The sequence below is a fragment of the Micromys minutus genome, assembly GCF_963924665.1.
Source record: "Micromys minutus genome assembly, chromosome: 1".
In the NCBI taxonomy this organism is placed as follows: domain Eukaryota; kingdom Metazoa; phylum Chordata; class Mammalia; order Rodentia; family Muridae; genus Micromys; species Micromys minutus.
This window is the reverse complement of record NC_137969.1, coordinates 182,867,446-183,011,624: the sequence shown is the minus strand read 5'-3', so window position 1 is coordinate 183,011,624 and position 144,179 is coordinate 182,867,446. Positions and strand designations below refer to the sequence as shown.

Genomic DNA, 144,179 nt, shown 5'->3' with positions numbered 1-144,179 from the left:
GGAAAATGTTATAGCAAGTTGTGGATAATGCAAATAGAGAGATTTGAGGTAGCAAAGGGCCCTGATTATTAGGGCAGAAGCACAGTGAACCCCAGGAGGAAAGAGTCAAACATTGAAAGTATGCAATAACACAGCCTGGTTCAATCAAATGATGATTAGTCCTCTATAGGCAGCTACAAAAATATCAAAAGAGCATAAGACCTAGGAAAGACCATGGGTTGGTGATTGATAGAATTTTGGTAAATAAGAATGAAGTCAATGGGAACTGTACTTAACTAGTTCACAATTTATACCCTAGCCCTTAATAGTAATGACCACTGAAAATAAAAAGACAATGACTGGAGATTGTTATTGTGTGAATATTTTAACTAAGCCTTTCTTTGGATAATATCAAAAGCCACGTTATTTATACTAAATAATGAGTTTTGAACTACATAAACACATCTGATATCCACCATGAAAACAAAACAAAGATAGTTTCATAGCTCTCAAACAACATTGGGGTTCCTCCCCTACTTGTCCTTTCCTCTTCTTTTTTACTGCTGGCGAAAGCATTTTACTGTTGCCATTATCTTGAGGTTTGCCTAATATCATATATGGAGTCACTATATGTCCTCTTTAAGACTGGTTTAACTTGTATGCAACTATCAAATTAAAATTCTCCCTTGTGATAATTTTTCTTGGGTTAATACTTCATTCATTTTTAGTTCTGGGTAAGTCTTTATTGTGTTACTCTGCTATAGAATACTGACTCATACATGAAAGGATATCTTGCTTGTTTTTGTTTGCTTGATTATTTAAAAAATTGCAAAGATACACAAATACCTGCACCAGATCAATGACCAGATCAGCCTGAACAAAGACACTCAAGCACCTGCCACAAATACCACTAAGATAGGTCAAGTGAGATGAAAAGATGGAAGAGAGTAAGCAGTGGAGTAACAGACTAGAAAGCAAAGTCAAGTGATTTGTACAGTATGCATAACTGTGGAACCAGAAATTCGACAGCAGTGAGGAAAACACAGATATAGGGTGTCCATAATGAAGTCCTGGCCCAAGGTTTACAAGGCTGATACCAAGGTTCTGATGTAGCTGATGTCTGTGTTGATGCTTCTGGCCTGAGTTAACATAAAAGACCAAGTGGATGCCTGTGGTCTGGGTAGCAATTGGATATCATGTCTGAGTACCATGCTGACCTGAGCAACCTGTACTGACACTTGAGGCCATGGGAACTTCTGGTTCATGCTGCTGCTGGGAGCCATGTCTTGGTTTATGGTTCTATTGCAGCAGGGGACTATGCTGATGTCACATGCCCATGTTACCACTGCAAAGAAAACAGATGTCCCTGGTATGGACTGCTGACAAAGACACTGCTGAGCTGTCCCTGCCCATCACCAGCCATTATTCAGGAGAACTGACTCTGCCACTCAACTGGACAGCACAGTAGAGCTGATGCTGATGGCAGAGGTGGTTGTGTGGGACATGGTCCTGAGAGCTTGACAGAGCTGGTTCTACCCTTCACTAGCTGCAGCAAGTCAGGGAGTGAGCCCTGTATATAACCCTGGCAGCACATTAGCATTGGCCTGGTGTTAAAGATACAGGTAAGCTGACCCTGAATGTGGAAAAGCTGACCGTGCAGCTTCTCAGCTAAGGCACAGGGTATACTAACCAGAACAATACTAGAGAGCTTGACCTGGTGGTGTGTGTGTTGGAGAATTGGTGGGTTAACTAACTAATCAACCCTGTAGACCCAGATCTATGGCTTTCAGTTGACCAACAACACCTACCATTATATTTGATTTGCAGGAGTGAATGAAAAGGCCTATCTTGCAGATTTTGTAGCTTTGTATCTAGATGACATGAGGTAACAACAGGCTAGTAGAGAGGAGCCCATGTGAGGATCCAGTATTGAGAGTGTAGCAGAAACCAGTGCCTCAAAATAGACTAATGAATCATTGCAACAAATATATGCAAGTAAAGGTATATGGACAAAAGGGTATACTGTGGAACACACTGACAAACTACAGTTTCCATAACAAGATGGGTTTGTTATGTTTGTTTGTGCTTTTTATTCTATCTTATTTTATTATCTTCGGGGTTTTGCTAGGGTGAAGGATGGATAAGAAGAAACAGAAGATGAGTAGGATTGCGATATGCTTCAATTAGTGATATACAACAATGTGAAATTCATGAGGAATCAATAAAAAGATAAAAGAAGAAAAAAGCTACTATGGTATTTTCAAGCTAAATTGTCAAACATCTAATTTCAAGATCTTTGTACCCTTTGACAGTAAGTTCAGTTTTTAAGAAGTGGTCAAACTTCAAAGGGAACTACTGATCATTTTAATTCTTAGCCATGGGAAATGAAAGTTGTTTCTCATTTCTGTCAGCTTTGGTTGTTAGCCATTAAGACTTTAATGATTCTAAGAGAGATGTAGTGAAATTTCACTGTCAAATTAATGATCTGTTCCCTGTTGACTTATGAGAGCACAAATATTTCTACTGATTTAATTTTATAAATCTTCTTTGGCCAATATTGTGAAGTCTATGTTCATATTCTCTGCCTATTTTTAAATTCACTTGTTTATTTTATAATATATTTTTAATTTTTGATATAGTGCCAGTAATTGTTATTCATCCCCTTTCCATCCCCCAAACCCTCTCCTATCTCCACACTCCACACTACTTTATTTCTGTGGAAATAACATTTTAGAATTCCACCTGTGAATGAGTTCAGCATATTTCACCTAAAATATAGTGCCCTAAATGTCTTTTACCTCCAAAGGTTAATTATCTATTGTGTATAGAGGCCATATTTCCAATCACCAAAACCACATTACTTCATTAAACATTTAGCTAATGTAAGTGTAGTGTGATCTATTGAGTCTGTGGGTGTGTCTTTGACATTTTCTCAGAGCAAAGTAAATAAGCAACAGAATGAAGAGCTGGCCTGAAGAAAATATTTGAAACCAGATTTCACAAAGAATTATTAAAACTAAGACTACATGTACTCAAAGAAATATATAACAAAAATAGTATCTTAAGAAGAAATACATACTTGATTTCAACTTGTATTAAAAAGACAGTAATAAAAAGGCTGTTATGCTGACACAAAAAACCCATGTAGATCAATGAAACAGAATAGATATTCTAGATAAGTAGAGACTCAGATATTTAAGTTAACGTGATTACAGCCACCTGGTACTTGATGATGATGTCTAGAATGTACACTGAAAAAAAAAACATAGCACTTCAATCAATGGTTTTGGATAAAACTGGATATGAACATATGCATATTAATATGGGGCTAATAGCTCTAAAAACCTTACCAAGTAATAAAAATCCAATAGAAGTGTCTTATACACACACACACACACACACACACACACACACACACACACAAACACATACAAACAAAGAATTTAAATATTAAATGTACATATTTTATAATGGGCAACAATGTCCCTACTAGAAATCACAAAACTAAAAAGTAAAGATAGCATTAAAAGGATTTAATTGTCTCCTTTAATGTTGTTGACTAGTAATACTCCATAGACCTAATATATTAAGTTTTTTTTTCAATTTTAATGCTTTCTTCCAGAACTCGACGGTATTATCCTGTTGTTAAAAATACCACAAGTTTGAACCATAGAACAATGATAAATCAAATTAGTAATAACTTAGAAGTATCATCTCTCCTACCTACTTTTTGTAGTCATAAAAAGAGTTATACATCTTACCAGAGGGGGAAAATCCTTATTAATTCATTCATATTCAAACTCAATGAGCTTCAGTGATTAGTATGTCAAGAAACTTTAGGGGTGAAATAGTGTTACACATGTCATTAGAATAATCAACATCTATCTGATTGAACTTAAGTACACTTCAGAAGAATCCATATCTGGCTCCAAGTGAGGCAAAAACTTGGCTAGATATATCATAAGAAAAACCTACACTATTATTTTACTATATAGACATCAGGCTAATCCAACCTTTGGTGACATACACATACACACACACACACACACACACACACACACACACACACATACACACATAAACACACACATATATCAAATCACATCATAAAAATGTTCTTTTCATGGTAGATATTAACACAGAAACCCAAAACTGGTCAAAATACTGAAATTGAGAAACTGAATACACTGTAATGCTAAATTGAACATCCATTTAATTACCCCTTCTTCCATGAATCAGTGATCACTTCAGATTAGAAGGCAGAGATAACAGATTACCTCAAGGAAAGAGCAGAATAGTTTCTTATATGAACTTATGAGTGTTTGTAACAGCATGGGTAAATCTACTACAAGCTTGAACCTGACAAAATTACAGCATAGTGAACTGAAATAGATATGAAGTTTCACTATTAGCTAAGGCACTATTGGCAGCTGTCCTTTTGGGAGAGGGGCTAACCAAAACTGATGCTGTATGAAAAAGCCATAGAATCTATTTTATAAGGTAAAGTTATAAATAACACACACACACACACACACACACATATATGTAGCCGGACCTGTATGTCAACTTGACACAAGACAGAGTTATCACAAGGAAAGGAGCCTCTCTTGAGGAAATTCCTCCATGAAATCCAGCTTTAACACATTTTCTCACTTAGTGATGAGGGCTGGGAGGGCCCATTGTGGCTGGTGCCATTCCTGGGCTGGTACTCATAGGTTCTATAAGAAAGAAAACTGAACGAGCTAGGGGAAGCAATTCAGTAAGCAGCACCCTTTGTCTCTGCATCTGCCCCTGCCTTCAAGTTTCTGCCCTGTATTGAATTCCTATCCTGACCTCTTTGTTGATGAACAGCAATGTCAAAGTGTTAGCTGAATAAATCATTTTCCTCCCCAACTTATTCTCGGTCACGATGTGCTGGAACACAAACCCTGACTAAGATACATATGTACACACATACATACACAAATTTGCAAACATATTTTTAAGAATCTTGACTAGAATTACCAAACTTGGGTGTATAATACTAACCCAAGAGTTCATAAGTTTTCAGCAAAATCTAAACCCCACTTGTATCTCTATTGAGATTCCAGGTTGTTCCAAAACAAAAAAAATATATACCTACTGATCTTTGTTGTTTCTCAGTACTAGATATGAAGATATTGTTCTAGTTTCCTTTTGTCACTATGATAGAAAGCTTTGACAAAAGAGCAACTTAGGTTATCATCCATTGTTGACATAATGTTGGTATAACAGAAAACTGAAATACATATGATGGAAGAAAACTGCGTGGGGTCTTATTCACAGGCCTTATACTACCTTCCTGGGCAAGTACTTCCCATAGTGGAGCTGGCTTTCTCTTTTCAACCAATAATGGACAACAACTGAGAAATGTGCTCAGATGTCAATATGATATGACAAGTGCCTGGTCTTTATACTGGTACTATCCACTTTTAAAAGAGGTCTTCCTGCTTCAACTAATCAAGCACTGTACAGAAAAACCCAGAGATACATTTCCTAGGTAATCCTAAGTACTATCACTTTGGTAATTAAGATTAACCACCAAATTTGTGTTAACCAAGTTGATAAAGTCTCTCTGACTTGATACTAAAATTTAAGATGTTATTAAAAGACCCATAGATATGTATCTCTAGTTAGGATTAGTTTGAATGATTTCAGTGCACTATATAATGCTCTAGGCCAAACTGTTTTTGTAGACATTGATTCACTCATGTGTTCATATCTCTGCTATTCTGTACCTCTCGAAACCCACAAATTGGCTTGTTCTTAATTGAATTAAGACAGCACATATGGGTGCCCATAGCTGGGGCTTCCCCCAAACCCCTGGACCCAAAACCTACCTGCAGAGAGCTGGTCTCACAGAAGAACTCTCACTCCTAAGTCCACAGGTAGGACCACACTTTCACTCCACTGACTGTCCAAGGACAGATGCTCCAGGAGCACACTAGGCATGGAAGCAGCAGGGTGGCACAAGACTGGGTCCTTCTGGACTTCTTCTGTGCCCAGACTTTAAGCTGTCCTACAGCCTTCCAGATGCAAAACCTGCCCAGAGAGTGCTGGTCTCCCAGGAGCACTCTCACACTGAAGAGCACAGGCTAACAGGCCCACAGGAGAGACAAACCCCAGAGAGAAATAGCAAGACAAACATCACAGAAAACAAGATGTCAAGAGGCAAGTGCAAAAATCTAAGCAACAAAAGTCAAGACAACTTGGTATCATCAGAACCCAGTTTTCCCACCACAGCCATATAGGATAAGCTATCACACCTGCAAAGAAAGATCCAAATTTAAAATTATATCTCATGAAGATGATAGGAGATATTAGGATGGACATGAATAACTCCCTTAAAGAAATAGAGGAGGACACAACCAAACAGGTGAAGGAATTGAACAAAACAATCCAGGATCAAAACATGAAAATAGAAACAATAAAAAACTCACAAAGGGACACAACCCTGGAGATAGAAAACCTTGAAAAGAGATCAGGAATCACATATGAAAGCATCACCAACAAAATACAAGAGATAGGAGAAAAAAAATTCTCGGGAAGAAGATTCCATTGAAAACATTGGCACAACAGTCAAAGAAAATACAAAATGCAGAAAGCTTCTTTTTTTTCTTAGTTTTGTTTTTTTTTTTCTTACCAATTTATTTTTTAAAAAAGAGGGATACATATACAGATTTTTGAAAGCATTTTGACATAACATTATATGAATATTTATTTCAGTACTTAATTCTTTTATAGGTTTGATAGCATGCATCGAAATCCCACTAGTTACCATAAGCATGAAATACATGTAGGACAGAACGTAACATGGAAACAGATTTCTTGTTGAGTTTAGATTAAGCATAATGATTTGAGAATACCAAAAATTGCCACAAGGCTATTATCTTAACTCTCGGATTATTAATGATTTGAGAACCAGGTGTACCACCCTTTGAGAGGGTGATATACATTTATTTTGTCCTAAGAAGGACTGAGGCTTTCTTATTTTTTTTTTTTTTTGACCTTTGTTTTTCTTGAGCTTCATATATCCTGTGAGTTGTTTCAGGGATGTTCAGAGCTTTCTGGGTTTAGTATCCAATATTCAGTGACTGCATATTATGTCTGTTCTTTTGTGACTGGGTTATCTCACTCAGGATGATATTCTCTAGATGCATCCATTTTCATTGGAATTTCATAAAGTCATTGTTTCTGTTAGCTGGATAGTACTCCATTGTGTAAATATACCACAGGTTTTGTATCCAATCATCTACTGAAGGACATCTGAGCATGCAGAAAGCTTCTAATCCAAAACATTCAAGTAATAGAAAGCACAATGATAGGACAAAACCTAAGAATAATAGGTATAAAAGAGAGGGAAGATTTCCAAATTAAAGGTACAATAAATATCTTCAACGAAAATTATAGAAGAAAACTTTCATAACCTAAAGAAAGAGTCCAATGAACTTACATGATTCCCAAATAAATCCAAACAAATTGGACCAGAAAAGAAATTCTTCCTATCACATAACAGTTAAAACACAAAATGCAAAAAAACGAAGAAAGAATATTAATGCAGTAAGAGAAAAAGATCAAGTAACATATTAAGACTGACCTAGCAGAATTACACCAGACTTCTAGACAGAGATTGTGAAAGCTACAAGATCCTGAACAGATGACATACAGACCCTAAAAGAACTCAAATATCAACCTAGGCTGCTATATCCAGCAAAAATCTCAATACTATAGCTGGAGAAACAAAAATATTCCATGACAAAAACAAATTTACACAATTTTTTTTCCACAAATGCAGCTCTACAAAGAAAAATATATGGAATACTGCAACACAAGGAGAGAAAGCTCACCCTAGAAAAAGCAAGAAAGTAATCTGCTTGCAACATATTCAAAAGAAGTTAGCCACTCAAACAAAATTCTGTCCCTAACAACAAAAATAAAAGGAAACAACATTTACTATTTCTTAATGTCTGTTAATATCAATGGACTCAACTTCCCAAATAAAAAGACTTAGACTGACAGACTGGATATGTAAACAGTACACAACATTTTGCTCCAGTAAACTCCTCTCAGTAACAAAGACACACAACCACAGAGTAAAAGACTTGGACAAAATTTTCCAAGCAAATGATCCAAAGAAACAAGCTGGAGTTGCCATTCTAATCTTGAATAAAATTGATGTTCAACCAATAGTTACACACACACACACACACACACACACACACACACACACACACACACACACAAACACAAAACAAATAACATAAAAAAGGACACTTCATAGCCATGAAAGGAGAGATCTACCAAGATGAACTCTCAATTCTGAACAACTATCCTCCACATAAGGGCACAAATATCCATAAAAGAAATTTTACTAAAGCCGAAAGCATATATTGGACCACAAACAATAATAATGGGAGACGTTACCACCCCACTCTCATCAATGGACAGATCATGGAAGCAGAAACTCAACAGAGATACAGTAAACCTAAAAGAAGTTATGAACCAAATGGAGTTAACAAATATTCAGAGAACATTTCATTCTAAAACAAAAGAATATACTGTATTCTCAACACCTCATGGTACCTTATAAAAAATCTACCATAAAAATCATCACAAAACAGGACTTAACAAATTAAAGAAGACTGAGAAAAACCCATGCATCTTATATGATCACCATGGACTAAGGCTGGTCTCTAAAACAACAGAAATCCCACACACACATGGAAGCTTAACAGTACTCTACACAATGACAAATTGGTCAAGAAACATATAAGGAAAGATATCAAAGACCTTTTATAATTTAATCAAGATAAAGAAGCCCAACATACCCAAACTTATGGCACACAATGAAAGCAGGGCTAAGAGAAAAATTAGTTTTCCAAAACGAAAATGGACAGAACATATGACAAAAAGATTGACAGCACATCTGAAATATTTAGAACAAAGGGTAGCAAATACACCCAAGAGGAGTAGATGGCAGAAAATAATCCAACTCATAACTAAAATCAACCTAGTAGAAACAAAAAAAAAATATAAAGAATCAACAAAACAAGCATCTGGTTCCTTTTGAAAACCAACAAAATGAATGAGCACTTAGCCAGTCAAAAATGATACTACAAACGCTTATACTCAACAAAACTGAAGATTCTGGAGGAAATGGGCAATAATCTAGACAGATACCAGATTCCAAAATTAAAACAGGATCAGATAAACCATCTAAATAGTCCCATAACCACCATAGAAATAGAAGTTATTGAAAGTCTCCCAACACAAAACAGCCCAGGACCTAATTGGTTTAGTGCAGAATTCTATCAGACCTTCAAAAAATACCTAATACCAATACTCTTGAAACAATTTCACAAAATAGAAACAGCAGGAGCACTACTTAATTTTTTGTTCAAATTCACAATTACGCTTATACCTAATCCACACAAAGACCCGATAAAGAAAGAAAATTTCAGGCCAATTTTCCTCATCAATATCAATGTAAAAATAGTCAATAAAATTCTTGAAAATAGAATCCAATAGCACATAAATGATCATTCAACATGATCCAGTAGGCTTCATCTTAGGGATAAGCGATGGTTCAATATATGGAAATGCATCAACATAATCCCCTACATAAACCCTGTTTAAAGAAAAAAAAAAACATGATAATATCATTAGATGCTGAGAAAACAATTGACATAACTCAACATAACTTCATGTTAAAAGTCTTGGAAAAATAAGGAATTCAAGGCTCATTCATAAACATAGTAAAAGCAAAATATAGCAAAGTAGTAACCAATATCAAACTGAATGAAGAGAAATTTATGTAATCCCACTAAAATCAGGGGCAAGACAAGGATGCCCATTCTGCCACTAACTATTCATTACTATACTGGAAGCCCTAATTAAGATAATTAGACAACAAAAGGATGTCAAATGGATAAAAATTGAGAAAGAAGAAATCAAAATATCACTATTTGCAGATTATATGATAGTATACTTAAATGACCCCAAAAATAACACCAGAGAACTTCTACAGGTGATAAAGAACTTCAGCAGAGTGACTGGATATAAAATTAACTCAAGCAAATCAGTAGCCTTTCTCTACTCAAAAGATAAACAGGCTCAGAAAGATATTACAGAAAAGACACCCTTCACAATGGTCACACACAATATAAAATACCTTGTTTTGACCCTAACCAAACCAGTGAAAAATCCATATGACAAAACTTTAAGTCTCTGAAGAAAAAATTGAAGAAGATCTCAGATGGGAAGTGCTCCCATGCTCATTAATAGGCAGGGTTAATATAGTAAAAATAGCCATCTTGCAGAAAGCAATCTACAGATTTGGTGCAATCACCACCTAAATTCCAACTCAATTCTTCATAGAGTTAGAAACAGCTATTTGAAAAAACATTTGGAAGAACCAAAAAAAAAAAAAAAAAAAAAAAAAAAGAAAGAAAGAAAAGAAAAGAAACCGCAGGTTAGAGAAAACTATATTCAACAATTAAAGAACTTCTGGGGAATCACCATCCCTGACCTCAGGCTGTATAACAGTTGATTGTGAAGGAAAAAAAGCTACATGGTGTTGGTACAGAGACAGGCATGTAGATCAATGAAAATAAAGTGAAGATGCAGAAATGAACCCACAGACCTATGGTCACTTGATCTTTGACAAAGGAGCCAAACCATCCAATGGGGAAAAAAGGCAGCATTTTCAACAAATTGTGCTGGTTCAACTGACAGTCAGCATTTAGAAGAATTCAAATTGTCCATTTTAATCTCCTTGCAAAATGCTCAAGTTTATGTGGATCAAAGAACTCCACATAGAACTACATACACTGAAACTAATTGAAGAGAAAGTGGGGAAGAGGTTAGAACACCTAGGCACAGAGGAAATTTTTTTGAACAGTATACCATTGGTTTATGTTCCAAGATCAATAATCAACAAATAAGACCTTATAAAATTGCAAACCTTCTGGAAGCAAGGGATGCTGTCATTAGGATAAAATGGTAACAAACAGAATGAGAAAATATCATTACCATTATTACATCTGATAGAGAGTTAATATTCAATATATACAAGAATTCAAGAAGTTTTTAAAATATATTTAAAATTTGGTACAGATCTAAATAAATAATTCTCAACTGAGAAATATGAAATGGCCGAGGAGCACGTAAAGAAATGTTCAACATCCTTAGTCACTGGGGAAAAGCAAATTAAAAAAAAAAAAAACCCCTGAGAATCTACTTCACACCAGTCATATTGGCTATGATAAAAAACTCAGATGACAGCAGATGCTTCAGAAGATGTAGTGAAAGAGAAACACTCCTTCATTTTTGGTGGGATTTCAAGATGTTACAATCACTCTTAAAATCAGTCTGGCAGTTTCTCAGAAAATTGGACATAGTGTTACATGATGACTCAACTATACTACTCCTTAGCATATACCCAAAAGAAGCTCCAACATATAACAAAGACACCTGCTCCACTATGTTGAGAACATTCTCGTTTATAATAACTAGAAACTGGACAGAACCCAGTTGTCCTTCAATAGAGGAATGGATAAAAAATGTAAAACATTTACAGAATAGAGTACACAGTTATAAAAAACAATGAGTACATGAAATTCTTAGGAAAATGGATGTAACTAGAAAATATCATCCTGAGTAAGGTAACCCAGTCACAAAAAAACACACATATTTCATTGATAAGTGGATACTAACCCTAAAGCTCAGATTTCCCAAGAAACAATTCACATACCATATGAAGCTCAAAAAAAAAAAAAAAAAAAAAAAAAGGAAGACCAAAATGTGAATGCTTTATTGCAATTCAGAGACAAAGAGTGGAGCTTAGGCCAATGAAAAGATCACCCAGAGACTGCCTCACCTGGCAATCCATCCCATTTGCAGCCACCAAACTCAGTCAGTATTGGTGATGCCTAGAAGTGCATGCTGGCAGGAACCTGGTATGGATGTCTTCTGAGAGGCTCTACCAGAGCCACAGGGTTACAGATGAGGACGCTTGCAGCTAACCACTGGACTGAGCATGGGGAGTGGGAGCATACTTATGGAGACATGGCTAGAGAGTAGGTGAATGGGAGAGGGGTGAAAGGGAATAACATTTGAAATGTAAATACATAAAATATCCAATAAAAAAGACCAAACATTTCTACATTTGTGTTTTCTTTAAGAAAATTTAAATTCTTTATAGAGGAAGTTCAAATTGCCCACCTATTATATACTAAACATTGTCATTATAAATGTATGAGAATAAAAATAAAATTGAAATAATGGGCTCATGGACACTAACTGAACTACCAGTTACTAGCCATACTGAGCCCAGGCAGGCAAATCCAGAGGAGGAGATAAGAGGCAGTATAACTTTAGGATGCTGTTATAAGACTCTCCTGGGATATAGTGGTCTAGGATAAATAGTACTAAATGCAGAAAGAGAAAATGCATTTGTATAGGGATTTTGCTCATGATTTTTTTTTTTTATGTGAAGATGTGTCCTAAAACAGAAAGTGTGTCTAGGAAACCTTATTTTTTATGTCTGGACCTGGCTTTATCTTCCCATCACTGGCATCCTCCATGAGCATGACATGAGTGTCTCACCACTTGTCAGTTCATCTGGACCAGCACCAAGGTGAGCATCTAAAACATGGAGCTCACTTAGTGATCATGAGCTCCTCTATGTTCACAAAGAACAAGTGCATTTGTAACATTCAAGTGGAAGTGTTACTTTACATATATGAAATAGAACTAACCATCAAATTAAAAAAATTTTATAATTCCTTGATTCTATTAAAAATCTGATGCTAATGGAATATAAATGTTTCCCTGAAGTATATTGCTATTATCATGTAATTTTCTAGAAGAAATTGCTATCACAATTCGAAGATTGATAAAAAAATTTTCAGTAATAGTTGAAATCTAAATAATTGTAAAATTTTCAATTCTTTATAAGGTTTAGTTTAATTTTTAGTTATTTCTATACAAATGTTAAATCATAAATAATTGTTTTCTTAGCATATTTCATTAATTAATCCACTATATTTCAATCATTTTTATGAAATGTAATTATAAATTATAAATTAGTTCTAGATCATGTAAAAAGTAACAGTTGATAAAAATGATTAATTTGCTTAGAAGCTGATTTGAGGGAAAAATAGTTTTTATCTTTTTAATACAAGCATATATTCCTTCCCTATTAGTGTAAAAATCTATACTAGAAATTCAAACATGGCATCTGTTTCAATTGCCTCTCTTTAGCTGAGAGTAAAAGACCTACAAAGGGACCTAAAGGAAGAATGGTTTATTTTTCTGCTAAGTATAAATATCTCAGATCTTTGGTGTTATTGCTTTTGGATCCATGTTACAAAGGACATCATAGTAGAGAAATCTGTAGAAGAGGTTCCTCATATCACAACAGATGGAAGCAGAGAGCTAGTAAGAGACCATGTGTACACATCTAAAAATACACCCCTAGTATGTAAACATGTAAACATACACCCCTAGTAACACATCCTTCTTCACAGACTAATCTACACAATTTTCATCAGCTCCAAAAATTAGTGCCTTATGTTGTGGGTCAAGAATTTAGCATATGGTTCTATGTGGGACATTTTATATTCAAATTGTAAAGGCATCTGTACTGAATATACTTGAAGAATGAATAAACAGAGGAAGGGGAGGTTTCATGCCATTTCACTATGGGACTCCACCAGTATTTCGGTAGAAGAGTCATACGGCTAATGTGGATAGTCATTTTCATTGATAAATTATATCCACTTTTTTCAAAAGTAGTGGAAAATATCAAGAGCCAGTTCAGAATTCAGCTCTCTTACTGTGGTTGCTTCTTGCACTGAGTCCTAACTGTCCACAGTTCCCCTGCACAATGCTGCTGTGGCTTTGTCCTCTCACTACTGATGCAGGCCTGAAAGTCAAGTAGCTGTTGTTGCTCTGTGATCAATCTCCATTAACAGGCTGGGTATTTCTATTCTTTCTTTTTATTTATGCTTTTAGCATATCTATAAATTTGATCTAAACAGAATTAAAATGGTCAAAACCCCACTTTGTATTGTCTTACTTATTGTATTGATTGTAAGTACTGAGAGATTTTCCACAGCATCCGTTTACCTGTTGGCATTCCAGGACCAACAAGAAATTATTTCATCTGTTCCTTTCCTTGAGATGACAATTCTCATCATAGAGTGACAACTGTATCAATAACCATTGTCCTTGAAGAATAAATTACATCTCATGGTCTGTCATATGTCTAGTAGAGTTTGTCCTGGTTTATCATATGGCCTCCCAAACCAATGAGTCCTGTCCTCTAAAATTATTTATCATTATTTAAATTAAATTATTTAACATTCCTAAGATTTCCCCCTTTTCACCTATACATAAGAAGACAGGTCTAGATAGATTTTTAAATTACACTGGGACACACTCAGTGTGGAATACAACTAGACCTCAAATTATTAATATCTCAAGAGCTAAAAAGATAGCCTTGTGGAAATTTTTGGTATTTAAACATTATTATGTTTAATCTATATACACCAATAAAACGTTGACTATTTCCATGTTACATTTTGTTTTACATGTGCTTTATACTTATGGTAACTAGTAAGATTTCAATGTGTATTATCTAACCCTTTAAAAATCAAGTCCTGACAAAAATATATTCATATAGTTTTATGCCAAAATGCTTTTAAAAATCTGTATACATACTTCTCTTTTTTAAATAAAGTTGTAAGAAAAAAATACACTAAGATAAAGAATAGTCACACTCTTGTAAGATTCTTTTTCCTGTGCAATGTCTGTGGATTTTATTCTATTTTTCATAATTAGTTCATTCCAGTAAATTTTCTCACAGCAGAACTAAAACTTCTGTTCACTTCCATATATCAAAAAAGACACAATAATATTGAATTATTTTGTGATATGGAAAAGATCATGAAATGAACCAAAATGACATGAGGCTTGGAGTAATATCTAAAACCAGAGTGAGTATATAATCCATGTGCCATATGGACTAGTAGAATGCAACTCCAACATCTGAGACTTCTGTAAATGACAGGCAATAACCAATATTGAACCCCTAATACTTTATGTTAATTTAAGTAGAAAGAATGTGAAATCATTTTCCTAAAACAAATTTACTTACTTATTAGACCTTTAATTATACGACTTTCAACTGGTATACTCTAGATCCTAAAAAATAGTTTACATAATTAGTAAAGAATTTACTAATGTGAAATGTATATTTGGCTGCATATTAAATTTTGTAAAAATGCTGAGAAGAGTGGAAAAGGATATGTGTGTGAGGTGTTTGCTATGAGGATTGAAACTGATACAGTTGAGCACATTTGTAAATTCAAGGAGTTCCTATAATGCTGTCAGAGGGAGGGAGAGGCAATTCTCAGAAACTTCTGAACTAGATAGCATGGTGAACACAGTAGTAAAGAACCAAAAGAAAGGGGCAGGGGGAAGGACAGACACACAAACAGACAGGAGAGAGGGGTATTTTGAAGAAATTAGAAGGTTTTGAACAAAAGTTGAGTATGTCCTCTGTCCTCTGATTCAAGAACAGAAACATTTAGAAACACAAATAAATACACTAATCATACAAGATTTTTAAAAATTCTAAGTATTGGGCTATAATGTTATTATATTCAGAAGTATTTTAAGAAATGTTTTACTATAAAAGAGAAACATTCTTAGTTGTCAAGCTCTGCAAAGAACATATAAGCCTGGAACTATCTGATATTACCAAACTGATATGCATTTCAGAATAAATGTGTTAAAAAATTATCATTTCCAATAGATTTTCTAGAAGCAGAGGATAGTAACGGAAAAATAAATAAATTGAAATATTGAGAGCCAGTCTCTGCATGATTCTCATTTTAATGTGTTTTCATGATTGAGGATTTGCTAGTAGATCTTTTTGTAGTTGGGAGAATGTTTTTTTCTGCCATTCCAGGTTGGTCAAGTGCAAGATCAAGAAGAACATAAAATGATATTTCCATGTTCAGGTACATATTACACATATTTCACCAGAACTGACTTTATATGTCAAGATAAAGTAAAATCTAGGGTTCACAGTAGATAATTCAAGGTACTGATTTTTAATTAAAAGATAAAAAGACCTTTCATCCCAGTACTTAGGAGGTAGAGGTTCAAGGTCAGCCTGATCTACATAGTAAGTTCCAAGACATCCAGGGCTACAATAATGCTGCTATCTCAAAAAAAAAAAAAGAAAGAAAGAAAGAAAGAAAGAAAGAAAGAAAGAAAAAGAAAAATCAGCAAAGCAAAAGGAAAAAACAAAACATAAAGTTGTATAGATTTAAAACACAAAGATAAACATAAAACTAAAAGACAAGAGAGAAACACTACATGGCATGTGTGTATGAGTGTTTGTGCATATATAGTATTTTTTATTTGCTACTTATTAATTGTAGAAAAAGTTAATGTTATCAAAGTGAAATGAATGAAAAGGAAGCTGTAAACATTCCATGGAAAAGGGGCAGCCTATTCAACAAATGGTGCTGGTCCAACTCAGCATGCAGATGAATGAAAATAGACCCTTTCTTATCTTCTTGTAAAAAGCTCAAGTCTAAGTGGATCAAAGATCTTCACATTAAATCAGGTACACAAAAACTATTAGATGAGAAAGTAGGGAAAACCTTAGAACTCATAGGCACAGGAAAAAATTTCCTGAACAGATCACTTATGGCCTGAGCGCTAAGGTCGAAGATTGACAAATGAGAAGATAAGGCTAAAGACACTGTCAAGAAAACAAAATGGCAGCCAACAGAGTGGGAAAAGGTCTTTATCAACCCCATATCAGATAGAGTCCTAATATACAAGGTATACAAAGAACTCAAAAGGCTAGACAGCAGAGAATTAAACAACCCTATTAAAAAATGGGGGGGGTTACAGTTTTAAACAAATAGTTCTCAATTGAGGATTATCAAATGGCTGAGAAACATCTAAAGAAGTGCTCATCATCCTTAGCCATTAGTAAAATGCAAATCAAAACAACCCTGAAATTCCACCTCACACCAGTCAGATTGGCTAAGATCTAAAACTCAGATGACAACAGATGCTGGCAAGGATGTGGAGAAAGAGAAACATTTCTCCCCTGTTGGTGGGTTGTAAACTGATACAACCACTCTGGAAATCATTCTGGTAATTCCTCAGAAAAATGGACATAGTACTACCTGAAGACCCAGTTATTCTACTTCTCGGCATTTACCCCAGAGACGCTCCAACATACAACAAAGATACATGCACCACAATGTTCATTGCAGCTCTATTTATAATAGCCAGAAGCTGGAAAGAACCCAGATGTCCTTCAGTAGATGAATGGATACAAAAATTATGGTACATTTACACAATGGAGTACAACTCAGCTATCAGAAACAATGGCTTAATGAAATTTTTAAGAAAATGGATGCATGTATTGAATATCATCCTGAGTGAGATAACCCAGTCACAAAAGAACAAAAGAACAGACATAATATGCAGTCCCTGATAATGGGATACTAACCCCAGAAAGCTCTGAACACCCCAGAAACAACTCACAGACTGTGTAAAGTACAAGAAAAAAAAGAATATATTTTATTTAAAATAGAACTGTATCACATCCTCCTTTCCTCCCTACAGCCCCTCTCATTTTCTCTCCTATCTCCTCAAATTAATAGCCTTTTTCCTATATTATTGTTACATATATACATATGTGTATGTATATGTACCCACAAATACTTAATTACAACCTTAAAATATATTTGTATACTTTTATGCAAAAATGCTGAAAATTTGTACATTTATCGTTGTTTTTTACAATTAAGTTATTCAATTAAAAAAAACAAGTGTGAAATCTTGTACCTCAGAGGATTGGAAAACAACTGTGATCAGTGTACATTATATAAAATCCATAAATAATTAATAGAATTATTACTTGGGGTAAACTTAAGATGAGCTAAAAATTTAAAATCCAATGCTTCATTATTATCTCACAGACCCTTTGTTTAATTTTTATAATTAATGAAACATGTATCAATTATTTGCTTAAATATTATTTGAATTAATATTTAACTCAAAATTTAGTAAATAAAACTATTTATTCTCTGAAATAGTATGGTGCAGTTTCTCCCCCCAAACTGATAAGTGAACTAGCATGAAAACAATAGATAAATTTCAAGATGCAAGATAATATTTGTAAGCTTTGCACAACATTATAGATAAATTCTATGAATAACCTAGTGTGAAATAGCAAACTGGTTAGAACTCCACGGGAAACACAGAGAACCTTAAAATGCAATTAGTTTTCATTACTTAGATATATTTCTCGTCTCTGTCATTCTTTTTTTCTCATTTGTGATTAGATATTCTATATTTACATTTGAGAGGTTATATCCCTCCCCTTCATTTACCTTCACAAAAGTGCACTCCCTCCATATCACCCTCTCCACCCCATTGCCTTGGTATTCCCCTACATTGGGAAAACATGCCCTCCCTGAACCCAAAGCCTCTTTTCACATAGATGCCAGACACTGGTTTCTTCAGCTACATATGCAACTGGATTAATTTGTCTCTCAATGTGTGCTCAAAGTTTGGTGTTTTAATCTATGGGAATTTTGGAGAGTTCGGTTGGTTGTTAACATTTGTTTTTCCCATGAGGTTGTAGGCTCTTTCAGCTTCTTCAATATTTTCTTTAGCACCTTCATTGGGATCCCCATGTTATGTCCTATAGTTAGCTGCAAGCATGCTCAGCTGTATCTACAGGACTTTGACATAATCCCTGAGGAGGCTTCTCTATCTGGTTCCTGCTACTAAGTACTTTGTGGCATCAGCTATAGTGTTCAACATCCCTAGTCATCAGGGAAATGCAAATCAAAACATCCCTGAGATTCCAACTCACAGGAGTTAGTATGGCTAAGATCAAAAACTTAGGTTGTTGGTGGGGTTGTAAGCTGTTAAAACTACTCTGGAAATCAGACTGGCAGTTCCTCAGAAAATTTGACTTAGTACTACTTGAAAACCCAGCTTTTCCACCTCTGGGCATATACCCCAAGGATGCTCCAACATATAATATGGACCCATGCTCTACCGTGTTCATAGCAGCCATTTTTATAATAGTCAGAAGCTGGAAAGAACTTAAATGTCCTTCAGTAGATGATTGGGTACGGAAATTGTGGTACATTTACACAATGGAGTACTACTCAGCTATTAGAAACAATGACTTCATGAAATTCCTAGGCAAATGGATGCAACTAGAGACTATCATTCTGAGTGAGGTAACCCAGCCCCAAGAGAACACACATATTATTCACTCACTGATAGGTGGATACTAGCCCCAGAAAGTTCTGAATACCCAGGAAACAATTCACAGACATTATGAAGCTCAAAAAAAAAAAAAAAAAAATTTAAAAAAGAAGGAAGGCAAAAATGGGGTTAGCTCAGTCTTTAGAAGGGAGAACAAAGTAATCACGGGAGGAAATGCTAGATCAAATAGGGGAACAGGGATTGAAAAAAGGATCATTGAAAGGTCACCTCACACAGGGATCTACCACATATGCAGTCACCAAATCCAAGCACTATTGGCACCCCAATAAAGACTCTAAAGAAAAGACTTAAGGAGCTGAAAGGGGTTGCAAACTCATGGGAAGAACAACATTATCAACCTCCAAAGCTCCCATGAACTAAAACACCAACATTTGAGCACATTGAGAGACCTATTGATCCAGTTGCATATGTAGCTGAAGATATCATTGTCTGGCATCAATGTGAGAAGAGGCCTTTGGTCCAGGGAAGGAATGTTTTCCTAATGTAGGGGGATTCCAAGGCAATGGGGTAAAGAAGGTGAATAGGAGGGAGTGCACCTTTGCGAAGATAAATGAAGGAGGAAGTGGGACTGGATCAGGGACTGGGGGGTAGATATAACATCTCAAATGTAAATACAGAGTATCTAATTTAAAGTAAAAGAAAAGGTATGAAGAAGGACTGAAGGTAGGCAGAGATTAGTTATGAAAGAGGACACAAAGCTAGTCTTTTTATTTTTATTTTTTTGGTCTAATTCTATCATGGATGGTTTTCATTTTTGATGATGGGTAAGGGAAAATAATACCTTTTAGCATAAATGTAAAATTAAATATGAAGTTCTACACCTCCAGACAGGCTATTTTAACCATATAGATGTTTAATTAGATGTCTTATTAGGACATGGTTAATTTTGGTGGTATTTTTTGTATAAGTATGACATATCTTAAATTTTTTAAAAACTAAATTAAGAATAAACACATATATCTTAGAACATTAAAAATAGATATAAAGTGATCTGAGCATATAGGACTTTCTGTGCTTAGTTATGAAATATTAAGAAATATATTTTGAAAAATTTTTATGTCTTTATGACTACAGAAAACATAATAGAACCACCCAAGTTGTTGTTTATATAATTCAATTAAATTCCTTACTGTCAAACAGCAATTCCACTTTGAATAAGTCATTGGTGCATTAAAAAATACAGAGACTGTGTTTTTATTAATATTTGGATATGTTTTATATAATGATGAATTTTTTCTCTGATGTGTTTTACATTTAGTAACATGATTTTTATTGACATTAGCTTAAGTATACATTTCATGTGACTCTGTGATATAGGGATATAATCACTCCTTTCTCCTTTATGTTTGTTCTTTCAATAGAATTTTGGCACTTGAATACAATAATCATTCCAAATATGTTTTAAAAATGAGAAATAAATCAAAAGCCTATTGTGTTCATATATATGTGCTCATGTGTATATATTTTCTTCTAGTAGAAAGTACTATCAATTCTAAATGAAAATTCATTTTATACATAAATATATTTACATATCATTTTCTGCCTTCACATTTATGCATACAATAATATTCCTAACTAGTGATGTTATCTTGTGAATTAGTGGAGATTAACTCTGGTCACTGACATGTGTCTTGTGGAGTTAAAACAAACAAACATACAAACAAACAAAACCCTGTAATATTTTCAACAACCAAATATAAATTTTCCAGATTTCAAGTAGATGACCTAAGATAAGTAAAACATGTAGTAAAGTCAGTTCAACTATATTAATATTTTAGAAAATAGTCTATATCAATTGTCAAATAAGAATAGAGCAATCTTGTGAAAGATCAAACAAGATGATGAGGTTTAAAAATTAACTGCTGCCAAATAGCATTTCAAAATTGTTGCTGACCATTACATGTTAATTAAAATTACTTCTGTTGTGAAGCTGTTTTTTTTTAAAGGGGGATCATGGATTACTGAGACTGGCTACAGAGAGTAGGACTGAATACACATAAGTCTAAGATCCAAATAGCCACATCCTGTGTTATGTCTCAAAAATTCTGTATTTTTTAGATATTTATTTTTTTCTTGATATTTACTTAAATTAAAATAAAATTTCATCACTTCTCCTTCTTCCTTTCCTTCTTCCAACTCTCTATATTCTCCCTCCATTTAACATTGACAGTCTGTTTAATCTTATTATTATTATATATACATACATATGTATACAACCATACCATACATAGGAACAATGTGTACTGATTTCATGGTGTAATTGTTAGTTCTCTGGACTCTGACAATTATTTTATATCACTGTGTTCAGTAGAAAAAAATTGCAGTTTTTTAAGATATTTCTAATACAATACAGAATAAGAGACCATACGATACAGGACAAGAAACAAGAAGCTTTCTGAATTTTAATATGTTAAATAAACTTTGTCATAAGAGTGTCATTGTGAAGAATTTTATTTGTCCCACTTAATTTAAAAAATACTGTCCTTCTTCACCCACATTGATTCAAATCATAGAATTTCATTCCCTTTATCACTGAACAGTGTTTCTTAGGTACATATACTATCTTTCTTTTAAAGGATTCACTCATCCATTGATAGAGACAAATGCAATTCCTATTAAGAAAAATGTGGACCTGTGTATGTCTTAGCCATTATTATCTTTGAATATTTGTACCAGTTTTTCATACTTATAACAGAACAGCTAATATCATTAACAAGAAAATTTTGGTTTTGACCCATGTTTTAGAAATCTAATAGCCCTGTGACTGATACTGTTTAGGTGGCCCATCTTGATAAGGAACAAAGTGTCAGAGAACTGCACACCTCAGACTAGAAGTAAAATAGCATGATGTCATAGTGCTTCCTTTAGGGGTTTACCTCAGTGGATCTTCGTCTCAAAGGTCCCACTACTTCTTAATATCACCAGTATAAGACCATACTCTGAAGACATAGTGTTTAAGAGACATGGATCATGAAACTGAAGCAGGTAAATACACACACACAGTAGTAGAATTTCTGGATTCCAAGGTAGCTATTATTGTTTTGAAGAGGAATAGTGAAAGAATGTAATGAGGCAGCACAAAGTCATAGTAGGGAGTAAGTTCCAATGGTTTTGTGACAAGCTGGGAGATTTACAGTCAACATAGTAAATGCCATATATTTCAAAGTAGCTGAGAGAGAAGGGAAGCATGGTAAATATTTGATGTCGCCGATATGCTAATTTCAGAAGCTTGATTAGTCCAGGCATGGTAATTACCTGATTACTGAACAATCTGCCCACAAAATGCATATGTGTATGGAAACATCAAATCTTCCCTATGTAGAATTGTTATGTTAATTAAAAATAATTCTTAAAAACAAAAAAGTATCATGATTTAAGTTTCTAAATTTATGAATATCAACAGACATGTAATGAAAGACAGACCTTTACACTTCTTCATCTCTTGTCTGCCTTGCCATCAGTGGCTACAATTTGAACTATAAGAAAGTAGTGTATAAATCTATATTTGTTTACTAGGTTAATTAATGACCTGTTATGAGATTGGATGAGATAATGAGAACAATTCTTCTAATATATTTTTTGAAGAAAAGGTAATCTTTTTTGTTTCAAATAACTGAAAAAAAATTTTAGAAGTTAACAGAATCAGACATGTTAAGGCCCAGCTCTGGAATTTATAGCAAAGATAATTGAGCGATGTAAGTTTCAGTGACCTGGTGTGAGGCCCCAGTGAATACTTCAGTGATAACTGATAAAGTTGTGCTGAGGGCTAAATGGCATAAAATGTTGAAAATGTTAGAACAGGATGTTAAATCGTCCCTGAGAAGCAGGGACAAAGGAAGATTTGTAAATAATGGTGAAGTCATTGTGGTAGCAACATCAATACTCATGCCAGGGCTTATGATAGTTCCAACAGTCAAGTGAAATTGAGCACTCTTGGCCAATATCGAAATAACTGTGTTTAGTTCTATTTTTTGCAATGATATAATGAGCTTCTATTAATAACAGTGGGAGACTAATTTTGATTGTTTTACAAACTAATGTTTGTAGGTGAGGTTAAGTCATTAGAGTTTTCAACTCACTGTTACTCTTTACCAACTTTTCTGGGGGAGATGATGTAATTGGAAAGGTATTTTAGTGAGGAAATGTAATAACTTTGATCTGTCCTTTATCCTTGATTCAAAATAAAGCTTTCCTTCACTGTTGGTGGTAGAAGGAGTGTGAGAGTTTTACAGCTTGCTAAGTAGTCTGACCTCTGCAGCACCCAAAAACCGGAATGTTTAAATGTTATGCTGAAATCCCATTTCACAATATGGCAAAACATTCTTTCTCAGCATATCATAGCCTTTTAGGCAGTTGTAACCTTGACACCTGATTTCACTTTAACAGCACCTGTGAAGAATATAATTATCAGTCCTTTTTCATAAGGGACTTCCATTCTGCACAGATGGCGTTCTTCATACCAGACTACCAACAATCAATGTTGGCTAACAGCCAAGCTGTCTGAAACCATTCTGACGACTTCAAAACAGGCATTTGAGTAGTAGGGGAAGAAAAATCTTTCCCTTTCCTCTGAACCATATATGAACATCTGTTAAAACCTGCTCTTAAACTTTTCTTTCTAGGTTTTCTTTTCTGACATGTTATGAATAAAAGTTCAGAATCCATAACACTAGCTTTGATTTGATGTGTGATTCCCAATACACATTACCCACTAGAAAATTGTTCTAGGATTCCATATCAAACTAAACTTAAATTTACAGGTATTTTCCAGAAAACATGTAATATTTAAGCTATGCATATATTTAAAAATAACAATCATTTAGTGCACATAGTCAAGAACACAACGAATGCCTTTACTCATGCAAATAATGTGCCTCATATCTTCAAGGGATATAATTTTATTGACAGTCACCATTGGACTACATGTACAGTGATGGATTATAGGTCATATTACATCAATATTTTAAGCCCAGTGTTTCTAACTCATAAGAATTCTAAATATATTATCAATTCCAAAAGCTAGTGAAATACCAATGAATGCAGAAAAATTTGTACTTAAATGATGCTGATATTCAATATAGATAATTAAAAAAACAGTAAATATCTACACACTGGTAAAATCAAAATTATTTCAAAGAACAGAAACATTGTCGTGGCTTAAAATAAGTTTCCAAATGGAGATCCAGGGGCACAGGCCTGGAAAGAAGACAATATGAGTAGCCAGGGCGCAGAGAGGTCTAGGCCTAATGCACCAGGTAGTGGGAGTCCTCTGTTTGATCGAGGGGAGCAGGAACTCTGCCATAGGGACTCATGTCCACCCAGAAGGCCCTTGTGTGAGGACCAAACACTCAGGCCATTTATAACCTAAAACTGCAGGTATCAAGTAGCACAGGCCAGGTACACGGGAGAGACAGGAACCAATCAATGACAACAAGACCATGTATAATCACAGACAACAAGATGGCAAGAGGAAGGTAAAAGAACTTACCCACTGGAAACCAAGACAACGTGGCAACATCAGAACTCAGCTCTCCCATCACAGCAAGCAGCAGAATGCAAAACACTCCAGAAAAAGAAGAATCACACCTGAAATCATAACTCAAGCTTATGATGGAGATCTTGGAGAAGAGTGTGAATAACTCACTTAAACAAGAATAGGAGGAAAACCATAAACAAATAGAAGCTTTTAAAGAGGAAACACGAAAACCACTCAAAGAAATCAAAGAACTAGAGGAGAACAGAAACAAAGAGATGAAGGAATTGAAGAAGGAATTAAAAATGGAAATGGAAATGATAATGAAAACACTAAAAAAGACAATCCTGGAGGTAGAAAACAGAAAAAGAAAATCAGGAGTCACAGATGCAAGCATCGCCAACAGACTACAAGAGATGGAAGAGAGAATCTCTGGGGCCAAAGACAAAATTGAAAACATAGACAAACTAGTCAAAGAGGATACAAAAGCTAAGAAGCTCCTAACCCAAAATGTCCAGGAGATATAGGACACAATGAGAAAACCAAACCTAAGGACAATAAGAATAGAAGAGCTCGAAGAATATCAACTAAGAGGCACAATAAATATCTTCAACAAAAATTATAGAAAAAAACTTCCCTACCCTTCAGAATGAGATGACCATGAGCATAAAAAAAGCCTACAGAATTCCAAATACAGTGAACGAGAAAAGAAAATTTTTCCTGACACATAATAGTCAAAACACCAAGTGCCCAAAGCAAAGAAAAAATACTCAAACAGTAAGAGGAAAAGGAAATGCAACATATAAAGGCAGACCAATCAGAATCACACCTGACTTCTCAACAGAGACTATAAAAGCTAGAAGATCCTGGACAGACATCATGCAGACACTAAGAGAACACAAGTGTCAGCCCAGGCTGATATACCCAGCAAAATTCTCAATCGTCATAGATGGAGAGACCAAGATATTCCAGGACAAACTAAATATCCACAGTATCTGAACACAAATCCAGGACTACAATCACTTATAGGTGGAAAACCAAATACAAGGACGGAAACTACATCCTAGTAAAAACAAGAAAATAACTAAACAAGAGAACCAAAAGAAGAAAGACTCATAGGAACAATTCTATCTCTAAAAGCAAAAATATCAGTAAACAGCAACCACTATTCCTTAATATCTGTTAACATAAATGGACTCAATTCACCAATAAGAAGATGTAGGTGATAAGACTTGATGCATAAACAGAATCCAGCACTTTGCTGCATACAGGAAACAAAGACAGACACTATCACAGAGTAAAATGTTGGGAAAATATCTTCCAAGTAAACAGTACCAAGAAACAAGCTGGAGTAGCCATTCTAATATTAAAAAAAATAGATTTTCAACCAAAAGTTATCAAAAAAGAAAAGGAAGGACCCTTTTTACTCATTACAGGGAAAATTTATCAGGAGCAACTCCCAATCCTTAAAATATAAGCTCCAAATACAAGAGCACCCATATTAATAACAGAAACCCTACTAAAGCTCAAAAAAAAAATACATTGCACCCCATAATAATAGTAGGACACCTCAACATCCCACTCTCATCAATGGAAAGATCCTGGAAACAAAAACTGAACAAGGACAGAGTTATGCAGAGGTTATAAGCCAATTGGAATTAATAGAAATCTACAGAACATTTCATACTAAAACAAAAGAATACACCTTCTTCTCAACAGCTCACATTACCTTCTCCAAAATTGACCATATAATCAGTCAAAAAACAAGTTCCAATAGATATAAGAAGTTTGAAATACTCCCATGCATCCTATCAGATCACCATGGACTAAGGCTGGTCTGTAATAACAACAAAGAAAACAAAAAGCCCATACACTTGGAAACTAAACAATGCTCTATTAAATGATAGCATGGTCAAAGTAGAAATAAAAAGAAATTTAGGATTTTCTAGAATTTAATGAAAATGAAAACACAACATACTCAAAATTTATGGGATGCAATGAAAGCAGTACTGAGAGGAAAACTCATAGCTCTGAGTGCTTCCAAAAAGAAACTGGAGAGAACATACACTAGCAACTTCACAGCACAGTGGAAAGCTCTAAAGCAAAAGGAAGTGGATACACCCAAAAGGAGTAGATGGCAAGAAATACTCAAACTCAGAGCATAAATTGACCTTATAGAAACAAAAAAAACCATTCAAAGAATCAACAAAACAAAGAGCTGGTTCTTTGAGGAAATAAACAAGATTGATACACCCTTAGCCAGACTAACTGGAGGGCAAAGAGAGAGTATCCAAATTAACAAAATCAGAAAGGAAAATGGAGACATAACAACTGAAAAAGAGGAAATTAAAGAAATCAAGTCCTACTACAAATACTTATACTCAACAAAGCTGAATAATCTGGAGGAAATGGATGAATTCCTAGAGAGATAACAGATACTAGGGTTAAACCAGGACCAGGTAAATCATCTATATAATCCCATAATACCTAAAGAAATAGAAGCAGTCATCAAAATCCTCCCAACCAAAAAAAAGCCCAGGACCAGATGATTTTAGTGCACAATTCTATCAGATATTTATTGAAGACCTAATACCAATACTCTCCAAACAATTCCACAAGATGGAGTCAGATGGAACACTACCTAACTCATTTTTCGAGGCCACAATTACGCTCATTGCTAAACCAGACAAAGACTTTACAAGTAAAGAGAACTTCAGACCAATCTCACTTATGAACATTGATGCAAAAATACTCAACAAAATCCTTGCAAACCGAATCCAAGAACACACTAAAACTATCATTCACCATGATCAAGTAGGCTAAATCCCTTGGATGCAGGGTTGTTTTAACATACAGAAATCAATCAATGTAATTCATCATATAAACAAACTCAAAGAAAAAAAAAAAACAGATGATCTTCTTACTAGATGCTGAGAAAGCATTTGACAAAATTCAACACCCCTTCTTGTCAAAAGTTTGGAAAGAACAAGAATCCAAGGCCCATAGCTAAACATAATAAAAGCAATATACAGCAAACAAATAGTCATCATCAAACTTAACAATGAGAAATTTGAAGCAATCCCACTCTATTTAGGGGGGTAGACAAGGCTACCAACTCTCCCCCTCCCTATTCAACATAATACTGGAGGTACTAGCCAGAGCAATTAGACAGCAAAAGGAAAACAAAGGGTTACAAACTAGAAAGGAAGAAGTAAAACATCACTTTTTGCCATAATAGTGTACATAAGTAACCCCAAAAATTCCAGCAGAGAACTTCTACAGCTGATAAACAAGTTCAGCAAAGGGGCTGGATATAAAATTACCTCAAACAAATCAGTAGTCCCTTCTTCTACTCAAAGGACAAACATGCCAAGAAAGAAATTTAGGAAAAGATACCATTCACAATAGTCACTAACAATATGAAATATCTTGGTGTGACTCTAAGTAAGCAAGTGAAGGACCTGTATGACAAGAACTTTCAGTCTCTAAAGAAGGAAATCAAGGAAGATCTCAGAAGATAGAAAGATCTCCTATGTTCATGGGTTGGAAGGATAAAAATTGTAAAAAATGGCCATCTTACCAAAAGCAATCTACAGATTCAATGTAATCCCCAACAATATTCCAACCCAATTTGTCATAGAGTTGAAAAGAGCAGTGTGCAATTTCATCTGGAATAACAAAAAAAAAAAAAAAAAAAAAAAACCTAGAATGGTGAAATCCATCCTCAACAACAATAAAACATCTGCTAGAATAACTATCCCTGACCTCAAGCTACATTACAAGGCTATTGTTTTAAAAACTGTATGGTACTGGTACAGAGATAGGCACATGGATCAATAGAATTGAATAGAAGATCCAGATATTAATCCTCACATATACGGTCACTTGATTTTTCACAAAGGAGCTGTAAACATTCTATGGAAAAAAGGACAGCTTCTTCATCAAATAGTGTTGGTCCAACTGGCACTCAGCATGCAGAAGAATGAAAATAGACCCTTTCTTATCTACTTGTACAAAGTTCAAGTGCAAGTGGATCAAAGATCTCCACATTAAACCAGGTACTCTGAAACTATTAGAAGAGAAAGTAGCAAAACCTTAGAACACATAGGCACAGAAGAAAATTTCCTGAACCAAAATCCAGTGGCTTGTGCTCTAAGGTCAATGATCGACAAATGGGATTTAATGAGATTGTAAAATTTCTGTAAGGCTAAGAACACTGTCAAGAAAACAAAATGGCAGCCAACAGAGTGGGAAAAGATCTTTACCAACCCCACATCTGTTAGAGACCTAATATCTACGGTATACAAGGTACTCAAGAAGTTAGACACCAAAGAATCAAAAAATCCTATTTAAAAATGGGGTACAGAGCTGAAAAAATTCTCAATTGAGAAACATCAAATGATTGAGAAGCATCAAATGAAGTGTTGGGCATTCTTAGTCATCAGGGAAATGCGAATCAAAACAACCTTGGTATTCCAACTCACTCCTGTCAGAATGGCTAAGATCAAAAATTCAGATGACAGCAGATGCTGGCAAGGATTTGGAGAAAGAGAAACACTTCTCCACTGTTAATGGGGTTGTAAACTGGTACAATACTCTGGAAATCAGTCTGGCGGTTCCTCAGTAAATTGGACATAGTACTACCTGAAGACCCAGTTATTCCACTCTGGACATATACCCCAGAGAAGCTCTAACATACAACAAAGACATATGCACCACAATGTTCATAGCAGCCCTATTTATAATAGACAGAAGCTGGAAAGAACCCAGATGTCCTTCAGTAGAGGAATGGATACAAAAGTTGTGGTATATTTACACAATGGAGTACTATCAGAAACGGCTATCAGAAACAATGACTTAACGAAATTCCTAAGAAAATGGATGTGTCTAGAGAATATCATTCTGAGTAATGTAACCCAGTCACAAAAGAACAGGCATAATATACAGTCACTGATAATTGGATAATAACCCCAGAAAACTCTGAACACCCCAGAAACAACTCACAGACTATATGAAGGTCAAGAAAAACAAAGAACAGAAAAAAGAAGTAAAATAAATGAAAGCCTCAGTCCTTCTTAGGGAAAAAAAATAAATGTATAGCACCCTCTCAGAGATTTGTACACCTGGACTTCAAATCATTAACAATCCAAGAGTTAAGATAATAGTCTTGTGGCAATTTTTGGTATTCACAGATTATTAGGCTTAATCTGCACATAACAAGAATTCTGTTTTCATGTTTTTTTTCTGTCCCATCTGTACATCATGCTTATGGTAACTAGTATGACTTCTAGGCATGCTATCAAACCTCTAAAAAAATTAAGTACTGACAAAATTATTCATATAATGTTATGCCAAAATGCCTTTAAAATCTGTAAAGGTATCCCTCTTTTTTAAAAATAAAGCAGTAAGAAAAATTAAATTAAAAAGAAAAAACAATGAGATATAGAAAGAGAAATTGAGATGAAATACAAATGAGAGCTGTTAGAGATACACTGGGGAAGCAGTGGGAGGTCTGACAAGATTAGTGTGATAAAAAAAGAATAATAAATACTATCACAAACAAAAATAAATAAATAAATAAATAAATTTTTTTGCCAGTGTCTCAGCTACAGTCTGACAGCATACCCAGTGTTTAATTTAATAGGAATCTTTTCTGGCTGTCTTCAGCTATAACTGAGCTGCCAATGCTTCCTCCTGAGCCTATTCACCACTCATTTTGGTGTTTTATTGGGATCACTGGTTTGGTTGCCTACAGTGACCACCCATCAAGTTCCACAGTGTTTACGTTTTCATATCTTTAGGGAGGAAAATTTTGTTCATCTTAAACAAAACACAAATTTTATGAATGTGGGTACCCTTGTATTTGGAGCATAAATGTTCAGGATTGAGAGCTTGTCTTGATAATTTTTTCCTGTGATATGTAAAAAGTGTCATGTCTTATCTTCGTTGAAAATTTTTGGTTGAAAATTTATTTTATTCGATATTAGAATGCTATACCAGCTTGTTTTTGGGACCATTTGCTTGGAAAGTCTATTCCCAGCCTTTTTACTCCAAGTTAGTGTCTCTCTTTGTCACTCAGATAAGTTTACTGTATGAAGCAAATTGTTGTATCCTGTTTCCACATCCAGTTTGATAGTAGATGTCTTTTTATTGGGGAATTGAGTTCATTGATGTTGAGTCTATTGAGTCTATTGATGTTAAGAAATATTAAGGAAGCATGATTGTTGTTTCCTGTTATTTTGTTATTAGAGGTAGGAGTATGTTAATGTGCTTTTCTTCTTTTGGTTTTGTTGCAAGAAGATTATTTTCTTGCTTTTTCTAGGGTGTAGTTTCCCTCCTTGTGTTGCAACTTTCCATCTATTATTCATTGTAGTGCTGGTTCTGTGAACAGATATTGTGTAATTTGGTTTCATCCTGGAAAACTTAACATTCCAGCTTAGTAATAGGAAAACTAGGGAATATTAAGTGTCTACAAATCAAAAATGAAGAACCCACAGTATTGTTATTTGTAGATGATGTGATATACAAAAGATACCCCCCAAAATTCTACCAGGGAACTTCTAGAGCTGAAAAATATCTTCAGCAAAGTGGCTTGATACAAGATTAACTTTAAAAAAATAATAGTTTTCCAAAATTCAAGCTGCAAGGAGTCTTAGGCAAAAATTAGGAAATTAACACTCTTCTCAATAGCCAGAAATAACATAAACTCTTGGTGTAATTCTAATCAAGAAAAGACCTGTATCATGAATACTTCACATCTTTGAAAAAATGAATGAGATATCAGAGGCTGAAAAAAGTCTTCCATGCTCATGGATCTTCAGAATTCACATAAAAATGTCCATATTACCAAAACCATCTACAGATTCAATATAATTCCCATCAATATTTTTAAAGACTTTGATAGTACAAATTTCATATGGAATATGAAATTTCATATGGAATAATTAAAACCTAGGATAGCTAAAACAGTACAATTCCTTATTTCAAGTTATACTACATAGCAATGGTAATAAAATCAGCATGGCATTGGCACAAAAACAGACAGGTTGACCAATGGAATAGAATCATCCCCAGGAATAAACACAGACAACTATGCATTTTTTATACAAAGAAGCCATAACTATACCATGGTGGGAGGGGGGAAAAGATCTTCAACAAATGGTGTTGTTATAACTTGATATATGCATGTAGAAGAATGTATATAGATCCATATTATAGTCTTGCACAAAACTTAAGTCCAAGTGGACAAAAAATAAACATAAAACCAAATATAACGAACCCTAAAAAAGAAAAGAGGGAATAGCCTTTAATACATTGTCACAGGTAACAATGTTCTGAACAGAACACCAATAGTATAGGCACTAAGATCAATAACTAACAAATGAGACCTCAGGAATTTGAAAATCTTCTGAGAGGCAAATAACACTATCATTAAGACAAATGGTAACCTATAGAACTTGAAAAGATTTTCACAAAATCTAAATCTGACAAGGGACTAATCTCCAAAATATACAAAGAAATCTAGAAATTAGATAGAGGCAAACCAAATAATAGAATTAAAAATGTAATCCTAAAATCTCAACAGATGAATCTTAAATTGCTGAGAGACATGTGAAGACATATTCAACATCCTTAGCCAGCAGGGAAATGTAAATCAAAATGTCTCTGACATTCCACTGTACACCTGTCAGAATGTCTAAACAACCCCCCCCCCCCAAAAACAACAAAATCATTAGTGGCAAAATATGCTGTCAAGGATTTGTAGCCAGGAGGAACCCTGCTCCACTGATGGTTAAAGGGCAAACTTGTATAGGCACTTTGAAAATCAATATCACAAATTCTCAGAAAATTAGAAATTGGTATACCTCACGACCAAACTATACCACTCCTGAGCCTTAAACCTAAAACATGTTCCATTCTACCATAAAGATACTTGCTAAACCATGCACTTAGCAGCTTTATTCTTTTTTTTTTTTTTGATTTTTTATAAATTATTTTGTTCTTACAACTTTATTTAAAAAACAAAGATACAGGTAGAGATTTTAAAGGCATTTTAGCATAAAAATATATGATTATATTTTTGTCAGTACTTGATTTTATTAAAGGTTTGATAGTATGTATTGAAATCTTACTAGTTACAATAAGCGTAAAGTTCATGTAAAACAAAATGTAACATGGAAATAGTCAAAGTTTTTTCTTGGTGTATATAGATTAAACATAATGATTTTTAACTACCAAAAAGTGTCACAAGGCTATCTTCTTAGCTCTTGAGTTATTAATGATTTAAGGTCTAGGTGTACCCACTCTAAGAGGGTGCTATATACTTATTTTTTTTTTTTTTGTGGGTTTTCTTTTTGTTTTTGTTTTGTTTTTTCTAAGAAGGGCAGAGGCTTCCACTTTTTGGTCTTTCTCATTTGGGCCTTTTTCGCTCAAAAAAGAAAACAGGTTTATTCTTAATAGTCAGAAACTGGAAACAATCTATATTTCCCCCAATTGAAGAATGAATAAAGAAAATGTGGTACATTTACACAATAGTGTATTACTTTACTCTTAAAAATAATAACATCATGAAACTTCCAAGCAAATGGTTGATAGAAGGAAATAATAATCTTCAATGTGGAAACCCAGACCTAGAAAGACAACGAATGTGTGTACTTATATCAATAGATATTAACTACAATGTAAAGTATAAATAAAAACCCAGTGCAATGAAAACTGCCAGGATTTTATTGGGTGACCATACCTATTGCTCCTAGAGATGGAGGATACAGATCCTGAACGAGCCATCTCTTTTAACCAGATAAGACTTCCACTGAGATTATTGGGACACCAACCCAACCACAAAACCTTAAACCTAAAATTAGTCCTGCCAGAATGAGATGCTGGTGTAAAGATGTCAAAAATTAAACTAATGACTAGTCTGGCTTGAGACCCATGCCACAAGAGGAAGTCAATTCCTTACATTGCCTGGTGAACCAGAACTCAGAGGCCTGATTGCCCAGAAACCAAGGATAGAACCAAATATGCCTTGGAAGGAAAACTACATATTCCTAATGATATTCTGCTATATTCATATACTGGAGGCTAGCATAACCAATATCAGAGGAGCTCTATTCAGTAACTGATGGAGACAGATGCAGAGACCAAAAGTGAACAAGACTGAGGCAGGACTCAGTGAATATGGAAGAAGGGAAGGAAGGATCGTAGGAACCAGAAGAGTCAAGGATATTGCAAGAAAAACCACTTGATATGAGGAGATTTGCCTAGTCTTATTTCAATTTGATTTGCTGTGTTTGGTTGATATCCCTGAGATGCTTTCTCTTTTCTCGGGGAAATGGACAGAAGTGATTAGGAAGAGACTGGAAGGGAAGGAGGGAGGAGAGGCTGGCTCACGATAAAGTATCTGAGAGAATAAATTAATTTATAAAGTTTTAAAATTGACAAAAAACTATTTTTTTCAGTCTTAAGGCCCGTATTTTGAAATTCAAAAACCAGAATGCTTATAATGTACAGGTAATTTTCAAAATGTTTTCCTATTTGGCTTTTATTAGTGCAATAATTTCCACTATGCTGGAAATTTTAAAATGAATGATAGATTTTATTGTCAATATTGATACCTATTTGTCTGGGTCTTCATCTTTCTTAAACATAATGTTTTTGTTAAAAGCACAGTTTTACCTCACACTCTTCTTTATCCCTGCTTGACCTGCAATCAAAGAAAGCTTACCACAAGAGACCTTCTACGTGCCTTTTTAGTTTCTTAATCTATCAGTGTTTTTTCAGCTGCAAAGGTATTGCTCAAAGGACATAACACACACTCTGTCAACCTTTCCACTCTATTAGACCATATATATATACATATATATACATACATATGACCATGGAATATTGACATACACTAATTCTGGAAGAGACAAAGAAACATGAAGCCTACAGTAAGGAAAGTGAAAGTCAATAGCAAGTATTAATAGCTCAGCTTATAATAACAGTCCCTATCCAATATTTAATCAATCCAATAAAATTATTATTTATTTAAAAACTATATCCACCAACTTAAAAATCCTATAATAAATTATGTTTCAACTATGAGCATATTAAAAAAAGAAGCTGTGTTTAATTTCAAAAATATGGAAACACATCTAAGCTCTATGATTATTCTTAAATTAAAAAAAAATATGTTCATCTCTGTGACTTACATTTAAAAAGGAGAAATAATAAGGGCATCTTGAATATAAGATTGCTGTACATTAACCTACTCCATTACCAAGAGATAAAGCAATTATACTATGAAGTCATTGTCACAAAAAGTGATATGTGGAAATTTTTCTGAAAACCATCACTAATAAAAAATCTACTTACTAAGGGATTACTGAACATTTTGTAATGTTAGAGGGAATTTTCTGAATTTTTTTATTATGTAGTAAAATTAGACTTGAACAAAACAAGGCCTTGTAATTAAGAGAAAAATAAGGTATAGAAGACAATATTTATGCTGGCATATGTTTAAAGTACTTTAACTGTCAAGATATAATATTAATAAAATGCATGATATAAATACATAATAGAAAAGTCACAAACACAAAGAAAAAAGAAAGCTTAAAAATTAAGCAACATTTTCTAGTATCTCATTACTTAGTAAGTCAATTATTTTCATTTTTATTTTTTTGTACAGTACATTTTATGGTATTCTGTAAGAGTAGGAAAAAATGTTGAATATGTCATGAGAAAAATATTGTTCAGTTACTCCAGCTATGTTTAAACAAAAATAATGTAAATAAATTAAATGTTAAAAATGTTCATAATGGCATTTAGGATCAACTCTCCCGAAAATTGAAACTTTGGAAAGTAAAAAATAATCTGAGTCACATGGATGGTTTGCAGAAGATGTGTAGCATTCATTCCTTCTTTCCTCTAAGCCTTGCTGGGAAATAACCCTAACTGCTCATGATGCTTAAATGACATTTCCAGAGAAAAATGCTTTCACACTCATTCATGGAATCTGAGAAAAAATTACATAAAAACATAGGACAGTATGTAATAATCATTCCATGAAGAAGAAAATGTATATATTTACCTATCTATCTATCTGTCTTTCTGTCTATCTCTTTGTCTATCTCTCTATCTATCATCTATCTATCATCTATCTGTCTGTCTGTCTGTCTGTCTATCTATCTATCTCTCTATCTATCTATCACATCTTTTCAACAATACCTTTTATCTTGATCATAAGCACTTCCAAAAAAAACCTGGTTGATATGTAATAACACTTCAATTTTTCCAAAATATTTAAATTCTAAAAAAAGAATGAAGTCTACACAGCTTATGAATCACTTTCATTGTAGGTAAATACTAAGAACACAAAATGTACTAAGTTCCAATTACTCTCTCTGAGAGGTGTTGATGTAGCTCAGTATTGGGGAATTTGTTTATCATATGGATGGCGCTCAGTCTATCGGAAATGCATTGAAAAACCAAAAGCCTTTTGTAACTGAAGTTACTCTGCATTCATTTGTTGGACTGTTGAAAATCAACTGCTGTCTGCAGTGAGTCATTTGAATCCATTTTACAATCCATATGACCTTTTCTGCCTGTTTGCTTCTCTGGAATCAATTTCCATTTTAGGTTTATTCACAGGGCAGTATGTTCCATCCTACACTCACCTCATTCTATTTTTAATATCTCATGTATTTAGAATAATTACCTTTGATTTTATTAATCATAAAATACTATAATGCTGATGTATAAGAGGTTGTATTACACAACAAACCTTATGGCTTTCTTTGGCTACTTCTAAGTATCAAGTTCTCATTATCTGGAAATTATTTCATTGTATAACTTAATTATTTTATACCCTTTTCAATTGAATTCCATTTGATTTATATTTCACTTTGACTCAATTTGTAAAGATGTTATATTTTTAATTCAGTTCTAAAATAAAAAGTGTCAACAGACCAAAGTATGTGTTATCAATATAAATATGCTTTATATTCATTGAAGTGATTGACAAGAAAATATGTGTTGGCTTATGCTGTAAGGTCAGGAATCAATAAATAGAACTTTACGAGATTGCAACGTAAAGAAAACAAAACATCAGCTAACAGAGTGGAAAAATATCTTTACCAATCCTACATCTGACAGAGATCTAATATCTAAAATTTACAAAGAACTCAAGAAGTTAGACTCCAGAAAATCAATCAATTCTATTAAAAAATGGTGTACCGAGCTAAACAAAGAATTCTCAGTTGAGGAAATAAAATGGCTGAGAAGCATCTAAGTGCTCTACATCCCTAGCCATCAGGGAAATGCAAATCAAAACATTCTACCTCACACTAGTCAGAATGGCTAAGATCAAAAAGTCAGTTGACAGCAGATGCTGGTGAGGATGTGGAGAATGAGGAACACTTCTCCACTGTTGGTGGTGTTGCAAGCTAAATAGCCACTCTGGAAATCTGTCTGGCCATTCCTTAGAAAATTGGACATAGTACTATCTGAAGACCCAATAATTCCACTTCTGCACATATATCCCAAAGATGCTCCAACATATAACAAGAACACATGCTCCACCATGTTCATACCCACCTTTTTTATTATAGCCAGAAGCTGGAAAGAACACAGATTTCCTTCAGTAGATGAATGGATACAGAAATTATGGTATATTTACACAATGGAGCTATTTATACTGCTCAGCTATTAGAAACAATGACTTAATGAAATTCCTAGGCAAATGGATGCACCAAGAGAATATCATCCTGAGTGAGGTAACCCAGTCACAAAGGAGCAAGAATAATATACAGTCACTGATAATTGGATTCTAGTCCCAGAAAGCTCTGAATACCCAAGAAACAACTCACAGACCAAATAAAGCTCACAAAGGAGGAAAACCAAAAAGTGGAAGCTTCAGTCCTTCTTAGAAAAAAAATAAGTGTATAGCAACCTCTCAGAGTGTGGTACACCTAGACTTTAAATCTTTAATAATTTTAAAGCTAAGAATGTAGCCTGGTGTCACTTCTTGGTGTTTAAAAATCATTATGTTTAATTTTACACACAAAGAAAACTTTTACTATTTCCATGTTACATTTTATTTTATATGTATTTTATGTTCATTGTAAGTAGAAAAGTTTTCAGTGCATACTATCAAAACTTTAAAAAATCAAATATTGAGGAAAATACATTCATATAGTTTTATGCAAAAATGCTTTTAAAATCTGTACATCTATCTCTGTTTTTTGTTAAATAGAGTTGTTTAATAAAAATAAAAATATGTTTTATGACAATAGTCAAGATTAATTCTGAAATATTGTTTTATAGTGAGATGACAGCTTTTACACAGATGAAAATAATACATTATTTTCATGAATACTGTTGGTTTCACATTAGGAGAAGTAACAGGGTCTTGTCTTCCAACATACTTTCACTCTCTCAGATGTGACAGTTTTTTCTTTTACCAGCAATGTCCTTGAGAACTCAGAGCTCACATTGATTTGCTCACTTCATAATTCACACTACAGCTAGAGATCATGAATGTGACTATTTGTAGGCTAGTCATGCACCTTCATAGCAGGGGACATATATAGCACGGATGAGTCTTTTAGCTTCATACCAAATACTGAAAAATTAGATAAGTATAACAAAACTGTTGGACTAATGCATGTACTTTAGCCATAACTAGTGAAATATGTTTCCATTTCATTTACCCAACTGTGCTTAGTATGTGTTCTTACAAATTTTATGCCATAATTAACAACTTAAGAAATGACGCATCTTGACTATTTCATTACTCATATCTATTTAGATTTACACAAAAGCAAACAACTCCAGATCTTCTTAATTTATTTTTTTTCAAATTTACTAAAATTAACTTGGCATGCTGGATCCAACCTATAATTCCAGCACCTGAAAGGCTATGAAGAGAATGTCAAGCTGAATTACCAAATAATCTCTAGACCAGCATTGTTTACAAATAAAAGAATAAATCTACTAAACTCAATGAAGTAACAGTAAGGAGACAATAATTATTTCAAAGATCATTTATTTAACTTTTTTTTACAAAATACAAGGACTTGTTCTGCATGAATATAGAGCATATGAAAAATAATAATGTATTTTTGCTGAGTCTATTTGTCAGATATTCAGTTTCTCATCTATTCTCTTGAAAAATTAGCTTTCTTTGGCACTTGGTTTTATATCATAAACAATGAGAAAGTAACCTTTTCCCTGTTAGTTGAATTCGATCTACTAAATATTAACAATTTAAAGATATAAAATCAGACATCTGCCACACAAGATTCATTCTTCAAGGTAACTGATTTGTCTATGACCCTAATATTTTTTGAGATATAAGAGAGGAAGGCTGGAGAGGGGCTAGGTGTGTTCTATCATATATCTGCAGCAGTTGATAGTCAATGCAACAGAAGATTTGTTTTGTCTGTGGTACAAGAATATGTCCTATCAGACCCTACTGCATTTTCTCTACTTGAACACCAGTAAGCACATACTGATTGTCTCTGACTGACAAAATGTATAAAAATACAAGAAGCTGGCTGTATTTGTCAATGGGGAAGCCTATTTTCATCAGCTAATATGAATGCATTTGCTAAAGTTAGTGAAGACAGAAAAATGACTTAAGGGTTAATATATACAAAGGTTCAGTACATTTTTATATCCACTTGGTGATTTCAGGCACTGTGGCTGTTCAAGATAAACTATTTCATGGGTTAACTTGATAGCAGTTTAATTTTCAGTGCAAGCAAAAGCAAATACCGGCCCAGTGTCACACACGTGACCTGGTACAACTGGAATGTTCAAAGCATTTTTATTGTTAATGTCTTCACTCTGGAGACATCTTGAGTAAAAACGTCTTATCAAGTTTGCTCTTGGTAGCAATTTAATTTTCAGTGCAAGCCAAAGCAAACATTCATCTCCCTCTCTGTCATATATAGGACAAGTATATTTGGAATACGTTCACTTTCTCCAATTTCACTGTGGAAGCATCTTCAATAAAAGGCACTTAGTGTAAACCTTCTATCAATCATGAGAAACAGACTTGGGATGCCTGCGTTTAATTATAGTAAGCGACATCTGCCATGTAAACGATGCTTGGGTAAGATTTGCCATCACGCAGTGCTTTCCTGAGAACGGAGCTGGTCTCTGTCTGTATCACAAGTGCGCGTGCTCAGAGCTGTGGTCACTATCACGGCTGTCATCATTTGCTAGTGAGTCCCCTGTCTGCTGGAGGGTGGCTGCCCCGATTCCTGACAGCTCTGACGGAAGAAGGGTTCCCTTTTTCACGTTCACCAGTTCCTTTTCTCTGGCTGCCGCTCCTTGTTGGCCCCCTTTGACCCGTTTCCACTTCATTCTCCTGTTCTGGAACCACACTTTCACCTTCAAAAAAAAAGGGGGTGGGAACAAGTAAGTCATCAAAGGCAATAGAACCTGGTTCCTCAAGTGCCTGCACACAGATCTCTCCATGCAGGATTGCACTGAGTCACACTGTATATGGTTAGTACACACAAACAATTATAAATTCCAACATAGGACACCAAGTTACCAATAGGTGGGGAAGCTTGCTCCGAAGCATAGGAGTGAAGTTTCTCCATCAGTCAAGGAAAGTACTATATTTACCTCTGTCAAAGTTTACACATTCTTCGAAACTCACCTTTGACTTGAACATAAAATATTTGCAAGTTCATCTGTTTAGAAATCTGCCTCTGAAAGGGCACTGCTTACTACGAGCATCCCCGAACTTGGAAAGGCTTGCATTATCTCTCAGCATACCCATTCAGGTCAATGAAATAAAATCGTAATTGACCCCAGTAAAGGACCAGATGCTTTTTGATTTAAATGGAATGATGTCCCAATAAAACTATCATGAAGAAGAGTCTCTAGCCCATGGCTGCGGAATTGGCGACTGTCTGTGGGACCTAGCACAGTTAGCTTCCTGATACTCCACAGGAAGTCTATCTTACTGGTCTTTTTTCTGCTCTTACCTTTCTTAACGTTTACTTCAGAAATATCATTTAACAATTCCCAAAGTATGTAGCTACAGTAAAATATCCTCAGTAATTACCGTGGAACCCTCATGCGTGAATTACCCAGAAACTTCCTCAAAGGACTCAAGAGAATGTGACAATCCAACTCAGTACAAAAGGGAAAAAAGGTTTCTCTAAGTTAGCTCCCTAATTGATTAGGTCATGAAGTCATATTTATTAGCTTATTTCCCAAGATCCTGATTTGTCTGCATGTTTTCTAGTAATAGGACTACTTACTAGGTCCTTATTTTGCATTTTTTGAATCTGTACTAATGTAAAACATCACCATGTTTATGATCATTTTGACTCTTTTGTTGGGTATTCCTCCTTCCTGGTTTGTTCAACTCTTTACAATTAAGTTTGTATTTTATAGAATTTTTTGGAAGCTACTCTGGGCCACATTCTAAAATAGTCTAGCCCCTTCCCACTACCACCATGCCCTTGTAAATTCATAATTCATGCTAAGAGACATGCCTTCAAAATAATTTCTATACCTCTGACAAAGTTTTTTTTAATGTCTAATAGAAAAGTACCTGGCTCCTCTGTATCAAAAACATTTGGGAATTTACCACATTCTAAATTTATACTAACACACATGCTGCAGAGAAGTGATGAGTTTCATTTACTCAGTGGTGGAGGAAAGGTCACTGAATTCTGTCAGCATTTACATGCAGAGCCCATGTGGCTGTGTTGTCATGCCACAAAATTACTTGAAGAAATGACACATTCTTCTGAACTCTTACACTTTTGCTGGTTTGGGTAATCTTATTCTTCTTTTCATTTTCTAGTCACCAAGAGTGGAACCCTAACTTATAAGAAATTATTTTTCCAACAATTTTACACTCAAAGGAAATCTGAAGTTGAATAACTTAATCAGAATATCTGAAGTTCTTGAACTCTTATAATTTTATCAATACTTTGAGTAAAATTTTTTGTTCTGCTATATATTATCGAAATATTAGGTGAATGAGGGCTTTCACATTTTCTTTTCTTCAAGCTAAGAGAGATCTCCAAATATATGACTTAGAAATTGAAATAAAAATTTAATCCTATATCCTAAGAAAGAGAGTAGTGTGAAAAATTTTAGTTAGTTAAAATATTATCAATAAAACTTTATATTCTCATCATACATTCACAAGAAAAAGAAGGAAAAGAGAAGTTAAGCAACCTTGTCATAACAAAAATAACTACAGCAAAATGTAACTGATCGTGGTCATAGCTAATATGCAAGTACTTGTTAATAGTTTGGGTTATTTTTATTAAGTTTCTTTATTCTCTCATAGTTGAGAAATATTTAATATTTATGATTATATTACCTGGTTGATCAAACAAAAATTTGTATGACAATTCTTGAGCAATATCACAAAGAAAACAACCAAGACATTTTATGATTGTTTCAGAAATCAATTTTATTGTTTTATTTTGTTTCTGTTTCATTATTATTATTATTATTATTATTATTATTATTATTATTATTATTATTACTACTATTATTTTGAGACAAGGTCTCACTACCTATGTAGTCTACTCTGTAATATACTATGTAACTCAGACAAGCTGCCAACTCTTGATCCTATTTCCAAGCCTTCCAATTACATGGATGTCAGTCATGTACTGCCCATCACATATTTAGAAGTCATATTTTTTATTTTCTGTGAACATATTGTTCACATGAAGCTTTGTCTTAGAACATTGATGAACTACTGACTTCCAATTTCTTACATGGCTTGTTAACTTGTCTTCAGGACAACTCTGTATGCACAAATGTCCTCTTGGTCCATAGTATGCCAATAAGGAAAGAAAATTAAATATGAACTTGCAATGTCAATTTCAAAGGTACCTACAGGCATATTAATTGTTTAAATGATTTATATAAATCACAACTCATGTCTATAAAATACTACAAATGTGTGTTTATTGAAGAGAAAAACAGACAAAATTCTAAACATCTGCATCAAAACTGAAAATTTTAGTGCCCTAACCAGATAGATGTCTTCTAATAGCTTGAATTGTTGACTTAATGTTATATTTTCATTATTATCTGGGCAACCGAAACAGCATTTTCATTATCAAACAAATATTGAATCATATCTTTATTATGAGACTTTAGTCAAAGAATAATTCAGAAATAAAATTTCAAACTTAATAATGCAATTCCTAGTGAGTAAATTTGGCTAATCTGAGGCACACAGAATCAATAGGCTCTGAGGAGGCATCAACATGTGGTTGGTCAGTGGTATCAGCAGCAGCTAAACTAGATAACTGGAACTACAAAAATTAAAATTAAAAAGAAGAACCAATAAAAACAGACTTCTCTTTCTGCGTTTTGTTGCATCAGACAAGGTTACATCTAGTTAAGAGAATGGGTCCAGCCCTATCTGCATGTGTCTTTCCTCAGTAACTGTGTTCTCTGCTATTGCTTGCTAGAGTGCAAGAATGTGGGAAGAGGGTTGGAATCCTTGCCTGTAAGGCTGAAGCCTAGGGACCTGCTCCTCATTTACTTCAGCACAGACTTTATAAACTTATGGCTCCACAATTTTGTTTCTGAATCCTGTATTTTCTCTGTTCATAGCTTGGGGTTCATTCATATTAATGTATTAAAGAAGTTTACCCTTTCATAATTTTGAACAAAGTAAATTTGGCTCTTTTTGTTTATGGTCAAACAACATAATGAATGAGTAGCAAATCACCAAGAAGCAATAAATAGAATGTCTCCTAGTATCTTTTGTCTTGCAAACACAATTGCATCTTCCACACACAAAACCAAATACATGTTCTAAATATGATAAAGCTACTGTTCATCATCACCTGAGTACAACCTAAATCTAAAGTAAAGGAAGTCGTTATTTTGTGGGTGACAAAAGTTTATTGTACTGACTATTTACTAGGATCCAATCAAACTAAATCAATATGTTGGTTAATTTATGTGAATCTTTCTTATCCTGAAGAATTAAATGAAGTATTTCTAAGTTTAGAAATAAAAGTCTTTTTTAAAGTACCACACTTACTCACCATATTTTATACTTCACTCCATCCACAGTCAGTTTCCTAGTTTAGTGGTTCTCTACTTTCTTACAGCTACCACCCTTTAATATTTTCTTAATGTTGTGGTGACCAACAACCACAAAATCGTTTTTGTTGCTACCTCGTAATTTGTCTTTCTCTATTTTTATAAATTGTGATGTAAATATCTGTGTGTCCTATGGTCTTAGGTGATGCCTCTGAAATGATCATTCAATTTCCTGTCAGGTCACAAGCAACAGGTTGAGACCCACTGTTCTAGTTGATGACAAATCATACCTTGCCTTTCAAATAGCTGGCATACATAAGAAGCATTGGTCATTATTCTTACTCTAAATGACTTAAATAGTGCTGGACTCAAAGGGAGATCATCTAAAACACTGGCTAAGCAGGTAGTCCTAAGTTATCTCTCATAGCCTATTTATCTAATCAAAAAACAAATCACAAATAGGTAAACACATCCATATAGATTTATAGAAACAAATCTGCAGAGGGACAACCTATAAAAATTCAATGTAAAGGACTAAAAGTTGAATGTATGCTACAAAAGATAATTCTTATATTAGTCAAAATGTATAGACATTAGGCTATTAATAATTTATGAGTAACAAATAGAAATCAAATGTCTCTCACTTCCACTAGGTGACATTTTCCCTTATCTAGTCAGAGATGCCATGAGTTTAATGTTTTGACTCAATTTCAGCTCTTTCCAAGACTGCAGTATTGAACCTCTGTTCAGCTTTGTGAAGTGGAAGTGTCTGCATGCCTGTGTTTCATAGCCTATACTCTATAGAAAGTCTCAATTCCAGTACTTCAGTTCATGCTACTCCTGCTGGTTCCCTTCTTTCCACCCGAGATACTAGATGTCTGGCAGGAACTTTATCTATCTACATCTGGATAGAGACCAAAACCAAGAATAATTTTATTTTACAGCTTAAAATACTTTTATCAAATTGAACCATGTTGGGAAGTAGAGCTCCTAGTTTATGCTGAAAAGCATTAAAAGATAATTGGAAAATCTATGCAAATCTATGCTCTGTGGGACTATAGAGTCCCATGAGATTTAATTATGGAAGGCAAGTGTGTGTGTGTGTGTGTGTGTGTGTGTGTGTGTGTGTGTGTGTGAATCTGAAACTCATTTAGAAGATTTTATGCTTCTTGGGTAGGAACTGTGAAATGTTTTAGCATTTAATATGTCTCACATTTTTCTAAGAGAATTTCCATTGTTGAAAATCTTTGTAAAAACATCTATGTGTCTTTCTAAAACATGTGGCTTATATATTAATCAATAACATAACTATAGCAAAAGTATCTCTAAATACTCTACTCTAAATAATATACATTGTATAGTCAGTCAAGGCAAATTAATATTAAATCACTACAATGATTTACCTGATAGCATAGTAGGCCTCAGAAAATTAATAATTATTTATCTAAATAATCATGCTATGACTGTAAATATTACAATTTTCTATTTAAAGAATTATTTATCTGTATTTGAGAACAGAAAACTTCTGTCAAATCAAACTTTTTATATAAATATTGAACAATGCATGATTAGATATAATGTTTTAACATGCATATCTTAGATACTTTTCTTAATTTTATTTTATTTTAGAATATGTAAAACTAATTCATGTAATATGAATGAAGAAAACACAAAGGCACAATTAAAACAAATGCTCGTAAAAATATATTGGTTAAGATGTGGATTGCATAGTGAATTCATTTTGCTCAAAGCACAGCACTATTGCAGTGATCAGACTTTTCTATTGCAGTCTCAAGTCATACATGGAAATTCTCACTATGCTCAATCTGATGACATTAGAAGGAAGGTCGTTGAAACGTTAAATCATAAAGGTAATTACTTTTTCGGTTCCTTCTCATGTGAAGTACTTCCCATTACTCAGATTGACATTAGAGAAGTAACTTCAGAGATAGTTCAACCATAGAGTCAGACTGAGAAGAAGCCCGCCCTGCCTCCACCCCCTGCATTGCTTTGATCCTGGACTGTTAATGTTCTGAAATGGTAAGAAATACATTTAGGTAGTTAGAGTAATCTGGTCAATTGTATTTTGCTGTACATGTACAAATGATGAGAAACATTTCATCTGATTTTGAGAAATATGTCTTAATGGGTCACCACTATGAGCAGTATCTTGTGAGTCTAAGGCTGTGACACTAATAAGCCCAAAATTCAAAATTCAAAATCAAAAATATTTCTGTGGAAATGACGTCCTAACATTTTAGAGGTATTTGCCTGTAGGTCTACAAGAATAGAAGAGATTGTTGTTGAGTCACTGTGTGTGCTTTATTCTGATGAATTCAGCAGAATAAATTCTTCACATAAAACACAAATAAGCTTCTAAAATTTAGTAATTTGAGTCAGTAGTTAAAAATTACTGTATAGGAATAAAGTATTTATATTTGATACAAATTGTAATACTCTCTTCCAAGACCACAGCTAAATTTACTAGGCTGTGCCACTGTTAACATGTGTTCACCTTTCCTATCCTGTGAGCTACAGCAGTGACTCTAGTCTTTTTTTGACAGGATTTTCTTTCTAGCACCAGCTCAACAAATATTTGTTTTACCAATGGATTGATCCAACATGCCGTGAACAGGAAGCCCCCACCATGTAGCTGTCTTGTTCAGTGTCTACTGAAAATGCTCTTGTTTCCACAGTGGTTGGTTAAGAAGAAAGAAACATGCTTCTTTCAGTTTATGCCCAAACAAGATTTTTCTAATGTAAAAAAACAAAGTTCTAAGTGGCCAATCCTAAATGTTCCTTAACTTTTTAAAATTCAAAGTCTGGCATTTTCTGACAGTGTTCCTCTAAATCTTTAATTTTAATGAAAAATTTACATTCTGATGAACATGTTATCTTTGCAGTTAACTTACAACTGCCAGAAGAGATGGGCAGAATAGGAAACAAAATGCACAATCTCACGTTTTTAATTATTTGAAAACCTGAATATTTCCCCGAGTTTGTTTGTTTGTTTATTTGTCTAATTATTTATTTTTATTTTCTGGCTTTCTTGTAAGACCATTGCTGGCATACCACTAAATGACTTCTAAGGATTCTTTTCTTTATGCAAAGTGTGGGTGGATGGATAACTTTGAACAGGAGACACTGGTATATACCAAATACCAGATAAACAGACAGTTAAGGAACCTTAGGGAATGAAGTTTCTTCTCAGTGTTTTCCTGGGAGCATTTGCTCTGAAGATTCCCAGGTTGCTGATTGGAAGACCAACTGGTCTCACAATGGCTTTAGCAGCATTTAGCACTGGATCAAACGGTGCTGTTCTGGGATGGGTGTAGGAAATGCTGGGAAAACCATTCCAAAACCCAGATCCACAAACTTGTAAATAAACTTAGGGCTGTTTCTGAATGCATGAATACTTGAGATAGTTCGTTACACAGAAAAGACATGTTGACTCAAAAACTGAAGCGATATTGAAAAACAGTATGACTGAAAATAGGGCACATATATAGTTGTTGCATATAATTCAATATATCAAGTCAGGTAGGAAGAAAGAATAATTAATGAAAATACCTTTGACATGCCTGTTAGTTTGCAGAACCTCTTCGAAAATTAATTTGCTCTTAGACAAGTTTGAAACCGGTTTTCTCTGAGCAGATGGTAAAAGTTAATAGGCCCCCATTATGAAAGGACTAACACTATGAAAAAGCAGAGAACTTTGCCTTCACTCTTGGTGAGAATTCAGTATGATATCCATCATGGTATAGATGGAAAGTCAATCCTAGTTTCTGATTTTCTAAAACATGGGGGTCTTTCCTTGAATTCATGGTTTCTACATAAACTAATTGGTAATTTTTCTCCTTTAATTTTCCTGTCTCCAGAAAAACACATAAAAGTAGATCAGCTGTCATTATATAGACTTTGGATCCTGCTTTCTGAAGAGCCAAACACTACACATAGACAAAGGAAACTGTGTGTGATTCGGGCAAAGAAAAAGTGGTATTCTAGAGCTCAGGAACTAGTCATAATATTTAATAAAATATAAACTGCCAATCAATAAAACCACATAAAAGTTTTCCTTTGTATGTTTTCTCAAACAAGAAAAATCCCACAGAAGTTGAAACATAAAAATGAGCAGAAAGGAAGAATATGATTTAAGAAACTGGATAAAATTACTTGCTATCATAAGGAGTGTAGTCATTTGTCCTCACCCTGTTGATATTTCCCTGGTCGGTCACTGTGGGACCTCTGAAGGAGGAAGGTACAGTGGGAGAGGAAGTAGAACTCTGGCTCTTATAATTTTACTGTCCAGAAAGATGTTTGCATTTGCCTTTTGGGAATGTTACTCTAACTAGCAAGACTTAACCATCTGCATGCCACATTCTCCTCAGGTAAATGTGCATTTATACAGGGAATACTCTCTGAGTGCTAACAGAGCAAGTTATTTTCCATCCACGTAAAATTCAGCAAAGGCATCTATAAAGCGATCTAGCTCATTTTGCTCTAATTAATTGAACATAAGGATCATTACTGCTCAATACATTTTTGAGTAGAGAACAGACTATTGAATTCCTAGAATAAAAACAGTTTTAAATATTTTGATACAGAGAGTATTTTCCAATGATCTATGTATTTTTTTGCTCCCAACCATTACCCTGTCTTTTGAACATATGCTACAGTCCTGATTATTTCAAAACATGTGGAAATAAATGGAAAGGTAGAAGTCATTTCCAGATGAACACATTTTCAAAGTCAAGGACCTGCCAATTCTTTATCACCTCCTGTGGTTAGTAACAGCACCACATGCTGAGAATCCAAAGAAAGTGAGCTCTGAATTTGTAAAACTTGTGTAGAAAATAAACCATCAAGAGTTGTTTGGGTTCTTTATGCTATTTAGTTTTAAAGGTTAATGTTCTATTGCAACATGACATGGCCTATTCTGACCTGTATAGACAACTAACCTTTGACTAAACCAAATGAGGAGCGTTTAAATATAAACACAGGAAGTATTTCACCATTTGCCCACATTATTTAAAACAAACCGTGTTTTTAAAGTCAACAGTAATATCAACATCATAAGCATTCCTTTTTAAAACTCAGTAAATGCACCTTGTATTCAAATATCTTTTTAACTTTTTTTTTTCATTTGGCTGAACAAAGATTTAATCATATGATAGTGAAGACTTCTAATTGGTATTCACAACTCATAAATTTGGATCATTCAAACAGTAAAAGATAGCCAGGATATAGCAAAATAAAAATCCATGCAACGAAAACACCCATCTTACCTGTCTTTCTGTGAGGTCTAGATTCACTGCTATCTCATATCTTCTCAGTCTGGTCAGATAATTATGATGGGCAAATTCTGCCTCGAGTTCTCTGATTTGCTCTTTTGTAAAAGCTGTTCTTTCCTTCCTAGGTTTGCTGTTCACTTCTGACTTGTAATTTCCTTCCTGGGAATCTAGGGGAAAGTGCAAGAAGATTAGTGCTAACATAGTCATGCAAATATGTGGAATTATGCTATTTACAGTTACTAAATAACTACTTCTCCAAGTGCTTTGCCAAACAGGCCCATCAGTGAACAACTCCAGTCAGACAGATCTCACACCTCCAGATTGTGATATAGGTCTGTCCTGTTTCTTCCTCTCTCTTTCATTTAAATATCATATATAAAATATTCTTATTTTTTGAACAAATTTTTAATCATCAAATACCAGAGACTTCGAATTTGTATTTGCAGACTATATATATATATATATATATATATATATATATATATATCCTTTCTGGTAATCATAACATTATTGAAAAAGTTCTTCATACATCTATAATATATGGACTGAACATAATTTCTAAATTGTATATTAGTACTGTGATAATAAATTAAACCAAATAATCATCAGAAAACAAATGCAGAAATAATTTTAAGGTAAATAATTCTAGGTTGACACTTGCCCAAATCTAAGCTGGTTTTATCAGAGCAGCAGCAATAGCAATGAACTCTCACCAACATCTTGACAGGTTGGCTACTCCCTTTACTGAAATATGTCAAATAGTAGTTTTTCCTGACTGCTCATTACATATGCCCACTTCTCCAAGTTGTCATTTACTTTCCATATTAGCTGGGATTCCCATCTCAGCTGGTCAAGGGAGTGTTTTAAGTCCAGGTCAAAAAATGTTTTGTGACATACAGCCTGATTATGCTATAGGAGGCTACTAGAACTCAGTGAGTTTATAACAGTTTCCAGCTCATTGGGAAGAATATTTACATGGTGTTAGTATACCTGGCTCCAAGTAGAAACATGAGTTGAGCAAACACTGTTTTAAACCCACACATTTGTCAGTAGCCACACTATTCTAACATTGTGCTGTTCTGGCGTGATGTAAATAAAATTTCCAAGTAACAAACTTTTCACCCTATGGACTATTCTGTCAGGCAACAAAGTCACATAGTGGAATATTAAGCTTTGGAGTGCCTCATAAAACTATTCATGCTCACATGAACCAAATAGTTTTGCCAGCTTGCAGCTATTCTCATTGAGGTATTGGCTGGTGATTCTTTATATGGATACAATAGCCTTTTCCACTCAGATAAGCAACTTTTTAAACTGACAACAAAACATCATTTTTTTTTTTTTCTCATGAGAAGTTCAAGTTGGGTGACTCACAGTTCACACATCCCCATGTGTACGCATGAATGTACAAACTCGCATTGAGAAAAGCCTATTAACTTGTATTTATTTTTCATTCTCTGACATTGATCTCCTCTAGGTTTTGAAATATTCCAGAGTATTTCATAAATATATCCCGTAGACACAAAATGTGTGATGTGTTTATAATACAGCCACTATGGCTAGAAATACATAGCAGTAGGTTTATAAAGTTAGTGACTGTATTTAAGCAAAAATCTGGCTATAATTCAATATATCAGTATACAAACAACTTGTGGAATGACTGAATCCCAAAGCAAAATTGCTAAGGAAGAGAAGTCTCTCAAACAAAGGAAGTGAGTTATGCACATTTATATTTTCAGTAATTGAAGAAACCACCATTGAATTGAAGCTAACATGAAGAGCAACAATTTGTTTCCTGGAGAAGAAAGACAGCTGAGTTAAGTAACATGATTGTCCCTTTATATACCGAATACTTTCATGGTGGTACATATGACTCAGCAGTACTATTAACTCTCAGGGTCCTAATCTTCCATTAAGACAAACAAAAAACAAACAAACAAACAAACAAACAAGCATGCTCTTGTAATTCCTTCTTCTGGACTCCGTTTAGTGTATTCTTGAATTAAAATTATTCCTTTGTGCTTATAAAACTAGTTATTTGCTGATCCTAAACCCCCACCATTATTTATCCTGCCTGTTTTTTGCTGGAGACATGGGTAGGAAGTTTTGAGGAGTCTTTTAGCAGATTTCATATCACCCGCCATGTTTCACAGCTGTTTTATTTTTTTTTTAAACTACTTTATTTTACAAAACAAAGATAAATGTACAAATTTTAAACTTTTTTGCTTAAAATTATACATTTTTGTCAGTACTTTTTTTCAAACATTAAAATAATTTTACATAAAACCATGTGAATATATTTTTTAGTCAGTACTTGATTTTTTTCAAGGGCTTGACAGTATGCATTGAAAACCTAATAGTTACAATAAGCGTAAAGTACATGCAAAACAAAACGCAACATGGAAATAGTCAAAGTCTTCTTGTTTTGTAAATATATGTGTATTTTTTCTGTTTTCTTTATTTCTTGGACATCATATAGTCTGTGAGTTGTTTCTGGGAAAGTGCAAGCCTCTGGGGTTAGCATCCCACTATCAGTGACTGCATATTATGTCTGTTCTTTTGTGACTGGGTTATCTCACTCAGGATGATATTCTCTAGATGCAGCCATTTTCTTAAGAATTTGGTTAAGTCATTGTTTCTGGTGGATAAGTAGTATTCCATTGTGTATATGTACCACAATTTTTGTATCCATTCATCTTCTGAAGGACATCTGGGTTCCTTCCAGCTTCTGGCTATTATAAATAGAGCCGCTATGAACATTGTGGTGCATATATCTTTGTTGTGTATTAAAGTGTCTCTGGGGTATATGCCCAGCAGTGGAATAGCTGGGTCTTCAGGTAGTACTATATCCAATTTTCTGAGGTATTGCCAGACAGATTTCCAGAGTGGTTGTATTAGCTTGCAACCCCACCAACAGTGGAGAAGTGTTCCTCTTTCTCCGCAGCCTTGCCAGCATCTGCTGTCATCTGAGTTTTGGATCTTGGCCAATCTGACTGGTGTGAGGTGGAATCTCAGGGTTGTTTTGATTTGCATTTCTCTGATGGCTAAGGATGTGGAGCACTTCCTCAGATGTTTCTCAGCCATTCGGTGTTCCTCAACTGAAAATGTTTTGTTTAGCTCTGTACCCCATTTTTAATAGGGTTATTTGATTTGCTTAATTAAAAATTACATTTAGTATAAATTTTTCTGGGTAAGATGCTTTACAATTATGATGTTAGAAATTTCCTATGTTAGGAAACATATCTATAATTCCAGATCTTCTGAAGAGGTTGAGGCCACAGGTTTGATACAAGCTGGGGGCTAGTTAGGGCTCAATAATGAGGCTGTCTAAATAAAACAAAATAACAGAGAATGAATAAAAATATCAGCTCTGGCTACAAGCCAGCGATTATGGTATGAATCTGTAATCCCAGAAATCAGAAATTAAGTTGCATATTAGAAGGGAAACAAACTGCAATATATTCATCTATCCCTTAATACATTGTGCATTGTTGAGTTATACCAAAGGAAAAGACACTTTGTGGGCCACTCCTATCCAGTATTGTGTCAGCCACTGGATGGAGTCATGCAGTATTATTGCATCTTCAGAGAGATCAGGTCAGAGCAAGCGATTTTCACAAGCTGAGGTCTGTTCATAACTTGGCAGTACCTATAATATTTGGACACTTCTGATTTGTATCTCTTAATAGAGCCAAAGAAACTTAGCTCCTTTTTGACATAAGACAACATGTGGATTTGTAGTGCCATTCTCCATAAGTTTGTGCCAGTTCTTTTAGTAACTTGGTAAATCTCATGTATGGGAAGGAGACAGGCCAGAGTTGCTTTCATAACTCAGTCAGTAGATTTCTCTGTGTGGCTTGCTTATTTCATGATTTGAGTCCTCATTTTGTCATCTCCATGGTGAGTTTACTATATTCTCACAAGACTAACAAAAGTGAACAATTGTTTTGTGTCCAAGGAAATGAATCATATGGGCTTTGGTTTCCAGTACTTCAGATGGGATTCCTAAATGGCTGGAATTCTTCCTCATGCTTTATTGATGGAGAATGGTTTGCTGTGATTAGTTTACCTGAAATCCAGTTTCAAATCAAGAAAGCATCACTCAATGCTTCTATGTATTGGATTTCAAAACTCTTTTATACAACTCATGTAATTAGTTGGCATAGTGATAATAGTTTGTGTATACTTCGTATCAGCAATGATGTCTTTAGGCATGATCAGATATGAAAGAGCTAAGTATGTCAATCATATAAAGTACAAACATAAAAGAATGAGGAGTAAGTATGATTAAAATGCATCATATGCCTTCGGAAATGTCACAATGAAACACATTGTATATAATTAATATGTAAAAATAAAATACAACAAATTTATAGGTAAAAGGTTAGAGGTTATGCCAAATAAAGGAGTGTATTCATAAAACAAGCATTTTTAACTATAGTACCATTTATATTTTGAGATATATCATTATTGTTAGATTAAATTAGACTGAAACAAACACATTCAAAATAAAGGTCTCAGTGACAGGCTGCTTCAAGACACCTCTCTGGTGTCGTCATCTAGTTTTAACATGGACACAAATTCTTTCCTAAACATGGTTTACCTTTTCACATTAATACAAATTGGATAATGCCTGCATTAAAATATGGCATTAACTGTGGTAAAATGTTCACACAGATACTTGATAGCCAACATGCCAGTCACAGACTTTAAAGTTTAAACCTAGTCTCTGCTACAGATGTGCGGTTTATACTTGCTATTTATCCATTACTACCTTCTTAAGCTCCAATGCAGAATTAAGTAAATGTGTGAGTCATTTAGAACAGTGGCTGCATGTTGGAAGTCATGTATAGAAGATAGCTATCATTAAAGAAGAACTACTAATAAATTAAAGCTGTGGTCATTGAAAATGACACATTTGAGAGAATTAGAAACCAAAAAAAGCATTTTTTATGTTAGTAAATAATTTTAAACTAAAAGCTGACCAAAACACAATGAAAATCTAGAAATTATGCAAATATAAATAGCATTTACTTTAGTTTGTAAAATAGATAAGGCACAACAGGACCCTGTGCTTTTTCCTGCTTGTCTGTAAGTGAATCTGAGGAACAAGCTAGAATTCTCCAGGGAAAACGGTAAGGTGATACATTACAAGACCCAGGGGAATTGGAACACAAATTTTTGTTTCCTATGAATATTTTACAAGAAACTTGATGATTCTTCTCCAGATCTGTTATATATAAGAAACTGAAGTCTGTGTGTGTGTGTGTGTGTGTGTGTGTGTGTGTTTTCTTTTAAATTCCAGCCAAAACTTAATTTAGGAAAACATTAAGGCAAACAAAGTATTTGAGTAACACTCTTAAATAAGTTTTTAAAAACTCAAGCAGGAACAGTTATTAACACAATATTTATAATACATATTTACTTTGTATACAATTTGTTCACAATTATGAATTAAAAAATAAAGCACATAGCTATTTTACACACTAAGATAATCATACTGAAAAATTAATAACTATGGAACTGTATATTTATTTTGCTTTAAAGTCCTAGTACCAAAGTAAAATTATATAAAATAATTAATGATACATAAAAATAACAGGGTAAATATTACTTTTAATTACAAACAACCTGAAGGTATAGCTATTGAAGTCAACATTTACTTTGCTTGACTGTTGCTGATAGTGTAGAATCCTCTGTAACTGGTTTTTTAAACACAGCTCTACTACAGAAGGGAATCATCTTTGGGAGACCCAGCTGCACCTAAGTCAACTAGTAATACCGTATGTGAAAGAATTTTGTCAATTATTTACATTCAGGTATGCTTTTTGGACAAATACCAGAAATAAAAGTCTGTCAGCATTATTAGCATTAACTAAGTATGTTTGATTTTGAAAAGTTAGTTTTATGTGAGCCTAGCCTTTCCTTAATAACTGAACCATTCCTGCAAGATATGAGCATAATTTCTAGCCAGACCCTCTCCTCTCCTCTCTCTCTATACACACACACAGACACAAACACACACGCACACACACACATACACACACACACACACACACACACACACATATATATGTGGTATATGTGGATATATACATATACATATATATGGATATTAATATATGAATATATATGCCTATATAGGCCACACTATAGGGCAAGCCCTATACCCCAGGTATAGTTAACAACACAAAAATAATCCAATGAAATTTTTGTGCTTTTTTTGTTTCATTTTGCTTTTCTTTGTCAGGGTTTATTATTCTATTTTTATTATTTTTATTTTTAATCCTTATTTTAGTCTTATTGGTCTTTTGCTAGTATATTTTGATGTTACTTTATGATGTGATTATTTGTTTTGTGATTTTTGTTTTGTTTTGATTTTGTTGCTTGTTCTTTTAGTTTGTGTGTGTGTGTGTGTGTGTGTGTGTGTGTGTGTGTAAGAGAGAGAGAGAGAGAGAGAGAGAGAGAGAGAGAGAGAAGACAGAGAGATAGAGAGACAGAGAGAGACAGAGAGACAGAGAGAGACTGAGATAAAATAGAGAAACAGAAACAGAGACACACACAGAGGGAGACAAAAACAAAGACAGAGTAAAACAAGGTGGGGAGAGAGATAGACAGATCTGAGAAGAGTTATGTAAGGGAAAATATTATCAAAATATATTATAAAAGATGGTTTAACAAAATAAAATCCAAAGCTAATGGTAGAGTTCTGTACAAATTTTGTATATTCACAAGTCTTAGGTTTGACTCAAGCACTTACATTTAAGGATCTGTTTAAAATTTGTCCAATTATATTTAAAGTATTCCAGAATTTGAAAAGTAAATTTAAAAAATTGAAAAATGTAAAACCAACAAGTTCAATTTGATAGGCATTTTATACTTTCTTGTTAACTATGATGTGATTGTGTGTGTTGTGTACGTGTATATACTTCTTTTGATATAAAGTTTTACTATTTTGCATGTTGGTCTTGGTTTTGTTTTGTACCCTATACTTGTCTTGAGGTCTCTCTCTTCCTGCCTCAGTATCTTCAGTGCTGGTATTGCAGGCTTATTCAACCCACACGCAATTTATGCAAATGTTATCCTTCCTGTCAATACTACTATCTTCTTCCACAGCAAATACCAATAGAAGGAAAAACTACAATGGAATTTGATTTAAAATAATCTTAAATGTAAAATTCCAATAAAAATTATTGAACACTACTTTTTATCATAGATTACTCCAGAAGCAAGTGGGTGAGAATAATAAAGTGATAAAACTTGAAGGAGAAAAATAAATTTTTCTCCAATTTGACATGAATGTATATTCATAAATACATATGTATATGTGTGTATATATACAAATAATTATATGTACGTGTGTATATGTGTATGCATGTTCATGTATACACATGTTATTCTATAAGAAGATTAAAGATATTAAATCTCACAGATTAATTTTATTATTCCATTTGTAGGCAAAGGTATTTAAGGATAATGATGTCACTTTTGAGTTGAGTAAAATATCATTTAGATAAAATATTAATGCTATAATCTGTATGACAGCCAGAAATGTATATTTTATCATGAACCTTTTATATATACATATATATTAGCTAACTATGTTATATAGTTTGAAATATACACAGTAATAGCAATCAGCATTATATCACACTGTGACTCAAAGGAGGTGTAAATTATAAAAAACTTATTGAGAATAACACCTGAGCTGTTACAGTCATAGAATGTGCAATTTTATGCTGGAATATAATTATTTATAAGTAACATATGGATATGTGTGAAACTTTTCGTAATGTTTACTTTACATGTGAATCTATCCTCTGAATGTCTTCAAACTGTATGGTCTTCTGTGCCTGTTAAGTAATTAGAAATTCATATTCTCCATCAACATAACACACAAGTGACTGTTGCAAAAAGAAATTTTAAGATATGTAAAGTATCTATATATGATATATACCAGTCATTCTATTTTTATATACAAATTGCCAATAAAATTAAATGTAAAGTCTCCCTGTGAGACTTAATTAACCAATATGTTTCCATCACTTTTATTAGATTTTTACCTGTGTTTGAGCCACATGTTTTTTCTTATCTACTGTTTAGTGAAGTAAGTATGAAACTGATTTTGGAAAAGTGATGATTTTATTTTCTAGCTCTTTCTACTACTGTGGGTATGTTTTGAAAAGTGATCACTTAAAAATTATTCACTTAACCAATTTGCCATTGAAAAACAAGCATTAACTTTTCTCTAAGACAACTAGAGTTTTTTGCCAATCATATCTCATAGATATGGCATAGTGTTTTCACTTTACTCCTAAAGAGCTGAGCCAGAAAACTAAAGCTTAAATTGCCTGAATCTGTCTCTAAGTTGTGAGTTTTGCTTCAAAGTAAATGAAACTAAAACTTTAAGACTATTTTTGTGGGGTATATATGAGCATATGTGTGTCTTTAGAACCTAAACCTTGAAATATGCTGTTTTATTTTATATTAGAAAACATTGATCTCATATTTGTTTAGTTAAGTTGATTCTATTTATTTTTAATCAGATTCATTAAACAAATTGGATTTTTTGTCTAGATACATAAAATAAATTATATTTTCTGGTTATCAATTATAGTACCAAAGTTCTAATAACCAAGATTTCAATGATTTTTGGGCAATATTGGAATCACTTAAACATAGTTTGATATGCATTATGTTTGATTGTGTGCAAGTAAAGTGTTCATCTTTTTTCTAGTAAAACTTGGCATTTGTTCAACATAAGGAATTCCAAACCAGCAGGTAAGGGCAGGACAAGTGACCCTGAGAAGCGGTAAGAGGCAAACCACTCGTTCCTAGCGCTCTACTAATATCCTGTGACAACCCGTCATTGCAAATATTTCACAAGTTAAACACTAGAACACTGACATGCTCTTAAAATGATGAGTAACCATCTAGGTGTGAAAGAACGTGTAAGCACACAGGAAATAAGAGTGTAGCAGCTGCCTTAGGAAACAGCCCAGTGACTAAAGAGTTACCTATAGTGATACAAAACCTAATGATATTCTCACTTACTAGAAGATGTTTTGCTCTGTTGACCAGATCATCAATTTTTAAAAAATTGGTGGACACACAGTGGTAGTTTTGATGCCAATGTGAAGAACAGTGCTAGAAATTTCTGTAAGTGAGAAAGGTGATTTTTAAACCCTTATACAACAGATAGAATGCAATTGCCTTAAGATGTTGCAGTGTTTAGCAATTGCTCACATGTAAAGCACTTCGTGCCCTGTTTTTCATAGGTATCTCAAAAATAAACCACCTTTTCTTGGTAGAATCAGCAAGTTTTTAAGGGAAAGGAAATTTTAAAGACCAGTTTGTTCTACCTAGCATCCTAACTCTAGCTCTGTCAGATACATTAATGCATACATCCTCTAATGCATGTTTATTTATTGCTGCAGTTTGGTTCTTCTGGATTATTTTCATCATGTAGCTATTAAGTACAACTATGAAAACCAACTGTTGAACATACTTGGAGTAGCTGTTTCTTTCCTAAAGAACCAAAGTTGTTTTCAGCTGGTAGAACAGGTTGAGGTCTGCCCGCATTGGCTGTGCTTTCCGCTTTCCGCACAAGGCACATCATTTGAGAAAGGGGAATTGTGGTGAAGAATTTCCAGTAAGATCAAACTTAATAACTGAGATTATTAAAAAAAACTTTTTATGTTTTTGATGATATAACAAACGTCAACTCATGCTTATAAAGCAAGTTGAACAAACCCTAGGATCCTTTCTGATGTTAATTGATAGTATTTAATGTACTTTGAAAATTAAGCTCCATTAATTAAATAGTTTCTTTGTGGTAGGGCCTACCTTCTGCTTTCCTGGAAAATATGAATATAAATCATTTGAACCTATTTTGAGTTTTTCTGTTGTTTGTTTGCCTTATTTTGTTTTTATAGCCTAAAATAAAAATATGACACAGTTTTAGCTCTTAAAAAAGTAAACCACCTTTTGTACATCAAATAGTATACTGTCATACCAGAAAATATAAACCATAAATTCAACTACCTATAGCTACAACTATTTATTTTTAAAATAAACAATAAGATTATGTTGTTTCAAATATTTATATGTTGAACTTATTTAACAAACACAAAGTGTATATTAAGGTGATTTAATCTCCAATCTCTTAATTTGTTGAGGGCTATGGCTAAAATAAATAAATAAATAAATAAATAAAATTAATAAATAAACATTCTCAAGGCATATTTCGATAAATATGTGCTTTAATATCTGTGTCAAATATTGAAATTCCTGACCTCTTACAAGTATCTTACAACACTGTGCACGAGTTAGTAAAACTTTCCTCCTTCCTAACCGTTTACTACACTAGTTTGACTCACAGGTTGCTATCATTGATGCTCTACCTTGACGGTTTTAAAACATCTTGGCATTTACAACAATATGTATATTATACACACATTATACACATATTACATATTCACATCAAAGATTGTACATATTGACAATCAATGTTGTGAACTGATTATATTATATCACATTTTATTATTCTGTGGTATTATTTTAAACCACAATGTAAGTTTAAACTTTTCATGATGTTGAAAAGGTATTCAAGAGATAAAATAGTATTTATTTCTCTGAGGCCACAAAATATGGCAGGTCCACAACTGAAACGCATCTCCATAAAAGAAATTTGTATTAAAATGTTTTAAAGATAATTTTGGAAACATGCAGAATAGACATGAGGGGAAAAAAGAAGTCTTTCTCTTTTTTTGAAATACAACCAGTTGCCATAAAAAGTAGTTCTTTGCTGTGTCTTTTGAGAAAACCAAAACCAAAACATAATGAAATAAAAACCTCACACCATACAAATGAGTTTCTTTGTCTGGCAGAGTTAAGATTAAGATGTTCCATTTTGCAGCTGTATCATCAGTCCTGGATTTAGAGAAAAAGCCAGTAGACTAAGATCCAGGTCCTTCATTGTTGTCATTAAAGTTTTACATAAAACTGTCTCCACATTCCATAAAAATGCTGTGGTGCTTCAGGACAAATGCAGACCCGAGACAATAGTTTATTTTGGCTGGAATTAAAGTTCCAGAGCGCAAGAGTTACTGCCAGAAATAGGAACCAACTCTGAGAGAAATGCCACTGAAGTAGGATGTAAGGAAAGCATTGCAGCAGCAATCCTCTGGTGCTTTGGGATTGGAATCAAGGCTTCTTTGTTAAGAACCTTGCAACATAATTAATCACCCAGAGGAAGTAAAGAGCCTTGAGGTTGGATTCTAGTTACCCAGGGAATTCATTCTTCCTCTGGCACCCACTTGCCAATACAGCTATAAAACAGGAGCAGGAATGTTTCACTCTATGAATGATTAATCAAAACTGATTTACATGAAATTAAGTTTTCCACTAGCTAAGATATCCTCTATCTGGTTTCCAGAGGCCCTCTGACAACTCTCTGAAAACTACGCAACTTTCTCCTCCCTGGATTTCTTGACTTTTCCCTTCAAAATAGGAAGTTTCCATAGGCTGTGCTTATTCTAAAATTTCCCACAATTTTCAAATCTTATACAGATCATAATTTTCAAGATTCATAGATGTATGAACTGCACTCAAAAAATGTCTGTTGAGTAGTTATAAAGCAAGGTATTATGATAATCCTAAGGAAACAGAAATATAGCACTCACTAATTATGTTTCTAAAAGTAGTGTTCCTGGGCAAAGGAAATAGACAAAAATAAATACAATAATGGCTTTTGAAAATTAAATAAAGTGATTAGTAGCTGAAGAAACAGACATGGATAATCAAAGCAGTAAAAAAATGTTCACACAAATCAAGGATTAATAAAAGAGGTCATGATAACTGAAGCTCATGTAATTAAATACGCAGAGTGCTGTCCTAGCATGAACTAGGCTCTGGGTTTGAACCCCAGCAGCAAAGCATGTATGTATTTGGAATCCCAGCATCTTGGGAACTGGAGGTAAAAGTATCAGTGGATCAAAGTTAGCCTCAGCTAGGTAGTCAATTCAAGAAAAGTATGGTTTACATATGACACCCTGTCTCAAAACAAACAAAACAAAACAAACAAGACAAAAACAAAGGCTCACACCCTTATCCAGGTTCTAGCCTGATATATGTAGTGCTTGTCTCTTTTGAGGGGAAGTACTCATTGCAATATAAACCAATACATAAAACCAAAGCTGATAAAAATGACAACTTGTAGAACTGAATCACAAATGTTAAAGCTAAGTCCCGGGTATCAAGTTGGAAGAAGAGGCAAAAAACTATTGTAAGACCCAGAGGATCAGGCAGTTAGCTGCAAGAATGTGTTTCCTGGAAATGTCAGAGAAGCTGCACATATTACATGCATGGCTGCTGAAACAAGAATTGGGTGAGGGTAGGCTCCTCAGTTACCCTTCGTCTTAGCCAAGGAACTACAAAAAACTAGGGAACCCTGAGAGAAGGAAAAATAACATTACCCGAGGAAGAGGCCACTTGGCTATAAAATACCGAATAATAAGCCTTGAAAACATACATACAAATAACACTATAAATGTCATAATCGTGTAACATTTCATCTTCTCTTCTTTTTCTTTTCTTTTATTGGATATGTTCTTTTTTGTATTTTAAACGTTATCCCCTCTCCAAGCTTCCCCACCTGAAACCCCCAATCTCATCCCCCTCTTCCTGCTGTTATTAGGGTGCTCCCCCACCTATCTACCTACTCCCACTCATCTTCCTGCCCTGGAATTCCCCTACACTGAATCTTTGGGACTTCACAGAAAGAAGAGCCTCTCCTCTCATTGATGTCTCAAAAAGCCATCCTCTGCTACTTATGCAACTGAAACTATTGGTTGCTCCAGGCATATTCTTTGATTGGTAGTTTAGTCCCTGGGAGCTCTAGGGGTCTGGTTGGTTGATATTGTTGTTCTTCCTATGGGATTGAAAACCCTTCCAGCTTCTTCAGTCCATTGTCTAACTCCTCCATTGGGGTCCACATAGGCAGTCCAATATTTATCTGTGAGCATCCTCATCTGTATTTGTCAGGATCTCACAGAACCTCTCTGTAGGCAGCTACAACAGGCTCCTGTCAGCATGCACCTCTGGCCATCACAATAGTGTCTGGATTTGGTGACTGTCTATGGGATGGATCCTCAGGTGGGTCAGGCTCTGGATGATCTGTCCTTCAGTCTCTGCTCCACACATTTTCTCTGTATTTCCTCCTGTGAAAATTTTGGTCCCCTTATAAGAAGAACTGAAGCTTCCACACTTTTGACTTTCTTCTTCTTGAGCTTCACGAGGTCTATAAATTATATCTTGGATATTCTAAGCTTTTTGGGCAAATATCTACTTATCAGTGAATGCATGTAATGTGTGTTCTTTTGTGGTTGTGGAACCTCATTCAGTAGAATAGTTTGGATGATATTTTTAATAGCATTTATGCCTTGAATATAAGAATATAACGTTTGTTTGTATATTGGCATCTCATCAGCATTAATTTTTCAGCCATCAATTACACCAAGTAATGGGTTACATATGGCATGTTGTGTATGTTAATGATGTAATTCATCATCTTTTATCTCTATTATCATATCCTGTAATGTACAAATCTCTTTTCTTCTTTTTCTACCTTCAAGTACCTCTTCAGTTTTCATGTACTAACTCTATTGTTTCCTTTTTTCTCTTTACAATTATTATTGATATATATATAATGCAAATAAATACATAAATAAAACTGGAAAAAATAAGTAACACTATATAGACTAAGCAATATTACATAATAAATATACATATAAATTTATATGAAAATATACAAATAAAAATATACATTAAAGAAAAGAAACTGTCAATTTGAGAATTAGTAAGGAGGAGATACCTAGGAGTAGTTAGAGGTGGGAAATAGGAAATTATTATACTATTATATTATGATCTCAAATAAATTAAATGGAACAAAAACTGAAAGCAAGTAAGCAGAAAATTTCATGAAAAAAATATATTTGTGATGGTTCTCAAAGAATGGTAGTAGGGAGAACTCCCTAAAAGATGGAAGAATTTTCTAGGTGACAGTAAATTAAAAGCACAAGTTAATCTTATGGACTGACTCACAAGTACAGGACAGTAGTCCTGAGTATGAAGTACACGCAAGAATGATAAAGAATGTCATTCTATGATGAACCATAAAAATCATGTGATAGCTTCAATGAGCTTAGGTTATTTGTAGATGCTCTATCATCACAGAATAGAATTGAGTGCAGTTAAAAGTTTAGAGACTGACCTGGAGAACTAGGACCATTGAGAATAGGTTAGAGTTCTGGTCTACCATTATGTTCATAAGAGCACACAGCAGGGCTCTGGCAGAGTTTGATATTCCTGACAAAGAAGACAGAACTCTCCTCTACTCATCATAAGTCAGAGCCTAAACACTGAGCTAGATCTGCACATGTTAAATATTGGCCAATTCATTACTCAAAGTTGGTCGTTAGATAGGTTCAAAACTTCAACACAAAGGTTATTTAAGTGCATCTAGGCAGGATGACCCCATTTCTGCTCTTCTTATTCCCCACTGAAAATGACAACTTGTAAGCTTTTCAATCTCTTACTATTTGATTGGTGATACAGAACCTATTAATGGCAATGTTACATGCAACTTTTCTTTGAAATAGTAAGAAAATGGAATCCCAATTCCCCATTTTTTTGCTAGGATTATTACAGTATTTTCTTAATCCAATTCACTTTTATCTTGTTTAATTGACCCTTGGATTTTCTTCTATATTTAAAATATTCTGTGAGTTATCATGAATGCAACTGATAATGCCTTATCACTCAATCCCACAAATTTTGGATATAATCACATCTCCTGTAAAGTAATTATCAATAATATAATATGTACTGAATGCTTCATCTGTGCTGTATTCCTCAAAGAGAATCATCTAGTATTGAGTTTCATGTAATATCATTAATATTACTATGATTGAATGACATGTCAGAACTCTACTCTTGGTGGAGATATGCAGACCTTAACCTTTCTTCCCCTTTCTTATTTAGCGATGGCTGTGAGGTAACCATGACTCCTCAGTCGTACTTCCATCTTGGTATTCTGACCTCACAAATACCAGAGGCAACCAAGCAAAGCTATCCTCAATTGAAACCTCCAAAGTTCTGAGCTGAAACAAGTCTTTCTGCTTTTTAAGTTAAATTTTTATACATTTCATTGCACAAATAAAAATCTGAACAAACACCTTATGAACTTATAACCATGCAGTTTATAAATGAAGTATGATAGTCTTTTCTTCACCAGTGCCTCAAATATTTCTGAAAATTTCTCTTGGCTAAAGCAAGATATAGAAGGAAGGAATCTACAGTGGTAACTACATTAGTTCATACAAGGAATGAACAACAATACTTTTGAAATAATAATGTGACTGTGAAAAAGATTTATTTGGTGACAAAAGGAATATTTCTACTAAACTTGAGAAAAATTATAACATCCTTGCAGGCTTCACTGGTTATAAACCACCACTGATTATAATATAAATAAATACACAGTAGGTATTCATGAAGGACACAGCAGGGACAATCCTTTTTATGACTACATAATAATAAAGGTTATCTAATGTAACTGGCAAAGGTTATCTACATTGAAGGGTTAGAGTACAAGCAGTTCTGACATCAAAGCAACAAATTGGATCAATACTAAGATAGATATAGATAAGAAATTAGAGTGCTTTTCATCTGCTATTCCAAAAAAAAAAATGTATCTGATGGTACATTTATTCACAAAAGAATCCATGGGTTTAAGGCATATACCTTAAAACCAGCATAGAGATGGGGAGGCAGGGGTTATAAATCAAGTAGGGAAAATATTGAGAAATTGTCAAAGAGAAAAAAAAGTAAAAGAATGAAGGAAAGAGAGAAAAAAGGAAGGAAGGAAGGTAGGTAGATAAGTAGAAAGAAAGTAAAGAAAATTCTACACAATATCAAAGACCACACCCATGTCTAAGCTCATAAATGAAACATGGTCCATTTAATATACTTTTTTTAATCACTGAGAATTTTATATATTATATTTTGATCATATTTACCTGTTTCAAAATATTTTAAGATTCATCTCAATTTTATATACTCTAATTTTGTGACTTAGCTTTTTGTGTGTTTCATTTAAAAACTATCCAGTCATTGCAATTAATGTTGGCGCTGCACACTGAGGTGTGGCTATCCAGTGGAGTGTTACACCCTCTAAAGACAACACCCTAATAAAAGCTAAGTTTCCTCTACTGAAAACTGTCAATAATTGGCACATCTCACTAATGGGTAAAACTTCATAACAACCTCTTCATCCATGCTAAAGTTTTGAGATTTCATCTGTCTTGAGCTACCATTTGTCCTATGCACGCCTAGTCATATTGGTGTAAGTTAATACATACTACCATATTATATCCAGAAAACATGGTTTTCTTGTAGCCACCCACCTCTGACTCCTACAATATCTCTGTACCCTTTTCTATAATGATCCATGAGCACTGAGAGGAGGGATTGTGCTATGTAGTTCCCATTGGTCTGAGCATTCTCTATTCCTTGATGGGGTCATGGATCTTTTTTGTTACTCAACATCTATTACAAAAGAATCTTCCCTAATGAATTGTAATATATGTGCTAGTCTATGTGTAAAATGATAAGTTATTAGATATTAATTTAACACTATGCCCCTTGAGAAGAGTGACAGTAGCAGATTCTCTCCTGAGTCCTATGACATGTCAAGACACAGGTTTGTAGCCTTCATAAGAGTTTCAGGCATGGGTTGCATTATATGTATCAGGCCATAGATGCAATCAGAAAATTATTGGTTACCACTATAGCATTTGTGCCACTATGATAGCTGTGATTTTATTTTGCCTGGCCGGTGATCATTGTACCATGCTAAAATATACATTGTCACTCCCAGATATGTTATATTGGGCTAAAAATGATGAAGCTTATTTAAGTTTTCTGAAATATTTAATAATATATTTGAAAGTATTTATGAATGTCGTGACTTTTAGAGATCCACATTCTTCTTAATTTAATTCTGCAAGACTCACTCGTATGTTTTTATGTTCCATCATTGGTTGTAGAATATTCAAGTCTCTAAGGTATGATGTAATACTTGAAGGAAAAATTTACTCTTTAAAAGAAACTTCCAAGTGAACTTGCTGTGACTTATAGGACATTCTTAGAATACTAGTTTAGAACTATGTCACAGAGTATAAAGCTATTCTTTATTTGTTCATATATTCTGAGTGTTCTTGCAACACAATCTGAAATATTTTAAACTGAGGTATTTAGAAGGATGGTCTAGAAACTGCAATGTGTTTTTTGTAAACTCAAGTAATTTAAACAACCTTATTTTGTTCTCAGCCAGATACATAAGCACCTCCTCACAAGTAAAATAGTACTTATCTACTCTTTGTAGGAGAACCACACACTCTCTCTCTCTCTCTCTCTCTCTCTCTCTCTCTCTCTCTCTCTCTCTCACACACACACACACACACACACACACACACACACACACACACAAACACACACACACACATATCTGTCATCCCATCTACAGATAATAAAAATAATTTGTCTCTAGTAATATCAAGTTCCTCATTAGGGTAAGAGCAACATAAAACTTTTGTCTACTACACTAACATCTCATCATAAATATGTACACCCTGACTTGTAAAGTCCTAAGTACTTGATGGATGATTATTACTACCATGGATTGAATGACACATGTAGCAGGTGAGTTTCTAAACTGAAGTAACAGAAGTATTACCCAGCTGTAAATACAATATAAAACAAACAGATTTGGACAAGTAAATATGTAGATACTGTTACCATAGTTGTCTCTATTTTTGCTTATTAAATTCACCATAATTTACACCTAAATTACTTCACATAGTACTCTCATGAATTCAATTTTTTAGCATTAGGATAATAACAGTTTGGAAATGTTTATACTAAGTTCTTTACATTCTTCTTGATTGATCAATATATCCACACAACTACAATTTAATTTGATCAAATAAGTCTATTTATATTCTGAATCTTTAGCTTGAGAATCTACACCCTCACTCATATATTTATCTTAGACTATATATACATATATACATATATATATATATACATATATGTATATACATATCAACACATATACATATATATGTATATATTTAAAATTTGTGTTTCAGTTATGCATCTCCTTCTTCACAAGAGCCTTCATATTCTTAGCATGCATTACTTTTATGTTTATAACCCCCTTATAATTGAGGTTGCTTGTATAGCATTGATAAAGTGATATTTCCTGTAGCACTGGCATTACATTCATGATTATATCACACAAAAAGGATACTACCTGCTCCAGAAACCATCAGCTGCCAATAGCAATAGAGGGTGGAGCCTCATAAGTTTTAGTGGCTGGTACTCCTCACATTTACTCTAATTTAATACATATACTCTAAGACACACACACAGCTAAAAAAAAAAAAAAAAAAAAAAAAAAAAAAAAAAAAAAAGCAAGTTTAAAGTTTCATATAATGAAGTACAGTGACCAAACTGCTATAACACCATATGTTATATGTTATATACATACCCAATAAGTAGTTTATAAGTCATTGAATATTTGAAGCAATAAATGTTGAACCAACTGTCCGAAAATATTATTATATGTCACTGAGAAACTGTCAAGCTTAAATTTGTTTTCTGTTTATGACCAAACAAACACATACAATTGCATCTGGTTACAAAGAATGCCTCTACTGTATAGTGATGATAAGATAAGCTTTGTAGCCACACATATGCCATTTGCTGGGATAATCTAATATCACAAGAGGCAAGTTTATACGAAGTTTGATATCACTGATGCCGTTCTATGCACTTGAGATAATTGGAAAGATCTCCAAGTGATGAATAGTCTAGCTGGTGTAAAGAAATGTCAGTTCTGTCATCAGCATATATTTATAGTTATCTAGCAAAAAATTCATTATTATTATGATAGAAAGCGTAAATTTAAAAAGGACAAATTAATATTAATAATAATCATTAGGTTTCTTAATTTTTGAAACTATGTGAACCATTTTATTTTTACCATGACAACCATCAGTCCAGGAAATAGAATGAAAAGTGTGTGCTATACTTCCCTTCACACTATCCACTAGAGAAGGCTAGTTATAGTATTTTGATGTTGATTAGACAATTTTAGATGGCAAAATCAAAACTACTACTTCTATTTGCCATCTGGTTCATAATTTAAAAAGGCAAATCAATTGATGATCAATCATTGTGTAAAGAATTATAAACATAGTCTTTTTCATATCTTTATAAAAGCAGTCTATAATAACATAAAATGTAATACTCTATAAATATGAATATGAATTTTAGTGGATTTCACAAACACTATCTTCTAAGCTAAAAGTAATTGAGTACAGAAAATAAGTAGACACTTAAAGCAATTTTTGGAATCTAGAAAAATAGCTCAGCAGTTAAGAATAAGTACCACTCTTCTGATAAACTGTACATTATTCTTAGCTCCCTCTAAATTGTTTTATATGGTGGTTCATAACTATAACTTCTGCTGTAGAGGTATCAACACACAAACACACATGCATATACACATACACACACACTTACATATACACATTCACACATACATATGTACAAATACAAACACAGAAACATATGGGCACACAGGAACATTGGCACACATACACAACGCATACACACATTCACACATATACAAACACATGCACACACACAAACACATATACTCTAAGACACACAAACAACTAAAAATAACAGAAACAAATTTAAAATTTCATATAATGAACTTCATGGACCAAACTGCTATAGCAGCATATGTTATTATCATGGGTTTTGTTCTCAAATGAGATCATAGATACTAGCAGACCAGAACCTTGAGTGATACTAAATTTAAAATACAGGAATAAAGACAGAGCGTCTGGAAAATTAGGTACATTCTGTAATTTCCAAGCAATGTAATTTTTCAAGACTGAGAAATGCATTAATCCCCTATAGAAATCATCAAAATTTCAGTTTCCATAGTGTTATAACTCAGAGTTTTGATGTTTTTGGCTTACAACAATGGAGCAGGTCTCCATTCTTTCAAAAATTTTCCATATCCTCTTTCATACCCACACTGTGCGGTGACTGAGAGTACTCTGGGTGATTTATTTGTATTTCTTCCAGAGATTTATACAGAATGAAATCACTGCAAAAGATTTACAATTGAATGCTTTGCAAGTAAAAATTTTAAAGCACAGATCCTTTAAACCAGTTAAGACTTCTTTAATAAAAAGTAATAACTCAGCAAATAATGCATATCACATGTTCTATCTGCTAAATATAAGGTATTTTAAATATCATAATAACAGATGCCCCAGAATTCAAAGGCCTGGGACCATCTTACAAGATAATGAAGAAATATAAAGATAATTGGGGCACATAAACACCTTACACACTAAGACAGTGCTCATTCTCACACATCTGTTAGCATCTAATCTAACCCACAGATAGAAATCATCTTTCTATTGTCTAAAAACAAAGAAAATTACTGATCTCTTATAGACACACATTACAGGACACACATTACTCACTAACTCTGACACCTGTATAATTATAAATTCATTGATGAAGAAGATTTAGTACTTGAAAATACAAATTCATCTTACAGTGATATCTGCTAATGTAATTTAAGATGAGTAATTTTAATGGCATTACACTAAATTATTTATCTATCTTACTTTTTTGGTGCTGAGGAAGTAAATAAGAGTTTTGTTCATGCTAAGAAAGTGCTCTAACAATAATTTGTATATTCTCTATCTATTGATCGATCATTTATCTATGTAGTAACTATAGTGTATTTGTGTGTGTTTGTGAATATGCAAATGTTTTGTGTGCATCTAAAGCAAAGAATCTCATTTTTCAGGTGTTATTAACTATTTATTAATTTCTCCATTTATTTTTGATAGGATTTCCCACTAACTTGAACTAAGAAAGAAGTCTAGGTTGGCTTGCCAATAAATCTTAAAACTTTTCTATTTCAGCCTCCATTAGAAGTGGTCCCAGCATATGGTCAGGGTTTTCTGTTTGTTACTGTGTTTTGTTTTGATTTGGTTTGGTTTGGTGTGATTTGGTTTGTTTTTTTCTTGTGTGTGTGTGTGTGTGTGTGTGTGTGTGTGTGTGTGTATGTGTGTGTGTGTTTGGGTATATTTGTCTGTGTGTGTGTGTCTGTGGTATATGTGTCTGTGTCTGTGTGTGTGTGAGTGAAAGAGAGAGACAGAGAGACAGAGAGAAAGTTTTTAGAGAATAAAACTCATGTTCTCATGGTAATCACCTTATTATATCAAATTATAGTTCCAGTCTATGTCTGAAAGAAAACAATTAGTAGGCAAATTAGTAGAAGTCTGAAACAAATGCACAGCACTAGCCACCCAAATAGAAATACTACCATGAAGTAAGTGGAAGTCATCCCAGAAATTAAGTGTTAGGAACAAGCTTCCTTTTGGTCCCTAAGCTGTGGAAATAAGATGGCTAAGTCCTTGGTTCTTCCAATATATCCGGTTTGAATATGTTTATTAAATATTAAGATAAAAACATTCTAGTGCAAATGAAATGTTTGTTTGTCAAGTCAGTTTGTTTTGTTTTTTTGCTGTTATAATAGAACAAATAGAATCCACAGTTGATTTTCTTAATCAACTAATAATAAATGTATTAACAATTATTATTAAAAATTATGTTAACAATTTATGTTAATAATTATAAAAGAAAAATTAAAAATATTTTCTCTGTTATTGAATAGTGTATGTTCCTTTGAGAGTTTCAGACACGCATATATTGTATGTCACTGCCAGTCCCTCTCCCCAGCTACTCCCATCTTCTGCCTATATATTTCCAATGGTGTCAAGTTCAGAAGTTGTTGCTTGTTATGTTTGTTTTTGTTTGATTTTTTTAAAAAACCAATGAGTCTACTTAGTTTTGCCAGTATGTGTACGGAGGTAGGTCCATCTATTAGAACATGTGATGCTTTCAAAAGCCACATCTTTGAAGACAATTCTTTTTAAAAGTAATTTGGAGAGCTATTGGGATCGATCACTGGACAAAAAAAATCACTTGCCATTAAAAAGTCTAGAGGCCAGAATTTATTCCCTGAATCCAACAGTGGAGAATCTATGGCTCAAGGTTATCTTCTGCCTTCCATATATATCCCATGACACATGTGTGCTCACACAAAGGAACCAACACACAGCAGCAATGATAAATATTAACAATAAACACAATATGAAAACACACTTTTTATTTTTCTCTTAATGTTCATTTTCTTTGTATCTTATTCACATTCCTGTCTTCTTTGCTCAGAAGACAGTTGTTTATTTTGTCTTGATTTAAATCTAGGCTTGCAAACCGCTAGATAAAGTCCACAGGCCTTTAATTTACAGGAATTCTTTTATTTTGATTAAAATAAATAATCATAGGATATACATGGGGTGTTCTGAGAACATGCATACAAGCAAGAAGCCCAATCTGAATCAGTGCTTGCTGCTAATTATTCAGTAATACCTGGTTTTCTTATGAAAGTTCTTTTATGAAGATCATCTGGACCAAAGAAGAGTGTGAAGGATGAGGCCATCAAATCCCACCTCCTAAAAACACAAAACTGTAACTTGTGGTACTACAAAGGCAAATTCATCCCATAGCCAGTTTAACTAGAGCCTGCAAATACCATCCTGCCCAGCTCTGAGTCCTTGTTTCCCAAAGTCAAGCTTTCTTCTGAGAGCCTTTCCCTAAGTGTTTTCTTCTTGGCTTATGCACATGCTTTTGGTAAGTCAAGGCTTGTGGGGTATTTTTAATAACTGCCCTTATGCAGCTTTCTGGACTTTGTATTAGGTGTGGAGACCCCACTACTCCTGCTCTTCTTGAATCTCATATCCACTTATGAAAAATGTTCTTTTGAGGGATGAAGCAAAAGTGACTTTATTTTTCCTGAAAGTCTCCTGTTTCAAAGGACTCAAAAGTGATTTGTTTATTTCGGAGGAAACGGAGACCATTTGGTGATGACAGATTTATTGGTTAAGTGGACATCACACAAAAGCAGTTTCCTTACAGCTCAAACTTCCTTCTAACCGCACACTAAATGTTCAAGATAATGTGTACTTTGGCAAATCAAACCCATGCTATTCAGTATATTCACATTTCTGAATGTGCATGTTTTTTTATATACCTGAAGAAAAGAAAATGAATTATCCCATATTAGGAAAAAAATATATTAAAACATATTTTGAAATATATTTTGGAAGTAATATAAAGATAATAGAACAAACCATGATGAGTCACAATGATTTAAGTATGATATCTGATATTTCAAAAACCCACTGGAAACTCCCCATATTCCAGCCCATGAGATGTTTTCATAAACAACAGTTTTATATATTCGTCATCAGTCAATGGTTTGTTCATGACACTTTAAGACTAGAAATGAATTCTAGAAAGGTCTGAATTACTTTTATCTGATCACTTTTTACTGAAAAGAACAATTCCACACACACACACACAAAAAAAGGACATTACGGTCTCATCTGTGAAAACACATTCCTTCCAGGATTAATTTAAAGTAAAGGAAACAGCTTACCATGTTTTCACATCAGTAGACTAGCAATTGAGTAATAACAAGAATGGACTAGAGTCTGATGCCTATACACTAGCACAGTCCTTATATTTGAAGGAATCCATGTTAATCATCTGCAAAAGTAAAGGTACAGCTATATGTTATCTTCATAAATCCAAGAAGGTAACTTCAGAATGAGTTATACAAGAAGGAAGAATAGGAAGGGTCCTTATTGGAAGCACCTTTTTATGCTGATTTTTAAGTTGACACTCTAATCCTCAATTTTCTCATCCTTAAGACAACATGCATGGTTTTGCTGGGTTACAAATTCCTTCCAATTCTCTTATTCTAAGGTGCTGAAGATCAAATCACAGGCCTTACACATAGAAGGCACGTTCTCTACCACTGAGCACCATCCTATTTTAGAATAATATTTTGAATTAAAGAGTAGTATGTTTTCATAATGACTAACACGAAATCCTTGGTGCATAGTACAAAAGAAATTTCTAAATAGAAAAAATTATAACATTAATAAAAATTTGCTGGAAAAAGATTTTGTGCATGACTATAGGATACTTAATCATACCCTACATTTGATATTATTTAATAATTCCTTTTATTTGTTCCTTTATAGGCCAAGCCTTGAGAATTTTCATACATATATTACTAAAATGCAAGACAAGGATGAGATCAGTTGACACAGTTATCAGTCATCATTTTACTGAAACCTCTTCACATTATCTGAAGATTTTAAAGCCATTGTGGGTCATTTATCACATCAGTTCAGTCCTTTGTTTCTGTCCTAGTTTACACTGAGGATATAAAGTGTTTATTCATCTTGTTGTAGTCTCAGCATTGAGCTTCAGTAGATAGATAGATAGATAGATAGATAGATAGATAGATAGATAGATAGATAGATAGATAGATAGGTAGGTAGGTAGGTAGGTAGGTAGGTAGGTAGGTAGATAGATAGATAGATAGGTAGGTAGGTAGGTAGGTAGGTAGGTAGGTAGGTAGGTAGGTAGATAGATAGATAGATAGATAGATAGATAGATAGATAGATAGATAGATAGATAGATAGATAGAGAGGGATGGGTTGGTGGATGAATGGAAGGATGGATGGAGACAGAGATAGAAAGATAGAGAGATGATAGATAGACAGACAGACAGCCTGACAGACAGACACAGACAGACAGACAGACAGACAGACAAACAGACAGACAGACAGATAGATAGATAGATAGATAAAAAACAGCTGTTGCAGAGGTGTGGGGTGATGTGGATGGACTAAGACAAGCTGTTATATAATCTTAATTGCCTTTCCTCAAAATAACCTTCCCTTAAATGAATTAAAAGCATTAATTAAAAACAGCCAGATTTGATCAACAATTACTAGTATGGTTAAAAGTTGACTTAAAATAAAATGTTTCTTTTATAAAATATAAAAGAAGAAAGTTCAAGATATCTAAAGAAATAGAGAAAAGTGTGAGGAGGTACTTACATGTGTCCAGAGAATAAGACAACTATTTTCTGATGACACACTTTAATAACATTCTACATGTGACTGCAAGGATGAGTGGATCATCTCTAGGTCAGCATTTCTCCTAAATATAGTTAAATTATTTATGAAACCACTTCATCCCATCTTGTTTAAGTAATATATTTAAATTTCCTAATAATCTTGTTTGTCTTTCTAATCGGGAATTTTCAAGTTAAGTGACTCAGTGCAGAAATTACCCAATATTACCTACTATTACCTATTATTCTGAGGGCCGGCATTAGGTTATGTCACTCAACAATGCACTGTAATGTCTTTGATAAAGGTGTTTTATCGCTGTGCTTCCAAGATTATTTATTTTACCTATAGTATCTTACATTTTCTTAATTATATCTTTGGAGAAAGCAATAAAGTTGGGAATGATATCAATGTCTCAATCCAAAGTAGATTATCACATCCACACATATACTTGCTGAGGTCTACCAATGAGTAAAGTCTCAGTGAAAAAAAAATGAACTCATAAATTTTAAACACTGTAAACCAGTAAAATGTTTCCCCTGTCCTCTACTCTGCCAATAAAATTTTATTACAAATTATTTTTGGTCTGGACTCACTCTGTTCCAAAAAAACCTTTATAAAAATGATATCTGCCTTGACAGTTATTTGTGTTTGGTTCTTTCCTCTCCCTCCCTCCCTCTCTCTCTGCTTTCTGTTTGTGTATGTGTGTTTGTGTGTGTGTGTGTATTCACATGTGTATCTTGCATTCTGTGTTCCTTAGAATATCCTTGCTAATTTCAGTCATTAACTTCTACTTTTTGTACTTGGATAAATTCCTTTAAGTCATAAATGTTGCAAATATTAGTCCTCAATTATTCTCTATTAAAAAAATTACTCACTGATGAACAGCCTGCTACCCACAGGAACAGAGCTCTGCAGTTGAGGCAGTTTATTGAGTAATGTGTGGCCACAGCCCAGAAGCCCAGATGCCTCAGACTATAGATGTGAAACTCCCATACTTCTCTTTCCCCTGCATTAGCTGCTTCTGTATGCCAAGATGTACAAGCTATTCTTAATTTCTACACTAAAAAGAAAAGAAAACTCTCTTTTCATTACTTCTGCTTTTCTTTAGCTACCTGACTTACAATTTTGGGATTCAGACCAAATGTTACAAAAGATAGGACCTTCTCAGACACTTTGTAGGTTAATAATGCTATGACATTAATTGCCACTGTCTGATTTTATTAACTTTTCATACTTTCTCCCTGGAAAAATCTAGCTTAGTTCCTGGCACACTCCCCACCCTTTCCCAGAAAAATGTTCTCCTCCCCATCTCTCTAGAGACCTAAAAGAATCTCCCTAGCTGACCTTACATTTTTAATATGCTTTATTGTGTGCTTCTCTAATTCCAAAATTTTTATTATTATAGTTAGAAGCATTGTTGCTTATTTTATTTAATTTTCCTTATATAACTATAACTTAAAAGCTTAATATCTCCACCTATGTGTTTTTGATAACTGCCTACGTCCAAGATTATATATATATGTATGTATATATATATATATATAATCACAGTTTTAAGATGGCACAAATATAAATATTTTTATATAAAGCCTTTTAGGAAAGTAGTGGGTTTTTTTTATATTTTACTTTCTGATGTGGTTTGTCTTCTTGCTTTTTTGATTTCTCCCAATTTCTATTATTGTTGAGATATTCACATTCTCAATGCCTGCTCACCAGATAAATGATAGATTATTTTTTGTGTTTCTAGGTGAAGGATACGTTCTGCAGCCGTGCTGCCCCATTCATTCTTAAGCAGCCACAGGTAGTAACTGAACACTCAAATCTTTATCTATCAATTTAATTTTTATATTTTTAAGTTTTCATTTTAATGGTCACAGACATCCAGTAGCTAGTCTACTACATAGGGTACTGTTGGAGACAACTGCAGATGAACAATTACTTCTTTATATTCGGCTATATTATATTGAAAAACCATGTCCACCATTGTCTTGCATGTGTTGAAAACATAATATGCAGAACATTTCATTCAAGAAACAAAGCTATCTGCATAGGTAATCCTCCACACTACTAGCCAAACATTGAAACCACCTAGAAACTTTTTTTTTATAAGCAGCTGACCTAGACAGATGCAGATACTTAAATATCCAACCAATGGACTAAAATAGGGACCCCTGTGGTTGAATTAGGAAAAGGCTGGAAGAAGTTGTAGAGGAGGGTAACACCATGGGAAAACCTACAGTTTCAACTAACCTGGACACTGAGCCACCAACCAAGTAGCATACGGTAGTTAGTCCAAGGTCACTGATGCATATAGGCAGAGGGCTGAATAGTTGGTCTGTCCCCTGAAAGAAGATGCACCTAAACCTTGAGAAATATGAGGCCACAGGGAGTGGTGAGGCCTGGCAGGGTGGGGTAGGGTCTGGTGGGGTGCGGTGGAGTGCGCTAGGGTGGATAGGGAAATTCTTTAGGAGAGAGAGGGGGAGGAATGGAATAAGAAACTGTTGGAGGCCAGACCTAAAGGGGGATAACGACTGGACTGTAAAAGTAAACTAAAGATGATTTAAAAAATAGTAAAATATAGTCTTATTTCTTTGATGGTTTTCATGCAATGTATTTTGATCATATTTACCCTCACCCCTACCTCCCAGAACTACCCGGTCCAATGTCTCCTCCCTATAATCTCCAGTTTATGTCCCTGCTCTTTTTTAGTAGAGACTATCATGCAACAAATGCCCTGATACTATTGCTTTTTGAGATATTTCTTTTCCCTCCTTCACTGATGTTCACTGTTAAAGCCTTTGGTTTAAAGATGTGTTGAAAATATATTACACAGAGAATGAACCCCACACTAAGTTATACTTTGCATTTTGAATACTGTTCTCTATTTAAAATAGAAGTTCTTTGATGAGGGTGGGGAAGAGCGTTGCTTATCCATTGGTATAAGTTTAATATTGACAATACAGTTAGAGATTATGTTGGTTTAGAAAAGTGGCGGTAATGTGTTCTTCTTTGGGTACCATGGCCTTAATGGCCTGTTGTCTGAGATTACAGAACAAAAGAGGAGTTCATTTCTGTTGAGCATAACTTACATCCGGTCTGACAGCTTAAAGTATGCTAAGATAAAACAATAAGCTGAGAGTTATCTGAAAATAATTAATAAAGTGTGACAGAAAAAAAAAGATGGTGTGAATGAGATTCTGTATGCTCTGTGCTAATGAATACTGAAAATTAGGATTGTGGAAGCTCATTATTCTGTTCTCTCAGCTTTCCCTGCTCGGAATTCCAGTCATCAATGCAGCAAAAGCCGCGTCTACTTTGTCTTGATCGTGCTAAGTGGGAAACCAACATTTTCATGAAGTTTCCTATAATTCCGCTGTAACATCTGTATTGATAACTATGGGTCTAAATAAAATAGGGTTACAGGAACAGAATGAGAGCTCAGAGCACAAAGTCACTTACTGCCTAGCTTGATATCCTGAGATTGATCAGAGATACACATGGTTGAAAAAAATATAAATCCTTCAGGTTATTGTTTGACTTCTAGTAATGACATGCATGGATGTGTCCACGCCTTTTCTTTATTACTGTCATTTATTGTAGATGTAACCACTATTATAAATAATTCTATTTAGAATCATATTTCAAACACTAGCAATATATTTTATTTAACATATTTTCGGGCAAAACTCTTCTCCAGAAAAAAACGGGTATGTCAGATTTTAAATAAAATGTGATTTCACACAAAAATTAGTATATAGAAAGATTTGTAATATATCTTTGAGAGACATTATTCATTCTGAGTACAAAGACTTATAATTGAATGACTATACTATAACTGCAAATAATTTCAAATTAATATAGAATTCCAAGCAGAGGATGAATAGAGTTTAAATATGCCTGTATGCTACAAAAATTGAATTGATGGTCACAGAATATTTACTCCAGGAAATAACTAAATTGATAGCAGAAGTAATAAAAGTGGATACAAACAGATACAAACACGGATGGTGCTTTTGATCCATCTATGTGTTTTGCAGCACTGACAGCGCGCTAAGCCTAGGGATGATCGGAAAGACAGATGAAAGTGTTCACTAAGATCAGTACTGTGAAGTCACTTTTAAATTATGAATTAAGCTTAATTATTTGGAGATGTATCTAGATTATAAGTCATTTGATTACATTTGAGAGGCTTGATTTTGATTCCTACAATACACACACACACCGACACACACATACACATACACACTCAGAGAGAAAAAGAGAGATGTACACATACATTCGAGTGTGTGTGTGCAAATAAAAATGACATTTTCTGGTTTTTATTTTGTTTTAAATCAAGTGTTTTTAAGCAAGAACTTTCAAACAAAAAATTAAATGCACAGGGAAGCTATCCTTGTGTTTAGAATACCTGTGTGTTTTCAGAGAATGGTGAGAATTATGGTCAAAAATACACTAGAGGTCAGCATTGGTGCACTACAGAGGTTGTGAGGTCAACTGTATTCTGAAGACATGATGAATCGTCTGTTTACAGATTGTCTAGGAGATGGGTGTGAACAAGACATGGGGAGATCAAGAAAAGCATAGAATAAATACAATAGATTGTCTGTACTGGTTTTAGAAAGTCTGTTTAATTTTCAAAGTCAATAGACTTAGTAAGGAGAGAGAGGGAGAGAGAGATGGGGTAGAGATAAGAGAGGATGAGGGAGAGATAAGAGAGAATGAGCAAATACTTCAGGGAGTACATCAAAAAGCATTTGCAGAATAGGAAAACATGATTTAAAAGATTAAAATTTAAAAAGGAAATAGTTTTTTTAATCTCAAATGGTAACAAACATAGATGTACAGGGATCACACTGTTGTGATTTTATTTATGTAAATATCTATTATTTACAAAGACCCATCTGTACACTATAGAGCATAAAATATAGGATGCTCAGGTATATTGTGTGATATGTAAAAATCCCTTGCAATTCTGTCTTTACTGTGAGGAGAAACAAATATAACATCAAGCTAAGAAAGCTTACCAGTGTCCATCCTCATAAAAGAAGAATAAAAATTAACCAAGACAATCATAAAGTTTAGAGACAATTTTATTTTACACCTAAGTAAAGCTTTTTGCCAATTACAGTTTGTTAACTGATAAGCATAAGTATTTTTACTAGCGGACTAAGATCTTAAGGTTTGAAACTGCAGTTTGAGATTTTCCTTGTAAGGCCAGAAAGACAACCTACTTCACTGGCTGCAGGTTGAGAATGTATTATATAGCCTGGCCAAATCTGTCTTGTATTTCATAAACATGCCATTGAAATCATTCTGAAGATGGTGACAGTTATTTCAGTTTGTATATTCATTGAGGCCAGCAGCTCTTCTTATCTTGTTAGTAGTAAAGGAAAATAGATGTCACAAAGCAGGCTGCTTTTCACAGAATGCATAACCACAAGGTAACTGACCCTTTTGTGGATGATAAAACAGTAAGTAATATTTACAGAGCTAGACATTGGAGCCTTGTGTATGTTCATTTGGCTGAGGGTTTCTAGGGGAACCAGGTACATTCCAAACCCGTGGTGACACCTAGTAAGGCAGCACCAGACTTTTGCTTTAGCTGGGTGTTCCTTGACCCATATCTCTATATTCTTCTTCATAGCCTAAATTCCATTAGGTAAGATTTGAGGCTTTTCATCCACAAGTTATGTCTGTTTGAACTTATCATTACTTCTAGCCCAAGGGCAGCAAGACTGAGACCAGAGGGTGTGAAGATTGGTGATAGGCTGTTACCTGAGCACGTGAAACCCAGCTTAGAGAACACCTCTGTTCAGAAGCTATGCTGGTCCTGCAATGAAGACTCCTAGGATTTTTCAGCTGTACTTTGTCACTTATAAAGAACAGACCTGGCTGATTCTTCCTTTGCTCTTGCTCTCCTACTTTTCCTGTCCCATACTACTCATCATCAAATGATCAGCAGATTCACTCTTAGTAGCCCCTGGCGTGTGCCATCTCCTTACTTCTCTGATGTGCTGAGTAAGGACTAAGACAAGCCCTTAATGATTTATTAACTGCTGACTAAGTCTACAAACACAGGAAACACCGTTATCGTTTCTTTATATTTCACCATGTGTTTTAAAGAGTAATTCTGATAAAGCCCCATTTCATATACATATATACATACATATACATACACACAAAACTTTGGGCGTAGATGTTGTTTATACGAAGTGGTAGTTCTGGAAATGTGGGGAACAGCAGGCTCCAGACCTGCATGGCTGAACTCTGTGTTTCCTGGCATTTCATTCTCTCTCAAACGTTTACATCTACATTCTGTTGCATTTAACACATCCAGACTCGTTTATATTTTCAATGAGGAAAAATAATCCTCTCATGTAAATACAGCTTATGGTTGTGGAGATTTTAATTGTTGAAGGCAGTAAACATACTGAGAGCTCGTTTTGCTTTTGAACAATATTAACTAAGGGACTTACAATTGATTCAAATATACTCCATCAGACAGGAGTTTCCAAGAGTTCTTACAATGTGAGGCTCACTTGTCAACTTACTGATGTTTTACCAAAATCACAGCAAAGTCTATTCATTTAGCGCCTAGAGTATTGGATGGAACAAATCAAATTTTCCTGGGAATTATTTCTTTCATGTAAAATCAATGTTTTGTGGAATATTCTTTGCATTTATTTGATAAGGGAGCCCACCCATTATACTTGTTGAAACCCATTATGAATACATCTGTTGAGCTTGCTGGTAGTGTACAGGAAGCTACCCGCACCATCATGTCGTTGTGCAGTTCTGACAGCCTACAGACCCTGCCTAAACTTTATAGCATTTGCAAGTGACTAAGACAGTGCTGCAGCAAGTCTATCTTGGCTTCATTTCTAAAAGAGCTTTAAGGCTATGTTTTCAAAGGGTAAAATCTAGGCTTGTAAAACTCAACTGGCACCTGCCAACTTAAAGCTGGGCAGTCCTGTTCTTCTCTTTCCTTCAAACCGGTGAGGTGACTTCATCTGAATGATTTTTCTAGCCCTTGGTCATGTATGATCGCTCTGATTGCTTTCCTCTTTGGAATATGATGGAAAGTTTGTGAAGTGCAAGGAGAATAATGATTTAGAGAAACAGAAAAACCAAAGACATCAAACACAGCAGAGAACTTGGCAGTTCTGGCTTTTGTGAATATCATTGATTACCAGATCCAGCCTGTGGGAGTCTCCAAACAGCTGTGCAATCAGCAAGCTTAATGTTTTATTTTACAGTAGAAACACTTAAGATATTGCAGCCTTTAATGCAGAAACTAATTCAGATTTATTATCATTAAGAAACTTCATTTTGAAGTTGTCTTGCTATTAATATGCATACTTAGCCACAAGACTCGGTATAAATCCACTACTCTAATATTTGTTTTAAGAAGGGCTACTACATTTTACCTAATTCAAGAACCTCCCCTCACTTTCTTAACCACTGAGCTTTCTATAGAATCACAATCAAACTAAAAATATATGAAAAATAAACACTACTGATCTCAATACCATACAAAAATTAAATACCTCATCCTCATAGCTTTAATCATTGCAGCCTACATGAGTTTTAATTAGCAAATGTAGAGCATTTAAAGCTATAAAAACAAATGTTTTGACATTCAAAGATATCTAAAGCAGACTGATTTCATGAAAAATGTAAAGGCAACTTTTTAATTTAAAGCATTAATTAACCAATAGCTATTTAGAACTATGAATCTTGTAAGTGTGATATATTTCTCAAAGTAAAATTTTCAATAATTTGCATATTGTCATCATTGTTTACAAATATCTTAGAATAATTTAAAGTTTAACCAAATGCTAAATTTTAAGTGGCCAAACAATAATATATATGGTAAAAATAATTTGTTATGTCTAAAATAGAGAAAGAAAAGTAATTATATTTTAGAGATCTTTTATCACTTTTTTGTCAAAATGTGTAATGATGATTTGAATTTTGCCTGGTCATTTTTCTCCAGTCACAATCAAATAATACATCCATAAAATATTTTTAGAATTCCTGCAAAAATATAATGCCAACATTGAGTACACAATTTATAAACAGTACTGTACACACTTACAAATGCATTTAAATGGAAAACAAAAGTATATAATGCATGGAAATTCACAAATAATAGAATACTCTTATAAGTTTAAATTTTTGAATTAGAAGAAAATCAATAATTAACCCATATGATAAAATACAAATGCATATTTCCACCATATAATTTTCTGTTAAGTTCATTGTACATTTGTCCAAGGGATATACATTAAAATAATCTCAACTATAAAAATAATTCCTGCGTTTTGAATAAGTGGTGACTGGATATGCTACGGGTCCCTTTTATAAGATTTGAATATTTTAGCGATAGAGAAAGTTCAGTGAGTAAAGATGCTTGTAGGGCGAGTGTGTGACCTGAGCTTAATCTCACATAAAGGCTGAAGGAGAGAACAGACTTAATAAAGTTTTCCTCTGAGTCCCACATGTGCACCGTGCCACCTGGATTGTCTTCCGAGTACCACATGCACACTGTGCCACCTGTATTGTCTTCCGAGTACCTCATGCACACCGTGCCACCTGGGTTCCCTCTACACATAATGTAACAATCAGTTACACTAATAGTGAAGCAGGTGACGAATTTTAAAGGTCCACAAACTGGGCAGGGCAGTTTCATAAAGGGCCTTATGCTTTTAGAATAACAGTGAAAGAGGAGGGACTTTTTAAGAAGACACCGAAAATTTAGATTTACGCTGTCTTCAAACAGGTATTACCAGGGTTACACACTAGAGCCAGGACATTTGGGGACGATTCTGCCACATAGAGTAAAATATACTATAACTACGGCCTCTGAGCCTCACTGATGATGTGACAGCAATGACGTGTTTTGCTCAGAGCTATGTGCTGTGACACCCTCACTTAAGAGCTACAGTTAAATGTAGTTACTCAACACAGTATCCTTAAAAACAATATCAACCAGCCAAGGCACTGAGGTGGAGATGGGGATTGGGAGAGGGAGCACCTTCATGGAAGCAATTTGAGGAGGAGGAGGAGTGAGGGTAGTGGGGGAGGGAAAGGGTATAACATTTGAAATATAAATACAAAGAAAATCTATTAAAATTGAAAAAATCAGCATAGCAACGCAGGATAAACCTCAGTGCTCTGCTGTCTTAATGTATTTTAAACAGGATCAATGCTAACCAAAAATATGTCAATGTCTGAAATACACTAAAATATGCGACAGAACATAAATAGAAAAAATAAAAAATAAGTATGACATGCATTGTAATCTCTCTTTGTCTCTGTCTCTCTCTGTCTCTCTCTGTCTCTCTCTGTCACTCTCTCTCTCACTCTCTCTCTCTCACTCACTCTCTCCGTCTGTCTTTTTCTTAAACAAGTTCGAATTATTGGAATCAGTCCATAAAACCATGTGTCGAAGGAAATTCAATTTAACTGGCCAAGCAAAAATTGGTCCTTTTGGAGTTATGATTATAATTAATGAAGAATGAGGCAACTGCCAATTTTTCTCATCTCACAGGATAATTCTCTGCAAAAAAAAATGTTATATTATAAAGGGTGTTGTTAAAAATTAGGGAATGTGAAGGAAATTGGAATTTTGAACTATAAGCAATTTGATAGAGATGCCAATTACAAATATTTGAACAAAAATGTCAAGACATTCTTACACATAATTTATTTTCTACTACATCAATATTCTACCCCTACTTTAATCAATCATAGATATTTAAAACTTTTACTGCAGTGCTCAGATTATAAATCCTAAATTTTTAATTTAAATTTATAGAAAAAATATTATCTAAATCCAATTATAATTAGATTTAAATTACAGTTGTATTTAAACGTACTTTATATGTAATATAATTTTTATTTGAAAAAGTCTCAAAGTATGCATATGCAGTTTTTCATTCATAGACTGACATCTTTCAAATGGACAAACATGACAGAAAAAAAAATGGTCCTTTTCTAAGTAATTTTCATTTGACATCTATTTGTTACACTGATTAGCCCTTGTCATGAATATCAATTATATTCTCTAGCTGTAGGGCAAAGGGGCTGTTTCCAAACATAGAAGAAAAATCTTAATTTGCCACCATTTCTCTCATTGACTCTTCTTCCCTATAAAATGGACAACAATAACCAAAAAAATAGATCCGCAGGGAAATGCAAGCATTTTCTATTTGCTTACTTTCAAGTTTGAAGACCTCGCTAGAAAAGGAATTCTTGATCTTGATGTTGAGAGTGGTTAGCTGAGGCCACGCATGTGGGTCATTGATACCTACATTTGTTTTGCTGTCATTTTTTTGTTTAAGTCAGATCACTATTTTAAAATAGTCTCAGAAAATTAGTCAAACACTCTAGAAAGTTTCCCAGTGCCATCTTGCATACTGTAATTCATAGATATTTATGTTGTTCATAATTCTCCTGGATAACTGAGCACCTAAAAATTGTGTGTTTTATCCTAAAGAAATTACAGTAAGACAGATGAATTGCAAAGTTGTTTGCTTTATTATCAGAAAACATGATTATTAAAATACGTAACAATAGGTTAGGGGAACTAACATTTTCTGAGGTTAGCTTGAAGTATAGTTTAGATACAACACTCACCATTCTTTATAGTAATACACAGAGAGTGACATAATTTGGAACTAGATGTTTTGTGTTATAATATCTGTAAATATTTGTAACTTTACAAAAATATAATATGACTCGAGCCAAAAAAATCCACATTTCAAATTATTCATTGCATTTTTTGAATGGATAACATTATAAATTTATCCCTTAAAATAAAAGCATGTGTTTATTTTCATTAATCTAAACTGTCTACAGAATATGTATACAATAATGGTATGCAGTAACGGCATAAAAGCTAGTGAGATTAAGTGAGCACATCTATTTTAACAAAACTGAGCAATTCATGCCCACTAATATATTGCTTTGTGTAATTGAAGCCAAGAAGTTCGCAGTATTTATAGACATTTTTCAGAATCACCTGGCTCGTACTGATTGTTTTAAGCACAGTTGTAACTTTAAGAGACCCTTTGAAGGAGTGACAGATGTCAGCTTTGCTAACATTGCTGGAAAGGAGAGCTGGCTCAAGGTTATAAAAATGTTGAGCACATACTATGAAAATGTCATAAATTTCTCTTAAAATTGGCCATTTTAATTGTTAATTAACTATAATGGAAGTCTAAAGTCTATAAACATTTGCTTCTCTACTAGTAAGCTTTCTGGATTTGTGTAAGTCTGCTTTCATGTGGATTTTCAGAACAGAAATTTTAAACAGGATTTTATATTGAAATTGTTGCATTATTACTATGGAAAAAGTGTAAGGTTTATACATGATTTGTTTGTTTAACACTATCTCCTGGTGATTATTAGAAATTAACCAAGATATCTCTCTCTCTCTCTCTCTCTCTCTCTCTCTCTCTCTCTCTCTCTCTCTCTCTCACACACACACACACACACACACACACACACACTGGTATTACATTCAGGTATATGGACACTTGGTTCCAACATTGCCATAGATTGAGGCACTGTCTACAATGCCAACTCTAAATACAAGTAATTACAAAATGCCTCAATAAATAATTGATACCGTGCACGATTTAATTTTCATCTAATAAAGTCCCAAATTTCAGATTGTCTAATATAATTTATTGAATGGCAATTAATTTTGAAGTGATGCAATAGCTAAACTGTGCCAAGTAAGGCTTATGTATCAATAACAAAATGGGATTATAACGATTTTCTGTTACTTTGCTGTTTCATAAGTCCAAATGTTTTCATAATGCTATGAAATGATTTGACCTTGAATTAAATTTTTGCAGCGTAAATTGAAATAGGGCAAAGAATGGCTTGAAGTTAAACATATCTATGATCCAATCAATATTAACTCAGAGCCTGAAGAAGTGGATTTTATTTTCAATAGTGTACCAAGAAAATTGATGCTTGACTTTGATAGTCTATCAATAGGAATAAACATTCATTCTATGTCAACCCCAATGACATTATCCTTCCTTTTGATTGTATTTTCCATCCTTGTAACTTTATGAAGTTGGCAAAATGTTTATTTTCTTTACTTGCTTTGCTGTTTAAGTGAGTTTCACAACACAAAAACAAGTTTTACTTAGCTGTGTACTTACTTGCCCCGATAAAGGTGATGGAAACCACTGTTAGTCAATATTAAGACCGTTTCTATTAAAATATATTTTAAAAGATAGTTTTTAGTCTCACTCTCCCTGTTTTCCCAACCAAAAATCACTTGCGCCTGAACAAAAACTTCTTCATGTGTGCAAATAATATTTAGGGCATTGGTGGCGCTAAGAAGCAGCACAGATTTCTTCTTGCGGAAAGAAAACACGGAACCAGGGCTTAAGCAGCTACCAACCTGCGGAGGCAATTCAAGTGTCTCTGCTCATAAATGCTCAGTGCATTCTAATGCCTTCTTAGAAACCTTTTCAGTATCTTGGGATTCCACATACAGTCAGCAATTACCACTAAACAGAATGACAGTACTGGAAATGTTCTTAGACATAACTAATCATGATGGAGCATTAAAAGTTCACCCTGAACATAGAAAATTACAGGTTCGACAGTAAGAAAGGAAGGAGTCACCCCACACTGAGGTCAAGAAAAGTTTCTATCATCTTTTAGTATGTTACAAAATACACAGCCCTTACTCTCCTACACTGCAGAACACCTTGTCTAAATTCTTTAAAATGCTATTTTTTTTTTCAATTCTTCATACCATTGCCTAGAATGATATGTTCTAAATCCCAAGGCACTAACACAGATGACTGAATAAAAGCAAACATTACACTAGTTAAGTGACATCTTCCAAATATCCAGATTGCCTTGTAATTACAGAGAAGGTTCAATAAAAGAAAAAATGAAATAAAGAAAGAAGGAAAGGAGAAAAGGTTGGTAGGTAGGAAGGAAGGAGAGAAGGAAAGAAAAAAGAAGGGAAGCAAGAAAGCAAAACATATTTACAATGGAAAATATAGTTAAGGGTTTTGTATTTCCTGGAAATTTTCAGCTTCGCTGGGCTTCCAGGATACACTGGCTATTGAACTCTCAGGCCCCTGAATTCTTCTGGGAGGCACCTCTTTTGTTAGGCTGCTCAAGTTACCCACACCTTCTTGTCTTCTTCCATCACTCTCAGAGCTCTGTCCATCAGCTCTCTCCACTGCATCTCTAAGCACTACTCAACTGATGAAAGCTTTTTAGTTTCTGCTCTTGAAGTTCAAAAGTTTCGTTTAGGTTGGTTGGTTGACTTGGGTTTTTTGCTTGTTTTGTTTTCTCCTAGGTTAGCACCATATGAGTGTAAGACAATTATCAGAAGACTGTTTCATCAAGTCCTTATCTATTTTTTCCACAATTTTCAGATATATTACTTATACACTTCTAGATTACTAGAAAATGTCTTTTTCGCCAAATAAATAGGTTTTATAAATATCATTTAAGTAAGGTGCTATTTAAGGAATTCTGAAAGCTAAATGTACAAAAAAATGTTTTGAGTATCTTTTCTTTTTCTTTTTGCCCATTTTATTTGCACTTTTTCTTTCTTTTTTTGGGGGGGGGTATTTTGTCAAATCCAGTTAAAGTTCAAGATATTGCTCAATAATGTGGAAACTCAGTTAAGGATAGGAAAAGTCGAGCTTTTCAGAGGTGGGAATTGGAAAGGAAAAAGTCGAGGAGAACCGCATGCAGGAGCACACGCACACATGCAAGCACGCCCAGAGGATGCAGCATCCAAAGGAGAACACCCCTCCCAACCCGTGGATGGACCGCCACGCTCCTTAACCAATTTCGCATAGTGTCCCTTGCTCTTTCTTCACCACGTCTGGAAAACTGATTTGCGATCTCGGAGGGCTTTGAATGGCTGGATGTAGATATATTAACTTCAGTGAAACACGTGCTCCTGAATTACAGGGCCGACGCTACGCTGCAAGGATCAATTCAGCCACTGGAGCGAGGAAAGGCTAGCAGCTTCTTAGTTTGTCTTTCTACAAGAAAGGTCCCGTCCAGCACCTCCCCGCACATTCCTAGCTCAGAGCGCACTCTCCCCAGGCTTGTTTTGCTGGCACTCACCTGAGCTGTCGCTTTTCCTCTTGCTGCCACTTCTCTTGTCCACTTCTGCTGGTGACAGCGCTTGACGGCCATAATCCCCTGGTGCGCACGCGGCTCCGGTAGGAGTGCTGGAGCCCAGGCTAGATGAGTTGGAACACAGGACTGGAGGGCTGCTCCCCAACTCCGGGGGCCCTCCCGAATCAGGCTGCAGGCACAGGCTGTGCCGGGCCGCGCTTGGCGGGGAGGACATCTGCGGGAGGTGCCAGTTGCTTTGCAGAGCCTGGTGCTGCTGCTGCTGGTGGTGGTGATGGTGATGATGGTGGTGGTGGTGATGCCCCCTGTGATGCTGGCTGGCAAACATGCCCTCTTCATTGGGGTATCCCGCGATTATGCAAGACGAGGAAGATGTGGAGAGTTCAGGGTAGGACATGTGGTCAGATCTTCCATGGAGGGCCAGAGAAGACTGAGAGAAGGGGTGCAAGCCTTGCGCGGTGGCGTGAGGGCTGCGCAGGCAGCCAAAGAGGGGGTGTTCCATGGCATGCAAGTTTCGGCTTCCAGGCAGAAGACTTCACGAAGGTCCCAAAGTCCACCAAGCGCTGTCACTTTTCACTAGAAATCTTAGGACTTTCCCCCCTCACTCCTAATGTAAAAGCCGCACGCGTTTCAGAAAAGCCGGCTAATCCCAGTCCTGAGCCTTAGCGGCCAGTCTCCTGCACGTATAAACACTAGGACCTGCTGGATCTTCCCTTGCAGCTGCTCAGATGTCAAATGTGGGAGAGGTGGAAGCCAAAAGAAGGTGGTCCCAGAGAACTGCTTTCGGGGGGGGGGGGGGGGAATGGCTCCGAGAGGTTATAAATAGAGTGTAATGTGAGCTGGGGGCTGGCTTAGGAGCCCAGCGCTGACCACATGCAAACTCCCTCCAAAACTCCCGTTCAGTCAGCTTGCCACCGTGCTCTCTCATTTCCAGTTCCCAATTGCTGGCAAGACAGGAAAGTCCGCCCATGCCCATCGGGTCCTGGGAGCTTCCACAACTGCTAGTGGCGCGACCAGAGCCTAGGTCGGGTCGCTGAGGGCCACCAGGATCTGTCCTATGCGTTCCTATGGCCAGACACAGAGGCACTGGGCTGACTCTGCCAAACCAGCACCCAGTGTCTCAGGCTTGGGATCTAGATTTTTCAGCCCCGGTGGGGGTTGGGGTCACCTGCAGGTGCCCCCTGAATTTGCAGAGCACAGAGAACTTTATTAGAGTTCAAGAGCTAAAGCAGTCTAGCTTTTCAAACTCCGAGGCAACTTGCAGTTTCAGAGTCCAGGGGCACCTTATGTTTTTTTTCCCTTTTAGGCGTCCGAGGATAGATTGTTAGAACCCTCCCCCCACCTCTCCTGTCAGGGAGGAGGTTGTATGTAGGACTGGGCACCGAGGATAGTGGGAGCTACTCTGCATACAGAAAGGAGAGATATACAGCGTGCCGTGCCGCTCTTTAAGCAGAGATGTATGCAGGTTCTGGCGCCTTGAACACTCCCAGTGATGTCCTCCTTCCTTCATCCCCACACCCTACCTCTTTACCACTCCAGTTTGCTCAAATTCTATTCGCTCATGGGCGGGGGGGGGGGGTCAGGAACAACTGGAAGAAACATCAAAAGAGCAAGTATAAGTTGCTCCAGCTTCATCCTTCCTAGCCTAACCCTACAGGAGGAATTCACAGTTCTCTCCTCTCCTATTAGGAAAGAAATCCTTCTTTAGCTTACAGACCACTCTTTGCATAAGTTCCATTCCTAGCCGCCTTTCTGTTTTAAACAGAGAGTAAACATTCTCTCAGAGTTGACCCTGCTGTAATGATGGTTCATTTTCCCCGGGCTTACAGCCTGCGCTCCTGGGCATGAACTAGATACCTTGCCACTGGTGAATTTGTGAGAGCTGGGGTTGGGGTTGACACAGTCATTGGCTTGGCCAGCCAGAGTCTACTGGAGGTCCTGTCTTTAAACTACAACAAGCTTTGGAGAATGAGCCGCAGGAAAGCCTGGTCCTTTCTGTGAAGTGTCTACCAGGAGGATGTCTGCAGTAGCTTACTGAGGGTGCCACTATGGTTAACTGCCATATGTTTATTGTCTGGGTGACCAGAAAAGGATGGCCAAGTCTTTGAAATTGCTAATGGGATTAATGAGTACAGCAACCTGAACTAGACATCTGGTTCAAATTAGGAAAAGGTATTGATTAATTTTGGAGGAGTGTCCCTTCCCTCTGCAGGTCCTGCTGGCATCTTGAGTCTGTTGCCCTTTATTTTAAGAGGTTCTCCAGAAAAAAAAAAAAAAAAAGATTTCTAAGTAAACTTTAGCATCCGTGTGAAAAGTCGAATTGTTTTTCACTACTTAGAGATGGGGTGGAGTGGGGGTTGATCAGGAATTCCAAGATTTGTAAGCACTGCTTTCTTTAACGGAAATTGAGCCCTATTTTGAGGGAAATTAGTTTTGCAGACTTCGTTAGGAGGAAAAAAAGGAACCTAAAACTTTTGTTCACCAGCTGCTCAACCTTTCAGTCTGAGGCTGAACTGGAGCCTGCAGCAAGCCTTTGACGGTAAGGTTCTCTGCCTGTAATTTCGGAATCTAATCCTAAAAAGGGGTGCTGAGCATTTTTGGGGTGCGTGGTTATTAAGAGCTTCGGATGCTGGCAGGATGCTTTGCTGGACTTAAAGCTTAAGACTATTTCTTCAGTCACTGCTCACCTTGGCTTTTTAAGAATTACAAAAGAGAGTGGGAAACCTATCTGTCATGTAAGATCAGGATGTATTTTTCAGTTTCTGCTTTTTTTATGATTTCAATATGCTCTGTGATATTAAAGGCAGAGCGATAAAGTATAATGATAAAGTTCCTCGATATACTCCCATAGCACATCAATGGACCCTGGGTTCTGAAAGCATTAACGTTTTATTCAAACTGGAATTTGAGCAATTCCTCTAATAAACAAAATAAAATATTTGCATAGTGTAAGATCCCTCAAGAAAAAGCAATGTAGAAAGTGTCAGATAGGACTGACAAAACATACTTCACCTGTAGACACTGGTTAACAAGAGCCATAGAGGTCTTATTCTATAAAATAAAGCAAAGCTATTAGTAACAAAGAGCTACATTTAACTGGTATGTTGCAGGTAAGAGTAACTAACAAAAATAAAGTTTGACTTCCATCGAAGCTGGCATTTGGTGCGCCTGCCCAGTGGCTGTGTTTTTTTTTTTTCTTCCCCACTTTATTCTCTACATCATACAGATGTTAACAGCATGTCCAGAAATTCTTCTAAAACCTTCCTTGTCAGTAGTTCTCTGGAAATGTGAGGCCAGTAATCTGGGAAAGAAGAGGGAAAAAAAGTTAGAAAAGGAAAGAAGAGCTTCCAAAGGCATGAATTTACAGAACATTATCAAGAAAGGGTTTTTTAACTTGGAGGCACAAAACATTAAATAACTCTCAGAACGATGAGTTCAGATTTCTAATATAAAGTATATTATAAGCAAAATGTCATGAAAAAGAAAAAGGGTGCTAAAAAGCAAAAGGGGCCAAAGCTTATTGCTTTCAAAGTTAAATATGGTTTTCAAAACTTCTTCATGTTTAAATACTACTATTTTATAACTTTCTAAAACTTCACGTTCTTAGAGCATTTGCAATGATGCAGAATTTTTATTTTTATATTCTAGATTATTCCTTTTAGGTCTTAATGTAGAAACAACAGAAAGAAAATACAGCACTTTCATCAGTGGTCGTTTTAATATTTGTATTTTACATAATCCAATGACTTCTCAGTAGTAAGGTGAATTGTAAAAACTCAAACAACCAAAGTATCTGTGTCATTTGTGCTATAATGTTTACTCTTCATAAACATGTATTTCAGTATTCCAGAAAAAAACTGTTGTGTCATCATAAATATCTAATATGAAGGCATGCATTAAAGAGTATAGGAAATAGCTCTTGTGGAGACACATAATCATACCTATTTAAACAATGATTAGAATCCTCAACGTTTAGTATGTCGATTGGTTGGTCTAACCAAATGGCATGAAAGTCAACACTAAAAGAATATTTATAAAAATAGAATCTCTTATCCAAAAAGTGTTCGAACATATTCAATTTTATTTCAAGATTCATGGTGACTTAAAAGTTGATTAAGGAATGACAAGAATTAAGTTCCAGAATTTTTTTCATCTCACTGTACATGGTACATATAATGTCTGAGGCTTTGATGAGTAAGTGGAACATGAGGATTGCCTCAGAAACTTATTTTGCATATAAATGCCATTGGTGTTGTATTCCCTCAAGAAACACAATTATTTCCTCCATCTATTCTTTGAAAATAAAGTTTTAAAAATAAAATATTCTAAGGACTTAATGGCAGCCTAAATGATTTATTATATACTCCATTTCAATTAAATAAGGAATTACCTTTCTCTGAGCATTATGAATTACAATATTTAAGTGATGTACTATACCTATGCTTTATCTAGGTTTTTAAATATTTTAATATTTTTATGTTATTCTATTTGACATTTCATAATAATAAAAATTATTGTAAATTATTACTAATCTATGATTAAAATCTATAGCTCTTCCTAAGTTCATGAGACATAAATACACACATATACATATAAGCATATATGTATATATATATAGTTATGATGTAATTGAAATATACATATGGATTTGAGACATATATTTGAAATATACTTCATATATATACAAATATTTATATTTAAAATCTAGAACATTTGATAAACTAGTGCTCTGAAAGACATCATTTTTAATCAAGTTGAACTTAAAATATTTTATTAGAAGTTCAGATCATATTTAATCAGTCTCAGCCATGATTCTAATTACGTTCAACCCCTAAGTGTTTTATGAAATATACATTTCATAATTTAAATGTCTTAAATTCTGGAGAGCATTAAAATCGGGAAGATCTCAACAGAATCCTAGACTTCAAAATGCTTCAAACTGCAATGTGGTTAAAATATATGTGTTTAAACCCTGCTTGCCTGAAAATTTTAAATTAAAATATTTGCATATATTTTATTTCTATTCCTTATTTATGCTGTTTCGTTAAAATCAAGACTTTTTAACATCTTATGATTTTAAAAATGCTTTATTTTCATATCTAAATGTAGGTGCATAGAGCAATCAGTGTAAAAGAGCTCAGAATAAAGTGCTCTACACTATACCATATGCAATTATCATTAAACTAATAACTATTTTATTTCTCTGAACCAGTTAAGAGAATTGAACATTTTATTCGTCCTATGTAATAAAGGCAATGCTGTATACTTTTAAATGTACTGAGTTGAGAATGAGTTCGTAAATCTCAGAAAACAAAAATTCTATTGAAACCCAAGACTGGAATTCCAGGTGAAACTGTCTTCTGTCTGAGATTTCTGTCTTTCAGAGTCTGGCATGACTAATGCGATGTTGGCATCAGTATATGTTATTCTTCTGTGTTTTTGTTTTTATACTTCATCAAGTTGTAGAATATTCTTAAGTTACTCTTCCACTTAGAGCTTGGTTTATGAATCAAATCACTGAAGCCTGCGCTTCAGCCATATTAATATAGTTCCAATCAGGCATTTAATGCTCACTCTAAGTTTATATAAAGAGGCTCAATACGTCTCGTGAACTGGATTTCATAGATGTCATTACTTTTATTTATAGGCACTCTACAGCTGATAAGTCCATGGATTCAAAGTCATTCTCATCAAATACTTTTTTGTTAAACATTTCATTTGTTTTTAAAGGATGATATTTCTCTTTGTTAGGATAACAGTATTTGAAAGGAAATAAGCCGGATTTCAATAGTCATCATGGTTTGAGTAAGTTACCTGCAGCTTAGATCACTGCCAAAACCCAAGTTGACCTCATCAGACACAGGTGCTCAATAAGGTAGGTACCCAGGAAAAAGGATTTCTCTGAAAAAATGCTTAACAGACATTTTTCAGTACAACTATTAGAAACCAAAGGCTTGTGTGTGTGACATGATACTGCATGTATAATAAATAAACTTTCCTGAGAACTCAGACTACAGAAGAACCCACTGGTGTTCTTGAGAGAGGTTCTTGCCCTATAATCTTTAAGGGAGACAATGATGCCTAAATTACAGAACACCATGTTAATTAAGCTTTGTAATTATTAGTTTTCAATAATATAAATCACTAAAGACTAAAACTTGGGTGTAACTGAATAAACCCATAATCTTAGTAATACATAATGCATAATATACTGTAGTAACATTTACCATTCACACTAATAGGGGCCTTCATGAATGTCAGTAATCTAACAGTTCCCTCCTGATACACAGCATATGTAGTGTTCTGCCCCAATTTTTGAGGATATATTTTTAAAGATGGCCAAATATAATGACTGCATTAAAACTGCTGTTTTGTATCTGTGTTTATATATGTATGTGTGTCTGTGTGTGTGTTTGTGTGTTTGTGTGTGTTTGTGTATCAAATTAAACAAGCATAATTATAATTCAACACTATAGCAGCTGTACTGATCCAAAACCTGTAAGGCCTGCTTCTTTCTGCTCCTGAGATGCTTTAGCTCTTCAAGTTTTCTTGTGAGTCAGCTCTTCCATTCTGTCTGAAGAAATTACAAATGTTATTTGATCTGAGTCAAAAGCTGAGTCCTTTTGGAAATTAGGATCACAGTCACTCAAATATGTTTCCCCATTGCTGCTATATATTTTCCCTCAACTTGCTTATTCATACACTTTACTTGCAGATTATTATCCTCTCTCTCCTCTTCTTCCAATCCCAGCATGCTACTACACTCCTCTCCACTCTCCCCTTTCCTTCTCCTCTAGGAAGGAAAAGACCCCCCCCCACAGTTTCCAAACTGCTTTTCTACATCACTTCATAGCAGGACTAGGCCATCCTCTCCCACTGAAGCCAGATAGGTCAACCCATATAAAGAAAAAGGATCCAAAGAGAGAAAACAGAACCAGTCAGCCACTGCTCCAATTGGGGACCCACTCCAAGACATCAACTACATATATATAAGGGACCTCAGTCTAGCAAATGAATGCTTCTTCTTTGGTTGTTCAGTCTCTGTGAAGCCCTATGCCCACAGTTTACTTGATTCTGTAGGTCTTATGGTGCCTTTGACCCTTCCAGTTCCCTCAATCCTTTCCACTCTTGCGCTAGAATTCGTAAGTTCTGCCTAATGTTTTGCAGTAGGTCTCTACCTCTGTTTCAGCTGCTGAATGAATCTGCTCAGAAAACAGTTATACTAGGCTCCCATTTGCAAATGTAGCACAGTATCATTAATAGTATCAAGGGTTGGCACTATTCCAATCTGTGGGTATCAACTTGGTTCAGCCACTTGATAGCATCAATCTCCATACCATCTCTATCTCTGCATATCCTGAAGACAGAACACATTTTGATTAGAAGGTTTTGTGGATAGGTTGTCATCCATTTCCCTCTACTGGAAATCCCATTCTAGCTACAGGATGTGGCCACATCAGCTTCTTGTGCAACCATGTTGGAAATCAATTGGATGGTTTCTCAGAAAGTTGGCAATAGTTCTACCACAAGCCCCAGCTATACTACTCCTGAAAAATTAACCAAGAGATGTCCCACTATACCACAAGGAGAGTTGTTCTACTATGTCTATAGCAAGTTTAGTCATAATAGCCAGAAACTACAAATAACCCAGATTTCCTTCAATTAAAGAATGGGTAAAGACAATATACAATGGAATACTATTCAGCTATTAAAATCAAGGCCATCATAAAATTTGCAGACAAATGAATCAAACTAGAAAATAACATCCTGAGTGAGGTAACTCAGACCCAAAAGGACATACATGTTAGCACTCACTTATAAGTAGACATTTAGCCATTAGACATTAGGCCATAAAGACATAAAACACTCTTTAGGTAGTGGTCCAGTCTCTGGGAGCCCATGCCCTGTGAGTCTAAGAAACCCGTGTTAAAGTCCTAAAACCCGAAGAAGCTAAGTAACAAGGAGGACACAAGGGAGGATGCTTAAATCTAACTCAGAAGGCGAAATAAAATAGACATCTGGGATGGGGTAGATGGATAAAGGGAACTGGGTTGAACAGGGTATGAGTACAGGAACAGTGTGGATAGCAGGTATGAGGGGCAGGAGGGGTGAGAGTTTAAGGAGATAAAGGAAATCAGTTAAGGAGGGCATTTCTGACACAAGCCAGAAACCTGGGACAGAAGAGGAGTCTACAGGGGAGAACCTAGCTGTGCCGCCTAACCATATACTTTAGGTTCTGTGTTTGTTGTTAGCTATCATCTTCTACGTTTTGCAACATCAGTAAATGCTGGCCAATACAGCCATAAGTGTGCTGTATATATAACCTTTTAAGACAATAGCAATTGCTAGATCATTTTTATTTTCATCTAGCATAGGTGACTGATATAATAAGTAAGGATTAAAATAATACAATGTGCTAATAATCTCGCTGACAAAAAGTTTGCCAAATACTGATCTCAGGTGACAGAAAGCCATTTTAATCTCTCTTTCTACATAGAGCTTTCGATAATTTAACAAATCTGTACTTCTCTTTTTCCCTTAAAAAATACAAGAAAGTAGTAATCTCAATCGAATCTCTTTCATATTCACCAGTGCTGTCTTCTTTCCATCACCAACATTATTAATTCATTTCAGGGATTCATTGTCCTTTCTTGAAATACTTGGGAGTCACATGAAGCTTTCTTTCTTAGATTTTTTCTTTCATCTTGAGGAATAAAACTGAGACTTGTTTGGATCATAGCTCTAACACTCTTGAATTTTATAGCAACATTTATTTCTTTATATATATATATATATATATATATATATATATATATATATATATATATATATATATATATATATTTACTTTACTTTACATATTGGAGTACACTGTAGCTGTCTTCAGACACACCAGAAGATGCATCCAATCCCATTACAGATGGTTGTGAGCCACCATGTGGTTGCTGGGAACTGAACTTTGGACCTGACTCAAAGTAGTCAGTGCTCTTAACCGCTGAGCCATCTCTCCAGCCCCCGCAACATTTATTTCAACATGAATATTATTATTAAGGAAGCTAAATGTTGTAAATGTGCACATTACAATATACAATAAAATTTCAGCAAATGCTGAATAAATTTAGCTTTCACCTTGAGCTTCACTGTCAAATACAGGCTCATATGGGGACTGAGCACTTGGAATTTAGCACTGTAAATGAAGTCTTGCTGTAAGATAAATTGCCCTTTTGACTATGCCCTTTGCCTTACAGAAGCTTTCCAGTTTATTTATTAATAGTTGATCTTACTGCATGAGCTGTTGCTGGTCTGTTCAGGAAGTGGTTTTCTGTGCCTATGTCTTGAAGGCTGTTCCCCAATTCCTTTCACTCTATTTTATAGCATTTTGTTTTATGTTAAAAACTTGGTTCTATTTGGACTTGAGTTTCGTGCACGATGATAGATCTAAATTTATTTGCATTCTTCTTCATATAAAACTTTACTTAGACCAGCAACACTTGCTGAAGATACCCCCACATTGTATTGTTCTGGCTTATTTCTCAAAACAAAAACAAAAACAAAACAAAACAAAAAAAAAAAACAAACAAAAAAAAAACCCAAAAAAAACACACAAGTGACCATAGCTATGTGGGTTTACTTTCATGTCTTCAATTCAATGAAATTGATCAACCTGTCTATTTTTATGCCAACACTATGTGAATTTTATTACTATTGCTCTGTAGTCCAGCTTGAAAACAGGGGTAGTGATACCCCTATCAAGTACATCCATAAATTCTATCCAGAAATTTTGTTTTCATTTTATGAAACTATTTTAAATATTCTGGGGCTTTTATGTTTATTGTGCTTGTGCTTTATTTTTCCATTTGAAGCCGAGTATTGTTCTTAAAAGTACTTTTAAAAATTGTGTTGGAATTTTGGTGATAATTACATTGAATCTGTAGACTACTTTTGGTCAGATGGCAATTTTTACTGTGTTAATTCTACAGAACCAGGAGCATGGGCAATCTTTCCATCTTTTTATTTCTTCTTTAATTTCTTTTTTCAGAGACTTGAAATTCTTAACATATTAGTCTTTCACTTGCTTGGTTAAAGCTACACAAAGATATTTTAGATTATTTCTGAATGCTATGAAGGGTGTTGTTTACCTAATGTTTTCCTCGGCCTGTTTATCATTTGTATATAAGAGGGATACTATAGTTAATTTTGTATCCAGCTGCATAGCTGAACCTATTTCCCAGCTGTAGAAGGTTCCTGGTAGAATTTTTGTGGTAGCTTATATATACTATCATATCATTTTCAGGTAGTTGAAACTTGACACCAAATAACCTCATGAAAATGAGGTCCAGATCTAAACAGAAAATTCTCAACAAACGCATCTCTAATGGCTAAGGAGAACTAAATGAAATGCGCAACATCTTTTGTCACAGGGAAATTCAAAGCAGAATAAGCCTGAGAGGCAATTTTACGTCAGTCAGAAAGGATAAGATCAAAACCTCAAGTGACAGCTCATGCTGGTAAGGATGTGGTTTAAGAGGAATGTTGGTGCATTGCTTGTGGGAGTTCAAAATTGTAAAACCACTGGAAAACCATCTGGAAATCAATTTGGTAGTTTCTCAGAAAATTGGGATTAATTCTAACATAAGCTCCAGCTACTATCATTCCTATATACTCAAAAGATATTTCACCATGCCACGAGGACACTTGCTCAACTATGTGAATAGTAGCTTCATGAGTAATAGCCAGAAACAGGAAACAACCTAGTTGACCTTCAATTGAAGAATGGATAAAGAAATTGTGGTATATCTACATGGTGGAATATTACTCAGCTATTAAAAAATATGACATAATGAAATGTTCGAGAAAAATGGGTGGAATGGGAAAAAATCACCCTAAGTGATGTAACCCAGACCTAGAGAGAGAAATATAATATATACTCACTCATAAGTGGATATTAACTATAAATTACAGGGTAGCCATGCTACAATCCACAAGGAGGCTCCAAGGGAAGAACACTTGAATCTCACTGAGAAGTAGAAATCAAATAGACATTAGGGGTGTGTGGATGGAGAAGACTGAGTAGGGAAGGGGGGGTAATGGGAACTAGAGAAATTAAGTGGTCAAAGGAAAGGGAGAAAGTACTTGAAAAGGCAGCTGGATTAGGCATGGGCAACTTTGGGATGAGCTAGGACAATGAAAACTTCCAGGAATTTATATGGGTGACCTAGCTAATACTCTTAGCAATGGAGAATATGGAGCCTGAATAGATCATCTTCTGTAATCAGGCAAGAGTTCTAATGCATGAATCAGGACACCAAACCAGCCATAAAATCTTCAGACTCAAATGGTCTTGTCTACAAAAAGTGCAAGGGTAAACATGTAGCAGAAATTGAAGGAATGACCAATGAATGACTGGCCAAGCCTGAAGTCCATGCCATGGTGTCCTCACACCATTAATGATATTCTGCTATACTTGCAGAAAGGTGCCTAGCAGAATTGTAATCAGAGCATCTATACCAAGAAACTGATGGAAACAGATGCAGAAACCCACAGCCAAACATTAGATTGGACTTGGGGAGTCTTATGGAAGGGTACTAAGAAGGTTTGATAGAGCCATAGGGGTCAAAGACACCACAATAGAACCTACAGTATCAATTAACCTGGGCCCATAGGAATCCATAGTGATTGCACTGCTGACCAGAAAGCACACATGGGACAGACTGAGGCCCTCTGCACTCATGTAACAGTTGTGGAGTTTAGTCTTCTAAAAGGAATTTTAATGGTGGGAGTAGGGGCTATCTTTGACTTTGCTGCTTGTCTTTGGATTCCTTTTCTCTGACTGAGCTATATAGTATACCCTCAATAAAAGATGATGCACCTAATATTACTGCAACTTCATATGTCAAGGTGGGTTGATAGTCCTGAAAAATTTCTCTTTTTCTAAGGAGAAAGAGAGTGAGGAGAAGAAAAGAGTAAAAGTGGAGGTAGATGTGGAAGGTAAGAGGGAGAAAAAGAGAAAAATAAAGAAGAGCAACCTGTGACACCAAAGTGATAAAGTTAGCTATTAAAAGAAGATTAAGTGCATCCCAAACTTCAAAAATATGTACAATTAATAATAATTTACACTAATGTCATTGGAAAATAGATATATACTATTAATTTAAACTAATGAGAATATATCATTGAAAGTAAATTCCTTTCGTTTTACTTTCTTTGTGTAACTACTTCTGTGTTTCATATGGTCTGTGTAGTTGACTTCATATTTTCCTCATTGCTGAGCTAGAGAATGTGAGTATTCGCTTAATTTTTTACCTCACTTATTCCTTTCTTTGCAAATAGGTACCAAATTACATATAGATCTGTCAAAATGATGTAAGACTTGAAATTGCTCTGTAAGTTGATCCTCTTTGACCCCATGATTTGGAGCTTCACAGTATGGCACCACACCTGGAAACCTGCCGTGCAAGATCTCAAACAGGCACAGGAAATTCCTGGAAAAGCAATGCATCCTTGTTGAAGACATCCAGTTATCCCCCGGTGCAACAGAAGCATCACTGTTAATTATCTGTTGATATGCTTGAAAGAGTTTGTTTGGCAGTGGTCTTGTGGAGGAAAGCAAACCAGGTGTATTTTTAGAATGCTGTAGATAATGCTGTCATAGTCAGTTAACTTCCACATCTTATTGCAATAACAAATGTTTCCATTTTCATTCTTTCAAATTCTTGTTCAAGATGGTTGACTTTCTAGACAGCTATTGATGCTGTGAATTGTGGGTTAGACATCTCAGCAAGACTCTGCAATATGCTGCAGGAGGGAGCGAAATAGAGAGGTTAAGGGTCACATACTTGGACTTATACATTTTAATCTAAAGGTGATGGGTATCATTTCTGTTCACCAGACTGCTACCAAAAACTTGTGCTAACCTACAAATGGCCTGGAAAATATTGTAGAGTACACAATGCCCTAGTGAACCACAACTATCTCCTTAAGGTAGGTCTTGATTTCTCAATTCAACTTTTAATTTACAAATCTTACACAGTTAAAATATATTTTAAGCCTTTTTTCATTTTATAATTATATTTTATAGTACAGATGCCTATGCACAGGAGTCAATTCATACATTCAACAGAGCATTTGCATCTATAGGCTTCATGTTTGGGCTAGATATTAGTACCCTTGTAGCTTCCGGTCATATCAATAACATTTGGATATCACTACAGCTACCGTGACAATTTAATGTGCTCTAGCTTCAAGTTTTTGAATTTCTTTGGGTTTGGGTGACAATTTTAAACCTGGTTTTCTGCTCTAAATTTAAGGCTCATTTCTAAATTCCATTGGAATCAAAAGAGTTGAGTCCATAGATGAGGACATTTGGGTTCATTAGGGATTTTTTTCTACAAGCATCTATAGTTGATTTATAACATCAATTGCTATTTATGGAAATTAGAGTGATTCCTGTGTAAGTTGATTCTTATCTTTATGAGTAACATATATTTTGTAACTGTTTATTTGATGTATTATATTAGTACCTATTATTATAATGAAAGTGCTTGTGATCATCATTACTATTAATCCACAGGTACAAATTTTTGTTCAAAAGAAGCTATATTCTTTTTAAAAGTAGACCATGTAAAAATTTATGCATATTACATTATATTTTTCATATTTATTCATATTTATTCATATTTTATTCTCCTTAACATTAACATCTTAAGAAAGTCCTATCCAACACACACAGCTATAAATACTTCAGTGTGAAAAATATGTGTAAATGGAAATATTATTTCAATGTTTTTAATAAAATATTCAGATACTAATTTTCCATGTATATGGATGTCTATTCTTCTGTGTCTCTGTGTGAACTTATATTGGCAAATGTGTAAGTATGTGTGTGCATTTGTGTGTGTGTGTTGGTGTGTGTGTGTGTGTGTGTGTGTGTGTGTGTGTGTGTATGTATGTTTGTGTGAACCAGAAGAAAATTCCTAGTGTCTTCCTCACTTGCTCTCTAGCTTAGTTTGTGACCAGGGTCTCTCTCTCCTAACTGGAATTCAATCAAGCAATCTGGTTGGCCAGTGAACCTAAGAATCCACTTGTCTCTAGCTCAACATCACTGGGATTACAAATACATACTATTGCACTGGAGTTTTATTAGGAATTGTATGTTAGAGATTGAACTCAGGTTTTCATGCTTGTATTGCAATCTCCTGCAAACAGCCATATCCAAGTTCCACGCTGCATTTTTCTCATTTGAATTTTATACTTCTTTCAATATAAGATGATAGCAAAAATAAAAATGTAAAATTTAAGAATTTGAGATGGCTGGCAAATTCTAAATTCATTAGTGTTCATATTGGAATATACCATATGCTCCAGGAAATATGAAATTATAAAAAAATAACCTATAAGCCATTGTTTTTTATGGTAAGTCAGTATAGTATTTGGATATGTTTGGCCCATGGGAAGTGCTACTATTAGATGTGGCTTTGTTGAAGGAAGTGTGTCACTGGGTAGGTAGGCTTAGGTGACTCCTAGTGATAACACTCTGTCCAGTACAGTAGAATTGGTTTATCTCTGGGCTGCAATTGGATCAAGATGAAGAACTCTCAGCTACTTCTATAGCACCATGTCTGCCTGGATATTGTCTTACTTCCTGTCATGATGATAATGAACAAAACCCCTGAGAACGTAAGCCATCCCCAATTAAATGCTTGGTAATAGAAACCCTAAATGAAAAAGAACGAACTGAGTTATTGCTATGATAGGCATGACCATGTTTTTTGTCTAGAGAAATGTGAATTTTGGAACTTTGTATTTGGAAAACAACAGAATGTTTTAAGTGTAGCTTAATAGAAGATCCTAGTAGGAGTATGTAAATCATTGTTCCTGTAGGTGATTTGAAATATGGAGTATATGCTCTAGAGGTTTTAGAAAAGAAGACTTATAATATGTCATATAAAGATTCTCAGGATATTTTGGTAAGGGATGTGGCTGCCTTTTGCCTTTGTCTGAAGAGTCTGTCTGAACCTGTGATGAATAGATTCAAATTAATTACACTGGCAAAATAAGTCTCACAAAATCTCAGCATGTACTGGGTATGGTTTTCTCTCATGAAGAATGTTCTGATGAAGTATAGCAAGCTTATAGAGAAAAAATACAAAATATTTGGGTCAAAGGGGAAAGGGACACCAGGAAGCAGAATGAAACTTAATCTTATGTTCAAGAAGATAAACTAAACAGGACAAGATTTCACCAAGCAGTCATACTGTTTATACCTGTGAAGTTGGTGGTTAGTTATATGTAGGCCTTTTGATTTTGATATTATTGGAAATTACACTCAAGTTATTGGATGAATCTCAGAAGAGACTTTGAAAATTAGACTTTTAACACTATTGAGACTTTTGTGGAATATGGGACTTTTAAAGTTGGACAAAATGTTTTTTGCATTATCCTATGGCTAGGTATGGCCCTCATAGACTTATGTTTTTGAACTAGGCTATGAGAGCCAGGGAATAAAGTGAGGTGGTTTGAATATGCTTAGCCCATGATAAATGCTACTCTTAGGAAATGCTAATACTTTGTTAAGGAACTATGTAATTATGTAGGCAGGCTCTGAGGACTCCTCCCAGTCCTCAGGTTGTGCCCAATGCAGAAAAGTCAATCTCCAGCCTGCAGATGGATCAAAAGCAGAAATCTCAGCTCTTTCTACAGTTAGCTGTCTGACTGAATGTTGCCATGCTTTCTGCCATGATGATAATGGACTGAACCTCTGAAACAGAAACTTACCACCAAATAAATGCTGTCTCTGATAAGAGTTGTTTGGGTCATGGTGTCTCTTCACAGCAATAAAAACCATAGCTAAGACAGTGGTTAAAAAAAAAAGTCATAAAACAGTTGAGTATTTTTGATTTTGAGTTTTGATGGATCTAAAGATTTTTGGTTTCAATTGAACAATCTTATTTTTTTAAAAAAAAGAGATAAAGGTACAGATTTTAAAAGCATTTTGCATAAAAGTATATGAATGCATTTTTGTCAGTACTTGATTTTTAAAAGGTTTGATAGTATGCATTAAAATCTTACTAGTTACAATGAGCATAAAGTACATGTAAAAAAGATGTAACCTAGAAATAGTCAAAGTTTCCTTGGTTTGTAATGTTAAATATAATGATTTTTTAATTTTTTTAGCCTTTGTTTTTCTTGAACTTCATGTAATCTGTGAGTTGTTTCTGGAGTGTTCAGAGCTTTCTGGGGGTTAGTATCCAATTATCAGTGACAACATATTATGTCTGTTCTTTTGTGACTGGTTTACCACACTCAGGATGTCATTCTCTAGATGTATCTATTTTCTTGAGAATTTCAAAAAGTCATTGTTTCTGATAGCTGAGTAGTATTCCATTGTCTAGATATACCACAATTTTTGTATCCATTCATCTACAGAAGGATATCTGGGTTCTTTCCAGCTTCTGGATATTATAAATAGGGCTGTTATGAACATTGTGGTACATGTGTTTTTGTTGTATGTTGGAGCTGTTCTGGGGTATATGCCCAGTAGTAGAATAACTGAGTCTTCAGGTAGTACTATCTCCAATTTTCTGAGGAACCACCAGACTGATTTCCAGAGTGATTGTACAAGTTTACAACCCCACCAACCGTGGAGAAGTGTTCCTCTTTCTCATTATCCTTGCCAGCATCTGCTATCATCTGAATGTTTGATCTGGTTTTTTTTCTTTGAGTTTGTTTATATGGTGGATTATGTTGATGGATTTCTGTATATGAAACCATCCCTGCATCCCAGGAATGAAGCCTACTTGATCATGGTGAATGATCGGTTTGATGGGTTCTTGGACACCATTTTGAAGGATTTTGTTGAGTATTTTTGCATCAAACTTCGTAAGTAAGATTGTTCTGAAGTTCTCTTTCTTTGTATGGTCTTTGAGTGGTTTAGGAACTAGGGTTGTTGTGGCCTCAAAAACTGTTTTAGGTAGTGTCCCATATTACTATATTTTGTGGAATAGTTTGGAGAGTATTGGTATTAGGTCGTCAATAATTTTCAGATAGAATTCTGCACTAAACCCATCTGGACCTGGGTTTTTTCTTGGGGTTGGGGGCTTCTGATGACTGCTTCTATTTCTTTAAGTGTTTTGGGATTATTTAGATGGTTTATCTGGTCCTGGTTTAACTTAATATCTGGTAATTGTCTAGGAATTCATCCATTTCCTCCAGATTTTCCAGCTTTTTTAAGTATAGGCTTTTGTGGTAGGATATGATGATTTCTTGAATTTCCTCACTTTCAGTTGTAATGTCTCCACTTTCCTTTCTGATTTTGTTAATTTGGATGCCCTGTCTTTGCCCTCTTGTTAGTCTGGCTAAGGGTTTACCAATGTTGTTAATTTTCTCAAAAAACCAGCTCTTGGTTTTGTTAATTTTTTGAATGGTTCTTTTGGTTGCCTTTTAGTCAGTTTCTGCTCTGAGTTTGATTACTTCTAACCATCTACTCCTCTTGGGTATATCTGCTTCCTTTTGTTCTAGAGCTTTCAGCTGTGCTGTCAAGTTGCTAGTGTATGCTCTCTCCAGTTTCTTTTTGGAAGCACTCAGCACTATGAGTTTTCCTCTCAGTATTGCTTTCATTGAATCGCATATGTTTGAGTATGTTATGTTTTTGTTTTCATTAAATTCTAGAAAATCCTTAATTTCTTTCTTTATTTCTTCTTGACCATGCTCTCATTTATTAAAGCATTGTTTAGTTTTCATGTGTATTGGCTTTTTGTTGTCTTTGTTGTTATTAAAGACCATCCTTAGACCATGGTGGTCTGATAGGTTGCATTATAGTATTTCAATCTCCTTATATCTATTGAGGCTTGTTTTGTGGCTGATTATATGGTCAATTTAAAGAAGGTGCTGTGAGGTGCTGAGAAGGTGTATTCTTTTGTTTTAGGATGATATATTCTGTAGATGTCTATTAATTCCATTTGTATCATAACCTCTGCTAGTTTCACTGGATCATTGTTTAGTTTCTGTTTCCATGATCTCTCTATTGATTAGAATGGGATGTTGAGGTCTCCCGCTATTATTGTGTGAAGTGCAATTTATTTTTTGAGCTTTAGTATGGATTCTTTTATGAATATAGGTGCTCTTGTATTTGGAGCAATATGTTAAGGATTGAGAGTTCCTCCTGACAATTTTTCCCTGTAATGAGTTAAAAGTGTCCTTCCTTATCTTTTTTGATACCTTTTTTTGAAAATCTACTTTATTCGATATTAGAATGACTACTCCAGCTTCTTTCTTGGGGCCAAAAAACTTGCTTGGAAGTTTTTTCCCAACATTGTACTCTGAGATAGTGTCTGTCTTATTCTCTTAGATGAGTTTCCTGTATGCAGCAAAATATTGGATTCTGTTTACCCAGTCTGATAGCCTGTGTCTCTTTATTGGGGAATTGGGTCTATTTATTTTAACAAATATCACAGAATAGTGGCTGATATTTCCTGCTATTTTTGCTTTCAGAGGTAGAATTATGCCTTTGTTTCTTTCTTCTATTGGTTTTCTTGCTTAGGTATTTTCTTGTTTTTACTAGCATGTAGTTTTTCACCTTGTATTGGGTTTTCCACATATAATTCGTTGTAGTTCTGGGTTTGTGTTCAGGAATTCTTTAAATTTTGTTTTGTCTTAGAATATTTACTCTCTCCATCTGTGGTGATTGAGAGTTTTCCTGGGTATCGCAACTTGGGCTGACACCTGTGCTCTCTTAGGGTCTGCATGATGTCTGTCCAGGACCTTCTAGCTTTCATAGTCTCTGTTGAGCAGTCAGGTGTGATTCTGATTGGTCTTCCTTTATATGTTACATGACCTTTTTCCCTTACTGCTTTTAGTATTCTTTTTCTGCTTTGGGGACTTGTTGTTTTGACTATTATGTGTCGGTAAGACTTTCTTTTCTGATCCACTCTATTTGGAGTTCTGTAGGCTTCTTTTATGTTCATGGTCATCTCATTCTTAAGGGTAGGGATGTTTTCTTCTACAATTATGTTGAAGATATTTACTGTGCCTCTTAGTTGATATTTTTCACCCTCTTCTCTCATTGTGTCCTGGATCTCCTGGAAATTTTGGGTTATGAGCTTTTTGATTTTTACATCTTCTCTGACTGTTTTGTCTATGTTTTCAATGTTGTCCTCAGCCCCTGAGATTCTCTCTTCCATCTCTTGTAGTCTGTTGGAGATGCTTGCATCTGTGACTCCTGATTTCTTTTGTAGGTTTTCCACCTCCATGGTTGTCTCTTATACTGTTTTCTTTATTTTTTCCATTTCCATTGTAAATTCCTTCTTCAATTCCTTCATCTCTTTGGTTCTGTTTTCCTCTAGTTCTTTGATTTCTTGGAGTGTTTTTCGTGTTTCCTCTTTAAAAGCTTCTATTTCTTTAAGCTTTTACTCCTGTTCTTGTTTAAGTGGGTTAATCATGCTCTTCTCAAAGATCTCCATCATCACCTTGGAATATGATTTCAGGTCTAAGTCTTCTTTATCTGGAGTGTTTGACATTCTTCTGTTTGCTGTGATGGGAGAGGTGGGTTCTAGTATTGCCAAGTTGTCTTGTTTTCCACTGGGCAAGTTCTTTCACTTTCCTCTTGCCATCTTGTTGTCTGTGCTTATATGTGGTCTTGCTGTCAGTGATTGGTTCCCTTCTCTCCCAAGTACCTGGCCTGTGTCCCCTGATCTCTGCTGTTTTTAGTGGCAAATGTCTTGAAAGTTTGGTCCCCATGCAAGGGTCTTCCAGGTGGACCTGAGTCTCTTCGGCAGAGTTCCTGCTCCCCTGGAACAACTGGAGGGCTGTACCTACCGCATGCTAGGCCTATCCCTCTCTGTGTCCTGGTTACTTGCAGCTCAGTCTCGTCAGTCCTGTGTCCCTGGATCTCTGCTATTCCTGTTGAAAATGGCCTGAGTGTTTGGTATGCACGCTATGGGTTTCCGGGCAGATACTAAGTCCCTATTTTGGGTTCCTGTTCCCCTGAACCAATTGGTGGGGTGTGCTTTCTGCTTGCTAGGCCCAGACCTCTCTGCACCCAGACTACTTGCAGCACAGTCTTACAAGGCCTGCATCCCTGCATCTCTGCTGCTCCTGGTGGCAAATGGCCTGTGCATTTGGTCCGCACACAAGGGCATTCTGGGTGGAAACCAAGTCCCCAAGGCAGAGTCCCTGCTCCCCTGAACCTAGGGGGGCTGCTCTTTCCTTGTGCCAGGCCTAGCCATATCTGCGCCCAGGCTACTCTCAGCACAGTCTCACCAGGCCTGCGTCTCTGAGTCTCTGCTGTTCCTGGTGGCCCTAAAGGTTTTTTAAACAGATGAGCACTATTTTAAACAACATATATTTGTTAAAGTAATATCTGGGGAACAAACTCTGCCCTGAATCTAGTACCATGTAAATACCCCAAGTACAAGCAATTAGGGGAAAAAAATCAAGTAAAACACAATTAAAAAATAATATCACAGAGTTGAAGAATTAACAGCCTTTGAAATAACTTGCTATATTCACATAGTGAATACACACACACACACACACACACACACACACACACACACTCACAAAATGGAATTGATTCCTGAATCTAGAATGGTTTCTTAGTGATTTATATATTTGTGATCAAATGACACATTTATAAAATATAATATGGGATGCCTTTAAAACCTGTGATGTCCAAATATTAATTACTAGAAAATTTTTTTCACAGAATCTTCTTATATGACTTAATCCTGTAATGTATGTGTGAAAAGCAGACCTGTCATAATGAATGCACACAAGGAATCTGAAACTTCTTGCTGTATAAATTTGCTTCTCCCTCAATGCTCTGTATAGCTCCTACAAAGAAACAAGTGAATCTCAGACTGCAATCCAAAAACTACTCACCCCTCTGACCTATGCAAGCAACTCAGTGAAATCTCTCCTCAAAGAGCAAATATCTTTGGTTTTGTTGCTGTTGCTGCTCTATTATTTACTTTGATAGGTGCAGATTTTGGAAAACTTTTGAGCGATATGATTTTCTCTTATCTCAACATATTTAATTGTCCATTTCCTCAGATTTTCTTTTTTATATGTAAGTTGATTCTTTTAAAAATCTATTAAATTTAAATTACTTTTATTGAATAAATGTTTTATCCTTCACCCTTGTATTGTTAAGGAAAAAGAATAAGGAAAAAATGAAATAAAGGTTTCATTTAGATGTGCTCAAGAAAATGCTACTCAATTAAATCTTAAAAAGAAATGTTTTTAACCTTATTATTATGTTTAATCTATACACACCTAGAAATCTCTGACTGTTTCCATGTTACATTCTGTCCTACATGTACTTCATACTTTTGGTAACTAGTGGGATTTCAATGCATGCTACCAAACCTCTAAAAAATTTGACAAAATTCTTTTAAATTCTGCATGTTTATCCCTCTAATTTAAATAAACTTGCAAGAAAAAAAAAAGACACCTAAAGCACACGTAAAGTTTCACATGGTTGAGACTTAGCAAAAATAAACGTGCGTAAATATAGAGGTATTTCTCTCAATCAAAATTAAATCAATTGTTTTTTATGTTAAAAAAAAGGAAAGAAATAAATCCTAGAAAAGAAAAGTTCCTAATACTATAAATTTAAAAATGTCATTTAACACTTTATTATCAAAAAAGAAATAAGTGTGAAGACTCTTTGCCTATACAAAAAGCCTATTTAACCAGTGAAATGTAAAACTGGTTGTGTCTCAGTTTCAATTAAAAATAAAAAGTTAAGGATGATTGAATATCTAACTTAAAAGGCAACAAACATTCAAATATGATTGTGATACTGATAAGAAGGACTTGAAAAGATATTATAGTTTATCTTTTTAATTAAAAATAAATTATTTAAGCAGAAAATTCACAATTTATTAATGCTAAGTTTAATTTAGCAATGAAAGGTGCATTAATATAGTTAGAAAATAATCAAGTATATAAAAATTTTTATCTCTAGACTTCTATTAAAATATAGCATAAAATAAACATAGATTAGGTCTGAACTAAATTCTTTAGCTATCTCTAGTTTACAATTAACCTGCAGCAACTCAAATGTCAAAGATTCCATTGTCTGCCCGTGCAGTCAAGTGTAGCATATGGACTACATTACAGTCAAGACCTAGAGGTTGCATGTGCTGCTTCATGGTGTCTGGAGTATAAACAAAGGTGTTGTCTTGGACAAATTTAGTCCTTCATGTTTTAGATTATGGTAAATTTGAAACCACTTCTCCCATATGTGAAAATGGAAATTGGGTAAGCAACCTCCCCCACGATTTGGCAAAGGTAGGGCCTAACCTTTAGTGTGTGTGGGGGGGGGGTGGCCAAAGCAGTAGAAGCTGTTGTTGTATAAAATTATGACAAGGAGAAATTCAGTCTCACATGACACCCTCCATTGTCTAAGAGGTATGGGCGCTTAAAGTACAAATTAAAAGAGTTCTGAAATTGAGATGATTTAATAAAATCTCAGACAAAACTCAGTTCTACCTTTTTTTAAATCAAATTTTTTATATGTGGAAAATGCAGTAAATTAAAATAACAATACAAAAACAAGAACATGCAACTTGATGATGCATAACAAAAGAAACATTTTTTGAAACATTGAAAATGTCAGAGAATATGTTTAGCATTCACATAGAAAAGAACCACTTTTCTCTCCTCCCCATCCCTCTGTCCTTCTCTGTCTCTGTCTCTCTCTCTCTCCGTCTGTGTGTGTGTTTGTGTGTGTAAAACTATGCTCCTCTTTTTTTCTCTCCCTTTCCCTTTTCTCCTATACTGTTTTCCTCCTTCTCCTCTTTCTCACTATCAAAGTTTACTGATATTTTTGACATTAATGTTCCCCTGACACACTGAGAACTTAAGCAGTGGAACAATAGAAGCATATAGATATGTACAATGAAAGCAACTTTTATGTACACATATGCTATATACTTGTAACTGCTATAGACACATTTGGAACAAGTGGAAGCTTGGACTCATTGGAAGGTTCTTAAGTGATACAGACACGTGTTTGGAGAGGATTGTGAGACACCAAGTTCATGGTACTTGCTGTTTAAAGATGTAATCTCTTTCTCTCCCAGTGCTGCTTCCATGATGGGAGAAAACCACAAAAGCACTACCAAAGCTCAGCTAATGTCAGTGTCATTAGAAAATGATCATGAAGACCCTGATCTTCCACAATGTGATCGACACAAACCAAGTTTGTCTATAGTCAGTCTGTCCACCTCTCTCATCACACTAATATAAAATGGACTCATGCTTTCTGGGCATAAAGACATCTGGCCTTCATCTTCTTGAATTTACTTTGTTTTCAAAGAAAGATTATTATTTACAAAGAACAGTTCAGAGGCTAATGAGAGAGTTCAACAATGGGAACAGACAAGGTTCTCAAAGAGTCCTTTCGATCAACATCCAATGTGCATCACGATTTCTATTTTTTTTTTACTTTTGTTTTTTATAGTTTGTTTACATTTCAAATGTTATCCCCTTTCCAGGTTTTCCCTCCCCCTGATTCTATGAGGGTGCTCCCCCACCCATCTACACACTCCTGCCTCCCAGTCCTGGGGTTTAGGCTTTTGTAAAGTGCCTGTGTTTGGCTGTATGTCCCTGTTCATATGGGAGTAAGAAGCTGATGTCACCTGTCTTCCTCAAGACTCTGCACTTGCTTTGTTCTAGGTCAGGCAAGGACTCTCACTGGATGTACCATTCAACTGTGTAAACCGGCTAAGGACTTAGCTCCAGGGATTCAGTTGCCTTCTTTTCCTCAGCTCCAGGGTTATAAAAGCATGCTGACTTTTACCTGGGTCCTAGGGACCCAAAAAGATCCACATCTTGTGTAGTAGACACCTTGCTAGCTTCATTGTCCAAACTGTTTTTAAAATAATTGAACTTCATATTGAAAAGTTAACTTTTAGAAAATTTGAAAATTTTATCTTTTAGAAAATAATATCAAAGATGCCATTAACCATGTTTTATTGTGTATATTATCTTTCACTGAATATACTTTAAACGTAATAATAAAAATAAAAATAAATGTTTATCACAATTTTTGTTACACCAAAATGCTGGTACTGGAATAAAAGGACATAAATAAGAATGACATTGTTAGAATTGACCTCTAGAAAACCATTAGTAAAATTATTGCTTTTTTCCCCTATGTGTTTGTGCTGTACTAGCCTTAAACAATTAATTTTAGGGGGAGAAATGCTTCCCCCTCAAAAAAATCTTCTGCCAAATATTCTTCTGGACAGGTGACCCAGACAACTCAGTTATATTGGACTTCTCATAAATGTGAGTCAACAAAGAAGTAAGTTATGTATAGTTTTTCTGTGATTAATTCAAATTATTAGAAGGGAACTCAGTCTACCATTCTACAAAGCAAAAGTAGAGAAAATTATGTCCAAAATACAGGAGATGTCTTAGAAATGTTCTTGATATTTCCATGCCTTTTTGACCAGGGTCATCAGAAAATTAAGATGGATATATTATTTGTGGATGGAGGGCTAGGGGACATAAAATAAATCCATGATGATTTGAAGCATATAGGAGAGACATGGATTATACGAAGTAGATGATTGATGAAAACTATACTTGTCAAATATAAAACTAAGCATTGCAATTGTGGCTGAGAAACATTTTCTCCTTATTTTTTTATAATTATGTTATGTTACAAATACTTTTTCTTCTTTCCTTCTATTTTAATTAAACATGGATGTTTAATTGTTATTAATTTTATAATAAGTATTTAATTTGCTAACTAGTAGAATAACATTACTCAAGGAAATTGTTTTCTCTTAATAATAATAATTTATGTATTTTGATATTTTTATTTGTTCGTTTGTTTGCTTGTTTGTTGAAACAGAATTTACTATGTAGTCGAAGTTGGCCTTGAATATCTTCTTTCCCTATTTCCACCCCGATGAATATAAAAATTATAGGTGTCTGTTACCACAATCAATGTATATTTTCAACTAATTCAATACAGTTGTATCACTAAACAATTTTGGAACTAAAATGATTTAACAAGAAGTGTATGACAAAACTTGTGGTAGAGGAAGTTCATGTAATGGTGTATTTTATTTGTGGACTTAACTTGGCTGTGGGATCTACTGAGGACTGGTAAAACACTGTTTAAATGTGCTTGTTGGGGTTTTTATGGAAGAGATTAAAATTTGAATGAGTAGACTGAGAAAAATTGATTGCTTGCATCAACATGTTAGCATTTGCAATTTTCAGACTTCATAGGAAGTGGTGTTTATCACAAATATCTATAATTACTCTTAAAAAATATTGTATTTATTCATCTTATATGCCAGTATCGGCCTCTAAATGTCAGTTTGGCAGCTTCTTCTCCTATTCACCCTCTCTTCTCCTTTGAAAAGGAGGGGCATTCCTAGGTATTCTCCTTACCACCACACCCCACACTCACCCCCACTACCACCCCAAGGGTTCAGTTATTTGACCCTGTTGGTCTTCCTGTGGAGTCCTTATTCTCTTTGGGATCCTCAATCCTTCCCCCAACTCTTCCCCAAGACTCCTTGAACTCCATCTAATGTTTGCATATGGGTTTCTGTATCTTTTTTGGTCAGCTTTTGCATGGAGCCTCTCAAAGGATAGTTATGCTAGAATCCTGTCTCTAAGCACAATAGAATATATTATCAATAGTATCAGAGATTATTCCAAAACTCCCATGGACTAAAACACCAACCATTGTGTACTTAATAGTTACAATGAGCATAAAGTACATGTAAAACAAAGTGTAACAAGGAAATAATCAACGTTTTCTTGGTGTGTAAAGATTAAACATAAAGTCATTGTTTCTAATACTGAGTAATACTTCATTGTGTAAATATACCACAATTTCTGTATCCATTCATCTAATGAATGACATGTAGGTTTTTTCCAGCTACTGGCTATTATAAATAAGGCTGCTATGAACATGGTGGAACACGTGTCCTTATTGTATGTTGGAACATTTTGGGGGTATATGCCCAGAAGTTGAAAAACTTGGTAGTACTATGTCCAATTTTCTGAGGAACCACCAGACTGATTTCCAGAGTGGTTGTATCAGCTTACAACCCCACCAACAGTGAAGGAGTGTTCCGCATCCTTGCCAGCATCTGATGTCATCTGAGTTATTCATCTTAGCCACTTTGATTGGTGTGAGGTGGAATCTCAAGTTTGTATTGACTTGCATTTCCCTGATGACTTGCAAACAAGCTTTGGGTTCCTCTGGTTTCCAACTACTCTATTGGACCTCTATGTCTGTGCTACCACGGGAATGACTTTACTTGATCTCTGGGGCTTATCACTCATAGTTCCCCAGCAATTTTCTCCTCTGTGATCCACCAACACACACACACACACACACACACACACACATGCATGCATGCATGCACACATGCACACACATACACACCAAAGAATCCCAAAGCTTGTTTGCTGCCCAATTTAGTAACTTGTTGAGCTGGAGTGTCAAAAATAAGTTGGAGTATCATAAAAGATAGATATCTGACACCAAGCTTTTACATCTACATCAGCATAGATATGCCTGTTGATATGTGAGCACACATACACACACAGACACACAGGGACACATGCACTCACACTTACACACACTGCAACATATTTTAAAATAAATGTTTGTCTCTATGTGTTAAACTCAAGATGATCTATGTTTACTTCCATAAGATTAAAGTATGCAGATTTCCATATTTGCCACCATGTGGTCACACTAAGTCCTGTCTAAACCAAGTGACAGAGGATTATTATTGCTTATAGTTACACTGGTTTCATTTCCCCATCAGATATCATAAATCTATTTAATATATACACTTTAAATAAAAATTTTCAAGAAATTTAAATTGATATGTTAGTTTTAACTATTATAAATTATCTCTGTTAAAGTTGATAATCATCAAATAATATATATATATGTATATACAATAAAACCTGTTGAATTTGAAATAGAGAAGCTAAAAAATGTTCAGTAAAGTAATAATTTAAAATTGTGGTCAGATTTATCTTCTGAGCAAAGGGATGGCTTATTAGGTAGGCAAGAGGTGCATACAGGAAGGGGGTAGTTTACAATAGGAGGGGTTAGGAAGGAAGAGAGGGAGGAATCTAGGAAGAGGGACAAACAAGAGGTTAGGAAGGAAGGAAGCTGGCGTGCAGAGAGATTACTAAAGGAACTGTAACTAAAATAACTTCAGTGGCCTCTAGAGAATTTTCAGAGTGATAGTTGTTTAGAGACATGTTTATGTCATCTATTAGTTATGTTTTAATTTATTGTTTATATAATGTATGAATTGTTAAATGATCATGTTTTAAAATTAAGTAGTAATTGTGTATGGTCACAGTATACTTCACAACTAAAAGAGTTTATTGTATTGAATAAACATGGGAACACTAAGACATACTTTTTGTCTGGAGGAAAAGATGATGACTATTAAATAAAACACATTGCATTGGAAGTGATGGCTGCATGCTGAAAAACATCTTTTTGTTAAAGTGTCCACTAGAAGTGAGGATAAAAGCTTAGTTGTCATATAATAATTTGGATTGTCGTTATGGATGAACTTTTCAAGCTGTATAAGGAGCAATGATATGAAATCTTCATCATTTAGATGGCCTCCCTCATTTAGGAGAGAAGGAATTTTAAAATGTAAAGAAAAGGAGAGAAACCACAACAAAGCTGCTCAGCCAAATGATACTAGAGGAATGACAGCCAGATAAACACTTTCAGGTCTTAGTACATAGAGATCCTAGAAATGGTATCAAATGTTTTCCATTAATATAGCAAAATGTGAAGAGTTTATAGTTCAGCAAAGACAGGAGAGTTATATAATAAAGAAGTAGCAAGAGACACGGAGAAGAAGGTGCAAAATGGGTCACTAGAGCAAGACAAAGCACAGCTGTCTTAGGGATGATCAAATCAGATGAATTATTTCTGTTGTTATTTATTCTAAGAATATGTCAATTCAGAATGTAAATTGAATGAATGTAAGAAAATTATCCTGAAGTGCTATCACTTAGGAATTTATAGATTCAATACTGTTCAAGATATGATTAAAAAGTTTCAGTGTTGTATGTATTGTATGAAAGATCAGACAGAAGATTAAGCACCTTACAGCATAGAGATTCTATCCACTCTGCATGGGGATGGTACTGTGAACCTTTCAATACTAATTACTTTGGTATTAAAGAACTGGAGGACTTTATATCATTCTCTCAGGTATATTTCTATTTTTGTCCTGAATATTTTATGGATGCTTGAATCTGAAGTACACTATTTCCTCTATATATATGGAATAGAAAATATAATAAATAAAATCAATGATAAAATGTTAGCAGATTTAATAATATATAACAGTATGATTAAAACTTTTGCACTAAGCATGTGGCCAATAAGAACTTAGAAATAATAATTAACTACAAATACTGTCTCATTCTTCATAACATGTTTAGCTAGCAGATTTTAAGCATGTATCCTAGAAAGTGTTCGATGTCTCATAGGCTTTACATAAGATCCCCCTTCACAAATATTTCCTTTTTATCTTTTCAAAATGTTCTATAGGTTATTTTATGTATTTACATTGCAAATGTTATCCCCTTTACTCCCTCCCCTTCCACTCCCATTGTTTCTATGAAAATTTTTCTACCCCCTCATCAACTTCCTAGTTTTTTTTTTAGACTGGGAAAATGAGCCTTCACAGGACCAAGGTCTTTTCGTTCTATTGATGCCAGACAATGCCATCCTCTGCTACAAATGCAGCTAGAGCCATGGGTCCTTCATGTGTACTCATTGCTTGATGAACACACAAGAAACAATTCACAGACCATATGAAGCTCAAGAAGAAGAAAGAGCAAAATGTGGATGATTCAGTCGTTCTTAGAAAGGAGAACAAAACACTTACAGGAGAAAATACAGGAAAAACAAGTGGAGCAGGGGCTGAAGACAAGGTCATTCAGAGACTGCCCCACCAGGGGATTCATCCCATGTACAGCCACCAAACCCAATCACTATTGCCGATGCCAAGTGCTTGCAGACAGGAGCCTGATATGAATGTTGCCTAGAGGCTCTGCCAGAGTCTTAGTAGTACAAATTATGAGGCTTGCAGCTAATCATCAGACTGAGTACAGTGACCCCAGTGGAGGAGTTAGAGAAAGGACTGAAGGAGCCGGAAGGGTTTCCAACCCCATAGGAAGAACAATATCAGCCAAACAGAATTTCCGCCCCACTAGGGCTTCCAGGGACTAAATCAATCATTGAGTTTCACACATATTTCTAGTTTGAAGAGTTAATGACAATTCATGAAGAGTTAGACATGTAGCTTTCAAGAAAAACATCCAATGATTAAAGCTCTACAGGTGCTCTTAGAAACTGCGGAGTAAAGTAAGTGTAAACTGAGAAATTCAGCATCAGTTTCTTCCTCCCACCACCGAAAACAGCCTCAAAATTGTTATGTCTAAGATGTGGAAGCTACTTAAACACTCTTTTAAAGATTGTGTAAAAATAAAGAAATAAATTATTCAATCAAGCGTATATATGGCTTTAAAAAATTCCGGAATGTCTTCATATTTCTAGATGAATGAGATGAGAGCTGAGGTAAATGTTGAGTGAAAGACTTAGGCATATGTTTAAGACCCTGCGTGTCGGATGTTAAAGGGATAGGGGTTCTCTGCTATTGTTGAGATTCTTCATGGAAAAGTCATCAGATTTGCAGTTTAGACTCTGGACACTGAGGTGGATGATCCATTTCTATAAAACGGCCCCTATGTACAGAGCTGAATCTCAACTAAAAATCATCACAAAGCAAGAAGTTTAGGAGAACAAGGGTCTATTTATACCTTCCAAAGTCTAGAGTCTAAAAATTTGAAATGTATCACTTTCCTTCTGATAACATTGGAGCAGATGTGTGTGTGTGTGTGTGTGTGTGTGTGTGTGTGTGTGTGTGTGTGTGTGCGCGCGCACACATGCTCCCACGAGCACATGTATTGCTCTTATCTTCTGGGAGCTGCTATCTATCTATCTAATCTATCCTGCTCCTCACTTTCTTGTCCTGCTGCCCTGTCAGCACTTGGCATTTCTCATGATGCCAATCTTTCATCCTGTTAGAAGACCATTCAGCCTGGATTTACAGCCCACTGCAAAATGACCTCACCTGCAATCAGCATGTTGACAAATAAAGTCACAGTCTATTCTTTAGGAAGTACCATAGTCATCACTATATGATAAATAAACATATTTCATAAAAAGACAGAAGGTACAGAATGGCTTTTCTTATTAATGTATAAGTTCTGTAGCAATTTGTAGGCATACTTTAAAAATGATGTATTACATAAGACAGTTGAATGGGCTATTCAAATCGTTCAGTTTATATATCACAGGTAAGCAAAGCACTGTCTTCCTCATTAGGATTGAAAAGAACGTGACTTTAGATTTAGACATGTTTTGTAGTCAGGAGATACAAATGGTTTTATACATATTACATGAACCCTCAGACAGGTTTATTTGACCTAGTGGAACATTTCTTTGTAGAACATGGAAACAAAGTTGATCTTAGACTTCATATGTATAATTATATCTGGAAGTCTTTCCACTGAAAGATAATAAACATTCAATCTCTGAAAAAGAGTTGTACCCTAACTGAGCTCCATAGATCTCTGAAGGCTTTCATGGTGGTGCTGGGTGTTATTTATCAGATGGGAATATATCTACCCTCATTAGATGACACAGCTTCTGTCTCTAATTTTACCCTCTGAACTTTTCTTTTGTATTTTCTAAATTCGACAATACTGACTAAAGCACCTATATTTCTCAAGAATTAAGTACACTTATAATATCTACATAAAGATCTAGTGTTCCTAACAAAGTACCTTCATATGAAGAAATGCATAACTGCTAATTTCCTAGGAAGATTTTAATTAATGCTTGGTCTTAATTTCCATAGCTCTTACATGTAAGAATTTTATAATAATCCAATAATTTGAATCATAATTTGCAGCTTCTTGATACAAAATATTATTGATTATACACTTTTTAAAAAATCATTTATCTTAATTAGTGATAACTAAATTATAATTTCATTTTAATGTATTCTTCTCTCATACAATACAGTCCTCACCAATCCTCATCAAAGCTTCCTCTTACTCCACTATTCCCTTACCCCTACCTCCCTTCTCCCACAGATCCATTCCTCCTCTGTTTCTGGTCAGAAAAGAGCAGACTTCCCAGGATCTCAAGCAAATGGCACATAACAGCATAGCAAGTTATCATAAGACTAGTCACAAACCCTTGTAACAATGCAGCAATGTAACAATGTTAAACAAGGCAACCCAATAAGGGGAAAAGGGTGCCAAGACCTGGCAAAAGAGTCAGAAACAATCCATGGTTTTTTGGTTGTGAGCCGAGTCTTTTAATCTGAGCCATTTCTTCAACACAATTTTCTATTTTCCATTAAGAACGACTTACAATGTTTATAATCAATACTGTGAAATCATTATGGTTTTGTCAGGTTGTTTTAGTCTGCTTGCCATATTTCCACAGAGTCGTCAGGATGCATAAACAGAAAATTCAAGAGAAAATGACTCAAGGGTGAGTGAGTGCTTAGATAGGCAACTCTAGTAAGCACAATTGAAATAGTCCCATGAATATGGGGAGTTATTTCATGTTTCAGAGCTCTGTATCTTCATGTGTAAGGTACCCATATTCTGTAAAAAAATAGAGAGTGAGAAGAGGCTGAAATGCATCAGATCTGACTAATGCAATAGAGAGCAGCTGAGAGAGGGTTGATGCTCAGTATGTTAGTATTCAGTATCACCAAGGACCCTTGAACTGAGGTTTAAATTGAGTTTTATTTGCATACATACATTTAACAAGTCACTGTAGTATTTAAATTGTCTTGTACTATGATTAAATTTGATGAATTGAACAAGTATGCTCTACATGCATTTTTATAAATTTTAATACTGCCTTATTAACAGTCCCTGAACATATGAAAATAGTATCATTAAATAGATATATTTTAAATTGGCCAGTAGGCATGTAACTACAGGTAAATCAAATTTAGTTGGAAATTTAGAGTTGAACTTTCAACTAATGATACTATTTTAGATGTATAATCTTGTACTGAATTTTCAAACATATCATTCAGAAATGTTCACATATATTTATATAAAACTGATGAAAATACCAATTTCAATATTTATATGCTGCTAAAATAAATCAATATATAATTGACGTGGTATGAATAGTGAAAGGTATAGAATATGAAGCTGTGGAAGCTAACAATGAGAGAAAAGTCAGTATTTCACTCATTCATTGGTGAATCCACACCATTAAGTGACGGTAATTAAAATATCCTTGAGAGAATAATAGATACCAAGTAAAACTCACAAAATAATTGGTGGTATAAAATATAACAACTTGATATTATATAATATGCTATACTTTCTTGTATCCAGAATAATTTGAAAATATGAGTATGTTTGTACCTGATAGATTAAGTTCACTAATTTGACTTAGATTCCTAAAAAAAATAACCTGTGTGTCACATACTTTCTGGACATAGGTGAATTTTTGTAAGAAACCATTTATTCTAGATTCTTCCCTTTTCTTTTAGTTATAAATCCAACAACTTCTTGAGATGTGCCAAAGCTAACTTCTGAACATACATTGGCCATTTTGGTTCTTTTCCTTAATCATCCTCACAACCTAAATAACACTGACAGTTGTTAATGCATTCACACCTGATGGTGGGAAAGTTACTTGTATGAAAATCATTCATCTTATTTTGTTTTTCTTGACATGATTATACATATTTAATTGGTATGAGGTAATGTTTTAATACAGGTAGACATAAAGTAATGATCAAACTAAGATAATTACCGTTTTCATGGATGTCAACACTTTTTATCTCTTTGTGAAAAGGACATACCCAATCTTCTCCCTTTAGTATTTTAATGTATGTAACATGTGGCTGTCCCTCTGATGTACTGTGAGATAAATAAAATCATTCCTACGAACCTACAACATGCTGCCCATTCAAAAACCTCTCATGTCAACAAGGAACATGTGAAGTGTATGTTTGTCTATGTATATGTATTCAAAATTAGTTTTAACTGTAAACTTGACACAAACGTAGAATCATGTAGAAAGAGCGAACTAAAGCTGAAGAATTGCTCAAGGATTTGAGGCATTTTCTCCAACACTAATTGATGTAGTAGGACAGCTCAGCCCACTGTGATCAGTATCCTCCCTAAGCAGGTATGACTGAACTGTACAGAAAAGTTAGCCCTTTAACCGAGAAAGAACAAGGCAGAAACATGGTTTGTACTTCAAGCTTCAGCCATGAGTAGCATGCCTTAGCTGAAATAATTAATGAGCATACACTGCTATACAAATATACCCTCCCTTCTCCAAGTTAATTTGGTCACGATGATTATCACAACAAGAGATGGCAAACTAGACCCGCCCACACACACACATGAGTATGCAATAAAACACTATTCTGTAATAAAAATATTAAAATTCTAATTATTCACAACAATGTGAAACAACGTTGAGAATGCTATTGTGCTAAGACAGCCACAGAACAACACATCAATAATTTCACTGATGTGTGGAGTCAGCAAAAGGTTCATGTCAGAAGTTGAGAAAGTTGAGATAAAAACATCCATTTTATAAGGAGAGTTCAGGAGGACGTTAAAAAATAAAATTCTGTGATGATATAAAGAAAAATAATACGAAGGGAAATTTTAGTGATATGAAGGAGAAAAAGAATGTGGGGGATGAATAAATAGCACTAAGGATGTTTGATAAAGCCACATAGAAATCAACCGATTTGTAAGTTATCTATCATATGTACATCACATACACAGAAGATAGCTATCAGGTAGATAGGTAGATAGATAGATAGGTAGATAGATAGATAGATAGATAGAGATAGATAGATAATAAATAGATATTGATATGTATAATTTCACAGAGTTTAATTGGAGTTATCAAACACAGGTGATGATGCTTCTCCCATTAAGTCACAGATTATCAAATAAAAAGTTCTGTTCCAGGTATAGATTACCTCTCCTTGAATTGGTCAGGACCACAGATCAATTCAGCCTGATGACATTGTTTGTGGTTGACTACAAAGCAGCACATTATGTTCACAGAACAAACAAAACAAAAATCAAGTTCAAACTGGCAAAGAAGCTTCTTCGGTGCTGGCTAGCTTCATAGGTCCAGAGAATGCTATGCATGTTGCTGAGGAAGACAACCAGCAATCTATCCAACTGTGAAGCCTGTGACCAGTGCTGACCAGCATTGTAAGATATACTCACGTATACAAAAATGGCATGAATGTTATGGAGATAGTCAACTACTTTCTGAGTTACCTTCCTCTCTATGGAAGAATATTCATGCCACATACTATACATTTTATCAGGAACTCATGACTGTGACATCACAGGCCATAGGGCTAAACTCACTACTATTAATTTGCCAAATTGACATATATTAGATTCCAAATTTGTATCTTCTACTCAAAATTAGTGTGGCTCTCAGACCTCATCATATAAGTTTATTTGTGCAATAAAACGTAAGTGATGCAGAAATTTTAAAATGTGGTGAGTGCCTTTGAAGTACTCAGTAACAAACAGGGATGGATGTGGAAAAGTTCAGGAGGGGGTGCTAGGAGGGACTAGGAAGTAAATTTGATTAGGATGTTTTGCTCCAAAAGCTTCACTTGTTATATTATATATAATCTTCTAGGAATAGTTGGCATGGAAGCAGTGGAGAGTGATGAGAGTCCCTGTTGCTCTCTACCGGTGACAGTTTCTACACATGTTCACTCTGTACCTGATTGATTTTTTATTTTGTTCTGCAGTTGTTTTGTTTCTCTAGTAATTGCTGTGTTCTCTAAGATAAGATTTTCTGCTTTGGTTGCCCAAGTGACTAAGAGTATGTGACACTAACTTAATGCTCAAAGTGATTGATGAAAAGAAATATGTGAGTCCAAACTATATTTTAATACAACAGTGTTGATAAAGTGTTGTATGCATGCATAAGCTGCTGTTTACAAAAGCAAAAAAATGCAGTGCTGGCTTTTAGCAGAATCAATATTCAATCTGGTGCTCAAAAATTAGTCATTAATATCAAAAGACTCCTCTATAGTTTCTAACATTAGATTCAGTATTACCAGTCATTTTAAAGTAATAACTGATTACACTAGATAATTAGATACATATTATTTTGATGGATACTGATTTGCAAGTTGATGTTCATAGGTATGTAAAATACAACTGTAAAATTTCCTCTGTTAAAATGGTTCATATTTTCCCATTTTTACCTGAAGTACCAACAACATCCAACCAGTTGCACATTGGTTTAATATTCAAGGAGAGAAAATTAAAAGCAGCCTAAGTGCTGAAACTCCCTTTGAACCACAAGTTCAAGTTTTAATGGTTTTACAGCCTTCTCAGGCTGTCAATGGAAAAATGTGGCTTGACATTGAACACATACCAAGTCAGTAGCATAACTATTTCATAATGTCTGATTGGTCCTTGAAAAATAATTTAAAATTCAATCCATGTGATGGAAACACTACTTAGAAAAAGACCATTCATACTCAACTGCTACAAGAAAATCAGTGGCAATAGTTTTCAGTTCTTCCTACAGCACAAGGGCGTTTACAGACTTAAAGTGTAATAGTTTCTAGAATATTACATATTGAGCATCATTAATATTAATTTTACTATCATAAAATTCACCATTAGGAGAAAAACCATAACATTATTTTTCAAATCTTTATGAGTTGTATTTTTAATGTGTTAAAGGAAGATTTTCAGGTTTATTTATAGGAACTCTTTGGGAATATCCATTCATAATTCCATTAGGTCATTCATTCATTAATTTAACATCAATGGGTTATATTGTGTCTCCTGGTGAAGGGAAGTTGCCTAGTCATCTAGCCAACTGCCATTTATAGTGGTAAATGATTTTGAATTTTCTTTAAAAGCACATGACTGGTTACTTATGGTTCCAGAACTTCAGGTCACTGAATATAGAATTGCTGTGTTTTCCACATATACGCTCACATCAATTCATCTCCCAACCCTCACCTGAGAATTTGCAGTAGAAAGGGATCAACCCAGGGGTCTACAGTTGCCATAAGCGCAAAGATTCATGGCTCAGATTTTAAACCCTAAAGGGAATGTATAAACTGAACACCGATGACCAGGCTAAGGGACCAATGCAGAAGAAATTCTGAGAAAAAAAATTTTAGTGGCTAGAGTTGGTAGATGACAGAGAGAAAACACTCTCCCCTGGATAAAGCAGGGCAGCTAGCTGCACATACAAACGCACAGCAGGTGCAATAGCATGGACAAACATGTGCAAGCCTAACACAGACCAAATCTCAGAATGGAGACTCAAATTTTAGGTGCTATCTAGAAAGATTCCTAGGTCTTAACCTGTGGTAAGTTAACTATGTTATCAGGAAGATTGCATATACATCTGTGAGTGTTAAGTATAAATTGTTCTTGAAGGTTAGGGGAGGCCCTTGGTCCTGTGAAGCCTTGATGTCCCAGCATAGGGAAATACTAGGGTGGTGAGGCAGGAGAGATGGATGGTGGGGGAGCAAAGCATGAAGCAGGGGGAGTGGGGAAACAAGATAGGGGGTTTTCAGAGGGGAAACTAGGAAGGGGGATAACATTTGAAATGCAGATAAATAATAATGCCAATAAAAATATTTAAAGTGAGAGAGAAAAAAACATGAAGTTGGATGAATAGAGAAGTGTGCTGGATCTGAAAGATCTAAACCTTTAATCCTTCCACAAAATTCTCAAAACTAATAACTGAAAAGATAAAATATCCTCACTGCAAGTACACACGTGGGTTCTCCGTAATTTCTGAAATTACCTAGAAGTATAAATTCATCAAATTTCTTTTGCTAAAGTCAGCATAGAATTTAGAAAGAGATATGAATACAAATATGGAAAAAGATAAATGGATGTTTAAAACATTAAAATTTAAATTTGTCACATAAAACCGTTTTCAAGTTAGAATGTTTGATTATTGCTTGCTTATGTGCGCATACACACATATACATAGTGTTTTGTGATGATACATGTTATATATTTGTGTCACTCTTGGAAGAATGTGTAATTAAACATACTAAGGTTGGATCTCTTTTCTGAGGCTTATGAAGACTAGTCTACTGTCTCTACTTGGAACCCAGTTCCCATGAGCTCCCCTTGCTCACTACATTCCACTTTAGTACAGCTGCCCCGGCATCCTCTTTTTATTCTTTCTTATTTATATTTATACTTCTCTCTGCATACTTTTAATTTTTTTAATGTTTTCATAAAATATCTATGTACCTGATGACAGAAGAAAGAGCCTTTTAGGTCAATAAACAAGCAAGAGAGAGAGAGAGAGAGAGAGAGAGAGAGAGAGAGAGAGAGAGAGAGAGGGAGGGAGGGAGGGAGGGAGGGAGGGAAGGAGGGAGGGAGGGAGGGAGGGAGGGAAGGAATAAACTTTAATAGGGATTGTACTGGCTGGTTTTGTGTCAACTTGACACAAGTTGGCGTTATCACAAAGAAAGGATTTTCATTTGGGGAAATGCCTCCATGAAATCCAGCTGTAAGGCATTTTCTCAACTGGTGATAAAGGGGGAGGGCCCAGCTCATTGTGGGTGATGCCATCCCTGGGCTGTTAGACCTGGGTTCTATAAGAAAGCAGGCTGAGCAAACCAGAGGAAGCAATCCAGTTAGTAATATTCTTTCATGGCCTCTGCATCAGCTCCTTCTTCCTGACCAGCTTGAGTTCCAGTCCTGACTTCCTCTGGTGATGAAGAGCAATATGGAAGTGTAAGCTGAATAAACCATTTCCTCCCCAACTTGCTTCTTGGTCATGATAGTTTGTGCAGGAATAGAAACTCTGACTAAGACAGGAATTAAGTTTTTCTTTTCAGGCTAGTGATATAGAAAGTCTCTTCCTCATTGGAAATGATAGCATAGGGGAGATTCTGCCCATCTCCTATTTCTTTGTATAACATTCTATCACCTTCATGCAAGTCTCTGGTAATTGTTAAAGTACCCCCCCACACACACACACACACATGATCATGAGTACACATCCACACAGAGGCACACAGAGAGACAAATTGAAACAAACAAACACACACACACACACACACACACACACACACACACACACATACACACAATGCAAACCCAGCTCACATCATTCAATTTTATCTTTTTATTTTTTGCTTTTACTGTTAGTCATACTTTTTGTTTCATTATACCTTGGGGAGAACTGTCTCACTTGAATCTTCATAGAAATCTGTAATATTCACATTCTTTTTACTATATTTCCATTTTGACTAAGAGCAGGAAGATTAATGGCAAAGAAAGGAAGTCAGGAGGGTTATCCTTCATATTCTTTTCATGCAATGAAATACAGGATAAATATCATTTTTGAGAACAAGGTGGAATGTCATCATTCAATCACCTGCAGCAAAGGGGGATAGAGAAAATTAGAGAGAAGTACCATTGAAAAATGTCCTCCTAATAACTTCGCATTATTTAACACCCATTATACATCTTTCCTGTTTCCTTCACACCTCTTGCCCATATATATATAAAGGTAAGAGGTCCCAATAAATACAGACTACATAATGAAGAAAAATCTTGAGTAGTATACTAAACCTAAATTATGGGCATAAATTTATATTTTACCTTTTCTACTATCACAGTGGTTTATAAAATCATAAATTTTAGGTCTTTCATAGATTTACTTTAAATTAAAATCAACATTTTTTATTTAGTTTTTATTACGTACAGTGAATTCTAAGTACTCAAACTAGCGATGTGTTATACTCAGTGTGGACACTGTCTTAGCTGAAATATGTTGTAATATTCAAAGCTAATCCATAGTTAGTACCTTCAGTAATGCTGTTCTTTGCGTTTTAGCATGCAAATCAATGTTAAAATTACACATTTTGGATAGTTTTTGTGAAATATTCAACTATACGCATTCAGGAGAATATAAGCATGTTAAAGTAATAAGTGTGATTTTTGAGGTGTAATCCACTGAAGAAAATATTTTGCTGAATATCATATTTGTACAATATTTAGGGATATAAAGCAGTAGGGGATGCTCCTGTAATTAACATTCACCTTTTGATGGGGGAGTAAATCAAGTAACACATTTCAAGAAGTGTTTTATTATTGTTATTGTTTTGACTTATCAAGAAATGACCTTCAGCATGTAGATGTGGAAACTCCCTGTGTTTCCAGTGGTCACATGTTATGGATTTGTGTTGAGTTAACTAAAAAAATGGCTGACGTCCTACTCTCCCTCTGAGGAAACATCTTGAAAGATATATTTTTTTGCTTTGTTCCTTCCCTTCTCCCCTCTTATATTTTAAGATTCTACTTTCTTAGAAATCAGTAAATTATTTACTAATATTTCATGTTGAAGAAGAAGACAATTACAATTTCCTTTTCCTTCTGCCTTTCTGATCTTTTTTATTTCTTTCTCATTTAATCCTTTTCTTTTTTTACTTTCTTTATTTCATTTAGGTTCAACTTTTTTTTTTTTTTTTTTTTGCACTGCAATGTGATGCCATGGCAGAAGACTACAATGAGGACAGGAAAGGTCTGAGGTACCTAAAGAACTGTGGCTTCCCAGACCTGGATAGTTCATTTTTTGCAAAAACTCAAGCATTAATGGGAGATAAAATGAAAATAATGCATAAAGAAAGAAACTGAGCAGAATGCCTAGGTGTTGGTGAAGTGATAATGTATCAAGAAGATCAGAAACCAATATCTATTCAGTGTTCAAATCCAAAATGCTTTAATAAATTTAATTACCTTTCTGATAATTATCAGGAAAAGTAGTTCTAGTTATGGTTAACAGTAATCCTGAAAAAACTACAAAATATAGATAGGTCAGAGAACCCATGAACCATATCCTGACAGCACCACCTACCAGTTGTAGCTCAAACTGCAATGGGAAATAATCTAAACCAACCCTCTGTAAACACCTAAATGGTTTCTGAATACACAAAATATATAGTTACATCCAGCACTCAAAATATTTTACTTGAACGATCATTTTCTTAATTTGTTGTAATCTCATAATGAATGACTTGTAAGTTTCCAGTGAATATTTAACACACTCCATAAAACCTACATATGAATCTTATGGAGTAATAAAATAGAAACTTCTGAACTATTATATAATCGTTCAAGTTACATCAAGGAATATTCCTGCAGCCAAACGTAAGTGACAATAGCTTGTCCATGACTCAATAGCTCCCTTTTATGAAATAAAGGCTATCATGAGTTCTTATGGCTCCTGCCTTCTACGGTAGCAGGAAGTCCAGCAATGTGTATTTTTATGATTCATCCTAGAAATGAATTGGACATGGCATGGTGTTCAAAAGCATGATAAAATATCTTTTAATTTTCTCTCATGTAACTCGAGTAAAACAAAATATCTTATCTCTAATAATTATGGCATTATTACAAATATTCTCTGCAGTTATTTGACTTAAAGACAAATGTGTGGAAAGAATTTTGAGCCAGTGTTTTGCCTGCATGTATGTGTATACACTGTGGGCATGTATTGGTCCATAGAGGTTCATAGAAGCCATCGGAATCCCTCAAACTAAAGTTAAAAATGGCTATGACCTACTATGTGGATTCTGGAAACTGAAACTATGTCCTTTGCAAGAAGAACAAGGGTTAGTTTTTTTTTTCAATTTTATTGGATATTCGATGTATTTACATTTCTATTGTTATACCCTTTTCCCATTCCCCTCCCTCCTCCCCCTCAACTTGCTTCCATGAAGGTGCTCCCTCTCCCAATCACCCTCTCTACCTCAGTGCCTTGTCTTGTTGATGATGTTCTTCTTACCATGAGGTTGCAAACCTTTCAGCTTTTTCAGTCATTTCTCTCTAGCTCTTTCATTGTTGTCCCCATGTTTAGACTGATGTTTAGCTACAAGCATCTTTTTCTGTATCTATATGACTCTGGAAGAGCTTCTAAGGAGACATTCATATCAAGATCCTGCCAGGAAACACATATTGGAGAAAGAGGACAACTCCTCCGCTGTTGGTGGGATTGTAAACTGGTACAACCACTCTGTAAAACAGTCTTGTGGTTCCTGAGAAAATTGGACATAGTGCAACCTGAGGACCCAGCTATAAAACTACTGGACATATACTCCAAAGTAGCTCCAACATTTAAAGAGGACACATGCTCAACAATGTTCATAGCAGCCTTATTCATAATAACCAGAACCAGGAAAGAATTCAGATGTCCCTCAACAGAGGAATGGATACAGAAATTGTGGTACATATACACAATGGAGTACTAGTCAGCTATTAAAAACTGGTTCATGAAATTCCTAGGCAAATGGATGGAATTTGAAGCTATCATCCTGAGTGATGTAACCCAGTCACAAAAGAAAAACTGTTTGTACTTCACCACTGGGCAATCCTTCCAGTCCCTGGAAAAGAATTTTAATTTTTTTTTTCTTGAAACAGCACTTTAGTGAGAAGGCAGTGATGTCACTCAAGCACAGGATGTCAAACTGTCAAAACTAACACTTGACAGGCTGCATTCTCACTCACCCTTCATCCCTCATTTTCATCCTCTACTCTTCTGACAGAAATAGAAAATTATATCCATATTTTGGGATAAATGTTCTTTAAGGACTCAAAATAAGTCATTTCTACTTCCAGTTGTAAAAGTGAGAGGGGCTATGCACCCTGGATGACCTGCATAACTGTGAGATGACTGACAAGCACGTTTCCCACATATAACACACATGATGCCCAATGCTACTAGATGGCTGAACATTTAGGTCTCTGAAAGGGTTAAAAAAAATGTTCTTCAAAGTGAAAACAGTTATAAAGGAGTTGTAAAGAAGTGTGACTGAATGACTGAATGACTGAATGATATGTGTGTGTGTGTGTGTGTGTGTGTGTGAGTGTGTACATATATATCGACTACAGACTACAAATGAAATGTTGAAAGAAAGATGTTTAAGACCATACGGCTTTAGTTGTTCAACTTCCTCTTTAAGGGCTTTATGAAAATTTTATAAGGTCACAAATAATGTTCCCCTTTATTCTTATTTTAGGAAAAGAGATTATTTTTGTACATGTCCAGACCTCAGTAATACAAGACCTTACCTCTTTTGGGAAGGAAACTTTTTATATCCTTCATAAATACATTCAATCTGGTATACAAATGTAAGCAATTAAGAGTATTAGGTTGAGTGAAGATCTGTCTGCGTTCATCTCATCAAAATATGACCGGAAGTTCATTTAAACCATCTAGCATAACAGTGTTCTGAATTTTGTTTTGTTTTAGGACTGAAGACTCATTAATTAGCTGGTCTTGGCAGGTCCAGATGATTGCTGCCTAATTTTGAAGTGTGTAGTTGATATACGTTTTTCTCTGAAAAGCTCAGGAGTACATTGAGGGCAGAGAATTAAAAAGCCATAGAACTGTTTAGAAATCTACAAGTATCTTCAAACATAGTCCAGAGTTATCAGTCCCATTCCTTATGAGTTAGGTCTTAGCATTAATATGCTTAATTTGTAGTTAAATAAAATAAAATCATATGTAGCTGGTATTTAAAGAGAGATGATGAGAATGCTTTAAATCTTAATTGTGTGTCTAATTTTTTGGAAGTAGAATTTGATTTCACTATGAAAATAGCATTTAATGCATACTAAAGAACAATTTAAAGTATAATTACCTCAGTTTTTAAGTTAGCATTTTCACTTACGCTTTATACTAGATTTCCATTTTTAGATACTTCCTGGAGGGTTTTCAGTTCAAATCTTCAGAGTTCCTTGCTGACTGCTGCTGTGTTGTTAAGCACACACCACATCCCTAGCTTTCACTCAGCATCCATCCTTTGCATGGTTGCTACCCTCAGTGTCATACTACCCACATATAAAAGCATGAACTGACCCACAACTCTGATTCCCTTCCCACATCTCCATTTCCAACCTGAATTTGATTGTCACTGTATCAATCACACCTCTTAGAAAACCTCTTCAGTTAGTCTTTCTCCTTTCTATATCCCCAGTACCTATTCTCTGATGCCCACCATATCTTCATTCATTTTAAAATACATACTGAAATGGCCTTCTTAGAGTAAAGTTTGGATCATGTAGTTGAGGATTTTAATGGCAAATGTGTGTAATCCTCACACTGAAGGAAATATGTAACAGTTGCAATTATAAGAGCAATGGCCATACATGAATGAGAAAGCAAACACAGAATCTGAGATTTTGGAACAAAGATTTAGAGAGATAGGTAGGGAGGACACTTGTCTAAAGAGGTTTTTTGCTGAAAAAGTATTAAAACACTCCAAATCATAATAATCACTGAAAACAAAACTTCATGGATAGAAGATGTGATTGTAAAGGATAATTGGTTGGTTGTTCGATCAGAAATACAATCTTGTATATAGACTATTGTTAAGAACATGCCTTAATTATATTGGGCTATATATAGTCATCTTAACTTCCATTAGTTGTTATTCTCTGTATGAGACCTAACACTAAATAACTCATTTTAATAGAATACAGACTCTGCTTTCACTGCCTGAAACGATACAAATTCAACAAGTAACATCCGTGGCCTATTGCTCAGATTTCCTCCACTCTTCTGTTACCTGCTTATCTTATATTTTCACAGAGGTGTTAGAAATTTGCCTTGTACTATTAGTCTGAAACTTCATGCGACAGTTACAACATCAGGAAATGGTATGGTGGTTTGAGTGAGAATGTTCCCTAAAATTCATATACTTGAAATTCTTCATTCTCAGTTGAAGGAATGCTTTTGAAAGATTTCAGAGAGGATATATCGATGTTCTAGGATCATGGTCACTCATATTTGTCTCTAGAGTAATCCATCTTTTTGTAATTTTAGAGCTGTTTCTTTTGGTAGTATTTTTCAATGTTTTCTTTTCTACTGTTTGTTGATCATAGTGTCCGGCAAGTTTTGGTATTAGCAATATTAAATTATGACTAAAGTTTTGCTAAATGAAATGACTCACTATGAATAATATGCTGTGGTTTTTTGCTCAAATTTTAACAGAACGAGTTGTCTAGAATGCCACAGTTTGAATATGGTGTTCCCTTTTCTTGAAATTGAGAGAGAATCTTTGAGAACTGTTCCCATGAAGTATCAATGCCACATTCTTACCCTTTCTTTTCTTCTTCATGTTTTTTAGTTATGACTTTCTATAAGTTCTTTTTCCCTTTATTACTTTTCTGTTTTGGTTTTCTTTGGAGAAGCACACTAAGATGGCTAGAATATGCATCCTAAATTTCTAACATTTGTTTCCTCAATGATTCATCAATACTTCTTGAATTAGGGTATTACAATAACAAGGTAACTGAAAACTTTGTGGAGATACCAGCAACATTTTTTTTGAGTTTGAGACAGCTCTGAGACAAGGATAGACTGAGTAATGTGTGAGTAGACCAAGAAACTTTTATTCTTGAAGGTTTTAGGTTAAATGTTGGACATTGTAACTTGTCTTTGAATTTTGCAAGAGGTTCTGTTAATTCTCAGGTCAGATGCTGCTGAATTCTCAAATGTATAACAAGCAAAATTATCTGAAAAGTCTGCCATTTTCCCCTTGTATCATCTTAAAGGAGTAACTGCTCAAAACACCTATAAGAACTAACAGTGAAAGAAAGCATCTTTACGTTCATTTATCTGTCAATCGCTGATTTTGATCTAAGAAATTATGTTCTAAATTCCCATTTAGATCTAAATTCCTTTTCTTCCCAACTGTGAACTCAGAGAAAGAATAAAATATGTTGATTTCAAAACAAGAAAATATTTACTCAGATTCCTTTTTAATTCTTGAGATTTTTTTTCTAGTAAATTTTCATTCACAAAATTTAACTCTTCCTTAGATTAATGTGCAATTTGCCAAGATTCTAGATGGCTGTTCAGTGCTCAATGAACAGTGAAATGGCTAGCTCTAACACAGCAGGGCATTAGAAAAATAAACAATGAGCTACATTTGGCATGGCAACAGAGAAGCTAATCACACTCCGGACTCTCAAGATGAGTTATTGTCGTTTATTTGGGGATTGATGATTCTCATGAGACACTAATTCAGGTTTTGGTGGAAGTTCAGAGAAAGGAGATATTGGAATTCCTCCAGTTGATTCACCAGGCTTTTCTATTTACTTGTCAAAGTTGTTAAATTAGCACTGAAATCTGCTATGTCGTAACTGGTCTAAAAGGTTCTGCATCTAAGGCCATTGCTGATTGGACAATCCTTTCACTTAAAGCTATTTGCTTAACTGGTTGTAGAACTGGCGATTGTTTACTTTTCCTACATCTCATAGTTACAGTGTCAGACATATTTAGAACATTTTGAAAATTGATATCATTTAGTCATGTAATGTGGGGTTTGCTTAGCAAGTTCAGCAATAAGTTGAAAATCATGTGTAGAATTATCTAATTATCACACATGGAATGTTTTACAGAGGGAAACCCCTTGCTGCCCTCTAGCACTTGGGGGTATTTGTCACAGTCCTGTGAATCAGTAGTTAAGGTTTTCTTTTCCTCATTGGATGCATTGATTGTATTTTTCCTGGTAAGTGTAGGTTTACTAAAACAATGCTGTTCTTTTTCTATTGAAAATAAATTACTTTCTCATACAATATATGCTAATTAGTTTCCCCTTCCCCCACTCCTTCTAGTTCCATTTTCTTTCTGCCTCTCAATAGGAAAGATCAGGCTTCTAAGTGGTAACAACCAAACATGATAAAACAAAAAACCATCATATTGAAGTTGACAAGGCAAGCCAACAGAAAGAAATGATACTAAGAACAAGAATCAGAAACACATTCACTACTGCACTCAGGGGTCCCATTAAAAACGCTAAACTAAAATCTATAATATACGCACAGAAAATCTGGTGTATACCTGTATAGGCCCTGTGCATGCTGCTTCAGGCATTCCTATGAGCTTGCTCAGTTGATTCAGAGAATTTTGTTCTTCTGGTATCTTTCATCACCTCTGGCTTTTACACTCTTTCTATCTCCTGTTCTACCCCATTCCCTGAGTTCTTAGGGAAAAGATTTGATAGAGTCATCTCTCTTGGCATAATGTCTGGCTGTAGGTTTCTGCATCCATTTCCATCTGCTGCAATAGGAAGCTAGCTTATCAGAGGATGACTAGATAAGGTACTCACTGACCTATGAGAATAGTAGAATAACATCAGGAGTCATTCTTACATTTATTTTGCATATATATTATTATTATTTTTTTACAGTCCAGTCTTTATCTACCCTCTTCCCAGTCCACCCTCTGACTATTCCTCATCCTTGTCCACATGTCCAAGAGGATGTCCTAACCCACCAAGCACTACCCAACCAGACCTCCCCACTCCCTGGAACCTAAAATCCTCTCAGGGGTTGGGTGCATCTTCTCTTACTGTGGCCAGACCTGGCAGTCCTCTGCTGTATATGTGTCAGGGACTTCATATCAGCTGGTCTATGTTACCTTGTTGGTAGCTCAGTGTCTGAGAGATATCAGGGTCCAGGTGATTTGAGACTGTTGGACTTCCTATAAAGTCACCCTGTTTTTCAGCTTCTTCCAGCTTTTCCCTAACTCAACCACAGGGGTCAGCAGCTTCTGTCCATTGGTTGGGTATAGGTATCTATATCAGACTCATTCAGCTGCTCCTTGGGCCTCTCAGAGAACAGTCTTGCAGAGCTCCTGTTTGTAGCACACCATACCCTTAGTAATACATTTGGGACAGTCACTGGATCTCCTTCCCCTCAATCTCTTCTCCATTTTTGATCCTACAGTTCTTTCAGACAGGAACAATTCTGGGTCAGTTTTTGACTGTGGAATCGCAACCCCATTCATTTCATCTAAAGTCCCTCCCTTTGAGTCTTGAGAATCTCTCATATCCCAGGTCTCTGGTACATTCTAGAGGGTCCTCTCACCTCCCATGCTTGTCTATTGATGTTTTTTCTGCTGTCCCTGAGGACTTCAGTCTTGTACTCCCCAATATCTGATTATGTTGTTCTTTCTCCCTCTCTGTCCCCTTTCCAACCTAACTTTCTCCCTGCTGTGTACAGCCCTCCCATGATCGCTTTCTTCTCCCTCCCAGGTAGAACTGAGGCATCTTCACTTGGTTCCTTCAGCTTGTTAACCTTCTTGAATTTTGTGTATTGTATTCTTTACTCTTTTGGCCTGTATCATGCATGTACTTTTAGGTCTGAGTTGCCTCACTCAGGATGATATTTGCTAGTTACATCCATTCGCCTACAAAACTTGATTTGTCATCTTTCTTAATAGCTGAGTAATAGTCTGTTGTATAAATAAACCACGCAATGTATCCTCCTATTGTGGGACCCTGCATAGTTTTCAGCTTCTGGCTATCATGAATAATGCTGATATGAACATAGTAGAACATGTGCTCCTTCGGCATGTTGGGGAATCTTGGGTCTAGGCCCAAAAATGATATTGCCATGTCTTCGGGTAGATCTATTTGGAATTTCCTGAGAAACCTTCAGATTGATTTCCTGTTGGGGGATATATAGTCTCTGAATCTTGGTCAGCCAAGGAGTATCTGGCATGGGGTTCTTCTCATAGAATCAACCTTAAGTTAAACCACACATTTGTTTTAAATTTGTTTTTAAAAAATACACAGTTTGGTGTCACCATGGTCCTAGAATATCTTGGAAGCAGGACAGACTTTAAGTGAAAGGTTTTGTGACTGGGTTGGTGTTTATCTTTTGGTGGCCTGCATAGGATACCCTCTGTGCAAAAGACACGGGAATATAGAGGTGAAGGTTCCATGTATGCACCAGATGGACTTCTCCTGTTCACCGATTTGTCAGATGTTGTCCTCTGCAATGGGGCCCTGTTCTCTGTTGCAGAGAACAACTTGTTGTCTTAGCAACAGCCTGGGTTGTTTGGGAATTTTTATGAAGGATTGAATGCACCTTAATCCTAAACTGGAAGACTCACCTGGCTACAAGAGATGGCCAGTTGAGGCACCACATGCCCTATTAGGAGTCCTCAATAGGATTGTCTAAATAAAGTTTTGGAAGGTACCACTACACTATGTTCATATGTCATCCCTCTAATTCACACTAATCTCAGCTGATTCTCCCTGAATTTCCTTCCATTACTCTCTCTGCCTGCTTCTACCTGTAAACTCTATTCTATGTTGTTTTTATCACTCTAGTCCATTCATTCCCTTATACTTAACCTCTTTGCGTCTACAGATTGAAGCTTGGTTATTTTTTACTTACTGGTTAATATCCACATGTAAGCAAATACATATTATATTTATCTTTCTAGGTCTTTCTTACCTCACTCAGAATTACGTTTTATAGTTTCATCTTTACTCTGTGAATTTCAAGATGCCAATTTTTTATTATCTGAGTAATATTCTATTGTCTAAATGTACCAGCCTTTCTTTATCTATTCTTTTGTTCAGTGACATCTAGGTTGTATCTGGTGTCTGGCTATTGTGCATAAAGCAGTAATCGATGTGGTTGAGCAATAGCTTGTGGTAGGATAGAGAGTCCTTTGAGTATATGTCCAAGAGTGGTACATCTTGATTTTGAGATCAATCAATGCCCAACCTTCTGAGAAAATGCCATACTGATTTTCATAGTGACTGTATGAGTTTTCACCGTTACCAGCAATGAAGGAATATTCCTCTTGCACTGCATTATTATTGGCACAAGTGGACACTTATGTTATTAATTTTACCCATTATAACAGATGAAATCTCAAAGTAGCTTCAATTTACATATTCCTCATGGCAAAGGGTGTTAAACATTCCTTTAAGTGTTTCTGAGCCATTTGAGTTTCCTCTATTGAGAATTCTGTTTAAATATATGTCCTATTTAATTTTTTCCTTATACTTTTTACATCTTACTCACTGTTTCTATGTCAGTCACCCCCCCACACACACTCTTTTTACTTTCTCCGTTTCCTTCTCCTCTGAGTAAGTAGGAGTCCCCTGCTTATGCCCCAATCTTGACACTTAAAGTCTCTGCAAGGCTAGTTGTTTCCTCTCACACAATGCAGCCGTGCTAGAAGAAATATTCCACATATGGGCAACATTTTAAATTGGATTATTAACCTTGCATTTTATATAATTTAAATATTAGTCCTCTACAGGATGTGGAGTTGAAAAAAAATTATTTTGCAATTTTGTATGGTGCTACTATGTCTAAATTATATGTGTCCATTGCATTATAGAAATTTTTCAATATCATGAGGTCTCATTTACTATTTGTTAATCTTAGTTCTGTTCTGATTGTGTTTGTTCAAGAAGTCTTTGCTAATGTGTTCCACGCTATTCCTCACTTTCTCATCTATCATATCTGGTGTATCTGGTTTTATATAGAGTCTGTCGACTCCCTTGTACTTTAGTTGTGTGCAGGGTAATATGGATGGATCAATTTCATTCTTCTGCGTGGAGACATCTGGTTTGACAAACACCACTTGAAGATGCAATCTTCTTTCCAGTGTGTATTTCTGGTTTCTTTATAAAAACAAACAAACAAGCAAACAAAGTGTTCGTAGGTATGTGTGTGTGTGTGTGTGTGTGTGTGTGTGTGTGTGTGTGAGTGTGTGTGTGTGTGTGTGTGTTCATGTTCCTATGCATGTGTGTGTGGTCTGGGTCTTTAGTTTGATTCCATTGATCATTTGTCCATTTAAATGGCAATACAATTCAGTTTCTATTTATATATCTTTAGTACAATCTAAAATCAGAGATGGTAAGACCTCTAACAGTTCTTTTATTGTTCAGAATTGCATTAGCTATCTTGTGTTTGTTTGTTTGTTAACTCATTTTCCATATGAAGTTGTAAACTATTTCTTTAAGGTCTATAAAGAATTGTTTTGGAATGGAGATTTCAGTGAACCTGTAGATTGCTTTTAGTAAGATGACTATTTTTACTATGTTAAACCTTTTGACCCATAAGTGTGAGACATCTTTCCATCTTCTGAGATCATTTTCAGTTTCCTTTAAAAAGAAAATATTTTCATCATATAAGTGCTTGATTTGCTTGACTATTCCAAGATACTTTATTATTTGAGAATACTGTGAAAGTTGTAATTTTAACAATCCCTCATTTGTTTATTATTTGTATATACAAAGGCTACTGATTTTGTGAGTTAATTTTGTATCCACCCACTTCAAAGAAAATGTTAGTCAGCATCAGCTAAAACAATGCCATTATTAAAATGGAAGATTGACAAATTTCTCCAAAATAGGAATATTTAATTGATCAACATTTTAAATATTTTCCAAAATTAATTCCAAGAAAATGCATAATTTTTTTATTGATAATATTTCAAGAAAGATTTTTTTCTAAAGGAACAGTTTTAAAAATTAAACAGGCTTGTGGGGTAGATAAAAAAAAAAAAAACACTAAAGAAAAATTGATTCTAAATAAAATAATGCTCAAAAAAGGTCAAATGATTCACTATTTCATTCAGAGTATTATTCCTTTTTATAATTTTATATTGAAAAAGTTATGATAGGAACAGAATTATTTTGTTTATTTTTAAAAAATGCATTTTTCCACTAGTAAGAAATTTAAAGCTCAGAATATCAAGTATTGATATTTATGGGTGTGCTAGCTAATTTTCATCAGCTCAGCACGAACTCTGGTCATCTGGAAAGGGGAAACATCTTTTGTTTGAATTACTTCCATCAAATTTTACTGTGGCCCAGTTTGTAAGGGCATGTTCTTAATTACTGACTAATGTGGGAGGACTCAGCCCTCTGTGGACGGGATCCCTTCTCAGCATATGGTCCTTGGTTGTATAAGGAAGCAAAATGAACAATGCATGGAAAGCAAATCACTAAGCCACAGCTGTCCTCTGCGACTTCTGCGTCTAAGATGCTCTGTTCTGGCTCATGCCCTGACTTCTCTTAATGTTGAACTGCAATGTGGAAGTGTAAACTGGATAAACCTTCATTGCCTTAGTTTCATTGCTCATGCTCTTTACCATAGCAAAAGAATTCAAACTAGGATGTTAGGAAGAAAAATAAAGACAAGGATTTTGAATACTTGTTGGCCGGTCTTTGTGCTCAAACAACAGAAATAATAGCTCCCCCTTTTTCTGGCAGATAACAGTGAATTCTCAGAGCAACATTATTTTCTCAGAAATTTCCTTTTTGCCTACCTTATGGTAAAGAAAACCTAGACTACAAATGAGTGACTCCATGGTCTAAACTTACACATACAGTGTGGTAGATTCAAATTGCAAAATCAACAATGTCTAGTTTTACAACCTCTTATCTTATTCACTCCCCTTTATTATACCCTGAGAAAACTTTCTTCTTGTTGTAGTAGTGAAGAAGTGAAAATTCATCCAGCCCAGTGCAATGTCAACCTCCCGAAAAGGGAGAGTCTGAGACTGGCTGGGTGAGAGATGACATATTATCACAGCTGTTCTTCCCAGGATGAGTTAGGGTTTGGGAACCAGCATTTAATTGCTGAAAGGTTTTCTTCCACCTCCAAGAAAAGCTGATCTTAAAAAAGGAAGATAAAACAAAAGATGACACCTGTCACAGAAAGGAAATTAAGACAAGATTATGGATTATATTATCAAATTAACGGGAAATTTTTAAAAATAAAGAGCAGTAATTCTACATTTTGCCTTTGCTGGACTACACTATGATGATGTCACCAGCAGCAAGACAAACACAGAAAAACATCTATTTGGAAGATGGACAGAGGAAAATGAATGGATTTACTGGCAGTACGGTGTTAAGGTGAGCAGAAATGTGAGACAGTTTATCATATTCAGGGGTACTGTCTTCTTGTTCTGTTCTCAGTAACTCTAAGGACCACTTCAGCATCTCAGCATCAGTGACATCATCTCTCATTTTATTCTAGATTTTGTCTTCCTCTGTAGGAGTTCATCTTCTCGTCCGGGATTGCTGTAAGAATAGCAACCTTGTGTACTGTTTTACGCACTGATAGATATATAAATTACTTCTTCAGGAGGATCAGAGGTGATTGAGAATTGTGTTCAGGGCTTGAAATTCTGTTAGTAATGCTCTAGAACTTATTTTATCTTTACTTGAGTTCGGTTTTATTGACCGATACACAATTCTCATGTTGTTATATTCTGCATATTTTAATGTGTCTGTCTAATTGCTACCCATAAGTAACCTTAACTGAAAAAGAAATACCATCCTGATTGTATACTGAATTTCCAGAGATCCATCATTTCAAATAGAGCTAAGGATAAAAGGGCCATAATCCAAATACGTCGAATTTCTGTATATTCAGAAAGACTTACTTATGTTGACTATATCAGATACATTGTATATAAATTCATAGACCATGATTTAGTATACTCCAATAGTTTCTTTTCTGTTTGTGCTTTTATAAATTTAAAATAATAATAAAGGAAAATAACCAATAATCATGAAGATTTTGCCAATTTAATACTTTAGAGTCATAATACCTGACTTTATGAGTTTTATCTTAAAATTAATAATTATATTTTTCATATTTAAAATATAACTACAGGCACAAACACATGCATCCTCATGCATTTCTTATATTTTTTAGTTTATTAACTTTCTGCTATGAATGAGTCTAGTTTTTCACCCTTTTACTAATTTATCAAATATAAAATATAAGTTAGAACTTTGTATTAATAATAATATTACTATTAAAATATTCTATAACAATTTCTATTTCTCTTCCATTATTTACTAGCATTGTAACTATAATTATTTGAAGGTTTCACAGGTTATATTGAAGTATGTGACTGTGATGTGTTTGTGTGTATGTTCGTGTATGTGTTTGTGTGTTTGTATCTCTGTGTGTCTGTGTATGTGTATGGCCATTGGCATCCATGGTTGTATGCATGCATGTGTGTTTGTGTGTGTACATGTCCATGTGTTTGTGACTGTATATTTGTTACAGTGTGTTCGTATATGTGTATCTCTGTGTGAATATATGTGTTTTATGTATGTTTTCAAAAATTTGTACTGCAGTGACTCAGATTCTTGCAGGTGGTATTACTGTGAAAAAAGAGGAAATTTTAAATTATATACATATCCCCAGATTACTTATTTAATTTATGCCTATTGACAGCAAGTACATATGAGACTTTTTATATTATCTCCTTGTCAGCACAAATATTTTCAAAACTATACTCTAATTAAATATCTAAGTAAAAAGTAGTAGATAATACTTTATTAAATAATAAAATTGAATATTTTTAGGATTTGGGGGTTTTTATAATTTTGCATTAACTTTGCTTTTTTTATTGTGTTTATATTTTTTAAGTAAGTCTTTTATGTACCTCTAATAAATTCCCAAATTTACCTCAATATGTACAAGAGCCATTTTGAAATTGCTCTGTATATTTTCCTAACTAATTAAAATTTTCCTCTATTCAGTATTTAAATTGTATATTTTAAATGGCTTCAGTTGGAATGTTCAAACTTACATTAAAGCAGCATGTATCAAGACATTAAATATACTGAATGTATGTTAACCTTGTACTGTCTGTTCCTAATCATTTCAGCATGTGCAAGGCAAGTCTTCAATACTTCCCAGACATAAGTGAAGCATTTGTAATGAATAAAAGAAAAGAGACTGTGCTTGCCAGAGTCCTGTGTTTTACATTTGTCTTTAAGTTCTATTTTTAACATATACAATCAGGCATATTTTAGAGGGACATGCATACATAAGTATACTATGTTATATTCCAACCCAACACTATTTTCAACCTCACAATGATTTCAATATAATAGAGATTGTCATGTGAGACTAGGACTTAATGTATAACCAGTAATCAGAGTTCAGTGAATATTTTTCAAGCGATGAGGCTTGAAGAATTTTTTTTCCAAAGGAACCAGAGTATAGAACCTTGCCCTTGAAATGAGATGTTCAAGTAGCAAATCTTCTAATATGATGGAATAATTAATCTTCTAATAATCAAGCATGCTGGTTGGCTTAAACAGAAAAATTTCACTTATTTTATTTTATTCTTTCCCCTTCAGTCCAATATGTCAACAATATCAATAGGTACAATTGGATATTCTCAAATATATTTTAGTAGATAATTTTATCTTTTCTGTTGCTCCCCTATCCTCCATTCCTTCCTGTTTGGGCTTCACCAGTGAGTGAAGTTTAACAGGTTCAAGACTTTTTCACCATCCCAGGATGCATTATATCATGAGAAAGATGTTTCTTATACAGCTTCGACATTTACTTGCTATTTTTAACCAAAAAAATAGACAGTGCACATTTCCATTGTTTGCTGGGTACATGCTTGCAAAATGTTCGTTCAGTGAGTATATCTAAGCAGAAGAATGTAAGCAGAAACGCATATGTACTATATGGTTATAATACTTTAAGTAGTCTGTTGCTGAAAAGAGCCATAAAGTTTCTCATGAAACTCACGTATATTAATTTTAAAACAAGATGCAAGGATAGTGACAATCTATGAAATAGTTATCAGAGTCTCTAGTGTTAATTAGTCTCAGAATAGCCATGTTCTATCTATGTGATCTTGGGCAATTTATTTGACCTCTTTCAATCGTATTAATTATGTCGTCAGTGGTTATTTCCTCCTGTCATCTGGAAGATGTAATGGTAAAGACATTCGACTAGAAATAAAACTGGGGCTGTGGTTTCGGCTCTCTACTCTACTACATTCATACTCTAGGCCCAGGTTTACTTATCTGGGATAAAGGGATTGGCTGAAGCAATTTGTAAAGCTTTGGCCATGTTTGAGGACACAAAGTATCTTTGTCTTCAAACTGTATTTCATATTCATGAGGAAACAACCTCAACATTCCTCTTTCCTATTTATTTCTTTGTGTCAGACAAGGTCTCCTGCATCTCAGGCTGGCCTCCAACTCACTAAGTATCAAAGAGTGACCTTAAATTCCTGATAGGATTGCCACTGTCATTCAACTGATTAGAACCAAGTCAATGGATGGACTTGTGTAGGAATATCTACAATGTAGGTGTACATTGGTGGGGATGTGGTTGTGCAGCACTGTGCCAGAGATTCTGGGTTTTTTGTTCATTTTTTTTGTTTGTTTTAATTGTAGAGTTTGGCACCAAGGATAAATGCAAAGCAATGTCAACGGTTTTAAAGTTACAAAAAGAATTTATTTGCCAGAAGAACCTTCTCACTTTGGATTTCAAACAATGATAGGAGTGTTTTAGGAAACATGGTCTTCATTGCAATTTATTTCCCAGAGGCTATGAAGAAAAGACCTCTCCCTAAACTTGCATATTTGAAAAAGGAGGAGCTGGGTTCTCATCTGTAGAAAACATCTGTAGGAATCTATGATTCTTTGCCAGAAGCCTCTGGAAGCTTTTCTTAATAATAACACTGTGTAACAAAAAGATGTTTTGTACCTCAGTAATGCCTTTGTTTAGACCTCTGTTCTAATTCATTTATAAACAGATCTAACAAACTCAGGCTGTGTCTAGACTTCCAAACAAAGGTACCCAAATGACAAGGAAACCATGATGAAATTTATAGAACTGGAAATTCAGTACTCAGCATATCAATTTATTCTATGGATGCATTTTTTAAGACTGGCAGGCACACATATACTTGATGTTAGCAGATGCAATTTAAAGCATTCTCTAATAATAGTTTAATATTTGTGAATGTCTTCGCTGTAATTAGTGCTGATA

The 144,179-nt window shown here is 34.9% G+C and overlaps 1 protein-coding gene and 1 long non-coding RNA gene across 2 annotated transcripts; one reads left to right on the top strand and one right to left on the bottom strand.

Moving 5' to 3' along the window:
• Positions 1-38,832: 38,832 nt before the first annotated feature.
• MEOX2 (mesenchyme homeobox 2) lies at positions 38,833-89,154 on the bottom strand. Its single transcript, XM_080929279.1, has 3 exons — positions 88,434-89,154; positions 49,138-49,310; positions 38,833-40,195 (listed from the first exon to the last, which is right to left on the bottom strand). The coding sequence occupies exons 1-3, from the start codon at positions 88,945-88,947 to the stop codon at positions 39,971-39,973; spliced, it is 912 nt and encodes a 303-aa protein (XP_080785405.1). The 5' UTR covers positions 88,948-89,154; the 3' UTR covers positions 38,833-39,970.
• Positions 89,155-90,891: 1,737 nt separating this feature from the next.
• On the top strand, positions 90,892-102,203 carry LOC308425806. Its single transcript, XR_013975175.1, has 4 exons — positions 90,892-90,984; positions 94,197-94,324; positions 98,744-98,953; positions 100,776-102,203. It is a non-coding gene; the product is annotated as an uncharacterized lncRNA (long non-coding RNA).
• Positions 102,204-144,179: the final 41,976 nt, after the last annotated feature.

Excerpts from the sequence above, each read along its gene's own strand:
- MEOX2 (XM_080929279.1), bottom strand. The coding sequence starts at position 88,947 with ATGGAACACCCCCTCTTTGGCTGCCTGCGCAGCCCTCACGCCACCGCG. Across the intron at positions 49,311-88,433 it reads GAGGAAAAGCGACAGCTCAG|ATTCCCAGGAAGGAAATTAC; the intron begins GTGAGTGCCAGC and ends ACTTTCCCCTAG. Across the intron at positions 40,196-49,137 it reads TAGACCTCACAGAAAGACAG|GTGAAAGTGTGGTTCCAGAA; the intron begins GTAAGATGGGTG and ends TTTTTTTTGAAG.